Consider the following 132,939-nt stretch of genomic DNA (forward strand, 5'->3'; position numbering starts at 1 on the left):
TAGTTACTATTTTTGATTCTACTAGTTTCATTCGACTGATTTTTGACGTTCTGGCTCTGTCGTCCCAGCCGCGACCTTGACAAAAATGTACCCAATTTATACTTACATAGATTTTTGTGTAATATTTATAGTTTTATGATTTAATTTTTATATTTTAATTATTTTAATAGTAATCACTATTTTCAGTTGTTATTTTTTGACTATGGACTATTTCGACTGTTTTCAGTCTATGGTTTAAAACGCTAACTACTATAACCTTCTTCAAAACGTTTTCTCGTTCCACAACTTGTTTTATTTACAATCACTTGAAAATATACCGTGAGATTAAGTGATCCTTGTGCTGTAAAAAAGACTTGACGTTGGATTTCCACGTAATTCGATAAATAGTTAAAAAGGTGCTCGTGTTAATAAATGCTTTAAAAAATACAATCGCGATGCTTCGAAAGCTGCGCATAACATCTAAACGGGTGACAAAACTTGGATATATGCGTATGAGCTTCAAACAAAATCTCAATTCACTGTCTTCGAATTCAAAACAAACCCGACAAAAATGATTCGAGTACGAAGTTCTTCGAAGCAAATAATCGCCTGTTTTTTGGTGATATTGAATTTTGAATGGTAAAAACGCACTTGTGTTTTCACTGACTTGTGACACGGTGCATTGTCTTAGTGAAGCAGCACTTTCTTTATCTTAAAATGCGGCCGTTTTTCGGCGATTTCGTCCTTCAAACGATCCGATAACGCTATGTAATAGTCGTTGTTAATGGTCTTCCCTTTTTCAAGTCAATGAAAATTATTCCATGCGCATCCCAAAATGCAGACACCATAACCTTGCTAGCCGATTGTTGCGTTTTCCTACACTTTGGGACGGGTTCATCGTGTGCAGTTCACTCGGATGATAGTCGATTGGACTACGGAGTGAAACGATGCGGCCATGTTTCATCCATTGTCACATATCGAGGCAAAAACTCGGGTTTATTACGTTTGATTATCTTCAAACACTGCTCCGAATCATCAACTCGTCGTTGTTTTTGGTCAAACGACAGCTCGCGCGGCACATACTTTACACATTGCTTTCTCATACCCAAATATTCGTGAATGATATGATGTACACGTTCAGCTGATATCTTTAGAGTGTCTGCTATTTCATTCAATATCAATTTACGGTCATTCAAAATCATTTTGTGGATTTTTAAAATGTTTTCGTCGGTAAAAACCTGTTTTGAGCGTCCACTGCGTTCACCGTATTCGGTGCTCATTTCAACACGTCTAAACTTAGCATACCAATCCTTGATGGTTGATTTTCTTGAGGCAGTGTCCGGAAATACGGCATCTAGTCAAGTTTTTGCTTCAATTGTATTTTCCCTTCAAAAAACAATATTTCATCAACACGCGGATTTCCTTTTCATCCATTTTTTTCACAACAAAAGTTGCTTCACTCAAAGTGCTATAATTCACAAACTAATGATCCGACAGCTGTCACATTTAAACATGCATCTTTTAAGATCTAGGGCTAACTAAAAAACATATTGATTTAATTCTATAGCGCCACCTATATGTCATGCCGGGGACATTTCAATTGATTTGTTATACATAATGTCTTACTCAATTGTTAACTGCTCTCTTAGTAGTAAATATTAGGTCTATAACTTAAATTTAAAAAATGTTTATAATTTGAAACTTTATTGTTTAGAATCGGTACAATGTATTTTATTCAAAGTATTGTCCATCCATAGCCGCTAGTTCTTCCCATCTTTCGGGCAATTTATGGATTCCATCTCTATAAAACAATGTATGTTTTGGAGCTATCCACGATTTGGCCAATTTTTTAGTTTCTTGAAAGAAGTGAAGCTCTGCCCAAATAGGTCATAACTAAAATGTCGGAATTGTGCTCAATAAAAGTGAAAAATGATCTATAGAGCTCATTAACAATTTAATTGTACAATAAAAACAATTAGTCGATCAGGAAACCATATTGTTGAAAAAAGTCAGATCTTAAAATCACACTCGAAATAGTAACAACACGAATTTTACTTCACTAAAAAAACTAACTAAAGAACCATATAAATTGCTAGCAAGCGGATGTAGAGTAAACGGAAAAATAAATCTAACGAATAGAAAAAAAACGGTAACATTACGAACAAATACTAAAAGGCGAAAAGCGCCCGTACCTCCCATTAAGTACCCAAGAGGAGCTTCCGTTGCAACTTCGACTCGAAATTGCTTCCGTTAATATATTAGCTGGCATAAAAATCCTTACAATCCTATCCCGCCGCTATCGGCTCATTTGCCACAAAAACTAGAGATATAGAATGGGAAATTAAATGGGCAAACCCGTAGCCATGCTCCTAGTGTGCTTCTTAACAACTAGAAGCCACAGGTATGAAAGCAAAAACTTTTTCTTTTGATTTAAAATTTCGTAGGATATCTTAGTTTTTTTGATTTTGTGTATAATTTTAATGAAATTTGCTCTTATGACGTTATTTTTGTAGCATTCATAGTATTGTTTGTTTAAATATAAAAACATGTTAAAAATGTTGTTTTCCAAGGTTGCTAAAGGTTCACATAAAATTAATCAAAAAAACAGGGCAATTCGATAGTCACCGGTCTGACACATAGATGGCGTTACTAGAATTAAATCCATACGTTTTTTAGTTAGTCCTAACACTCAAAAGATGCGTCTGTAAATTTGACAGCTGTCGGATCATTAGTTTGTGAATTATAGCATTTTGGGTGAAGCAACTTATGTTATTGTGAAAAAAATTAATAAAAAGGAATTTCGCGTGCTGATAAAATATTGCTTTTTGAAGGGAAAAAATAGAGTTGAAGCAAAAAGCACTTAGTTTGATGCCGAGTTTCCGGACACTGCCCCAGGAAAATTAACCATCAAAGATTGGTATGCTAAGTTTTGACATGATGAAATGAGCACCGAAGACGGTGAACGCAGTGGATGCCCAAAAGAGGTTGTTACCGGCGAAAACATTTAAAAAATCCACAAAATGATTTTGACTGACCGTAAATTGAAATTGAATGAACCAGCAGACACTCTAAAGATATCAACTGAACGTGTACATAATATCATTCACGAATATTTGGGTATGAGAAAGCTCTGTGCAAAGTGGGTGCCGCGCGAACTCTGTTTTGATCAAAAACAACGACGAGTTGATTATTCACAGTGTTTGAAGATGATCAACCGTAATAAACCCGAGTTTTTGCGTCGAAATGTGACAATGAATGAAACACGGCTCCATCATTTCATACGAAGTCCAATCGAGAGTCATCCGAGTGGACTGCACACGATGAACCCGCTCCAAAATGGCTGGCAAGGATATGGCGCTGTATTTTGAGATGCGCATGGAATAATTTTTATTGACTACCTTGAAAAAGGTAGGACCATCAAGAGCGATTATTACATAGCATTGGACCGTTGAAGGTCGAAATCGCCGAAAAACGGCCGCATTTGAAGAAAAAGAAAGTGCTGCTTCACCAAGACAATGCAGCGTGTCACAAGTCAGTGAAAACAATGGCAAAAATCCATGAATTGGGCTTCGAATTGTTTCCTCATCCACCGTATTCTCCAGATCTTGCCCCCAGCGACTATTTCCTGTTCTCAGATCTTAAAAGAATGCTTGTTGGGAAGAAAGTTTCGTCGAATGCAGAGGTGATCGCCGAAACAGACCTATTTTGAAGCGAAGGACAAATCGTACTACAAAAATGGTATCGAAAAGTTGGAGGGTCACTATAATCGGTGTATCACCATTAAAGGGAATTGTGTTGAATAAAAAAATTGTTTTTGCCAAAAAAAAAGTGGTTTACTCTGGTAGGCCGGGGACTTTTCAATTTGCCTGTTACTGTTGCGATAGCCGCGGGTTGGAATCCGTTGAGGCATGGACTTATTTTTCTACGTAAAGACGCGCCACCATTGGCTACAACTTATTATACGGGAGATCGCATTCTATGTCTCTTTATTTTGATATAAGCACTAAAACGTCAATATAATAAATAAACTGGTAGAGACAACACTAAACATTAGTTGTTGGAACTGTTTTATTAACGCGAAGATATCTGCACGGAAATTATTTGTTAAATCGAATAAATCTCAATCTGGCACGTAGGAGCAAAAGGTAAAATTCTAATATCCTTTCTCATCGGGCGTTCGCTTAATAATTAACGGATCTAATTTTAAAATTTCTTTTTCTCACGATACGCCGGATAACCGACTGGCTGAATTCTTCGATGATTAGGCTCGAATCGTGATGGATAGATACATCTAATTAGATACTAATTAAAATTAGTCCGCACATCCGGCGATTTATTGAAAATAGCGCTCAAAGTGTGGATGTTAGCGTTGGGTCTTTTCGACGTTGGTTGTTTTTTTTTCAGTCTTTCGTTGTCATAGTTGATTTGAATCTTGTTTAGTGAGAAGATGCCTTGTTCTCAGGTAATATAAGCATTATATAAGCCTATATATATAAGTATACTATAAAGTAGGGGAAAAAGTAATTTCGGTTTTTTTAACAGATGGCTTTAAAGTGGCATATCTGAGGCGATTTGTATTTATTATTAACTTGTTTGTGTATAATCACTGCTCTTAGTATACAGAAATTTTTGATGATTCCACACTCTTGCGCATTCAGAAATATTTCCAAATATCCTGTAATCCTGCCTGTCATTTTAGCGTTTTAGGGCCCACGTGTTGCTAATGAGGGTAGTAGTTGGGCACTTATATTATAATTAATTTTAGCTTTATATAATTCCTGGATTAGTTTATATAAACCAGGTATACCGGAAAGTCGTTACCGTATTTCCGAAAAAAATTCTACACGATTTTAAAGATTTTTTTATTAATCTCTTAGAACGTCAACATTCTGCTGTGGGCATTAGTTATATGATTTCCTTTGTATAACTATCCTGATCACTTTAGAAAGGGATGTGCTGTACAACTTATAATCTAAACCTTATTCTAGATACTATTCTAACTTATTTTAAAGTCTATTCTGACTTATTCCAAAGACTATGTTAACTTATTCTAGAGATTATTAAATGTCATTCTGTGTGTATATTGATCAGTTCGTATGGTAGTTTGCGTTTGAGCCTCGCACATTTAACTTGGCGAGTGCATTGGGATGCACTAATAGTCTTTCAGAGTACTTCACAGTAACACTTTGAATCACACGAGCTCTAAAGACTGATGGCGCTAAATCAGTTTGTCGGACACGTAATATGGGGCATCGACGATGACTCACAACACTTTATCTCTACACATGGAGTCTACGCGTGGAAAAAATAATTCTTCAATAAGTATATTTAAACAATATAATTGTTAGAAAACCCGGTGCATGGTTCAAATTCATGATTTGTTTTCCATTTAACCAGGTTTCAACAGTTCGTAATACACCATGCCACTCTGTTCCCACCAACCATAGAGCATTGTCTTACGACCAAAAGGATTGGAGTCTATTGGTCGATATTGCTAGCTGATAACTTATGATTTTTTACGCTTAAGGTTTTCAAAGTAAATCCACTTTTCATCAGCCATCACTATTCGATGCAAAAATAACTTGCGATCGTAATTTTGAACCTGTATTTCACAGATCTATTTTTCGATTTTCGAAGGTAAATGTTTACTGCAAAGTTATTAATTATATATAGAGCTAAAACTTGTTTCCCTTTGAAAAGTTATTTGTAAAGTGCTATGAATTAAAGCTTAATTATTTTGAACATTTACAATTTTTTTGTTGGTTAACCGTAAGGCCACTTAATCGAGATTGGTGGGATTTTTTTGGATCTATACATGGATTCTACGCATGGAAAAAATTTATTCTTCAGCAAGTATGTTTAAACAAAATACATTAATACAATGCAACTGTTAGAAAGAGCGGTAATGACTTTCCGGTACACCTAGTTTTTATTCTCAACACGAATAATTAGCAGTAGACAGATCTTTAACCTTCTTTGAACAAAAATTTCCCACTGTTCTTCTTGTTCTCTTATTTTTTATTCTTCTTTACGTTTGCTATATGTATTCTCATGTCATGTCATGCTTTACTGTCTCATAGAAACATTATAGCTAGAAATGTATAGAATACCACCATGAGTATATATATGTAAGCGAAGCAAATGACTAATTATATAAAGTTGAGGAAAGTGATAGCGAAAACAACAACATACAGCAAACAAAGAATGGCGACAGGCCGGTCTTCCTGCTATAGTCGCGGTTTCGAATCCTGCAGAGGTATGGTCGTAAATTTGAGTTTGTGATTGTCCTTAGGAAAGAGTGCAAAATCCGACCTGGCAGGGTACGACCGGATGTATTCTGCGGTGTTCTTTAAGCCGAGGAGTCCACGTTAAACCTTAGGTCCACTTCAGATCAAACCTAGTTGGCAAAAAAGGGGAGAACGATAAGATCTTGATTATTGAATATTCTCAATATATAAATACTATTCAATTAGGTCAGAGAAGGTTTCGACTGTTAAAAATATTTAGGAATATATAGAAACATTGTAATAATCCATTAATTGAAATGTTATAAGGTAAGTAATAATATAAAATTAATAACATAGTTCCATCTAATCTAAAAATACCAGATAGAATGGGTTGGAACTAAATATTGCAAGTTTTTTTAACGGCCAAACCCAAAATAACCAAATAATTTATTATAGTCATATCAACACTAATTGGACCAATTGTATTACGGTCCAAAAATATAAAGGTTTCATTTTCAGGCCATTTCATAGATAAAGTGTTAATTAACAATTGCCATATCTTTGACCTTACGGATGATATCACCATTTGATTAAATTAATTTTGCATGTTATATAAAACAGTCCATATTACCTGCCAGTTAATATACTATATGTTTTTTTATTTAGATCAAACATAACCTTCAGTGTTTTTATTTTTCTTTGTATATTATGTCCGATCTGACTAGTGATTAATTTTATACAGAGATAAAATTGTTGCCTAAAAGCAAATGTAAATAAGAGTATATCAGAAATATGAAGCACCGGAAGAAATAGAGTGCAGAGTGGGATTATTGCTTAGAATCATCAGGATAATGCAGGATCCTGTTGGATTTTAAATAATAGGACTCGGGAAATTCAGTTTTTAAATATATAGAATCTGTAAATTCGAGTATAGATAACTTGCACTAATTTTCGATTATTTTTCCAGATTTGTTAGATCAATATTGCTCTAGATTATTGGATGTTGACTTTTGCAGATATACACTTGTTGCTACAAATATTAAATCAAGGAAAGTCAACAGCCATATGATATTTATTGATGGAATGGATGATGTTGGTTATTAGTTGATTTTCATAAAGGAAATTCACTAGAACTACTAGTCAAAATATACTCATGATTTGGATGTCTAAACGAATTTTTTATTTGATACCATTGTTACAAAATTCCTATTTATTAACTTGTTTGCCTTATTGTATTTCTTAATAACGTAAGTTGAGATTTCACTAACAGTAACATTTATGAGTGACTTTTTTACCTGATAATCCTTTGAAATTGGTATACGGTATGGGTATCTAAACTATGGCTACTACACTGCTACATCATCTGCTACATTTTTTAGATCTAAATGAACAGTGAATGAATCTAACCGATCGTTTCTTATTAATAAAATTATTAATATTCTCAATGATTTGTCTATTATTTTTTAATAGTAGTAATTTCGAATATGAGATTAAAGAACTGCGAAAGGTTCCAAAGCATTTTGCGGTTTTGCGGCTCCCCAACGCTTTACCATTTTTTGAAGACTATTAACTTAGACTAAGAAATAATACTGAAAACTAAGGCTGAACCCCTCCGTCAGTTGCGCGTTTCAATTAATTCCAAAACAATAAGACAGAGCTAATCAACAGTTATAAGGCATAGAATTTAAAAACTTTTAAATTAACCAAACCTATACAATAAATATAGAAACAAAATAAATATCTAGATAAACAAATAAATAATTAAATAAATGATAAAGTTATGTATGCATAAAAGTCGTGTTAAAATGAATCTATTGTACAGGATAGAATTAGATTTTAAAATAAGGAACGAGTTCCTTAAGGAAATCAATTAATTAGGGCAGATTATGAGGCAAGACCACATACCCCATATAAATCAAACAAGCGATTACTTCATTTTGACACTTAAAACATTTTTGCATTTTACCAAAAAATGGGAGACTGACGTTGGTTCCTCGCACTTGAGACACGAGGGTCTCTCAGTTCGATCCATTAGAAAGGAATGGGTAAATTGGCAATGACCAGTCAGTAGCTAGTTTAACTCTTTTTAATGCTCCAAAGCTTGTTTTTCTCCTCCAGCTGGCCTCATTCAAGTTACACTAGGTTATATATCTTACGATCTATAAATGGGGAAAGATTGATTGACCATTTGTAATAGCGTCATTGGCGAGGATATCAGCCAATTGATTCCCTTCAAGGTATGCTCTTGTGGTTGAAGATCCAGATGAATGCGATGATCCAGGACTGGACGATAAAGATATATTAATTGCTTTCGGTAGCTGTGTGATGAAATATTTTCGCCCTTTGCAGACAAGGATTATATAACAGGTCAATTGAAAAGTCCCCGGCCTACCATAGTAAAACACATTTTTTGGCAAAATTATTTTTTTTATTCAACATAATTCCCTGCAAGGATAATACACTGATTATAGCGACCCTCCAACTTTTCGATACCATGTTTGTAGTACGATTTGTCCTTTGCTTCAAAATATGCCTCAGTTTCGCCTATCACCTCTTCATTTGATGAAAATTTCTTCCCAGCGAGCATTCTCTTGAGATTTGAGAAGAGGAAATAGTCGCTGGGGGCCAGATCTGGAAAATTCGGTGAATGAGGTAGCATTTTGATTTGAATTTGAAGAATTTTGAATGGATTTTTACCACCGTTTTCATTGACTTGTGACACGGTGCATTGTCTTGGTGAAGCAGCACTATCTTTTTCTTCAAATGCGGCCGTTTTTCGGCGATTTCATCCTTACAAACGATCTAAACACGCTATATTCCAACTAAACTAAACTACTTCTAAGTGCTCAACCTGACACATAGACGGGGCTACTAGAATTAAATCCATATGTTTTTTAGTTTGCCCTAACCCTAAAAAGATGCGTGTATAAATTTGACAGCAATTTGATCACCAGTTTGTGAATGACAGCATTTTGAATGAAGCAGCATTTTGATGAACTTTTGTTATTGTAAAAAATGGATAAAAAGGAATTTCGCGTATTGATAATATATTGCTTTTTGAAGGAAAAAAAATACAGTTGAAGCAAAAACTTGGCTTGATGCCGTGTTTCCGGATACTGCCGCAGGAAAATCAACCATGAAGGATTGGTATGCCAAGTTTAGACGTAGTGAAATGAGCACCGAAGACAGTGAAAGCAGTGGACGCTCAAGAGAGGTTGTTACCGACGAAAACATTTAAAAAATCCACAAAATGAATTAGAATGACCGTAAATTAAAATTGAATGAAATAGCAGACACTCTAAAGATATTAACTGAACGTGTACGTCATATCATTCACGAATATTTGGGTAGGAGAAAGCTCTGTTCAAATTGGGTGCCGCGCGAGCTCATATTTCACCAAAAACAACGACGAGTTAATGATTGCAGACTATGAGCAGTGTTTGAAGATGATCAAGCGTAATAAACCCAAGTTTTTGCGTCGATATGTGACAATGGATGAAACATGGCTCCACCATTTCACTCCGAAGTCCAATCGACAGTCAGCCGAGTGGACTGCACACGATGACCCCGCTCCAAAGCGTGGGAAAACGCAACAAACATAGGGTTATTGGACAGTTTGAACTGGCTACGATGACATTTTTGTGATCGCCAAAACTGAGGCCGATTTTGAAGCAAAGGAAAAGTCGTACTACAAAAATGGTCCCGAAAGTTGGAGGGTCGCTAGAAGCAGAAGAATTATGAATTATTTCTTGAGGGTAATTATGTTGAATTAAAAAAAAATTTGGCAAAAAATTTGTTTTACTACGGTAGGCCGGGAACTTTTCAATTGACCTGTTACGTTTAGTGTAAACTATAGCTTAATTTATTGTAATTTTACAACTGAGGAATACATATTAATATATTTTCTCGCCATCATCTTGCTTGTGAATTAATCCAAGTACAAATGAAATGTACTAATAAATTAATATATAATTAGGATTGTACTAAGAAAATTTAATAAAGATGTTATCAAAAAAAATTAATGATTAGTTAAAAATTAATTAACGTATCGAATGAACAAATAGTTTAATTTAATAAAACAGATTAGCGCACTTAATAACAAATTCCTTTCCAACACCACCAAATAATAACCATAACATTATTTGACGTCAGTCACTCTGCAGTCGCAATTGTTTACCTTGTCTTAAACCGGAACTTTTTAACACCCAATTTTAACATCCGCTATTAATTTTAAGCATTCCTTCTTCAACAATCAACATTTCTTTAGTAATCACTTGTTCATAAAAAAATCGGTGTAGAAGGAAACAGACTCTATATTACATGCCAATTGTATTCGTTATTATTTTTTGTAATAATACATTGTTACTACTTGTTAATCGTTAAAATGTTTTACTTATAAGTTCAAAACTAGGAAGAATCATTTGGTATTTGCTTAGTCTAAAGAAATAATGCTTTGTTGCTGTATTATTTGACTTTTTGTTTTTTATAAAGTTTAAATTAAAATCTATCGGTTATAGAAAGCACAGGACAAAACATATGATTTGCTTTAATTGAAATACAAATTTAATTACAAAATATTGCCACGTATTTATTTAAAATACGAAATATAAAATAGTTTTAAGTTGTGCTATTCGAAATATAAAATACAAAATACAGTAATACTACCACTTTTATTTAAAATACAGAATACACATTACAAAATACAGTCAAGTGTTTCTTCTTTACTGATAGTTATATGCCTGTTACTCTCAGACATTATTCCATCTTTTGTAACCTTCCTCTAAGGCAAGAATTGCAAGATTTTGTATTCTTTGTCTCTCATCTGTGGTAATATTGTCTCAAAAAACTCACGCATGTAGCATGAGGGCGGTAGCATGTTCCCCATATGGCTCCATTTATTTCAGGTGACAGTTCACCAAAAGTCAGCCAGTAACAAGTCAGGTGACAAAAACCCTTTGCAAATTTTCATCCTAAGCTTTCTTTTAGTTGTGATAACAGTAACTTATTTTAATTACGAGTAACTCAAATACTACCCAACTTTGGTCATCGAGTGTTTCTTAATTTAGATTCCACATTTCCTACTATTCTCGTATCATTATTTGCTTTTTCTGTTCTTTACCTCTGTATCAATATAACCGTAAACTGAAATGTCTTAAATTTTATTTTTAAATACTAAATTCCATTTCTTGTTGGATAATTTTGCCTTAAGCTTCCAATTTGCGCCTTAGTTTACCCATTTTAAATAATTTTGCAGTTAAACCAATGAAATAGTGACTGTAAATTGCCTTCATGTTGAACCACCATCATCCAGGTAGCACATAATATATAATTCATCATCGACTATTCTTCATATGAGGGAATAACCATATATTTATTATTACCATATGAGGATTTATGTGCAGCAGAGATAAGTAGTTGGTTAGAAGATTTTCCAGTTGTAAAGAAAGTATATTTTTATAACTTTGTATATTAATGAAACATTCAAAATATCGCATATCTGGAAAGGAAATAAAAAATTGATCCATCGAAATGAAAATATCATTATCGAGGTTGAAATCAGGTTAAAGAGGTGCTTGGTCCATCATATTTGGTGTAAATTTCCTATTAGCTTGTCTATTTAACAAAGCTAAATATAATTATAATATTTTTAAACAAAATTATAAAATTTGCCTGTTTTTCAAACGTCCGCAAAATTCTTATCAGAGATCAAATATACGAAATCTATAAAAACAGTAAGTAGTTTTTTCAGTCGAAATATAATTTAATACAATTATTTCAGAGAAAATTATCGAAAATAACACCTTCGGTTTGTGTGAACTGGATCAGACACATTGAAGAAAAAATTGACAAATTGTAGAATCTTGACTGGAAATAAACAATAAACAGCTTCGTTATTAACTTGATTACTGTTTGATTGATTAGTGTAACTTTATGAATGTTGGTTTATGATTCAATGCTGACAATTACCGAGACAGGGTAATGAAAGAGGAACCAACTAAAGCTCAGTATGCAACTAATATACTTCAGAAGAATATACATGAACGTTCCGTTAAAATGTGTGAGGAGATAAGTAATATTAACTGTTTTGCAGATATGGCAGATGCATTAAGGAGAATGCAGTGACTAAATGTATTTTTATCAAGAAAGTTGTATACAGATAGTAACAGGACAAACTAAAGAGAAATATAGTAATATCAAAATGACTTTACAATGAAACATTGCATCGAAGGGAACAAGAACTAAGCGTAAAAATTAAATATGCTTTCTATTGAAAGTAAAATACATTACTCAAATATACAATTGTTAATTAGGTCGATTTTTGTCTATTGGGGGGATACCACTACATAAAAAAACGTGCCTAGAACTCTACCTATACTAGTGTAGAAAAAAGTTCAATATAATAAAACAATTCTAACCTATACATTATTGTGGCTTTATAATCAATAGTGGTTTTAAGTTCTTCGATGATATATGCATTATATGTACTATAATGTTGAAATGAATTATAATACATATCATTTTTGTATTATTGTTTTATTTAAATTAGAATTTTGTTATATGTCAGAGCCAAAATGTAACTAAACTCAGAGTTGCTGCGGCAACATTGCGATGTTTTGACAGGTCACGTGTATCACTACTGTTTTGAATAGACTATAGTATATATGTATATATGTTATATAGCGCAATTAATATGGCCCTGATTACGGACTGTATATTCCAAAGAACAAGACCATGTCTTTTATGTTAAAACCGAATGCTGTATAAGTAATATTTATTTAAATATAAGTTATTTTAACAGGCATTTACCATAATTCTTTAATAAAACTTTATTCAGGGATAAATACAGTGCTATCAAGCTATAGAAAACCTTCAGCATATTCGTTTTTCAATAAGGAAGGATTTTAATAATTTAATTTAATATCCTATTTTTGTTTTTTGGGAACGCCTTTTAACATTTATTTTTATTCTTTAGTCATGTATGCCCAAGATCTGCCTATAAAAATCTTAAATTGCCTTGTAATAAAACGTACTAATTATATTATTTGAGTGATGTTCAATTCCTGAAACAGAATCAGCAAACAATCTCGAAATTAGAAACATCACGTTCGACAGAAGCTGAACAAATCAGATTCAAAATCGAAAAACTATATCTTTAATCAGTGTAAACTTTAATCAGCCAATTTTAAAACCTATTTGGACTTGTGGGATGGAAATAAGGGGTTGCGCTAAAGCATTAAACCGATTAGTTACTGATCGCTGCCAAGATTCATCGATTGACTACCAGTGCTTACTGCTACCTAATCAACGAAGAACAGCAGAATAACCTCGAAATGAAATGAATTTATGAAATTGTTCGCGGTTGTATCTTAAACATGAAATCAGATTGTTAAATCACAGCAAAGTAGAACCAATACAGCACGCAGGAAACCAGAAGATTGAAGCGAGCCAAATCACACGAACTGATGTGTACTTAATGTATAAGTGTATTCTTTAGCTTAAGTAGTTAATTTATTAACTTTTGGTATATATAATTAATTTTATTTTAAATTGCGAAATACCTACTGATACACATACTTGCTTGTTTGTTAATGAAAGTACAGCAGGACAGTGGTAAAAAATTAATTTGTAAATTAAGATTGTACTAAGCATATCTAATGTAATCTAATGAAAACTCCAATAAAAGGAACTCTAATTTTTAAAACAAATTATATTTCGTAAAAATATAATTTTAAAAATATATAATCAAATATCTAATTATTTATTTTTTCCACTAAGCTAGATTTTATTAATTAATGATATTTTAATATAAGTTAAGTGCTTCTGTCTAATGAAGACTCTTTCGACAATGTTTAGCGATAAGTTAGCCATTCCGTGAACGCCTATGGACAATCCATTTCCGTTGGTTTTCATCGGGAATAACATCCAGGATATTGAATACCGGATGTTAAAAGATGATGCGGATAAATTAAATATACACGGTGAGCGTTCTAAAAAGCATACCATGCTATCGAAATATATTTTGTATGGTAAATGCAGGCAATATTGATACAATATTTTGTGATATTTTTAGCAGCACCAGATGCCATAGATATCACGTTTTCATAGTAGATTAATTAAATTGTTATAAATTAATCATGTATATTTAGATTGATTTTGTTGACCTTAGTAGTTTACGAGTTTACGAGTGTTTTTAATTATTGTAATTTTTTCTCCATTTTACCATCGAGGGTTTACCTAGACTGGGCCTACAGTTTAAAGTGGGCTCCGAACTACGGTCCTCGACATCAAGCCTACTGACTGGCGAGTGACCATCTTAGAAATCAACCCAGAAGACATCCGGTCTTAACCAGCCTGGTTATTGGCGTGACTGGGATCATCATCCTTGTCGGGTTTTACACTCTTACGTAAGGAGAATCACAAATGTTAGACACTCACAAACATAAATTTACGACCATGTCCCAACAGGATTCGAACCCGCGACCATCGGAACAGTAGAAATACCGACCTGTCGCCTTTACCACTGAGCCAACAAAACCGACTTATTTATTATTAAATTATTCATATAGCAATCGGCTGTAAAGCACTCTTCTAAGTAAACATCTCTTGTAAAAGTTATTAAATGTTATTTTTGACCCTATGTGTTCATTCATTCATATTCAATATTCATTCAATCATATTCTATATAGTTCATTATCATTGTGTAAATTTGGCGAATGGCTAGTGCAATAACGTGCACTAACTTCAGATTTGTTCCAGAATACTTAACGCTATACGTTGAATTACACTTACAATGGGTGGTAAGAGTGGTAATATCTCGATGAATCATATCATTAAAGGCGTCATACGGAGAATGAACAATGACTCCCATTATGTTATTTAAGATATTCTGAAGAATGATTAGAATTACTAGTAGTATTTCATAATTCTATAGGTTCAAATAGATCTGATTTATATAATAATTGACTTATTACCTAACAATAATTTTTTTAAACACATTTTTTAGATGTTATTTTTATGTTTTGTATCTATGTTCTTCTTCCAAGTTAGGTGTAACTCTAAGAAAATACGCAATGTCGTTATCATTTTCATCTTTCATTTTCACTGACGAGCATTCAATCTTAATGTGACATGGTTACAAAGTGTCCCATTGGCTTTAAAGTTTGTACCACAAACATATTTTATTTAGCTGTGTTTGGAAGTTGATAGTGTGACTTAAAAGATTTGATAATTACAATGCTATTTGTTAATACATAAGAAATGTCTTGTAATAATTGTGGAGGAAGAGTTCAGCAATGGCTGGTAGGTGGCGCTGCGATATGGTTTCAGATATCTTTATCTTTTAAACATTTTTAGATGGTAAGAAAATATAACAATAAAATTATATATTATTATGAGCACCATATTTATAGTTTTGATTTCATTATCGAAATATCGGTTGCAAGAACCTTCCAACTTCATCTAAGCAAAGCCGAATTGTGGTTTGGACTTTACTTTCGCCCAGTAGAAATGAGTAATTATGAACTCTTTCAAGCAGATAATATTAAATATCTGGGAATGCATTTTGATCGACGCTTAACATGAAAAAAACATATAGTGACAAAATGCAAGCAGCTTGGCCTTAAACTAAACCAAAAGTTTTGGCTGATAAGACGTACATCTAAATTATCCTTAGATAACAAGGTTTTGCTATATAAGTTAATACTTAGCCCATTTGGACCTATGGTAATGAACAGGAGGGTACTACTAACAAATCAAACATGGCTATAATTCAGAGGCTCCAGAATAAAGTGTTGCGAGTCATCGTCGATGCCACATATTACGTCTCCAACAAACTAATTCATCGCAATATCCACCTAGAACCAATAACTACTGTAATTCAATGTGTTAGTACAAGATGCTTTGAAATGTTGTTGGTGTATCCCAATACACTCGCCAAACAGTTGTGTATGCGTGATGACAGTGAAGTGCGTAGGCTAAAACGCATCCTACCATACGAACTGATTAATAAACACATAGAGTAAGATGTAATAATCACTGAAATAAGTTAAAATAGTCTTTAGAATGAGTTAAGGTAGACTTTAAAATAAGTTATAACAGTCTCTAGAACGACATTAAATTGGAATTTTGTATAGAAGGTCACTTACTGAAGCGAACATCTACATGTCAGTATAGTATATTGTATGACGGAAATCATAAAAAAATATTTATTATCCACGGGCAGATTTGAATTTCTAAGATATTAATAAAAAAATCGAAATAAATTATTGCATCCAAACAGAGAGCCGGTGTTCGGGCAGGACGCAGAGAACGTACACAGAGTTCTCTATTATTTTCATAACAGTTTATAATAATTTGAGTTCGCCACAGTTGAACCTCTTGCCTAAAGAGGCGCTACCGTTACTAGTTAACATAACACGCTCCAAGACACAACTTAATACACTAGGCAAGAATATTTTTCTTGCCTGGATTCTCAGCCATAAGGGAAGCGAAATAGTTAACTTCAGGGCCAAGGATGTCATTTCAAATGGCCCTCACTATCAACACATTTTACAATATAACAATATAAAAACATATTCCCTTATGTTAAATCCAAATTAAATAACATGGCTCAACTAAGCTGGGACGTAATAAAATATCAACAAATTTTGGACAATAAAACACGATTTCTCCTCTTCCAAGCCTATCCAAAAATATCTTGTCAACTTATCCTTAACCCACTTATACACCTATTCCCACCTGCTAAGGGGAGACACCTCCTCAATGTTCGCCCGGTGTTTATCTACACTCAGTATGCCATTTACTCTTAGAATTTAACTCTTTAATAATGAGAACAGAACTTCACTGTCCATCAGATTTATATACCTCAGAAAAAATCTTAAAATCCTTAGATTTCTTGATGTCCTTAATATACAATGTGAGATCTGATCACAAAGATTGACATCCAAATAACTTTATACCTTGTACAAATTTCTATACACATAAATATATATATATATATATATATATATATATATATATATATAAATATATATATATATATATATATATATATATATATATATATATATATATAATTATTCAATTATTTTGGCGAGAAAATGCTTTAAAAAAAAATCGTTAACAAAGTAGTTAAAATATAATTAGATTAAGTATCCGACATAAAACGGAAAACGTTGAAGGTTTTGTTCAGAATGGAATACATTTTCTTTAAAATTTACATCGATTTATTTCTGCAATTAACTATTGCATAACACCAAACAATACAACGGCTAATTATATGCTTGATTATCTTTCGTTAGTTGTTGAAAACGAATGGCTAATAATGGTTAATATGGCGATATAAATGAAAAAAGAAACTAATTTTCGGAAAATTGTACGGCTAATTTCAATATTAATAAAAAATTCAAGGTTTTTATTGGTTTTATTTATACAGTAGACATTTGAGATAGATCAGAATATTTTAATGATATTTTAATTTGCGCGCCACATAGTTTTTGAAATAGTTTTATCTTTTAGATTTTTTTTTGATCAGCCTTTGAATTTCAATAAGCGAATATATTTCGCTTCGGTATCGATATGGATGGTTGTTGTCGACTAACTTATAACTTGGGCTTGATATTGTCGTAGTAGATCCAGTTTTCATCGCCAGTAATGAATCCACGGTGCTGAAACGGTTCTTAATGTAATTTTAAGTAAATTCGTGTGATGCATACTTTTCCTCCTTTTAGATCTTTCCCATCGCACATAAACGTCTAGAAAATGTCAATTCATTAACTAAGTTCCTTGATAGTTTGAGTTTTGATAAGCCTGAGAATTCATTAGAACTTCGAGAAATCGAACTTTGTTAGTCTTTCAGACTTTCTTTCTCACTGATATCACAGCATTAATTATGGAATAATACGCATGGAATAATGGCATTATGGATACGCATGGAATAATTTTCATTGGTTACCTTGAAGAAGGAAGGACCATCAACAGCGACAATTACATAGCGTTATTGGACCGGTACAAGGACGAAATCCGCAAAAAACGGCGGCATTTGAAGAAATAGAAAGTGCTGCTTCACCAAGACAATGTACTATGTCACAGGTCAATGAAAACGATGACAAAAATCCATGAATTGGGCTTCGAATTGCTTCCTCATCCACCATATTCTCCAGATCTGGCCTCCCGCGACTATTTTCTACTCTCAGATCTCAAAGGTATGTTCGCTGGGAAGAAATTTTCGTCGAATGAAGAGGTGATCACCGAAACTGAGGACTATTTTGAAGCAAAGGACAAATCGCACTACAAACATGGTATCGAAAAGTTGGAGGGTCGCTATAATCAGTGTATCACCCTTGAATGGAATTATGTTGAATAAAAAAAAACTAATTTTGCCAAAAAAATGTGTTTTACTATGGTAGGTCGGGAATATTTCAAGTGACCTGTTAGCAGTTTTGGAATATCAGTTGTAATTGGTATATCACAGTCATCACCTACAGAACTGCTTCTACCGACATTTCTATTTTTTTACATTTTGATACCCCCTTTGTAGTTTGTCTGATTATATTTTAAACTAAAAACATCTATTCGATTATTAAGTGACAATAAGGTACTGCTAAAATAATGAAAAGAAAAAACAGAGCAAAATATTTGCAACTGTTTGGACTCCCAAGGTACTACCTAATAATAATACATCCAGAAAAATTTACATTTCAAGGATTTTAATTCACATTGACTTAGTTTACGTAAAATATTCTTTATTATCCTGTGCTGTAAAAATCTAAGACTTGCCAGCAAATTAGAGAAAATATTGTAATAAATTATGTTTTTTTTATTCCTATTTTACACCTCTGCAATATTAAATTTTAGTTATGCTTTTCGTTTGAGAAATAATACATTTAAATGATTTGTTAGTTAGTTTTTGTTAAAATTATTACGCTTTAGGCAAGTATGTATTATATATAGAGTGAAAATAATATGGTACAAATTGTTTATTTTGTTATTTATTAGAAATGTAGTTCTAGAGATCAAGATCTAGAAAATTAGTAATAAAATAAAAACTCTAATGTTAATAGATTAAGCTAAAAGAAGACTAAATTATGTTAATGTAATTCATCAAAAAACCCTACTCACATTCCTGGTATTCCTTCTAAAACAAATCATTTACCATAAAAAACAACAAACATAAAATTTTACTATTCTCTAGTAAATGTATAATTGTGGAACAAAATTATTCCTATCAACGGAATAATATTCTTGACGATATGGCGAAATTAATTTAATTATTTAAACATAGTTTCTACAAAGATAATAGCTATAAAATGGTGAAGGTAAGAATTATTACAATGATCTAAATTATGTATGAAATAAGCTTGTCATATGTTGTTGAAAAATGATACATCAAGAGAATTTAAATAATAAAGTAAGAGTTTTCGTAATATCAATAAAATAAATATTTATTATACACGTTAATTAATAGTCAATTTATTAGTTTAATTACTTTAATTATTAAATAATATTATTTACCGTTATATGTATATACATCTAAAGAGCATTAGCAATTGAAACGATACTTATTTTACAATATAAATCTTAAATTGCCAATCATATTGTCATATTTCATAATTCATTAAAATATATTTAATACAAATGTAAGCTACTCTATCCAAATTTCCATTCACCATTTTGTCATATATTTTTATTAAAAGTTAATTTTTATTGATATATGTAAATATCCATTATCCAGAAGAAACTGCTGTTCTTTATTCGACTTTGTAACAGTCATCATCACTTTCCGGTATAATATCTAACGTAAGCCTAACGAAATCATCAACTGGGCAGAATGCCTCGCATCCGGGTAGTGTTAGCAGTATGGGATCTTCTTCTTTAAAGTTTTGATAGTATATCTAAAAAGAAAACCAGTAAATAGTTATTTTTTACAATTTTCTGTCTCAAAAGAGTGGATTTTTCATTCCAAATTTATCTTAGTTAAATACGAATTGAATAATGTCTGATGCATCGGAACATGCTATGATATTGCATTTGGGTGGTTACTGGCTATCCATGTTGCCAAATGTCTGCAAAATTCCTAAAGAAATTAGTCATAATAATTTGAGGTTGTATACCAGCAAACGATTTGAGGCTATGCTTGTTTTGATTGTTTCTATTTGGCAATATTGCGACGTGCTGACGTCAATAATTTTGATGACGTGAGTCAGTTGTCTTATTGGTCGTGCGATATCATTATTTATATATGATGATTATGATATTTTAAAGAAAATGCAGAGTCTGAAATTAAAAAAAACATAAAAAGGTTGGTAAGTGATATTTACCATAAATCCGTAGACGTCGTCGATTTTATGAACTTCGAATAGCAAATGCGATCCATATCCAGGAACATCCTGCATATCTAGTAAATTTAGTGCGGCAATAATAGTACCCAGATTGGTTTCGTGTCCGCTATAAAGAAATATCTTTCTACCACTCGGATCTAAGGTACCATCAATTTTCCGTTGGGTGTCTTCGATAATTTTCTTCAGGAAATAGCCTTGAATATAAACGTAGGAGTTCAGATGTCTTAAAAATATATACAATATTAACCTGCGATTATTCTTCTTAGTTCCTTAGTACTTGTCTCAATATAATAAAAATCTATAATATATTTTTTGAAAGGCTCTGGAAAAACTGACTTTGTCCAATTTTCTAAAGGTAGCTCAAGTTCAGTCTGTAATAAAAGATTATATTAAGTCATATAAGCTATAGATATATAATATAAACAAACATCTAATATAGTACATCTTGTTGCATGTTGGTAACACTGCCTCCGTGTAAATAATGCGACATTTTACTCCATTCAAAGTTATTTTGTACATAGGTCATCTAAATTTATGACGCCAAAATGTCGCAGTGTTGCCACATCAACTCTCAGTTTTAGTTCAGTTTGGATTTGACATACAACAAAATTCTAATCTAAATAAAATAATTGAACAGAAATGTTATCAGATATAATTTATTTTAACATTACAGTACATCTTAAAACTACGGTTTGTTATCTGAAAATTAATCAGCATTGTGTCTCCTTTTATCTAGAATAAAATGAGAAGGAAAATATTATATGATTCTAAAACAAAATTACAAATTGTGGCGGGAAATACATTAAATATCTTGAGGACGTAGGTATAAAAAAACTTTAAAAACACTATATGTATTGCTCAATTTACATATGAAGTCTTGTCGTTTATATTTCACTTTTCACGAGCGACCGTATCAACAGTAATGATGGTATTCATAAAATATGGTAAAACATCATTGGAGAAGAGAGACAGTGGGCGAACATTAAAAATATTTCGGCCGGACGACATAAAACTATCGCAGCAGAAGTGACAGCAGAACTCACGACAGAAAACAGTATGACAGGAGCTTCGCAAAGGTACCATTCAAAAAAGAGCTATATTTGGGAAACCCTAACAACTCTAAGGGATAAAGCAACGCTAAACTGTGAAGTGGTGCAGCGATCATAAATCTTAGACTCCTGACGACTGCAGAAATGCTATGATGCGCACAACCATTGTTTACAATGTTTCCAATCAATGGTGAGTCTATGTGAAGAGAATACCAAAAGAAGCATACGATTCGGACTGTCTGTTTCTTACAGCATGGAGGAGGTTGTGTGAGGAAAAGAAGAATTTTTGTGGCGTATTGGGACTGGCAATGAAAAGTAGATATACCGAGGTAGATACAATCGAAGTGCAAAAGGTCTAGACCTTTTTTTATCCTATGATAGCAATCCAAATCGACGTCGAAGCGGAATATTCATGGCCAAGTTGTCTTTTTGTGTATATTGTGGAATGATCCAGTACAAAAATGAGACAATAATTGGATCACTGCGAAACTAATATCGTAATTTTCAACAAGGTATAGCTATGTTGTCAGAAAAATGGAGACAAGGCGTAAATAATGATATACAATATTTTCAAAACATCAATGATCTCACGTTATCACGACGTCGATGTCCTTTTTCTTAGAGTTATCATTAAATTACATTAGATATACTTAGTCCAATCTTAATTTACAAATTATTTTTTTACTATCGTTCTCTTGTATTCGCATTAATACACAAGCAAGACGAGCTCAGGATTCATAAACCAGTAATAGGTCAATTGAAGAGTTCCTGGCCTTCAATAGTAATACATATTTTTTTGGCAAAATTAGTTTTTTTATTTTAATTTATCATAATTTCCTTCAAGGGTAATACACTGATTATAGCGACCCTCCAACTTTTTGATACAATATTTGTAGTACGATTTGTCCTTTACTTCAAAATAGGGCCCAGTTTCGTCGATTACTTTTTCATTCGACGAAAATTTCTTCCCAGCGAGCATTCTTTTGAGATCTGGGAACAGAAAATAGTCGCCGGTAGCCAGATCTGGAGAATATGGTGGATGAGGAGGCAATTCGAAGCCCAATTCATGGATGTTTGCCATAGTATTCCCTGACTTGTGAGAAGGGACATTGTTTGGTGAAGCAGCACTATCTTTTTCCTCAAATGCGGCCGTTTTTTTCGGCGATTTTGTCTTTCAAGCGGTACAGTAACGCTATGTAATAGTCGCTGTTGATGGTCCTTCATTTTTCAAGGTAGTCAATAAAAATGGTTTTTATTACTCTAGATCATCTACAAACACTGCTGCACAGAGCTTTCTCATTCCCATATATTTGTGAATGATATGATGTACACATTCAGTTAATATTTTTATAGTGTCTGCTATTTCATTCAGTTTCAATTTACGGTAATTCAAAATAATTTTGTGGACTTTTTAAATGTTTTCATCTATAACAACCTCGTTTGGGCGTCCACTGCGTTCGTCTTCGGTGCTCATTTTACCACATCTAAACTTAGCATACCAATATTTGATGTTGATTTTGATGGATGATATTTAAAACCAAGTATACAAAGTAAATGCATTTTTAAAGTGAAGAAATGATCAGAATACAGGCAAGCACACAATAGTATATTCATAGATACCTATATTCAATATTTCGTTTTACATATTGTATGTATTGCTAGCGATTAGTCTTGTCAGTTTGGTCGAACTTCCTACTGTATCCACTCTGGCGTGGTTTACAAAAGGACCCTTTTGGAATGTCGAGGATATATTCCTCAGTACCAATTCCTACAGTTCGCATCTCCCTTGTATTAAACATATTTCTCTTAAAGTTAATCTTTTATTTTTAATTTATAACAATACCTTTTTTTATAAATTGATCAGTTTTGGTTAATATCAGGATATTTTTATTGCTATTATTTATTGTATTAATTTTTGATGAATTGCCTAATCTAAATTACTTTTTGAGTTTATATTAATTAACTTTAAATTCAATATAAATAACAAAGGGTTATTTTTATTTTATACGGCTACTGGGAATCTTATAGATAAAAATCATTATAATATAAACATAATAGATTTTGGGGATTAATTATCGGTAAACTGCTGTGATAAGATTAATGTTATTTTTGACCTATTTAATATAACATGATCTAAGTTATAATTCTACTGGAATGGAGGAAGAAAACATAATACAAATAAATAATAATCATAGTTTGAAATTTGAAAATATCTCGATTTATAAAATTAATTAATTACCTGTATTAACATGCCAAAATACAGATCGAGTGCTGAAATATAATCGATTGATTCTCCTGTACCTTTGGATAGATCTGAAATTAACCCATCATATGCTTTTAATCTCTCTACGGTGCTGGTGGTATTATAGATGAATTGTAAAACGGTAGGACAAGCCCATGATGAAAGTTCCTGAAAATTTAAAATATCTTTATAAAAATAGCGAATGTTAAGGTTATACGAATATAATTTTAATAAATTCATTCACACCATTTAAACTAAATGTACGTTTTTTAACAAAAACTATCTCAAAAAAAAGAGGGAATAATATTTTTAATTATTTACTATTATCATAGAGCCATTCTTTTTCCAAAATAGAGCTGATAAAGGGTCTGAATAAATCCCATCATATAAGATTAAATAGTGTCGCGAACAATCGACTGTTTCAGTCTCTATTTTTGGTTCGACTGATTTTACTACTTTTTACCAGTAACTGTTTGAGTCGACTGTTTTCAGTCGCCATTTCTGATCTGACTGGTTTTCTCACTATTTGCTATTGACTGCTTCAGTCGTGTACTTCTAGTTACTATTTTTGATTCTACTAGTTTATTGGACTGATTTTTAACATTCTGACACTGTCGTCCTAGCCACGACCTTAACAAATAAGTACCAAATTTAAGCTTGCACAGATTTATTTGTAATATATATAGTTTTATGGTTTTTTTGGTAGTTTTCTTGTAAATAACAATATATTGTATATTAATATAGCAGCATTTTCAATATTCAAGATTGGAATAGGGTAAAAAGATTAAAATTGTGAATGATAAATACTAAAACACTTTTGACTGCTTTTATGACAATGGTAGGTACTATTTCGATTACTCGCTCGATTTTTGTTAAAAAATATTTGTATTCAATAATAAATAAAGCATTTACTTTGTTTAAAAAAGGTCTAGTAGTTATTGTGGGATCATTTTTAATTATGTCATGAACTTTTTTTTCTAAGATTAGGTATATGTTTAATCTTTACATAGCATTTATGGTTATTGTCCATCTTTAGATTTTAGGTTTTGTTTAAGTTCTATTGTATTGCCTATATTTATTATAGTATATTATATGAAAATTGCTATTAATATATTAAAATTCTATAAAACATTTGTTGGATATTATTCCACTCCATGTTATCCACGGAATATTGAAATATACAAGCAAATCTACTTCGTTTAAAATGAAATTATTAATTGCATGTTAATAGTATTCAGTAATTACTTTTTTCCTTTTCTCTTTTAAAGTTAGTATGTGAAGGCATATGTACATTTCCGTCTCGCATATATTACCGCTGGAAAATATAAGCACATATAAAATTAACTACTCCAAGCAATTATCTCTATCCTTTGCTCTCTCACAATTTATACACGAAAGGTTTCGTACATCTTCGTCTGACGTCACGAATTGAAAAAGCAGTCAAACCATGCATTTGACTGTAAACAGTAATTATCTATCAAATATATAACCAGGCTGGGGTAAGACCGGATATCTTCTCGAATTATTTCTAAGTTGGTCACTCGCCAGTCGGTAGGCTTAATGCCGAGGACCAATAGAAGACATCAGGTGTTACCCACAGGTTACTGGCTTGACTGGGATCACTTTCCTTGTCGGATTTTAAACAATCACAAGCATAAATTTACGACCGTGCCCCAGCAGGATTCGAATCCGCAGCTATCGCAACAGTAGGAAGACCGTCCTATCGCCTTTATTGCGCCACCAAGCCGGCTACTTTTTAATTATTAATGAGCATCCTTATTTATTTTTCCGAAGTCGGTTCAATTTTTTTGTTAAAAATATGTTATGTCCTGATGGATTAGTATATATATATATATATATATATATATATATATATATATATATATATATAATCAATCAATTTTTATTTATTTGTTTATTTTAATATATATCGTTTATTACAACTGATGGAATTTTAAGATTATATTAATGTTTTGATAAAATTAATTTTAATATAATAATTAATTTAATTTTTAGAATTGCTCTTTTGGAACTCCTTTCACAACATTGAGATATATTATATAACATAAGAACTAGTGTAGCTCGAGTAATTAGAGAATAGAGAGATATATTTCCATGAGAAATAATAATAGTTTTCCATTACCACTATTTTTAATAAATTACCACCACATAGTCGCTAATGACAGTTGATTATATATAATTAATATGTGATAATGATAATAACCTATTTTGTTCCCTATAAATATTATATATAGATTATATATATGATGTTATGGAATTACTTCAATCGAATGGCGATATCAATAATTAAAAAAAACAGTTCTACCTTGTCCTGTGAAACCGGTAAATAATTATATGGAATGGGCTGCCAGTTAAGGTTTGTTCTCCATCTCAAACAACCACTGGGCGGATATAAGCCAGCCAACAAAAGAGATGTGGACATTTTCGTGCGGTTGTAATTGGTCGTCCAAGCATCCAACACGTTCATATTCCATGTCGTACCTAGGAAATTGTCATATCTCTTACGAAGACTTACACCAACGTTGTACATTCTTCTTTTCCCATTCTAGCATAGAAGTGATTTAAACTATATTTATTATAGCTCCAGTTTTACTTACATTTGTTAGTTGGCCATATCCATATGGTTCATAAAAACTTTCATTATAGTAGGGGTTGGTTTTCCAGAGCCCCGCTGTACTAGGTGTTCTATCACCATGTCTATATAACTGAAATATATTCAATATATTATTGACGTTTCATTAACAATACTAATATGACTTCTTTAAAATTAATTAAAATAATTGATAAATAATTTTCATATTTATTTTATAATATAAACTCTTTCATGTAAAATGTAAATTATTTTACAAATTATTGTTATAGTTGCAAAATACTTTAATAAAAGAAGTATATTTTTTAGAAACTGCTTTTATACCATATATCAATAAATTCTATACGAAGAAATTTCCCTATGACACCCGATATTTTAATTTGCCTTTAGAATTATCAATTTAATTGAAAAATAATGCCTACTTGATATTCATCTTGATGATGTACTTTTGGATAAAAACGCCGAAATGACGAAAAGGATGAAGAAAGCATAATACATATTTTTTAGAATAAGGAGCCACATCACTAAAATGCCGAAACAATAGAAAATATATAGAAAATTTAAAAAATATCCCTATATATAAATGAAACAGGTTATCACATATCCTTTGTATACAGATGGTTATATAAGCTTAAGACAGCAAGAATATTTGAAATGTAATAATTCTGATTAATTTATTTAGTATGTATGTATAAATTTTTGAGAGAGACTGTGAAGCACATAATCGTAAAACAAACTAAATCAAATCTAAATCTAACAATTAGATATATTTGAACAGATATTTTACATGAAAATATAATATTTAATATCAATTAGATCAATTAGAACTCTTCCAATTGTTGTAAGAAGCGATGGAGAAAGAATAAGTAGACAAGAATGACCCTGATATTTGAATCCAAAGTAGTCTTTGCCTACCAAAGTGAAACACATTTTTTTGGCAAAATTAGTTTTTTTTACTCAACATAATTCACTTCAAGGGTGATACACTGATTATAGCGACCCTCCAACTTTTCGATACCATTTTTATAATACGATTTGTCCTTTGCTCGGTTAATAGACTTCGGTTTCGGCGATCATCTCCTCATTCGACGAACATTTCTTCCCAACGAGCAATCTTTTGAGATCTGAGAACAGAAAATAGTCGCTGGTTGTCAGATCAGGACAATATGGTGAATGAAGAGGAAAATCGAAGCCCAATTCATGGTTTTTTGCCATCGTTTTCACAGACTTGTAACACGGTGCATTGTCTTGGTGAAGTAGCACTTTCCTTATTTTTAAATGCGGCCGGTTTTCGGCGATTACGTTTTTCAAATGGTCGAATAACATTATGTAATAGTCGCCGTTGATGGTCCTTCCTTTTCCAAGGTACTTAATGAAATTTGCTCTTTGGTGCTGGTTCATCGTGTGCAGTCCACTCGGATGACTGTCGATTGGACTTCGGAGTGAAATGATGGAGCCATGTTTCATCCATTATCACATATCGACGGAAGAACTCGGGTTTATTACGCTTGATCATTTTCAAATACTGCTCCGAATCATCAACTCGTCGTTGTTTTTGGTCAAAAGTGAGCTCGCGCGGCACCCACATTGCACAGAGCTTTCTAATATCCAAATATTCCAATGATATGATGTACATGTTTAGTTGATATCGTTAGAGTGTCTATTATTTCATTCAATTTTAATTTACGGCCTTTCAAAATCATTTTGTGCATTTTTTAAAATGATTTCGTCGGTAACAACCTCTTTTGGGCGTCCACTACATTCACCGTCTTCGGTGCTCAGTTCACCACGTCTAAACTTAATATACCAATCCTTGATGGTTAAGCTTTTGCTTCAACTGTATTTTTCCCTTCAAAAAGCAATATTATATCAACACGAAAAAATGCTATAATTCACAAACGAATGATCCGACAGCTGTCAAATGTATACACGCGTCTTTTGAGGTTTAGGGCTAACTAAAAAACATATTGATTTAATTCTAGTAGTGCCATCTATGTATCAGGCCGGCGACTTCTCAATTGACCTTTTATAATAATATAAAATAAGTTTATTTTAAGAGAATAATAGTTACTCCATAACGTAATAAAATAAAATGTAACTTACTACATGAACTAGTACCAGAGTATCGGTACTGTAATTAGATTGTCCTCTAACGTATTCACCAGAAAATAATAACAGGATGATTGTTGAAATAACACACGGTTTTAATTGCTTAATAATCCTTTCCATTTCAACCGTCTCCTTTATTTGGTTTATTGTACGTAAACAATGCTACTATTTAGCTTCGCGCACGCTAGACAGAGGCTTAATAAAGTGAACAATTGAAATGTTGAACGAGAGCGTTATCTACCCACAATTAATATAATAAAATCCGTATATAGGATGATAATATTTTAAAATACCGCAGAAACCGTAATTAAAATTAAACCTTCCAATATTAAGCAATCTCACTGTGTAAAATTATTGGAGATAAGATTAGAAAGTTCTGCTAACATTCGAAAAAAAGTCATCCATTTGAATATTATTGTGTATTATTAATATAGAGTTGAGCTACCAGTTGCTTTTAAAAGTGCTGCAATTCTTCAGGGAAGAGATTCATGGGAATGTTGTCTTATTCTTATAGTGAAGCATCCGCCAATTTCTTTAATGATGTTATGGAAGTAATATACAGCGGATAGACAAAACAATATGAGAATCGGACTTATTAATGTGGTGTTGAGCTACCAGTTGCTTTTAAAACATCTGCAATTCTTCACCGAATAGATTCGTTGGAATTTTGTATATATCGAAACATCCGCCAATTTCTTTAATGATGTTGTGGACCAAAATCTACTTCTGGATTTTTTCTCTAAAACCCAACATGGCCATTTATGTAGACATATCATCATCTTAGAATATTAAATGTCATTGTGTATTGATAATACACAATCAACATCGTACTTGCTTTTCAAATATCTGCGATTCTTCACGGAATAGATTCATAGAAATGTTGTCTTATTCTTATAGTGAAGCATCCGCCAATTTCTTTAATGATGTTATGGAAGTAATATGCAGCGGATAGACAAAACAATATGAGAATCGGACTTATTAATGTTGTGTTGAGCTACCAGTTGCTTTTAAAACATCTGCAATTCTTCACCGAATAGATTCGTTGGAATTTTGTATATATCGAAACATCCGCCAATTTCTTTAATGATGTTGTGGACCAAAATCTACTTCTGGATTTTTTCTCTAAAACCCAACATGGCCATTTATGTAGACATATCATCATCTTAGAATATTAAATGTCATTGTGTATTGATAATACACAATCAACATCGTACTTGCTTTTCAAATATCTGCGATTCTTCACGGAATAGATTCATAGAAATGTTGTCTTATTCTTATAGTGAAGCATCCGCCAATTTCTTTAATGATGTTATGGAAGTAATATACAGCGGATAGACAAAACAATATGAGAATCGGACTTATTAATGTGGTGTTGAGCTACCAGTTGCTTTTAAAACATCTGCAATTCTTCACCGAATAGATTCGTTGGAATTTTGTATATATCGAAACATCCGCCAATTTCTTTAATGATGTTGTGGACCAAAATCTACTTCTGGATTTTTTCTCTAAAACCCAACATGGCCATTTATGTAGACATATCATCATCTTAGAATATTAAATGTCATTGTGTATTGATAATACACAATCAACATCGTACTTGCTTTTCAAATATCTGCGATTCTTCACGGAATAGATTCATAGAAATGTTGTCTTATTCTTATAGTGAAGCATCCGCCAATTTCTTTAATGATGTTATGGAAGTAATATACAGCGGATAGACAAAACAATATGAGAATCGGACTTATTAATGTGGTGTTGAGCTACCAGTTGCTTTTAAAACATCTGCAATTCTTCACCGAATTTCCTTAATGATGTTTACCAAAATCTACTTCTGGATTTCTTCTCTAAAACCCCACATGGCCATTTATGTAGACATATCATCATCTTAGAATATTAAATGTCATTGTGTATTGATAATACACAATCAACATCGTACTTGCTTTTCAAATATCTGCGATTCTTCACGGAATAGATTCATAGGAATGTTGTCTTATTCTTATAGTGAAGCATCCGCCAATTTCTTTAATGATGTTATGGAAGTAATATGCAGCGGATAGACAAAACAATATGAGAATCGGACTTATTAATGTTGTGTTGAGCTACCAGTGGCTTTTAAAACATCTGCAATTCTTCACCGAATAGATTCGTTGGAATTTTGTATATATCGAGACATCCGCCAATTTCTTTAATGATGTTGTGGACCAAAATCTACTTCTGGATTTCTTCTCTAAAACCCAACATGGCCATTTATGTAGACATATCATCATCTTAAAATATTAAATGTCATTGTGTACTGATAATACACAATCAACATCGTACTTGCTTTTAAAATATCTGCGATTCTTCACGGAATAGATTCATAGAAATGTAGTCTTATTCTTATAGTGAAGCATCCGCCAATTTCTTCAATGATGTTATGGAAGTAATATACAGCGGATAGACAAAACAATATGAGAATCGGACTTATTAATGTGGTGTTGAGCTACCAGTTGCTTTTAAAGCATCTGCAATTCTTCACCGAATAGATTCGCTGGAATTTTGTATATATCGAAACATCCGCCAATTTCTTTAATGATGTTGTGGACCAAAATCTACTTCTGGATTTCTTCTCTAAAACCCAACATGGCCATTTATGTAGACATATCATCATCTTAGAATATTAAATGTCATTGTGTATTGATAATACACAATCAACATCGTACTTGCTTTTCAAATATCTGCGATTCTTCACGGAATAGATTCATAGAAATGTAGTCTTATTCTTATAGTGAAGCATCCGCCAATTTCTTCAATGATGTTATGGAAGTAATATACAGCGGATAGACAAAACAATATGAGAATCGGACTTATTAATGTGGTGTTGAGCTACCAGTTGCTTTTAAAGCATCTGAAATTCTTCACCGAATAGATTTGCTGGAATTTTGTATATATCGAAACATCCGCCAATTTCTTTAATGATGTTGTGGACCAAAATCTACTTCTGGATTTCTTCTCTAAAACCCAACATGGCCATTTATGTAGACATATCATCATCTTAAAATATTAAATGTCATTGTGTACTGATAATACACAATCAACATCGTACTTGCTTTTCAAATATCTGCGATTCTTCACGGAATAGATTCATAGGAATGTTGTCTTATTCTTATAGTGAAGCATCCGCCAATTTCTTTAATGATGTTATGTAAGTAATATACAGCGGATAGACAAAACAATATGAGAATCGGACTTATTAATGTGGTGTTGAGCTACCAGTTGCTTTTAAAGCATCTGAAATTCTTCACCGAATAGATTTGCTGGAATTTTGTATATATCGAAACATCCGCCAATTTCTTTAATGATGTTGTGGACCAAAATCTACTTCTGGATTTCTTCTCTAAAACCCAACATGGCCATTTATGTAGACATATCATCATCTTAAAATATTAAATGTCATTGTGTATTGATAATACACAATCAACATCGTACTTGCTTTTCAAATATCTGCGATTCTTCACGGAATAGATTCATAGGAATGTTGTCTTATTCTTATAGTGAAGCATCCGCCAATTTCTTTAATGATGTTATGGAAGTAATATACAGCGGATAGACAAAACAATATGAGAATCGGACTTATTAATGTGGTGTTGAGCTACCAGTTGCTTTTAAAGCATCTGAAATTCTTCACCGAATAGATTTGCTGGAATTTTGTATATATCGAAACATCCGCCAATTTCTTTAATGATGTTGTGGACCAAAATCTACTTCTGGATTTCTTCTCTAAAACCCAACATGGCCATTTATGTAGACATATCATCATCTTAGAATATTAAATGTCATTGTGTATTGATAATACACAATCAACATCGTACTTGCTTTTCAAATATCTGCGATTCTTCACGGAATAGATTCATAGAAATGTAGTCTTATTCTTATAGTGAAGCATCCGCCAATTTCTTCAATGATGTTATGGAAGTAATATACAGCGGATAGACAAAACAATATGAGAATCGGACTTATTAATGTGGTGTTGAGCTACCAGTTGCTTTTAAAGCATCTGCAATTCTTCACCGAATAGATTCGCTGGAATTTTGTATATATCGAAACATCCGCCAATTTCTTTAATGATGTTGTGGACCAAAATCTACTTCTGGATTTCTTCTCTAAAACCCAACATGGCCATTTATGTAGACATATTATCATCTTAGAATATTAAATGTCATTGTGTATTATCAATACACAATCAACATCGTAGTTGCTTTTAAAATATCTGCGATTCTTCACGGAATAGATTCATAGAAATGTAGTCTTATTCTTATAGTGAAGCATCCGCCAATTTCTTCAATGATGTTATGGAAGTAATATACAGCGGATAGACAAAACAATATGAGAATCGGACTTATTAATGTGGTGTTGAGCTACCAGTTGCTTTTAAAGCATCTGCAATTCTTCACCGAATAGATTCGCTGGAATTTTGTATATATCGAAACATCCGCCAATTTCTTTAATGATATTGTGGACCAAAATCTACTTCTGGATTTCTTCTCTAAAACCTAACATGGCGATTTATGTAGACATATTATCATCTTAGAATATTAAATGTCATTGTGTATTATCAATACACAATCAACATCGTAGTTGCTTTTAAAATGTCTGCGATTCTTCACGGAATAGATTCATAGAAATGTTGTCTTATTCTTATAGTGAAGCATCCGCCAATTTCTTTAATGATGTTATGGAAGTAATATACAGCGGATAGACAAAACAATATGAGAATCGGATTTATTAATGTGGTGTTGAGCTACCAGTTGCTTTTAAAACATCTGCAATTCTTCACCGAATAGATTCGCTGGAATTTTGTATAGATCGAAACATCCGCCAATTTCTTTAATGATGTTGTGGACCAAAATCTACTTCTGGATTTCTTCTCTAAAACCCAACATGGTCATTTATGTAGACATATTATCATCTTAGAATATTAAATGTCACTGTGTATTATCAATACACAATCAACATCGTAGTTGCTTTTAAAATATCTGCGATTCTTCACGGAATAGATTCATAGAAATGTTGTCTTATTCTTATAGTGAAGCATCCGCCAATTTCTTTAATGATGTTATGGAAGTAATATACAGCGGATAGACAAAACAATATGAGAATCGGACTTATTAATGTGGTGTTGATCTACCAGTTTCTTTTAAAACATCTGCAATTCTTCACCGAATATATTCGCTGGAATTTTGTATAGATCGAAACATCCGCCAATTTCTTTAATGATGTTGTGGACCAAAATCTACTTCTGGATTTCTTCTCTAAAACCCAACATGGTCATTTATGTAGACATATTATCATCTTAGAATATTAAATGTCACTGTGTATTATCAATACACAATCAACATCGTAGTTGCTTTTAAAATATCTGCGATTCTTCACGGAATAGATTCATAGAAATGTTGTCTTATTCTTATAGTGAAGCATCCGCCAATTTCTTCAATGATGTTATGGAAGTAATATACAGCGGATAGACAAAACAATATGAGAATCGGACTTATTAATGTGGTGTTGAGCTACCAGTTGCTTTTAAAACATCTGCAATTCTTCACCGAATAGATTCGCTGGAATTTTGTATAGATCGAAACATCCGCCAATTTCTTTAATGATGTTGTGGACCAAAATCTACTTCTGGATTTCTTCTCTAAAACCTCACATGGCCATTTATGTAGACATATTATCATCTTAGAATATTAAATGTCACTGTGTATTATCAATACACAATCAACATCGTAGTTGCTTTTAAAATATCTGCGATTCTTCACGGAATAGATTCATAGGAATGTTGTCTTATTCTTATAATGAAGCATCCGCCAATTTCTTTAATGATGTTATGGAAGTAATATACAGCGGATAGACAAAACAATATGAGAATCGGACTTATTAATGTGGTGTTGATCTACCAGTTGCATTTAAAACATCTGCAATTCTTCACCGAATTTCTTTAATGATGTTGTGTACCAAAATCTACTTCTGGATTTCTTCTCTAAAACCTCACATGGCCATTTATGTAGACATATTATCATCTTAGAATATTGAATGTCATTGTGTATTATCAATACACAATCAACATCGTAGTTGCTTTTAAAATATCTGCGATTCTTCACGGAATAGATTCATAGAAATGTTGTCTTATTCTTATAGTGAAGCATCCCCCAATTTCTTCAATGATGTTGGATACGAAGACCGACTCCTCGTTTTCTTCTCTAAAATTTCACATGGCCATTTGTATAGCCGCATTATCATCTTATAATATGGCAGTGTTTGGCAGGATTATGCTAGTCATAGTAAGAACTTCATTATTGAGGATGTCGAGATATTCATTCGCAATAATCTGGTCAGTGATATGAATGTGATGACCAGGTGAATATCGCGATATTGCCCCCAAACTACAAGAGAACTTCCCCGTGCTCGATTATAGGCACCCTTTCGGGATTCTTCACACATACACCCAGCCGTTAAAAGAAACAATGTAAAAAATTATTCATCGAATCATATCACATTCTTCCAATCATCAGGTGTCCATGTTTCCTGTAGCGCTAGTTTCCCTTATAAAGTGTTGTACAAGTGACAAACGCAGCCTTCCATATTAGCTTTATGGAGCTCCCGTTGTATTGTTGTTATTGAAATAGTATTACTCAAATGAGTATTGAATTCTGCTTTCACTTTTGTCGCGGTAATTTTGTGTCGTCTGGTCACAGTTCTTTTTAATATCTGGCGGTCTTTGTCAGTTAACTTTGGGGTGGGTTTACTACTACTGTTCGGCGACGATGTTTTCTCACGGCTTGTGTATGCTGTCATTACTGTCACTTCGTGGAACGTTAAAAAATTCAGCTGTTTTCGTCACAGATGTTCCAACCCACTGAGCACCAACGATTTCTTTCGTTCTATCTATTGTTATAACTGTAACAGAACGAAGCATATAATATTCTAAAATATAACCTACAAAATTTGTCTTGTAAACTGAGCAATACATGCTCAAAATAAACAGTTTTTCTGTTTCAAAACTACGTGAATGGTGAACGAGCGAAACGGGAGATCTGTTTTCTAATAGATAAGCAGCCCAAAATATAAGTTTGTACCGCCGTTCACTAAGTTGCTTCTTAACAGAAAAACCAAACGTTTTTAAGCAAAATAATAGTATATTTTGTTTAATACCCTTTCAGATATTATAACTCGAAGGATTTCAAATATCTGCTCAAGACAAGGAAGCTTTCCAATGGGGATTCCAGGATTCCCCGCCAGATAATCTGCTATCTCATTGTCTCCGATTTCAGTATGAGAGGGGAGCTGTTAGATTCTTCGTTAGAAGCTGAAGAAGTGCTCTCGACAACGCGCGGAACGATGGTTTGTTAATACCATAGAAAAATAGAAATTCGACTATATAGACGTCCTTGGGGAAATATTTTGCTTAGCTCAATCAAGATCGCAACATGTTATTGTCTATTTCAAATTGCTCGAATCGCCACTAAAAAGAAATGTGGTTGGCCGGTCGAATTGTGCGAAGGCATCATTTGTAAGTTTGCTGATTTAAGAAGAAGTGCTGTCGTGTTAAGGTTAAGATATTTTCGTTTGGCGTTGTGAATATTTTTTGTGATACATTAATGTTTATTAAGTGATTAATATACAAATTGATTAAAATTCATTGCTGTAGTAAAGAATTGGGTGTACCTGGGTGTAAATCTATGTTATTACTGAAATTAGACATTGTTTTCCAAATAATGATCCCGCTCTTCCGAAAATGGGTTGATCAAGTAAATAATTGTCAATTATCTCTCGGTGAGTATATTTGTCACAAGAAGCTGGGGATATTTCCAATTTGTGTCAATTGCCTAATCCCTAATGATTTTCAAGACCAAATTTTAGAAGTTATTGTCAGGTGTTCATTATATTTTTGCCTTAAATTAATGCAATATTTACAAGGAAAGATTTAAAGTTTACCTTCAGTATAGCAAAAATAGAAGATACACTTACACTTATACACTTATATTTCTTTATTTTTACCTTTTGTTTCTATATTTTATACACTTATGTGTTTTATATATTCATATTATTTACATTTATGTATATGTTCATTTATATTTGTGTTGGAATTTATTTTAACAAATGTTTTAAAAATGTCACGTTCTCAGCGCCACCAATGATTGAACTAAGCGAAACATTGGGCTATAGTTTACCATTGGGGTTACACCCCTCTGGTTAATACTCAGGTCTTTCAGATCAACGAGGCACATTTGGTTCCCTGGACTTATTGTAAATCTCCAATAACATAAACACTAATTCCGCACTAATGTGACTTTGGGTGTTTATAAACACCCTGTCACTAATATATTATAAGCGTCTTGGCGCTAAAACGGTCAGCCTGCGACGCTCTCGGCCCAGTTAGCTCGTTCTTATTCTTACTCTTGGAATCATAGGATCGTTGTCTGTAAAAGAAGGACTAAATCAAAATACAACGAAGTTGTCAAGTCTCATCATCATTCTGTCGCATTTGAATACCAAGTCAGAAAACTTTGATAAAATAAATGAGATAAAATATTGAGTCAGTCAGATAAAAATGATAACCAGCAAGCAAATATAGCCCAGGTTTTATTTAAAATAATAATAACTAGAAAGCATCTATGGCTCAGGTTTTAAAATAATAATAACCAGGCAAGAACTATGGCCCAGGCTTCATCATCTAAGATGACATAATCAATATGATTTGTTATATTATCAGGGGCTGCTTCTCAAAGTTGCAGTCGATAAGTGGTCCCAATGAGTGATGGAATTGTACCGAATTAAAGCTTTCTTTTTATAAGACTTATTTTTATATTTTGTACAAACTTTAGAGCTTATAGACGGTCAGTAGTTTGGTTGTTAATATGCGCGGTGAAAAGGGAAGCTTGAAGTACTTTTCCTATAACGCTGATGTAAAAGAAGGCCCCGCATAATCATTGCTCTTGGATAAAAAATGTTTAGGTTATTTATCAATATTAAATTGGCTAAAGAGGGAGCCAATACTGTGGGAATAATAATTTTTACAAAAACCGTTACAGGTGATAATTTCCAGGCAGGTGACCATCGCCGAGAATTTAGGCAGGTGGAAATTCCAGAGATAATCGATCACAGACTGCATGAAATTTATGATATTAACTTTTTGCGTCGGTCCCTGGTGAAGTTGGTGTTAGTACTTATCGGGAAATAAGCATGTACTGATTACTGAGATAACCCTGGCTTGAATTTCAATGAGCTGACGTATGTTATCAAAAGAATCTCACGTCTTGAAGCAACAGTGCTATGTATTCAAACATCCTTTCATTCCTTTCGATGGCTATCGTTCAAGTATTTAATATGAGAGAGGGGGCCTAAACTCGAGTCGAAATATACACCCTGGATTTTATGTGAGCTGTGCTGTCCGAAGGGGTTGATCTCTAGTGACAGTGCTTTAATTCGAGGACAGTTTATTTTCCTACTTAAGTTAACAATATTCAACGAGATGTACTTTAGGGTTAATTATATGGAGGTAAAACGAAATGAAACAGTGTTGTTTACATTATGTGACCGTTATATATTGGCTAATATAAAAAATGTAGAAAATACAAAATGGATAAAACAGATGACAGCGGTGTTACCTGATGACGAGGCTTGGGCAGTCGATGGTGGCACGTCTAAATCAAACGATGGTCGGGTACTGAATGATTGGAAATACCCTTCAATAACATCACAGATAAAGGTCGCGGGGTTCCCAGCTATTCGTTATCGGGTTCTAGTTGGCGCTGCTGGCACCTCGCCAGCGTTCAACATCTGGGATTATATTTCTGGGTATTTTGTAGACCGTTATTCCACTATGTAAAATTCGATATGCCTCAAGGTCGCTATAATATTTTCCTGCCAGAATTTTACATACAATTATTTTTAGCAAATAAAAATACAAAAATGTATGAAAAAACAAAATGTGCTGCATGAAAAGGGCTTTGAAACATATAATAAATTGGAACGGTTGTGGTTGATACGGTTGCGATCTGGTAGGGCTGTTGATATCTTCCGGTCCTACAGATACCGTTGCTTCATCGTCGCTTTGGCACTTGAATGTGGTCCATCGACGACGTTAAAAACAAGCTATTTACCGGACAGGGATCCCGTAATCGACGCTGGATCGATTGTTCGACGACGTGGTAGCTTATTTTCTTCGACGACGAGACGTTGGCAATTCTGGTACTTCGGCGAAGGCATGACGAGTCTACGGTGATTGTAATCGGTACCTAACTTCTGGAGCTGCTCTGTGACTAATCCGTAGTCACATACGTTATGGTAATTTAGAAAAAACAAATAACGATGGTATCCAACCGAAGCTGCCCAAAGCCTTTCAAACAAAATGTCCATTATGACGGAGACGGCGAGCGATGGTGAATGGAAGTAAAACTAAATGAAACAATAGTGTTTACAATATGTGAGCGTTATTTATTGGCTAATATAAAAAATATAGAAAATACAAAATAGATAAAACGGATGGCAGCGGTGTTACCTGGTGACGAGGCTTGGGCAGTCGATGGTGGCACGTCTAAATCAAACGATGGTCGGGTACTGAATGATTGGAAATGCCCTTCAATAAAATCACAGATAAAGGTCTCGGGGTTGCCAGCTATTCGTTATCGGGTTCTAGTTTACGCTGCTGGCACCCCACCCGTGTTCAACATCTGAGATTATATTTCTGGATATTGTGTAGACCGTTATTCCACTATGTAAAATTCGACATGCCTCAAAGTAGCTACGATACTTTCTTGCCAGAATTTTACATACAATTATTTTAAGCAAATAAAAATACAAAAATGTAAGAAAAAAAATCAAATACAAAGTACTGATATACCAAAGAAAATGTGCTGCATGAAAAGGGCTTCGAATCATATAATAAATCGAAACGGTTGTAGTTGATACGGTTGCGATCTGGTACGGCTGTTGATATCTTCCGGTCATACAGATACCGTTGTTCATCGTCGCTTTGGCACTTGAATGTGGTCCATCGACGAAGTTGAAAACATGCTATTTTCCGGACAGGGCTCCCGTAATCGACGCTGTGGGAGGATCGATTGTTCGATGACGTGGTAGCTTATTTTCTTCGATGACGAGACGTTGGCAATTCTGGTACCTCGGCGAAGACATGACGAGTCTACAGTGACTGCAATCGGTACCTAGCTTCTGGAGCTACTCTGTGACTAATCCGTAGTCACATACGTTACGGTAATTTAGAAAAAGCAAATAACGATGGTATCCAACCGAAGCTGCCCAAAGCCTTTCAAACAAAATGTCCATTATGACGGAGACGGCGAGCGATGGTGAATGGAAGTAAAACTAAATGAAACAATAGTGTTTACAATATGTGAGCGTTATTTATTGGCTAATATAAAAAATGTAGAAAATATAAAATAGTTAAAACGGATAGCAGCGGTGTTACCTGGTGACGGGGCTTGGGCAGTCGATGGTGGCACGTCTAAACCAAACGATGGTCGGGTACTGAATGAATGGAAATACCCTTCAATAACGTCACATATAAAGGTCTCGGGGTTGCCGGCTATTCGTTATCGAGTTCTAGTTTACGCTGCTGGCACCCCGCCCGTGTTCAACATCTGAGATTATATTTCTGGGTATTGTGTAGACCGTTATTCCATTATGTAAAATTCGACATGCCTCAAGGTCGCACAATACTTTCCTGCCAGAATTTTACATACAATTATTTTAAGCAAATAAAAATACAAAAATTTATGAAAAAAAAATCAAATACAAAATACTGATATACCAAACAAAATGTGCTGCATGAAAAGGGCTTTGAAACATATAATAAATCGAAACGGTTGTGGTTGATACGGTTCGCGATCTGGTACGGCTGTTGATATCTTCCGGTCCTACAGATACCGTTGCTTCATCGTTGCTTTGGCACTTGAATGTGGTCCATCGACGACGTTAAAAACAAGTTATTTTCCGGACAGGGATCCCGTAATCGACGCTGTGGGAGGATTGATTGTTCGACGACGTGGTAGCTTATTTTCTTCGACGACGAGACGTTGACAATTCCGGTACCTCGGTGAAGAGATGACGAGTCTACGGTGATTGCAATCGGTACCTAGCTTCTGGAGCTGCTCTGTGACTAGTCCGTAGTCACATACGTTACGGTAATTTAGAAAAAACAAATAACGATGGTATCCGACCGAAGCTGCCCAAAGCCTTTCAAACAAAATGTCCATTAAAACGGAGAGGGCGAGCGATGGTGAATGGAAGTAAAACGAAATGAAACAGTGGTGTTTACATTATGTGAGCGTTATTTATTGGGTAATATAAAAAATGTAGAAAATATAAAATAGAAAAAGGCGGATAGCACGTCCAAACCAAAGGATGGTCGGGTATTGAATGATTGGAAATACCCTTCAATAACATCCCAGATAAAAGTCTCGGGGTTGCCAGTTCATTGTTATTTTGGATGGACTATACATTACATGATATTCATATTCTTTGTCTATTTTAGGCGCATTTGTGCATTTACTGTACTAAGTGGCAATAGAGTGATAAATATTGATGGAAAGATTGGAAAGGGGAAGAATGTAGAAAATATTACGGATATAAAGGTATACATGAAAAACGGTTTACTTCGTTGAGGGTATATTAAGATTAAAAATAATATAGGTCTGATACTGAGTGGACGTATTACGTTCAGTTAATAAGTTAATAAGTTAATAAGTTAAGTTCCCTTGTTTTCAGTCAAAATTTTCAGGAATTTTGTTGACATTTTGAATTGAAACTAAATTAAATACTTGAAATATCTGTTTAATTATTTTTGATCAAGGCAGTACACAAATGTTCTACGTCTGGTTCAATTGGGTACATCTAAACAAAAATGGGATGAAACATATGCTGCTGGTATCGAGGATCACAAATTAGGCTACGAAAATTTTAGCGTTGCTTAGAGCTTTGGCTTTCTTTGAAAATTTATGCTTCCTCTGCTTCTTCTTTTTGGATTTATCTGACTGCGGAGTCTTTTCTTCATCTAAGTTCATGTCCTTCAGTTTATCCTTGATGCTGGATGATGTGTCTGGGAGACTTTTCGATTTTCGTAAGGTGAGCTTTTGGGACGGTATCCAATTGATAGTCGTCTGACGTTTTAATCTGAAAAAACCAAATGTATTAGACAGATTTATAGATGTATAAAGTGGTCTAATTGGTGATCTAGGTGGTGATGTTCAAGTTTTTTAATGACCTGATGGAAATAGAGCGTATTTCTAAAAGTAGAAAAAGATGAACAATGAATGAATGATGAATCTGGGCGGATGTTTAAAAAAAGTTATAAAAGGATGGAAATGTAAATAAAGTACCTATCTTGTTTTAAAACCAAGATGATGTTTGTAATTCTGTACCGTCAAGAATCTATATTTTAGTCAGCTTAGAGAAAATTTTTCGTTACTTTTTGAGGAAATCCGGAGCTCTAGGTAAAATTTGGCACGGTTAAAGCTTATATCAAGGAATATCACATCCTTCCAATCATCCGTTGTACTGTTTTTATCGAAATAGTATTACTCAAATAAGTGTTGAATTCTGCTGTCACTTTTGCCGCGGTAGTTTTGTGTCGTCTGGTCACAATTCTTTTTAATATCTGTCGGTCTTTGTCAGTTAACTTTGAGTTGGGTTTACTAAACCTGTTCGGCAATGGTGTTTTATCACGGAGCTCTAGGTAAAATTTGGCACGGTTAAAGCTTGTATCAAGGAATAATTCTTAGGCCTAAGATTTTTAAATAATATACCCTACAAATGAATAATCAATCATAAAATCAAGCAACCAGGAAAAGCTGTTAGATAGTTAGATAGTAACACAAAATATATAAAAAAATATTTTAGGCTCCAGCTTACGCGCTCTCAGCTCCACTTCTTATACTCTCACTATTATTTGTCATTACTTTTAAAATCAAAGTCTGGTAATTGCAAAATTGCGTTGTATTGCAAAATATCTGCTGGCAATTTGGAATCGGAAGACGAATCCTTAAATTTTACATTTAAAACGATATTGGAACAGAAAGTGAGTGTGTTAAAACATTATTAAACCAAGTTATCTAATTAAACAGTTTATTTTACATAATTACTTATATTGTTATTCTGTATAATATTTTGTGTTATTTTAGGTTCTTCCTGTATTATTGGAACTATTAGAAAGTTTAAGTCTGTTTTATCGGAAATTACTACATACAGATGTGAAAGATGGAACATATTTATAAAAAAATTAAACCGACTTCAAAAGATAAACAAGAAACTCAATAAAAAGTAAAAAATAATCAAACTTAGATTTTTAACGCAAAAAAGTTTTAAAATAAAATGTTTACATAATGATCATAGTAATAACTAAATAAAAATAAACGAAAACCTTATTTAACCTTATTAAACTATCGACCTATCTACACCTATTTTATATTCTACTATATACCCATAGTTTAGCTTAATACCTACCAAAACCTATTTATCTTTTTACAATATTATTGTAACCACTATAAACTGATGAGTTTGAAGTCGGTACGAGCACGGAATTAGATTTTTTTGTTCGTAATTTAATTTTGTGTATGTGACACATAATTGTGTGACCCCATGCCCATCTAACCTAGGTTATTTGACAAATATTCTAACTAAACTAGAAAAACAAAAATTTACAGGGCGCGTCGGAAGCCGAATCCGCGACCTCTGATTAGAAGTTAAACGTTCTTATAATTACACCATAAATGTACTTGTAAGTATTTCTACAAGATTTTATATATTATAAGTTATGCTTAAAAAGCAAACTGAATGGCAATTGCACTAATCGAGTTCCGATTTTCCATCACATCAGCTCAGCAATAACATTATACACATATCTGATTATTTTAGATAAAAAAATTTGTAAAAACATTGTACATGCCTTTGAAATTTTAGAGATTCTTATGATCCCCCCTCCCCTACCTCCCAACAGATCCAGATTTGGTTCCAATGGGACCACCTCGGAAGTGCACTCTTTCGAATAAAAAAAGAATTATAAAAATCGGCCCACAATTGACGGATAAATCGGCGAATATATAAAAAAAATATACAGCCGAACATAAAACTTCCTCCTTTCTCGAAGTCGGTTAAAAGTGATGGTCAATCTCGGAATGAGAGAAAATAAGCTTATGTCGGTAGAAACCTTTATTTTAACATTCTAAAAATCGCCTTTAAAGTCCAGTAAAATCTCGTGTTCTCCTAGTCGAATATCATACCAAATGTTACTTTATGGTTGGGATAACGTTATCATTCAATAGTATTAATAAAATAATTATCAAGCAGATCACAGTGTATAATTCAGGAACACCTGTTACTTGAGATTTGATCCATTTGAAACTTTAATTGTTGCCCTAGAGATTATTTAATCGGATAATATACATACCCATTTTGGGTTTTTCCTCCATATTTATCCATCTTATCTAAACCAGCTTTTGTATCTCTTTTCGCGCTTTTGTCTACCTTTTTGGTGTTCTTCTTTGAGGTTTTTCTAGTTGTCCTAAAATCACAATAAATCTATATTAATTTTATTTTGCTGATCGAAGGTCTTTTAAAATTACTTTTGAGTTGAAATTGATTTGGTTGCCGAAAAGTAAAAGGAACTTCTGCTGGTTGCTAATGGAGCGTCACCTTGGTCCACGCCAAACCACAATTTATTTTTGAGGGTGTAAAGTTTAGCTTGAACCTCGGCCAATTGCTTCGTGATTTCGTTCTTCTTTTCCGTTAGTGCTCTGAAAAAAAAATTGGAAAAATCGTAAGGAAAAACGTAAAAATGAATAGCAAATTTAAAATCAATATAAACTACGTGAATGCTGTCGAACTGTTCCAAGCTATGAGTTCTAGGGAAGATGATCTGAGGTAGGATATAGATACTATATAGAGAATGATGTATTTCTTAAGATTATTCAAGAGTCGACCCATATTTTGCTATCTTCACAAGAAGTGGTCTCACTTCTTCAAGAAGTGGCTGCTCAGACATTTCACGACCTATATGTGGGAACCAGTAGTAATCAGAAGGAGCAAGGTCTGGACAAGACGGCGTGTGGTATACCACCCCTACCTATTTCAATGTTTCCAAGAATGTTTTCACCGGTTTCATGCTGAAAAATAACATTCTTGTGTCCTTGCACATATTCAGACCTTTTTTTGTGCTTGACTCGACCTCATCAATTATAGCGATCTCCATTGGTGGTTTCATCGGGTAATGCCTTCAAATTGTTTTTAATTTTTTTTGCCCGTCCCAAACGCAATTTGTCTTCAGTGTCAAAATTATCAATTTTAAAATGTCGAAACCAAAATTCATTTTTCTGTTCTGATGATCATTACAGAAAACTAAAGATTCCATCAGGACATACACATTTGATAAGCTCACCAAATAACAGGAAAATTGAAAAGTCCCCTGCCTGACACATAGATAACGCTACTAGAATTAAATCCATATGTTTTTTAGTTAGCCCTAACCCTCAAAAGAGGCGTGTATAAATTTGATAGCTGTCGGATCATTAGTTTGTGAATTATAACATTTTGAGTGAAGCAACTTTTGTTATTGTGAAAAAAATGGATAAAAAGGCATTTCATGTGTTGATAAAATATTGCTTTTTGAAGAGAAGAAAATACAGTTAAAGCAAAAACTTGGCTTAATGCCGAGTTTCCGGACACTGCCCCAACAACAACCAAAATCAACTATCAAGGATTAGTATGCTAAGTTTAGATGTGGTGAAATGAGCACCGAAGACGGTGAACGCAGTGGACGCCCAAAAGAGGTTGTTTCGGACGAAAACTTAAAAAATCCACAAAATGATTTTGAATGACCGTAAATTGAAGTTTAATGAAACAGCAGACACTCTAAAGATATGAACTGAACGTGTACATCATATTATTCACGAATATTTGGGTATGAGAAAGCTCTGTGCAAAGTGGGTGTGCGCGAGCTCACTTTTGACCAAAAACAATGACGAATTGATGATTCGGAGCAGTGTTTGAAGATGATCAAGCGTAATAAACTGGAGTTTTTGCATCGATATGTGACAATGGATGAAACATGGCTCTATCACTCCGAAATCCAGTCGACCGAGTGGACCGCACCCCATGAACCCACTCCAAAGCGTGAGAAAACGCAACAGTCGGCTGGCAAGGTTATGGCGTTTATATTTTGGGATGCGCATGGAATAATTTTGATTGATTACGTTGAAAAAGGGGGGACCATCAACAGCGATTACTGGGTAGCGTTATTGGACCGTTTAAAGGACGAAATCGCCGAAAAACGGCCGCATCTGAAGGAAAAGGAAGTGCTGCTTCACCAAGACAATGCACCGTGTCACAAATCCATGAATTGGGCTTCGAATTGCTTCTTCATCTGGACCCCAGCGACTATTTCCTGTTCGCAGATCTCAAGAGAATGCTCGCTCGACAAATGAAGAAGAGATCGCCGAAACTGAGGCCTATTTTGAAGCAAAGGACAAATCTTACTACAAAATTGGTATTGATAAGTTGGAGGGTCGTTATAATCGGTGTACCACCCTTGAAGGGAATTAGGTGGAATAAAAAAAACTAATTATGCCAAGAAATATGTTTTACTATGGTAGGACGGGGATTTTTCAATTGACCTGTTAGAAGTATTTAAATAGCTCAATCGTTAAATAGTGATTACACATAACAATTTCCCAGGGTTCGAATAAAAAGCAAAAAAAGTGAATGTCATTGATGGCCATGTTAAATATTCACGGTTAAAAGCTCATGTATTTTTATCTGCTTAGTATTTGGTGAATTAAGCTTGGTGTATATATTATTGATTTATAACTAACTATTTTATGTAAGATGAATTAAATATACATAATTTCAACGATTGAAATTTATAGAGATTCAAAATTAAGTGGCTAGTATAGCATAAATCTATACAGATGGGTATAAAATGAAAAATGAGTTTACTCAAATAAAATCAAATGAAATATTATCTTAATATTACAGAATATTTTCACTTATAATTTTATAACATCCAAGCTCAAGTCGAATTAAGCCTGAACAGGGTTGCCCAATATATTTTTCAATTATACATTTAGTTAGTTATTTTTGTAGTTGTTTTGTATATTGTTGATATCTGTATATAAAGCATATTTAATTACCTGGGCTGTGGAGTTCTGGGACAAGTTAATGTAGGACTGGGAATTTTTTCATTTGCTATTAGGTCAAAAACTGACAAACTTGTGGCTGTGGACTTTTTGTAGATGAGTTCACTGTCAGAATGTTCTTGTAACTGTAATAATTAAAATAAAAATAACTGAATTAAAAGTTATTTTAATAACAGAATGCGGATAGAAAATAATATCTATATACTTTTACCCACCACAATTCGTTTCTTAGTAACTTTCTTCTTCTTTCGTTTCTTTCTGAACACTTTTGTCTTATTCTTTACCACCTTCTCCACTTCTTCTTCAGTATCCGAGCTACTTCCAATATATTCCTTATCAGATAAGGATAGTTTCAATGTGGCTTTACATACCTGGTAGGAAAAAACATTGATAAATTAGTTAATCAAATATATCTTTAGACTATGCATCAGAGTTCACATTTTCATTTTTTGTTCATAATGTTAATTATTTTTGATTATTGAATATACAGCAGTTCATAAAACAATTACCAATTACTCTACAACTACAATGCCAATATCCACTTGTAAAGCTTGTAATAATATTTATAAGTGGCCTAAAATAATAATTGACCCAATATTCCGTGCAACATTTATTATTATTCAATGTGTTGCCTTTTGGATGACCAAAAACCAATGTTTTAAGAGCTTTATTTTTTATTTATTTAAGATTTTAATATGAAAAATCACATAAAGCAACCAATAATCGAAACAATCCAATTCTGCTTAATAAGGTGATATAAAATAGGGCTTCTTTCTTAGCTGTTTCTGCATAGTTTATTCATTTGATTAGGGTTATCACCATTATCAACCATATTGAATTTTGTGCTTTTAATCATCATTTGATGTATCTGCCATTGTTTGAGAAACAAGCAAACTCAGTTAGACTCTCAAATCATTGCAACATTTTAAAGAAAATGGATTTTGGAAGAAAAAGCTAATCTCACTTATCAGAGAAGTAAATAATCAACACCATTACAAGATAATAATATTTAATGAGCTGATACATCCGTATTTGGATATATTTATTTGGTTATGCTCATAAGAATAGAACTTATGGGATATCAACATTTGAGAAATGATATAAAATATATTATTCGATAACAATATAGGATTGCATTAACTAATCCAGTATCTTTAACAATAAGAGATTGATGACAAGGGTCAGAAGTAATACTCACGGGCTCTAAATCCCATATTTTTATATAAACAATAATGGATCAAAAAAATACTCCAATATTATAATAAAGGGGACAGTACAACCTGGAGTATATTATCAAGATACTGGAGATGTCTACCAAGGTCAACGGAACAACTTAAATTACGTATTGTTCAAAAAGATCAGCAATAGCTAGTAAAGTGATTCTCTTCCAAGAAAGCGCTCTAGAACACGTTGCCAGATTTGTGAAAGTTACACTGTTGCAGCTTAAATGGAAAGCTCTGACGTAGCTAGCATATATATCGGATATAATATTTTATAATTATCACTACTTCAGAACGATATAACATGGTTTGACTAAGACATAATTTGGAAATGCTGAAGAGCTGTGAAAATAGACCGACCTTGATCGTTGTCAAAGTAACTTGGTTCATTCGACACAATATTACCATGTTGCTAGAACGCTGAGAAGAATATGAAGAAAGTAATGCCGATTATGTTGATGTATTGTACCAATTATTCTCAATAAATGCCTGTTTAGAGGTTTTTAGGCAATTAGACGATGGTAATGCAGACGAAAATATAAGTATAATATACGTAAAAAAATAAATAATAATACAATAATAATATACAATTATCGAATTAATCGTTAATGATATAAAATTCACCTGGCGATTCGGGAATTTCGGACATTTAGTGATGATTTAATTATTGCTTTGTGCGTGACAACCGTGACAAAAGTGACAATTTCTCGAAAGTAAGTTTAACAGTGATCATGTGATACTACTTATGGTAGGTCTCTCTATCTACAAACTAACGGTGACGTTACACAGGGAAAGGGGTGTTTTTCTAACGATATCTACATGGGGGGTCAAGGGGCAGAAAATAAAATCCACGGACTCTAGGATAGAATTTATTTATATGCACTCTTGTAGATTTTAGTGTTTGTTATCGACATAAGTGAAGGGCGTGGGGGGCACGTGTATTATTTAGTGTTTTATACAAGGGTTAGAACCATTCATGGCCAGGCTATTATTGAACCCGGCAATCACAACAACAACGATAACAACATCATCAGCAAGACGATAATCGAATTTATTTAGCACTAACTGTGAGCTACGTGAGGTGCGTTCGCTTTTTGTGCTAGATCGACTACAGCGACGCACTGTACTCGTTGCGGCTTGCACCATATCACCCTTTGCTCGACGATATTGTCTCTATCGAATTCGGGGTGGTCGATCTCGAACTGCGTATATTCCCTAATCTCTAGGTCATATTTTCTATTCACCGGCAGAGTTTGGCGAGGTATTCGCGGACTGCGCGAAGCCACCGCCGTCACCTTTGCCCTAGACGGCAAGGGAGACGTTTTGGAAGATCGGCCTTGACGTCGAAGGGTGGGGGCGGGAGATGGAGGCGGCGGCTGAGGCTGCGTGGCCTCATCGTCTTCCTCTTCTTCCTCTTTTTCTTCGTTTCGATCTGCTTCCTCGCCGCTACTACTAGACGTATCGCCATCGTCACTGTAAATCACAAAGTGTTGAGTATTTGTTTTTACAATTTACTTATCTAAATGTTGTAGATGTATTGTGGTGGGTGATACATTGATATCAAAAATATAATGTTATGATCAAATTGTTAGGAGTACCTGTTGATTGTTAGTTAAACCAACAGTGATAACAGGTCAAATGAAAAGTCCCCAGCCTGACACATAGATGGCGCTTCTAGAATTAAATCCATATGTATTTTAGTTACACCTAACCCTCAGAGGATGCGTGTATAAATTTGACAGGTGTCGGATCATTAGTTTGTGAATTATAGCTTTTTGAGTGAAGCAACTTTTATTATTATGAAAAAAATTGATAAAAAGGAATTTCGCGTGTTGACAAAATATTGCTTTTTTAAGAAAAAAAAATACAGTTGGAGCGAAAACTTGGCCTGATGTCGAGTTTCCGGACGCTGTCCCAGGAAAATCAACCACCAAAAACACCATTTAATCGTGTACAGTCCACACGGATGACAGTCGATTGGACTTCGGAGTGAAATTATGGAACCATATTTCATCCATTGTCAAATATCGAGGCAAAAACTCGGGTTTATTGCGCTTGATCATCTTCGAACACTGCTCCGAATCATCAACTCGTCGTTGTTTTTGGTCAAAAATGAGCTCGCGGCACCCGCTATGCACAGAGCTTTCTCATACCGAAATATTCGTGAATGATATGATGTACACGTTCAGTCGATATCTTTAGAGTGTCTGTTTTTTCATTCAGTTTCAATTTACGGTCATTTAAAATCATTTTTGGATTTTTTAAATGCTTTCGTCGGTAACAACCTCATCGGTACTCATTTCACCACGTCTAAACTTAGCATACCAATCTTGGATGGTTGATTTTCCTGGCGCGGTGTCCGCAAACTCGGTATCAAGCCAAGTTTTTGCTTCAACTGTATTTTTTCCCTTCAAAAAGCAATATTTTATCAACACGCTATATTCCTTTTTATCCATTTTTACACAATAACAAAAGAATAATGGATTTAATTCTAGTAGCGCCATCTATATGTCACACAGGGGACTTTTCATTTGACCTGTTATACTGCAATAGATAGACGTAATTAAGACATCCCAATTAAGAGACAAATAATATTATTATTTCTATTATTAACCTTTATGTTATTATAAAATTCTAGCTTTAAAGAGTAACGATATATTTTATCAATACCTTAAAATACTCTAAGGAATAAAATCTTACTAACTAGACAAAGTTAAATAAATATTTTTTTATGAGCATGATAATGCAAACATCCAGATATATAAATTGTATTGAAACATTACGAACTAATTTAAAATAAGATAACTTAGAATGCAGTATGTTATACAGCTCGGTATTATAAATAAAGCTATTAATTGTTTGTAATTTGTCTATATGGAAAAATAAAATTACAGCGACTTAAATGTGAATGTAATTAGAAAAAATCTAGATAATATAAAAATAGATATCCATATACTCCTTTTATTTTTATTGTAATATTTCAACTAATTATTGAATTTGTTGATCCTTAAAATATTTTAAAATAATTTGAGGGAATCAATGATAAATTCTATCGGATTTAGCAGTTATGTAAAACTGAGGACCGATGTATTATACCAGCTCTTTTCTTCAGATCCAGCGTCAGAGTAGTATTAGGATTTTACGATATATTTTATTCTATTTTCCCTCTCTACATTTTTTTACCTTCCAAATGTATTATAATTATATATTATAAGAAAAATGATGGTGCAATTATTGATTAAATATATTTTATTAATATTAAATCTTGTAATAAATAATAAATAGAATGCAGTATTTTATACAGCTCGGTATTACAAATAAAGCTATTAATTTTTTCTCTATATGGAAAATCAAAATTATAGCGACTTAAATGTGAATGTAATTAGAAAAAATCTAGATAATATAAAAATAGATATCCATATACTCCTTTTAATTTTATTGTAATATTTCAACTAATTATTGAATTTGTTGATCCTTAAAATATTTTAAAATAATTTGAGGGAATCAATGATAAATTCTATCAGATTTAGCAGTTATGTAAAACTGAGGACCGATGTATTATACCAGCTCTTTTCTTCAGATCCAGCGTCAGAGTAGTATTAGGACTTTACGATATATTTTATTCTATTTTTCCTCTCTACATTTTTTTACCTTCCAAATGTATTATAATTATATATTATAAGAAAAATGATGGTGCAATTATTGATTAAATATATTTTATTAATATTAAATCTTGTAATAAATAATAAATAGAATGCAGTATTTTATACAGCTCGGTATTACAAATAAAGCTATTAATTTTTTCTCTATATGGAAAATCAAAATTATAGCGACTTAAATGTGAATGTAATTAGAAAAAATCTAGATAATATAAAAATAGATATCCATATACTCCTTTTAATTTTATTGTAATATTTCAACTAATTATTGAATTTGTTGATCCTTAAAATATTTTAAAATAATTTGAGGGAATCAATGATAAATTCTATCAGATTTAGCAGTTATGTAAAACTGAGGACCGATGTATTATACCAGCTCTTTTCTTCAGATCCAGCGTCAGAGTAGTATTAGGACTTTACGATATATTTTATTCTATTTTTCCTCTCTACATTTTTTTACCTTCCAAATGTATTATAATTATATATTATAAGAAAAATGATGGTGCAATTATTGATTAAATATATTTTATTAATATTAAATCTTGTAATAAATAATAAATAGAATGCAGTATTTTATACAGCTCGGTATTACAAATAAAGCTATTAATTTTTTCTCTATATGGAAAATCAAAATTATAGCGACTAAAATGTGAATGTAATTAGAAAGAATATAGATGATATAAAAATAGATATCGATATACTACTTTTAATTTTATTGTAATATTTCAACTAATTATTGAATTTGTTGATCCTTAAAATATTTTAAACTAATTTGAGGGAATCAGTGATAAATTCTATCGGATTTAGCATTTGTGTAAAACTGAGGACCGATGTATTATACCAGCTGTTTTCTTCAGATCCAGCGTCAGAGTAGTACTAGGACTTCACGATATATTTTATTCTATTTTTCCTTTCTACATTTTTTACCTTCCAAATGTATTATAATTATATATTATAAGAAAAATGATGGTGCAATTATTGATTAAATATATTTAATTAATAATAAATATTGTAATAAATAATAAATAGAATGGAGTATTTTATACAGCTCGGTATTACAAATAAAGCTATTAATTTTGTTCTATATGGAAAAGTAAAATTATAGCGACTTAAATGTGAATGTAATTAGAAAGGATCTAGATAATATAAAAATAGATATCGATATACTACTTTTAATTTTATTGTAATATTTCAACTAATTATTGAATTTGTTGATCCTTAAAATATTTTAAAATAATTTGAGGGAGTCAATGATAAATTCTATCGGATTTAGCATTTATGTAAAACTGAGGACCGATGTATTATACCAGCTGTTCTCTTCAGATCCAGCGTCAGAGTAGTACAAGGATTTTACGATATATTTTATTTTATTTTTCCTCTCTATATTTTTTTACCTTCCAAATGTATTATAATTATATATTATAAGAAAAATGATGGTGCAATTATTGATTAAATATATTAAATTAATAATAAATCTTCAAAAATATATTGATAAAATATAAAATACTATTGCTGGTGGCAATATATTTTTCAGCTTGAATTATACCTATATAATTCAATATTTTATAGTTAACTGCAATATATATATATATATATATATATATATATATATATATATATATATATATATATATATATTGGGTGTGCTAAAATTTCCTTGCAAAATTTAACTTCACTACCAAATAATGATATCCCAATACACTTTAACAACGTCGCGACAACTGTACTGTTATGTTAATATTATAACTATCTTATGAAATGTCCTAACATTAGGTTTATAAGATTTACCAATGAAAATATTATTAAGAAAATTTAAAATAAACTTGATATTGAAAGAGCAATATGTTTCTCCAACAATGACGGTCCAGTTATTTCAAGAACATTACGTTAATGTTATTAATTTGTTGGAAATGTTAAAATTGATGCTGAAGACAAAATGAAAATTGGTGTTTAATATCGTTATAAATACTTTCCAAAGCAAATCAAATCAAATATAGGAATATTAATTTAATATTAATTCTAATTACTAAAAATCTATTAATCTATATATTAGGAATAATATTGGAGTAAACCCATGCATAAAGAGTGCACTATAAATGAGGTGAACTACTAGGTGTGTCAAAATACAGTGGACGTCACAATAAGCAAAACTACTTTTGAGCGTTTATTGAGTAATTATTATTTATTATTTATTTTTAGTGTCAATAAGTAGCAATAAAGTTTCGAATTGATTCTGATATATGTTATCATACTATGAAAGGTATAGGATAAAATTATAAATAATATATTACGTAAAATAAAATATTCTTAAACTCTAGAAATCGCTCTACATTTTGTTCGCTTCTATTTTAAAATAACTAATCAATTTTTATGAGAATAAAAATTAAATTAATTTAAAAAATGCATAAATAATACTTATACCTACTTATTGTTCTCTGGACATTGAAAGTTCTTGTTAAACACATAAGTTAACGTAAAAAATTAATAAAAATTCTATGTGTTATAGCATTGTATATATATAAAAGAAATATTCTAAAAAAATAATTGTACATTTATGTACATATTTTAATAAGAAAGCTGAAGAGGTGTAGTACTTTTATAGGTGTATATTCGTTCCAACTTGATATTACAGGGATGGGAAGGGTATTTACGATAAAAATCAAGTTTAAATTGAAAGGATCCTTATAAAAAGAAGAATATAAACGGTGGGGAAAATGGGACTATATCTCTACAAAATTATCAACTTGATTTATGAAATTAGGTTGACCAATTTAAGATTGCTATTAGACTGTCGATTTAACATACTCAGTTCTCCTAGTCCATCTGATGGAGGTGCATTTTCTACGCAATTTTCTAAAATATTATGATCAATGTTCCATATTGGACATATTGGAGTTTTCAGAAATGGTATCAATTGAGTAAGTACCTTAATTCATTATGGATTTCACAATAATTATGCTGTATTTGCTGAAATGTTCGCAATAAATCGATGCTTAAAACGTAATTTTATTCTTATAGTAGTAACCTTATATCTTGTCTTCATATATTTGCATTTTTTGTCAATTACTCATTTCTTTCTCGTAAATCAAATTAAGGAAGTTCTATATTCTCACTGGGAGGAAGTTATGTCCGTCTTCAGAAAGTTTTTAGCTGTTAGAAAAATATATTATGATTTTATCTTTTTGCAACATACATGCGAATGCTTTAGGGAGTCTTTAGTCTTTAAACTAAAATATTAATGAATTAATTTCGTTCCATCAATATGTCCATTTTATATTTATTTATTTTTACATCTTCTCTACAGATCGTTTTATGTGTCAATTTAAAGATTTACTAAAGAGGTTAGATTTTATTAAAAAAAGTGGTTTATAATAATTTTTAATCACAACTGTATAACATTACCTTTGTGATGAGTCGTGAGTTTTATTTTATGACTTATATTAGGTAATTGCTATTATTCCGTTATTTTATGTTATAATTGAGAAGTTTATCTCGAGTATTGCTACTTATTAATTCATACTTATATCGAAATGAAATAATCATGCATTCTGATACTTCGTGAATGACCATTTGGCGGTTTAGTTCAGCCCTAGCTGGACACATAGACAACGATGAATTGAAGAGATGGATGGTAGTGATAAACAACAGAAAACACAATCCTCCAAACGTGGAACAACGGTTTACCGTATCTCTGCCAGAGCAAAAGTCGTTTTACTCGATTGATCGGTGGAGAGGGGAGAGGTGGTATTTTGTGTCAGATGTGCGGTGGGGGGAGTGGTGGTGGTTGGGCAACTTTTTTGCCTTTTTTTTTCTTTTTCCTATACCTCGAGTAATCGCTCAGGGGGATGTTGGTGGGTTCGTCGGCGTTGGAGCCCTCTTTTGTCAGACGCTCGATTATTTTTGTTCGTAGTTTCTCCTAGAACATTCAAAAATAAAGCAATTAGTAGTGTGAATCAATTAGGGAATAGTTCAAGCTGTATAAGTTTCAGTAATACATATAAAATTCAATATTTTATAATTAACTACTATATATCTTATATATAAAATTCTCATGCCACAATGTTCGTTTCCATACTCCTCCAAAACGGCTTGGCCGATTCTTATGAAATTTTTATGCATATTCAGTAGGTTTGAGAATCAGCTACTATCTATTTTTCAGACCTGTAAGTGAAGAGGGGTGTCCACCCAAAATTTTAAATTTTTTTTATTATGTGGCATTAAAAATACATACAACTCTAAATTTTCACTTTTCTCACCAACCTCTGCTTTTTAATAGTCATTTGAATAATTGTATCACTTTTTATCCTGCTCTATAACATCAATTATTATCTCTTGGTAAGTTGGTAGGAAACTGGATGCGTAAAATTACCGACTGATTTCATTGATCATTGAATCGCAAGATGCTCTCATTGAACAAATATTTTCCGATGTACACACGAATTACATAAATCTCGAGTGGCTTGCGGAAAAAGCAATTTTAGCAGCAAAAAATGTGGATGTTGACATTTTAAATCTGAAGATACAACAGTTATTGACAGAGCATCATATAAATCTATTGATACAGTTTGCGATGCCACTGAAGCTGTACATTTTCCAACATAGTTTTTGAACTCACTGGATCTGCCAGGCGTGCCACCGCATAACTTGCAATTGAAGGTTGGATCTCCAATTATTTTGCTTCGTAATTTGAACCCGCCACCGCTGTGCAACGGTACGCGATTAGTCATTAAAAATTAATGAAAAACGTTATCGAAGCCACCATTTTAAATGGCCAGTTTCGAAGTGAAAATATATTAATACCACGAATACCTATTATACCCACAGATGTGCCAATTCAATTTAAGCGTATTATATTTCCGATTAGATTGGCATTTGCAATGACTGTTAATAAATCCCAAGGCCAAACAATGTCTGTTTATGGCTTAGATTTGAGCATGTTTTTCACAAGGACAATTATACGTTGCATGCTCTCGAGTGGGTAAACTAATCAAGTTTGTTTGTATAGCTAAAGATGGGCTAACAAAAAATATTAAGTGATTAATATTATGTAATGAATTAATGATATAAATTATTATTACTTCAAATAAATAATAATAAATTAATAAAAATAATGTTTGGGGTTTTGTTATTTTCACTTTTCTCTATCATTTTCACACACTGCACGCTCATTTCACTCATATACCACATCCTTACACACTTCCAAGAGACATACTTCTTCTAATAAAATAAATTAAATTTTAATAGTGGTAGTTTAATAGCAACATTTCCCTCCAGCTGTAAAAATTTGATTTAAAATTAATGAAATACAATATTATTATTTCTTTATTATGTAACATTTTTATAATAAATCTATTTTAATACGTTTAGGATTGAATGTACTAAATTAACTAATTAACGATATTAAAAAAAATATTAATTACCTTTCGAGGATCTTCATCGTAAAAGTCCAATAGCGTCTGACAAAATGACTTTCCCATCTGCTCGTAGTCTTGCGTGGAGAAATGGCTGTCAGTTCTGGCACCTAAAATCGATCCAGCAAATGACGTTTCCATGGTGTAGCTATTCGCAATGCCCATCATCCACATTACTACGCGACCTGTCCCTTCTTTCGCTTTTTGGATTCGGAATTTACAGCTTTCAAAGGAAAACTATAAAGAATGTAATTTTTTTATTTCAGTATAAAGACTTGCTTGATTGGAATCAAATTTCAGTGATATTTTCTAAATATAATTATAAAACTGTGAAATGTTTGGGAGTGTGGTAGGCTAGGTAATAATACGTTTCTTGATGACATCTATGAGTTGAGCTCATGTTGGCATCATTCATATAAAAAATCATTCCATATAGCAACTAAATATCTCGGAATGAATCTCGATACAAAACTTCGCTGGAAGGGATGTCCCTTAAGACAATGGATAAATAAGAAAAGAAAAGAACTGGAATTGAAATATAGGAACATGTACTGACTAATTGGAGGAAAATCAAAATTATCAGTACATATTAAATTGCTATTATATAAGCAAATATTGAAACCTATGTGGACATACGGAGTTCAATTATGGGGATGTTCTGCAAAGAGTAACATAATTAATAAAAAAATTTTCGGAACAAAGTCCTGAGAGGTATTGTCGTGCAGCCAAATACTAAAGGACTGACTATCTACATCGAGACCTTCAGATACCCACAGTCAGTCAAGAAATCAAGAGAATTGCAAGGGGGCATGAGGAAAGAATCTTGAAATGTTACAACTATTGGATACCACCAGAAGAGGACACAGACTCAAAAGAATCAAACCATCTGATCTTTTGTAGTGTTGTGTAGTGAGGTGCGCATATTAAAAAAATCAGCAGTGACATGTATAAACATTATTTCACCAGAGACTGAGATACGGCCGATGGGTCCTCCTAGTTATATACCTAGATTTAAGTTATCACAAAGACAAATTGTAGGTTAGACGGAAACGACTAGTAAATATATTAATTAAATAATAAAAAAATTTAAAAAATCATGTAAAAATGTTTCTCAGCCAGATTATGTGTATCAAAGTGTAACAACGCAGGGAATGATATTGTCCAGTGAACACTATAGGTGAGTGAATATTATAATTAATTAGTCGATTCAAAGTTAGGTATTTAGGTATTTTGCTAGTTATATATAAGTTTTAACTTAACAGTAAAATACAATTCATATTATCTCTATTCAATATATTACCTTATCGGCAGTGTTTTTATGTAGCATTAACGGGAATACTTGTTCTTGCAATCTTCGATCACCTCCTCTTCTATTCTCACAGCCATAAATAAAGATGTTGTGCTTCCTGGAATGAGCATGAAGATCGCAATACAAAGCTACCCCACATTCTTCCAACAACCTGTAATATTTGTATATTAAGTAACCATTAAAATTATGAACCATACGTAACATTTATATTAGTTGTTTCTACTTAATTATCAGCTTTCACGCTATGTAAAAATATGTAATGCAAGCAATTGCTAAATAGATAACCATTTAGCAAATCTTATTAAAATGTATTACAATCCAAGTTAATAGGCGTTAAATTGTGATAGTTTTTTACTATGTAACATACTGAGGTCTCAAAGAGATACATGGAATCATGGATTTATAAATTATATTTTATGTGCCTGTTAATTTTTTGTTAGTTTTTTATTAGATATGTTACAATGAAAACTAATTTGTCCAATTAACTGGAAGCTATAAGTGTACTTACTTCTTCAGCATAGTTAATTTGAGAAAAATTGTAAAATCAAGTATTTTAATTGCTTATTTTTCAGACCTATATACTAGGAAAATTTGGTGTTAGTAAACTAGAGGTATTACAGATAAAAAGTTAAGGCAAGTTCCTTTTGTTACTTTCCAAGACCAACTTACAACAAAGATAGTTCATCGAAATGTGTTAACAAATACACACTCAAACAAAGATCCGCTAAGGTTGTAGCGAAATGAATATTTGTTCAATGAATCTACGATTTCATCGGGAACTTCCAATATATTCCATTATATAGTTAATATATTGGAAGGAAAGCATAATTATCAATAGAATCTAAAAATATATTAATTTGAATAACAGAGTGGTCTACATAATCTGCCATTTTTTGAAATTTAAATGGCTAAAACATTGAATTTAGGATTACAATCGCGTACCCAGAAATATTTATTGTTCTATGATTTTATTTGATGATTATTTCGATAACGAGTAACAATTTCTTAACTCTTTATATTTAGTGATGAATAAAATGCCCCTGGCAATTTCGTATTAGAAATAATTAGAAACATAGCATTAGTTTTTCAGCATTAAATATTAAACTATATTTGCATTAAAATAATAACAAACATATGAAACATAAAACCCCCAGAGTATAGCTAGCTGAAAACATTATTATAAGAACATTTATTTTTGTAAACTCAAACGCCAGTATGATAGGTATCTGTTTACTAGGGGAATAAAAACAATATGAAGTGTAAATTAAGATAAAAATATATATGACTGTCAGCTTACCTTCTTACCATTAATTTCGTGTACCAAATAGAAGGATAAGCGTCCCTCATCACCGTTCGATATTGCCGGTTCAAATCCCTGGCTGAGAGAGAACACCGATTATTTCCAACAATGACGCCATCCGGATTCAGCATTGGGACTATTTTAAAAATGAACTTATCCCTGAGGTCCTTTGCCGCCGCCGAGTCCCCTGTCAAGAAATCGAGGATGCCCTTCATGATCCAAGACGATGGTGTCTCCCCGGGATGAACACGGGCTGTGATCACAACAGCCCTTTTCTTCTAAGACAAAAGCAAAATGGTGTAAGGTCTATCGTTATTCTGGTAAAATTTATCGATTATTAGATTTAGTATATTAAGTTTAATTATTTATTCTGTAGTCCTATATACTACCCAAATATTACTCTAGTAGACTAGAAATATTACAGTTGTGAACTTTTTCAGGTATTTTATGATAGTTCCATTAGTTTGTTCGGAATGCGAAATGATTTGCTGAATTCATTTGAGGCCCTGGTCAGTATTCGCCGAAGAGTGCTCTTTATGTGTGATATATGTACAAACTCTTTGACCTATATGATGTTCGCTGATGATAACAGGTGGGTCAAAAGTCCCGCTACGATTTTGATTGCGCGCCATCTTGAACGTATGTGACGTTTAGCTCAGTTTCGCTTTAACCATTGTTTTGTGTAGACATCCTAATTTTATTATAAATAAATATACGCCACAAGAACGAGCAGAAATAGTGACAATATTTATTGCAAATAATCGTTCGATTATTGCCACTCAATTTGCGCAAGAATTTGCGTCAAAAATATCCTAATCGTCCAGTGCCCCACAAAACCACAATTTATCGTTTACATGCGAATTTTCGACAGTACGGTATGAGAGCAGACAGGCCTCGTTCTGGAAGACAACGGACGGCTTATAACGCTGAAAATCTGGCTTTAGTGAGTCATAGTGTTAAAGAGTTTCCAGAAATATTTATTCGGAGACGTGGTTTCCAATTACACATTTCTTCGTGCACTTTAAGGCGAATTTTGAAATCGGTTTTAAACATGTTCCCGTACAAAATTCAGTTATTTCAAAAATTTCTACCGAGGGATCCTGATAAACGAATTAAGTACAGTAAGGTAATCTTAAGGCTGTCTGTTTAAATTGATAATAAGCGATGAATCCCATTTTCTTCTCAGTGGCCACGTCAATAAACAGAGCAATCGGTTTTGGGGAACACAGAATCCTCAATTAATTCATGAAACATTATTGCATCCACTAAAAACAACTGTATGATATGGTATTCATGCTGGAAAAATCATTGGTCCCTATTTTTAAAAATGACGAAGGTGTTGCAGTTAATGTTACTGCTGAACGGTAGCAAGACATGATTAGAAAATAACTTATCAAATCTTATTTCTAAATTGTCTTAATTGCAATCTTTCAACCGATCTTACAGGTTAATTGCCATAGTAACAAATTCCCTAAGTATACTAGTTGTATGCCGAGAAAGTGCAGATGCAGTGTGGCCGCCATTTTGCTTACCAAAGCTATAGAGTATTATTTTCGGCAGAACACACCCATTAAGAATATCGTTAAACAGGCCTAGAATTGGCTTATTGCATCCCCTCCTTGTCCACTACTCGAATTGAATGAAACTCGAATTTCCCCATTGGACCTCCACTACCCCGTTCATAAACATATCATAATGTCAATTTAATAAAAGAGAACATTGTCCGTACATTATTGGGTCCAAGTTCTGTGAACCTCTCCACTCTTACCCTGGTTGCAAGCACATATATACCTCCCCTGGTCACCGACTCACTGTCAATTATCCGTACCCTCTGTCTGATTGGGATCAGGACAAGTTTACTGAGAATCCCTTCTCACGTAGGTATACCGGGAAATGGGCGTGTGGATAGTGCGGCTAAATCGACATTGAACTACCGCTCATCCAAAATAGAACTAAGTATGGGCTGCAAAATTTTAAAAATGCCTTAACAGGAGATGATTCCGACAAACTCCTCGGATTTCTACGAGAAAATGATTTTCTCCATAGAATCCAGCCTATGCAAAGGTTACTGATCAAATAACTAGTACCACTTCGGTATAGGTGCTGATGTGTGCTGTCTGGATAGAACCCCTACTTTGTTATGATTGTGTTTGTAGTCCTGCGTTTGTGTTTACGTTAATATTGTATATACACTAGTTATTATTTTAACCCCCCTGTTTGTATTATTAATTTTATTTATTTGTTAACATATTATTCTATATATAAAATTTATGTCTGTCCCTGTCCCCTTTGGATCACAACCGTACTATTGTATAGTCGCGAAAAGACGAAACCCGTCAAAGCGAAAAAAAAATATCGGTAAAGGTTAAAGGTATTTATATAGTAGATATATTGAAGCAATACGTATTTCAAATAATAATTACAAAATATCTCAGTGTCAGGTGTTTGAAATATGAATTACAAATTACATTTTTAAGAAGCAATTGAATTGCAAATACCAAATATGTATTTGTATTTTAATTATGTGTAATATATTTTAGCCCCTCAATTCTGAGTACACTTATATATTTAACATAAAATAAAATAAACATTAGACATAATTTCGCTCAGTTACTGCAACTAAAATACGATAAAAATATTTCTTCACGAAGCTAACTCGTAAAAATAGACTTGCTATGACGGATACTTCATCATTAACCTAATATCCTAATTCTTTCCTGAGGTAATTATAGAATAAAACCCATATAACTTATATTAGAGATTAGTTCAATATAATAAAAATGTCACCTTTGCGTCCCCTGCCACTTGTGGTGATGTAATAGTAACGAAATATACATCGTTTCCTGCTAATGTTCGGCATAACAGTCTCACAGTACTGTATACTTGCTTAACAGGATGAGCTCGAATTTCTGCCAAATGTTCCTGCAATAAACACAACAGACATAACAGATGCTATTTAAAAAAATGTACATTACGCCATAACACAATTTTTTTTTATAATTTTAGTGCAAAAGTGTAATATGTTAGTAATTATAAATTATACGTTAATTTATTAGGTAAAATATAATTAATCAAGATCATTTTCGAGAATCCGTTAATTTTCGCACTTCTGCATTTTGAAATGCTGCCAAGTCATGTTGTAATGTTATGCAGTGTCGTTCACTCGCTACTGCTGGTCTTTTTTGCAACGATGCGCGGTTCAGTTTGTTCAATAGTTTCATTCAGCTATATTAGTTCGTGATACACCTTATTGATCCAAATGCACATCAGTGCTTGATGGTCACAAATAATCCGCTTCGGTGTAGATGTGGTTAGCTCCCTTGAACCTTCGACGCTTGGTATTGATGCAGAACATCCAATTTTATCGCCAATCATAATATGCCAACGAAAACTTGTTTTTGTTAGACAAGCTATAAATGGTTCAATAATTTAGTGCAATATTTTAGTTTGATCCTTCCATAGAGAATATACAGAGGTTTTACTTAAACAGGCGACACCGAGGAAATGTTTTGCGTAATCCAACTAATGCTGGCCCTGAGATCACTTTTTTGACATTGCTGCATTTGAATTTCTCCACAAAAGCATTTGATTGGTTCATTTCTATGACGTGTGTGTGACTTAGCATAGCCTTTACCTGGTACGTATACAATTATATATAGAGCATTTATATTCATATATATTGTTATTTACACGAATACAACAGAAGAAATCATGAAAAACTTAACATAATTAATATTTTGGTTTAAGCTTACTCGAGATAACTTTTTTAACAAGGATGTTAAAAAATATATATAAAATAATAAAAATTGTAGATCAACAAGATCTCTCTGCTTTCAATATGAGGGAACAAAAAGATGATAAAATATTAATAACACTTTAATAATAATCTTATTTAAATTGATAGCACGCAAGAAACATGAAAAAGGAAAAAAGCACTATAGACAATTTTGATTATATTTGCCAGGAGATATGTTGTGTTTTCAGTTAAATTGCAGTCTATTTTATATTCACATTTAATTATTATATATATATATATATATATATATATATATATATATACATTCATTATATACTTATATTTTGGCTTTTTAATATTTTTTAATATCTCTATTTTAATCTCTATTAATAACTCTATTTAATAAATTGTTTTGAAAAATTACATATGGGTTTAATTTCAAATGTAATTGGTCAGTCGAATGTGACATCAAAGGTTGGTCATGTAGTGCGTATGAAATCCTCAACCAATCAAATGCTCTCGTAATAAAATATTTTCAATACAGGTGCCTGTAATGGTAATTTGAACTAACCAGTTAAATGCAGCAAAAGGATGTTCTCAACGCCTTCCTGCTGATACCAGGTAAAACAATTCTGAATTTAAATGTAATAAGTAAACACTCTATATATTACTCTATGGCTGCTTTATCATTGACATCAATTTTGACAATTGCTTCTTTTTAACCATCGAAATTAAAACCCACAATTGGCATATTTTTTTATTAGTTAATTAATATATTGTTACTAGTCGTTTCCATCTAACCTACAATTTGTCTTTATGATAACTTAAATCTAGGTATATAACTAGGAGGACCCATCGGCCCTATCTCAGTCTCTGGTCAAATTATGTTTATACACTGTTATGTCACTGCTGAATTTTTTAATATATGCACCTCACTACACAACACTACACAAGATCAGATGGTTTGATACTTTTTAGTCTGTGTCCTGTTCTGGTGGTATCCAATAGTTGCAATATTTCAATATTCGTATGAGAATGGAGCCTTTCCTCATGTCACCTTGCAATTCTCTTGATTTCTTGACTGACTGTAGGTATCTGAAGGTCTCGATGTAGGTGATCAGTCCTATAGTATTTGGGTGCACCCACAATACCTCTCAGGACTTTGTTCTGAAAAATTTTGCATTTTATTTATGTTACCCTTTGCAGAACATCCCCATAATTGAACTGCGTATGTCCATATAGGTTTCAGTATTTGCTTATATAATAACAATTTATTAGGTACTGATAATTGTGATTTTCTTCCAATTAGCCAGTACATTTTCCTATATTCCAATTCCAGTTATTTTTTCTTCTTCTTTATATATTCCTTCCAGCGATTCATTCCGAGATATTTAGCGTTGTTGCTATATGGAATGATAGTATTATTTAATGTTATTGATGCTTGTACGGTCTGTTTATAGGTGAAGTGCACATGTACAGATTTACTTTCATTAATTTTTATTTTCCAAGCTTGTGTCCAATTATTTATATTGTCACTGGCCTGTTGTAATTTCCGTGAGGCTTCTTTACTATTGTCTCTGACGGCTATAATCGCAGTATCATCAGCAAATGTAGCCATCGTAATATTCTCCATTTGTGGTATATCACAAGTGTAGAGTAGATAAGGCATTGGCCCCAGTACGCTTCCTTGTGGTACACCTGCTGTAGCTTCCTTTATTGTAGAGTAAGTTTTTTCTTGTTTGACATTCTGGTTGTAATGTATGATTTTAATAGTTAGGTGTATTGCTTTGGTAGCATTTTCTGTAGTTTAAGAACAAGCCCTTCATGCCAAACCTTATCGAAGGCTTGTGCTTCATCTGACTATATAGCTGAGCATACTTTTTTACTTTCGTAGACTTTTTCAGTAATATCTGTTATTCTGCGGACCTGGTCAATTGTTGAGTGTTTGTTAATAAAACCAAACTGGTGTGTTGGTATTAGGTATTTAGTTTATGATAAGTTTTATTCTTTTCAACAGGATTTTTTCAAAAACCTTAGATATTACTGGCAGCAGTGATATAGGTCTATAGGCTTTTATTTCGTTTGGTGACTTCCTAGGTTTTGGGATGATTATAACTTCCGCCATCTTCGAAATGTCTGGGACATGTTTTAATCTAAATGCTGTATTGATCAAGTTGGTGAGTTTTATAGTTCCACGCAGTTTCATGCCGACTTTTCGTTCATCCGCGCATTGTGCCTGTTCGTTCTGGGTTCTAGTTGTGTTCTCTAGATTCAAAACTGGAATATGTGATACGCCTTATGTCGATATTTCCTTTTTATCTATTTTTTGTGCAGTGTCCTTCTCCATATTTTTTTACGTATTGTTGAAATAATACCGTTATTTTTATGTTTCAAATTATCCTACGCTGCATTTGTGGTTCAGATGTTGAGTTTTCGACCCTTAACGTTTTATGGCATTTTGCATTTATTCTCTGCGGTACTGACCTTTTCTTCGATCGCAATTTCACTTTTTCAGCAGTCTTTAAAATGTTATTTTATTAAGGCCGCATTTGTGACACAGATGTTGCATTTTTGTTTCGTTTGGCTGACCGTCTCTCCGAACACGTCTTTACTCTGTAATTGGGATATGATGGAACATCATGGTATAAGTTTCCAAAAGTGGTGGGCTTAGGCAACAGATTCCATCAAATCAACCAACAAAGTACTGTAATCTTATGCAGAGAAATGAGAAGATCGTCGCATTTAATTCATTCAATAGTTTGGTTTTATATCGGCTATAATTAAAATTAAACAATAACTTCTTACCTGAAGATCGGTGTATGTATAGGGATAGCAATGGGCTAAGTAGACTTCATCATCATCATGTGGAAATGTAACCGTAAATGTTAAAGTATATGTTTGAGGCTGATCAGGATCATCAGAGTTACTAGAACAAAAATTACCAAAATAGTATTGGTTTGCTTCGGTTTGGTGTGACGGCCAAGGCTTAGAACACTGAATGCTAGTATATTATTTTATAATTATTCTCTAATTATATGTTGCCCCCTATGTATTAGTGCTCTAAGGAAATACTTCAATAATTCTTTCTTATTAGTATTGTTAAAATTGGCATTAAAACATCGATTATCTGTCTATATAGGCATGGCAGCAGGTACCTAATGTCGCCCGTCACCTGGCTTTGCCATTCGTCAAAATTCCCGTGTCATTAAACCATCTCATCAATAAACACACATACAAGTCCGATAAGTCCCTATTTCAATGAGCTCATCCAAATCCAACACGGATAGTTACGGTACAGATATCAAGCCGGTCTCTTTGGTTACGTCCGTGGAAAAGTCAAAGACCTACCCGGAGATCCAGAGCCACGGCATCGGTTATTATTCCACCAGCAACGATTATGGAGAAGATAAAACCGAGAGCGTGAGCGAAGCGCCTCGCATACCATCCGAAGTACGAATTATATACCTTTACAAAGAGAAAGGAATAGGAACAGAGTCGGAAGAACTGATGGAGACTGGAACAATCGCCTTGCAGACCCGATATTTGAGATCGTCAAGTATTAATAGCTTAATCAAAACGCTGTTCTGTTGTTTCAAGAGAAACAACGACTAAAGAGAATAACAATGAGAAGTATTAACAGATTTTTCTTCCACTGTAACTATAAGCAGTAACATTTCTATAAATATATGTGATTTTTTATTTAATCTGTCTAGTATTGTAAGAATATTTATTTCTAATTTATCATTTTATTAAACAAAATACTGGCACAACCAAACGGTATAGAAGCTCCATTATATATTCAATAATTCATTCAAAACACTGCTCAAGCTTATAAAATAGTGTAATTAGTCTTAGGTTCGATATATAACATATGGATGGTACTTCTCGATGTCCTGAAAATCGTTTTCTTCATATTAAGAAATCTAATTTGAATTTTAAGAAATTTGACGAATTTGAGGTGCAGGGCGCAGGAGAGCAAAGAAAAATATTCTTACTTAAGAAATTAGAGTTTGTTCAAAACCGTAGTGACGCACATCATCAATATGTGCCTGCCGAAAGTTGTAAATTCGATTTAAAGTCAGGCAATATTCTCCTGCCATTTTATTCTACTTAGAAAGGGATGCTTCAATGCTGTTTGAGAAGTTCGAACATGTAACCGTAAGAGCCTGCAAAAGTTGTCCGTTTGTCAAGCGCCTACAAAATTCTTCTATATATTATAATTACGGGTTATAAACCGGCAAACCTTGTTCTTAACGCCTTCTTTTAATAAATTTCAAATCGCCACGGTTTTTATTGGAAATATTGTTTGCGCGTCGCAGCTGCTCTGAATATTAAGTACGGGTACGGTCAGTATAACCTTAAATTCACCAAAAAGAAACAGTCTTTATGCGAAACAGGTGACCAATCAAGATCAGCTTGATGTTAGCTGTATCAAAGATCAAATATAGGAAATGAATAAAGAGAGTAAGTAGTTTTTTCAATCGAAACATAATTTAATACAATTATTTCATAAAAATGGTTTGTGTGGAAAATATCCATAAGAAGACAAAATATATACAGCTATTTGAGGGATGTAGAATATCATCTCATACACTGTTGGGTAATATAGTATTTAAGTGGTGTAAAGATAACCTCAGAAGGGGTCTAATAGGACTTCCAGACATTGCTTCTAAAAGAATACAATTTTTAAAAACATAGAACAAAATCAAGGAAGAATTATTATATCAATTTGTATATTTAGATGAGATATGAATATTTCAGAATGATTCAATAGCAATGGTCATGGCAAGATGCTAATAAATATAGTGTAAAGACAAGACAAGAAAAGTTGATGGAGGAAGGTAAACGTTGGAATAACTATCGATTAGGTTTTGTTAGTCATAATGTTTTTTAATAATTCAATACAGGCATATAATTCTTCATGCTGGACTACTATGAAGAAATGAACCATAACATATTTTGCTGTGGTTAAGGCTACAATTAAGGAATCGCTTAAGTTTTGCGACTTTTTGACAGGTCACGTGGGTTCACTTCTTCATTCATTCATTAAGTGATATCAGATCAGTCCACTGATCAGATCGGACGGTGTTAGATATTTTAGTCCACGCACTTCACTGTTACTTCGCACATTTAGCTGATTAGTGAGTATATTGGGATGCATTGACACTATTTCGAAGTACTTCACACAAACACGTCTTTATTGGTTCTAGAGGAATTTCACGTTGTAACACTTCATTTGAAACATGGCACGCAGCATTTTATTTTGGAACCATTGTATGATGGATATATTAAACTTGCTGGTGCTACCCCGTAGTTGGATTCCATATGACCAAATAGGCTTGAGTATAGATGTACACAATAATATCTTGTTATAATAATAACTTGGATTTGTGCCCAATAAGCAAATACATTTCGTAGAGAAGTTAATATATGCAATATATATTGATTAAATAATAATGCTAAAAAAAGATTATGTCAAAAAAAAAACAGCAAGTAAGATTAATTCAGTGTTTTCAACTGTTCTCTTACATTTTTAATTTGATAGGTAATACAGGAATTTTTACATGCTAGTAGCCAACGACGCTAATGTATATGGTATATAATATGTTTATATTCGCAGCTAAAGCAATAGATCTAATACCAGAAAAATATATATATGCAATGACCTTTTACAGAATCTACTCTTTTACAGAATTAAATTTAATGGATTAACATAGAATATCGACCACTACACGATCAAGAGTTCTATATCTAAACAAAATGATATAGAAATATAAAGATAAATACCTACATGATATCATTTGAAAAATATGATATATTCTGTCCACATCTTCTCCATCCGATGGAATGCAGTTGAGAATCTTTGGTCGAATACATCAGCGGTTTCATACCTTCGTTATACAAACTCCCTTCCTTTGAGCAATTGGTAATTGAAAATCTAAAAGAAAATAATTTTAGAATCAACGCACTAGTTAGATAAATATAAAGAGGTATAGTAGTGAAAATTAATTTAATGGTATTATATCAGTTGCTTGCATGTATTTTGATCAGTGGTAATTATTTGCGAAATGTGAAGTGCCAATGTAAAAAAATGTTAAACAGACTAAAAAAACTGTTAAATACGATAGTTTTGACAACATAAACCGAGAATTTCCCTGTATTATTGAGTTATTCAGTCTATACAGATGCTCTTTTAAACTTTCTCTTAAAATCTTTTTAACTTTCAATATTTTTGTTTTTTTATTCGAATAAATCTGTTGCCAAAGCCCAATCAAAAACTTGTTGATGGTGCTTCATTATATTCCAGTTATTGTTTGTTATTCAACAATCTAAAAGTTGTGATTTTTTTCTCAATAACCAAGAACGGACTGGAGAACTACAAAATTTGAAGATAATAAATGCAAGACTTATTGGACGAAAAGCCAGCTCAAATTTTTAACAACTAAAACATAATAGTAGTAGATGAATAATAGAATCATAGATGAATCAATAGTTTTAAGTCGTTTAGTTGCGATAGGAAATATTCAATAAGAAGGAAAAAAAAGGTTACCACGAATTAACTGAAAATTCCATTTCGAACTCTTTCAATGTCATCTGCCACACTCAGCGTTCTCATCAGGCATAGCGCCTTCTGATGACCGCTCATTCAGATCAGTACTGCATGGTATATGGCCTTGAAATGCGGAAGAAAAAAGGAAATGGAACGCAAATTAACATAGTTCTTTCAACGGTGGAATCACAACGTTGTCAGAAAAATACGAAAATGTTGTATAAAATGATGGAAAGTATTTTGATTAATATATTGTAGTAAATTTCCTCAATACCTTGTATATTGAAAAAATTGTCAGAATTTACGCTTGTACTTAATATAATATAACAAAACACAATACAAACTAATTATACAATGTAATATGGCCAAATATGATTTCGCTTTTTATAATAGGTGTCTCTTATATTTCTGACTTTATTTGTAATCGTTATAGCGATATACTTGACAGGCGTGACAATAATTAACTAGTTTTACGTGGCGATGTTCAATAAAGTAAAATTAAACTTATGAAGAATATTCTCGTCAATAATTGTATTAAGAAATATCATTTTGCAACCACTTCACATACATATACAATGAATTTAATTTCGTCTAATTATTTTGGTTATTCCCTAAACCCAAAAAAAAATTCAAGGACAATGTTTTAAGTTGATTTCGAAACCATTTTGAAATAAAAAGGTTTGAAGGTTGAATGTTGGTCACAATTTGAATTGAAAATCTATTTACAATATTAAAAGAACATTGGCATAAGATATATCAATTCGTAGTCATCGAAAACTATGATTAATATACATTATTGATGATAATATTACTTGAATGTACGGGTGATAATTGGGATGTTTAAAAAAAGTAAAAAGTTATTTTAAAAGTATAGAAAATTTGATAAATAATAGTACCTCATTGATAAAAACAAAATTAAATTTTACTTGAAATATAGAAGAAGGTCTTTACTTTATATGGTCAAAAAGAACATAAAAGGGCGGAATTATCTTTGTATATGTTCTATTATTTATTCTACACTTTGAAAAAACATGTTGGTTTTTCTACTGTAAACTTTCCGTGAATTGATTTAATATCTCTAGAATCTGTTTTTATCCATACCTATACAAAAAGTTTTTCTTCATGTTGGTTACTCGAAAATAAAACCACTGCATGTGCCTATTGGTGTACAGATCGGCACGGAGGTGTAGCTCGTAATAGCTGGGAGTGATCTTGATAGCCCGAGCCAGGTTACCCGACTCGAATCGAGACTCGAACCTCAGACTATCCTCGTCGGGGTATAGGTTCGATGATAGGATGTATCGGCTACCTCCTACGCTTGATCTACTAAACTAAACGAAATATTAATTTAAAAACTGTAATTTTTGACAGTGTTTAAAAACAGTAAACAGTAATTTAAAAATGTAAATTTTCTAACTCTAACTTAATATTATGCTTAGGAGGAGGTTCTACGTTCGGCTGTATATATTTTATTTTAATGCATGTTCGCCGATTTCTCCGTCAATTAAGGATCGATTTTCAAAACTCTTTTTTTTTCTCGAAGGAACGCACTTCTGAGGTGGTCCCATTGGAACCAAGTCAGAATCTGATGGAGGGAAAAGGGGGGGGGGGTTATCGAGGGAAAACCAAACAAATTTCAAAGGAACGTACAATGTTTCTACATATTTTTTTATCCAAAATAATCAGATGTTATTGCTAAACAGATGTTCACAGACAGAACATTTTTTTGTTTGCTTTTTAAGCACTAACAATATCATATGAGAAGTCATAGAAACATTACAGGCAACTGTTTTTATGGTGTAATAGTTAGAACGTTAAGCTCACTCGATGTGGTTGTAATTTTACTTGGGCTATCCATTGTATTACTTATGAACTATCTATTAAATACTTAACTTATCTACTACACGTATTATTATATCAATAAACAAATGGTTCTGAAGACTGTTTAAAAAGAATCAAAGGGTTTAAAAGAATACAAGGACCCAATTTTTGATATATACACAGCAGATTGCATATATCATTTTGTACGAAGAATTAACTGATCAGATAGGCATTAGCATAAAGCCTAGGAAGTCAGTTTAGATCAATTACTAAAATAAAATATATTACCAATTGCATCAAATGTTGTGATCGGTTAATACAACTTAGTATATGCCAGTTGACTTATATTATGAATTAGTATAATATAATCTTACATAATTCACAGCACTAATTGGAGCGTACTGGTATACGATGATGCCGCATTCTTCTCCCGATGGTTTTGGCTGACATTCGTTGCCAGTTACCATATAATAAGGCTCAGGTGATGGAGGAACATAACTAATGTGTTTTATTCTTTCTTCCAATACCTGAAAAAGAAATGAAAAGCGTGTAAAACGAAAACCGAATTATGATTATACTGTTTTAGCAGTCAACTTGTTTCTAACACTGATGATTACGGGAAATAGACAAAATATTATGAACACCATGCGATACAATTCATCTTGTTGCATATTTACAACACTAGTTCTTGTATATAATATGACGTATACATATTGCCGAGTTTACATTCCAAGTCTTTTTATATTTCGATGTACAGTGGGTTCATGGATGGTAAAAACAACCGAACAAAATCAAAGCGGAAACTCCACAAAATTAGCATTTAATGAAGAGCTGTGATTGAGAAACTCTTTTTAAAGTTAACCAACGCTAAGTGCGAATGAAGTGGTGTAGCGATCATACCCGGATGATTGAGGACACTAGTGATGATCGGAAGAATGTGGTATGGTCCGATGAGTCATCATTTACACTGTTTTCTACAAATGGCCGCTCTTATAAATGGAAAGTCTTAAAAAATCCCTACGATCTGGACCGCCCGTTTCCTACACTCAAGCATGAGGGAAGTTTCGTTATGATTTGGGCGACAATATTGTAGTTTTGAACTGGAATTTCCTCCCATTAACATCACTGGCCAGATTACTGCGAATGAACATCTCGAGATTCTCAATGACGAAGTTATTACTATGACTAGTATATTGATTGATGGCAAACTGGCATGTTACATGATGATGATTTTGCGCGTATGCACTTAGCCAAAGCGATTCACTCTCGGCTTGGGGAGCATCAGAATAATTATAGTATAATAATTGCAGCTGTTAGTAAATTCAGGTGTTCATATTATTTTGTCCATCCCCTGTGCCTATGAAGCAAATATACCAAATCTCCTAAATATACCAAACTCAGGTATAACAAAATCAAATGTCATTGTGGTTGAAATATACAAGAATTACATAAAGAAAGTAGTCATAAAAACTTCAAAAATATATCAATTATTATCATCAATCCATAGCCAGATACCGAGAAGAGTGTCTTCTTCTCAACCAATAAGGTGCTGTTGATACCGCATGGCTTCGAACATTTATCATTAAATCTCGTTATTGTTCTGGTTTTCGGAAATGTTACTATCCAATTTTTCAAATCGCTTTACCCTGATCTATGTCTTTTCGAAGCTGTTTTTCCACATACGTTTGTGAGGAATTCTTTCACGAATTAATCTTGCAAATCGAGCAGGTACATTTTACGACACTCTTTATGACGAAAATTAACTTAACTTATAAATCAATGCAATGTGTAAAATGGTAGGAGAAGTTGATGGAACGATATATATGTACCATGGATTAAATATGACGAATAACATTTAGTTGGCAATTAATACAACAGATTCACGCTGATATCGCAGAAGGGAAATCCTATAGAAGTAACCTATCTCGTTTAATAACCCAGTTAGCCTATCACTATTAGTGTCTGCGAGGATGTTCGAAAATTATTTAATCTGGAATCTAAGGGAAACAAAGCGGGGACGGTTACCCAGTAGGTGATTAACCACCATGGGAGTTTTGATGAAGGGCTGGCAGTTTGGTGGTGAATCAGATGGCAGTGGCCCTAGTCTCATTCAAATCAATATCAACGAGTGGACGCGGATAGGGGAAATATATTCTTAATCTTGTTGACTTTATTAGCTGTAGTTTCGAGGCCCGAAAGGTGCTGTAGGGAACTCCTAAGGAAGGCCTTCAGACGGGAAGATTTTAATGGATCCACACATAAATGTATGAGGAAACAGTCCAATTTGCTGCAGCAGCATCAGCCAAATGAATATGACTAGCACGCTCATTGGCAGGAATACTTATATGCGCGGTAATACACACAATCATTAAACAATCACTATCCAATAATATGGAACGCTAAACGGTCAGGGATGCAGTATCCAGAGGATGATAATATTTTGTTCCAAAAAACATTTGAACGAGTTATATGAGTCAGTTTTTATGTTTAAAATATAGGCAAATGTAATGGTTAATTGGAAGAAAATCACAATTATCAATACATAATAAATTGTTATTAGATATAAGCAAGTATTGAAACCTATATGGACACACGGAATTTAGTTGTGGACATATTCCACGAAAATTGATATAAATACAAGTCTTCAAGAACAAAGTCCTGAAAAGTATTGTAGGTGCACCGAGATACTACAGCATTGATTACTTACATCGAGACCTTCAGATACCGACTGTCACCCTGAAATAACACAACTCTTGGATAACACCAGAACAGTACACTGACACAAAAGAATTAAACTATTTGATCTTGTCTGCTCTATAATAGTGAGTTGCATTTAATAGAAAAACAGCAGTGTTAATACATAAATATTATTACACCAGAGGTTAAGATAGAGTCGATGGGTCCTCCTAGATATATACCTAGATTTAAGTTATTGTAAAGAAAAATTGTAGGTTAGTCGGTAATGATTAGCAATAATATGATAAATAAATTAACAAATATTTTTATATGATTGTGCAGAAACATAGACACTATGATGTATAGCAAAGAGTTCTGCAGTAAGTTAAACCTTGATTGGAAGCTTGAAATTAAAGAACTCCTTTATCAACAGGACACGTAACTATAAGTAACTCTACATTCGAGTATAAATTCTATAAGTTCGAGACTCCATTAGAAAATCTTTTATGTGACAAGCAGATTGTAGTTAGGTGCCACTAGAGCAAGGTTAATTAATACTGAGAAGGAACTACATAATTTGAATATTATTTCAACTTTTAAACGTAATGAGTGTTAGAGTAAAATCGAAAAAAGGACTTTGAGAGGATGATGTAGAGTATATAGAAACAACCTTTGTGAATGGATACTTTAATACTTTAGCTATTAATATATTGTATACTAGAACTTGAAAAATAACTTGAATAGCTTGAATAAATATCATACCTGACATTCCGTGGGCCATCTTGGCGGCTGCAAAATAAAAGCGGTATCGCGAGCAGCAGGAAATATCTCCCTGGTAGCCGCAAACGATTCTTTGATTTTAATCCGCAACTCTTCATCGTCCTCGTTATACTGGGCGCTAGATTTAATAAAAAAGTTCGAAAAATAACTATCTGGTGCTGTCGATTGTGGTGGGAAAAGGCAGTTTTGTAGTGTTTTGACGTCAGCTTGAATATCTGAAAAAATATAAAAAATAGCTATAAGTTGAATATAAACAGACCTAAACACTGTTTACAGCATAATACCACAATAACCACGTCTAAAAGATTATTAATTCTGATTATTACTCAAAGTACTATTCTATGTTTTTGCTCAAATCACATACATTTTCCTTCTTCTTTTAGAATGAGTTACAGGAATATCAATGGAAGAATAATAGCATACTTATGACCATATACTAGAAGTAAGAATTTCTTGTTTATTTATTTTTATTTCTCTTTACTCAATAGTTCGCAATTAATTTTGACATAAGAGATAACAGGATATTATCGTCAAAAATTTAATGATAAGGTTTTTTAAATTTCCCACCATTTATCTATTGTATTCTATAATACATCGGTCTATATTATCAAAGTCCATAATTTCATTATTATTTTGGATAAAAATTGAAACACTTTTAATTGCAGAAAAAATAGATGAAGAATAAAATTATAATAGGAACACATGGTGATGGATTTATTAGTGAAATAATGTGCCAGAATTCCAAAGGTTCAAGTTAAGGGATTTCCGTGGTTATTAATCCAGATTTAAGTGTAAGATGAAGAGCTCCTCGGGGGTATAAAAAGGCTGAAGTCGTTGTTAGACAAAGATTATTGCCTTGACAAGAACTTGTTTATCCTGAAGTTATTCAGCAAATTGACATTGATTAAAAGTAGCGTTAGGAACTAACGACTGAAAACGACTATCGATTGTTCAGTAATTGACTAGTTTTTGCAATCGACTGTTTCAGTCGCTATTTTTGGTCCGAATGATTTTGTTACTATTTACTATCGACTGTTTCAGTTGTGTACTTTTAGTTACTACCTTTGGTTTTACTAGTTTCATTCAACTGATTTTTAACGTTCTAGCTCTGTCGTGCTAGCCGCGACCTTGACAAAAATGTACCCAATTTATGCATAGATTTATATGTAATATATATATATAGTTTTATGGTTTATTTGGTAGTTTGCTTATAAATGACAATATATTGTATATTTATATAGCAGCATTTTGTAAGGATATTTTTCAAGATTGATAATGTAATAGGGTAAAAAATTAAAAGTGTGAATGATAAATAGTACAATGCTTTTAACTATTTTTATGGCAATAATAGGCAATAATCGAAATATTGATTAGTCTCTCGATTTTTGTAAAAAATATTTCCGTTCAATAATAAATAAAGCATTTACTTTATTTAAAAAATATCTAGCAGTTATTGTGCGATCATTTTTAATTATGTCATGGATTTTTTTTCTATGGTTAGGTATATGTATATGTTTTCCTTTTCTTTTTTAAAGTTAGTACGTGAAAGAATATGTACATTTCCGTCTCGTTTATACTACCGTTGGAAAATATAAGCACATATAAAATTAACAGGTCCAAGCAACTATCTCCGTCCTTTACTCTCTCACAATTTATACTGAAAAGGGTTCGTACATATTCGTCTAACATCACGAATTAACAATTGAACCGTGCATTTGACTGAAAATATTAATCACTATTTTTTTGCTAGTTTTTTTTCTAATGACTGTTTTGACTGTTTTTCGATTATCGGCTGTTACGACTGTTTTCAGTCGATAGTTCCCAATGCTAATTAACAGCCTCGAGAGTAGTTTAAATAAAAATATATTTTATACCATAGCAATTAATTACTGACATATCATCATCATAATTACATATCTACTGGAGGCCAAAACTGGATTTAGTATGACAACACCAAGAAAAAAAAATCGGGGCATCACGGTGAATGAGGCAGAATTCATAAGTCAAGTACTCATGGTACGACAGCCTTTTAACTATAAGGTGAGATCAACTTAGCGTAGTGCTACGATAACGGGAACATACCATCGAACCATATCAATTTATGTGTTTGTGCCGGATATTAAAAGAAAAACTGCTGCTATATCAAAAAATGCAAAACATATCTTTTATTATTAATCGAATTTTTTTATTATTTAATTAATATATTGTTACTAGTCGTTTCTGTCTAACCGACAATTTGTCTTTATGATAACTTAAAACTAGATTTATAACTAGGAAGACCCATCGGCGCTATCTCAATCTCTGGTGAAATAATGTTTATACATGTCACTGTTTACATGTTACTCTTTGCAGAACATCCCTATAATTGAACTCCGTATGTCCATATAAGTTTCAATATTTGCTTATATAATAACAATTTATTATGTACTGATAATTGTGATTTTCTTCCAATTAGCCAGTATATTTTCCTATATTAAATACTGAAATGAGTGGAATAAAGTCCGCCATATTATCCAGATATTGCTGCTTCGAATTATCAGCTATTCTTTGTCTCGTTTCATCTCATTCTTTTGAAAATATCTGAAATTGGGTCGATTTTGTATATCTCCGAATATATATGTAATAGTTCTTGATTAGTAAAGCATTAAAACTTAAAAAATTATTTCTTCTTTTGGATTGATAGCTCGCTGCAGATGCTCATCAAGCACTTATGGTAATTAATATGGGTTCATCATACCTTAGTAGTGGAGCTTGATTTCAACCTGTCAAAAGTGATAATTTTGATGTTAAGTAAAGGTAGGCTATCATTTTGATGTTTACTGCATAGGATAGAGACCAAAGAGAGAAAAAAGCTCGAGGATAACGAATTGTAAATATTATTAAATGTATAAATAAAATTTAAACACGTAAAGAACTTGCAGATTATTCAGAAGCAGCTGTTGAACACGTTTCAAAAAATCACTAGCATATGAAAATGATGAAAAATATTTTAATTATATTTAATTTGTATTAATCTTGCATATGCTATAGTTTAAAAATTCTACTGCCCACCATTTGTAAAGTTTATATTATTTAAATTATTTAATTACATTTTTATTTAAAGCTACTTGCTTGTTATAGTGTCTAAAAGATAATTTGTTTTTCACGACTCTGAACCAAAACGAGAAGAGAAATGAAGATAGGTATTAGACGAGAACAAGTGGAAGTCAGAAAGAGACATATTTTATGAATTCCGTATGTTGACCTTTCATTTAAACAATTTCATACAGATTTTCACCAGAAGTGCGTAAAATGTCGACAATGCTTCACTCAAACATATCAAGCTTAATCTAAAGCAAGAAAGTCCCATGGTGATTTTGATCTGCTAAACTATTCTATGGTTCTAAAAACAACCTATGTGTTGTGAGTTCTAGATTTGAATTAAAGAAGCAACATAAAAGTTCTCCGCAAGTAACAATCCTTCAGTAGTAATAGTTAAAACTCGAATAGAATAATAGAAAACAAATCGAATAGAAAATTGGATATACTCGGCTTGTTTGGCGCAGTGGTCAATGCGACTGAACGGTAGTCACGGGTTCGAATCCTATTGGGGCATAGATGTAATTTATGTTTACGATTATAATTGTAAATGTCTGCATAGACAACAATGGAAAACCTGACACGAAATAGCCATCCTAGTCACGCTAGTAACCAGGCTGTGTAAGACCGGATGCCGATAAACGTAGGAGACATCTAATCAAATGTTTACTTTCCTTTTTTCATTTCCTTCAGTCTTTTCGTTAAGGATATGTATTTATATTAATTAATTCTCCTAATCACTGAACAGTTAGCGTGCTATTTATAATAAATACATTAAAATAAACATTCTGTGTTCCTCAAAATAATCTAGCCCAGGAGGTAAACAATACCAGTGACCTCTGAAATATTTTATGTAAATGTTTCCTGTACTTTCGAACGTTTAATGCGATATAATTTGATTTAAACTAAACTTATGTTGTCTTTTGTCATTTCTAATAAATATTAAGAGTCTAATTTCTGCATAACAACGATTCCGTTGACCTAATTTAAGTTTACTCATTATTTCTACCTTTAGTCATTAGTGTTCTATAAATAATATTTTCCGGATGTCAAAAATATTCTTAGTTATTAAAATATATCCAAATATAAATAACTAAATAATCATCCAATATTTCTGGTATTATTTAATACTAATTATAAATAATTAGGAATTTATGATTAAATATAGAATATTATTAAGATTATTACATCATAATTGTTTCCTTGTTAACAATGCCCTAAGGAAAATAGAAGAAATTAAAAATAAAATAATAATAATATAGAGCAGGTTAAGGCGTTTTCTTGTAAGAAATATGAGAGCTCAAGAGGAGTCTACACTTTGATATTGACATATTGACAGGTTTTTATTTGAAATACCCGATGGCTAAAGATTCAGAAGAAGGATTTCTTGTTCTGTTGAAAGATCTAGGATTCACGTCACTAATGGATGGGAAAAATGGAATTTTTGATTGTTTGTAATGAAACTGTTTGAGCTTATATTTTAGGGATATATAAAATTTTTTTATAGGTAGCCAATTAGGATTTCACAAAAATATAGAAGTATATAAAGATTATATCTTTAGACACTTATCTAGAGACACGAAATAATTATCCTAGTAACGCGAGTAACTAGAATGGATAAGATTACCTTTCAGAATAGTAGCTAAGTTAATTACTCACTTTGTGTAAAAACAATAATATTTAAAGAATTTTAAGTATTCATTCAGTGATTCAGATAATTTTAGCCCTCTAAATATTTTAGTCGCAAAAAGAATTATGACAATCATTATTCTTTAAGCTTTAGTTCTAAATGCCAGCTTGGTTCGCGTCGTTGTCAAGGTGACAGGACGAACCATGCTGGGGCAACGTAGTAAATTTATGTTAGTGATTGTTTATAGATGTAATTTGTCAATAAGGCAAAAACCTAATATCCTACAAGGATAATCATCCCAGCTACGTCGGTAACCAGAGTGGATAAGGCCGGATGTCTTCTAGGATGATCTTTAAATTGATCACTGGCCAGTGGGTAGGCTTAATGCCGAGGACCGAACCCACGTTTAACAGCAGGTCCAGTCCATTTAAACCCTAGGTAGTAAAAATAAGATGCTAAAATATCAATAAAAAATATTTTATTTTAATGTTTAATCAGTTTTTTGAAAAATAAAATATACTGCATCAAGTATTTTTATTTTTAATCATGTGATTATCTAGAATAACCTAATAAAAATAAATATAGATAATATAATAAGAATATATAAATTATATAATTAACCTTCATAAATAAATAAAAATTTTATAGCAAATTTTAAAAGGCAGATTTGCATATTTGTTCGAAATACTGCATCGAAACTACATCGAATGATCAACAAAAAAACGTGTTTATCAGCTACTGTTTTTTTTTGTTGTTTTTCCTGGACCTAACGCATAGGGCATGGCGTTGCCGCTTAATATTTAATTTCCAACATTTCACATATTTAATTTAATTAACCCAAATGAAAAATAGATTTATTTTAAATAGGTTTTAATTTATTAGTACCAATAGTGATTCTATTTGGTATTAAGATCATAAGATATACCACAAGAATAACCACAAGATTAAATCTGGATGGAATACATTTTCAGGTATAATTGACAACGCTCTATTCAAATTCACAGATTTGGACAGTACCTTTCTTTTACTCACTAGATAGTAACATGAGTGGTGTCGGTATTTCACTTATTGTTTTGTGAAAAATATACGCGTAATTTGTGTTTGTGTAATAGTGTTCTCAAAGTGGTGAGCAGAATTTTATAGAGTTATTTAATAGATATTTTATAAATGGCTTTTGCGGGTAGCCCACGAATTTCACTCGTTAAAAATGTTCATTCACAAATAATTGGTTCATCCAGTTTTTATAGTAGAAAAAAATTTCTTCAACTAAATACTAATTATAATAACAAGCCAACTTGGCTGACGCAGACGCCCGCGACCGGATGGTCCACCTACTTTTGCGAGAGTCGCGAGTTTGAATCCTGCCGGGATATGGTCCTAAATTTATGTTTCTGATTATTTAGTATTTGTGTAAAATCTGACAAGGAAAATTATTCAAGTTACGCCAGTAAAAAGGCTGTGTAAGTCTGGTCACTGGATGGCTGGATATCTTCTGGGATGATTTCTAAAGTTGGTCACTTGCCAGTCGGTAGGCTTAATGATGAGGACCGTGGTTCGGAGCGTACATTAAACTGTAGGTTCAGTCGAGATAACTCCCCATAATTGGTAAAAGGAGACTTTAAATATATTTTAAAAAATGTTACATCCCCTTCACAACCCAGTTGCTAATCGTATTTCGTATCAAGAACATATAACAAACATAATGTCATCTTTTTGGTCCTGTAAAATAAAAATGAAGAAATATTATTATTTAATTTTTAATTTCTTCTATTTTCTTTAGGACATTGTATCAGTTATGATGAAGTAATTTTAATAATATTAAATATTTAATCATAATCTCCTAATTATTAATAATTACTATTAAATAATACCATAAAAATTGGATGATTATTCAGTTATTTATATTTGGATATATATTAAAAACTAATAATATTTTTGACATCCGGAAAATATTATTTATAGATCACTAATGACTAAAGGTAGAAACAATTAGTTAACTTAATAATAATTAGTAATTTGTTTGTGTAATAGTGTTTTCAAAGTGGTGGGCAGAATTTTATAGTTATTTAATAGTGTCTATATTACTAATGTTGTTACTTAATCCATTTTATAAATTGAATTTCACTCGTTAAAAATGTTCATTTCCACTTATTCGTTCATCCAGTTTTCATAGTAGAAAAAAATTTCTTCAACTAACTATTAAAATAACAAGCCAACTTGGCTGACGCAGACGCCCGCGACCGGATGGTCCACCTACTTTTGCGAGAGTCGCGAGTTTGAATCCTGCCGGGATATGGTCCTAAATTTATGTTTGTGATTGTTTAGTATTTGTGATTATCCTAGGCAAGGATGTAAAATCCGACAAGGAAAATTATTCAAGTCATGCCAGTAAAAAGGCAGGGTAAGACCGGACATCTTCTGGGATGATTTCTAAGTTGAGTTGGTCAGTCGCATATATATATATATATATATATATATATATATATATATATATATATATATATATATATATATATATATATATATATATATATATATATGTATATATATATATATATATATATATATATATATATATATATATATATATATATATATGTATATCTGGACTGGATCTACTATTTGTTTTATTGTTAAAAAATATTAGTGACCATATTATATAATTTTTGAATTTGACCTATTGCTTTAGCTGCCACCTTAGGTATATTACATATTACATAAAATGAAGGCCTTAATATTTCTTCAGCAAGTATGCTCTTTTCTAAGCTGTCGTATAATTTGTCAGCAAATTTCTTACAATTAAAATTAGGTTCCCTAATATTTACGTTTTGAATCTGAAAAAGATGCTGTGCGGAAATTAAATAACTGAAAAATTTATTTTGTTTTCGAATTATGTTAATTCTATAAAGAAATTTTCGCAATAAAATTTAATAACCAGATACATTAATTCTTTTTCACCATTACCACAAATTATCATCATTTTTTTATTGGTTACAGACAATGCATGTGTAACTATAAAAGCAGTCGAGCTCAACAAGGAGCTAAAACTAACTAGGAAAACTTCAGGTACAATATATTCATTCAACTTTGTAATTTGAATAATGATATTATTATTATTGAACTCCACAAAATTGTAATTATATATAAATATCAATTTCATTTAATTGACAATATTTTAAACATAGTTATTTGTTTAGTAGTTTTTAGTATTTATAGGAGTGTTAATGGGATATGAAAGCAATATCTTTCTAAAAACTCTTTGATGATCTATTTTTCAGGTATATTATTTTTATGTATTTTATTGAAATGCATTCCATATGATATGTTTTACTTTTTAACATTATTTAGACCATGGCAGTAATAATTTATTTTCTAAAGGTATTTACTTTATTAAAATATATTCGTAAATGGGTTAGTACTAGAAGTTTGATAAAGTTTTACAAATATTTATTACTTTTAAATAACAATATTTTTAGGTATAATTGTTTGCTTAATTAATTCTTATATTTATTTCTTATTCCTCTAAAATATCATAGTAGATTAATATGGATTGTGTCTTGCTGTTTTATAACAATGTTTAATAATTCTTTTAAAAATTTTTTTTACATTTAATTAACAATGTTTTTAGACATGGCAGACTAATGTACTGTGTTGTTTTTGTGGAAATGTTTGATATTTAATTATTTATTTAATTAATGTTTATATTTATTTATCTTTTCTATAAAATAGCTGACAAATTCAGGTAGATATTGGCATTGTTTTTTAAGTATATTGAAAAACTTCATCAAAAATGTAAAAATATTGTTAAATAAATATTTTACTGTAATATTTGATATTGATGATCAGCATACATGCCTTTAAAAACCTATATTTCTCACATCATAGCAATATAATTTTTAATTTCTTCGAAATTTGAATTGACGAAATTTTACATACCGGCAATGTCATAGTGCTGTATAATATTAGCAAATGAAAGTTAATCACTTTTTGACGTAATCTACAACCCAAAATAGGAAAATAATGGTCTAATAATCTAATAATCTGTTTTTGGTAGCTTTGAAGAATTATTATTATTATTATTAAATATACTTTGCCAAAAATAGTTTTTAATAAACTTAAACAAAAGCTAAATAACATTCTGAATTACTAATAATATTTTTTTTACGTGTCGGAAATAAAACAGAGCATAATAAATTAGCTGCTTGCATATACTTTGATTATTTCTTCATCTTAAAATATTATTGATAGCCAAGCGTTATTATACAACAGGATGATTTTGGCTTTGTTATTAGCTATTACTGGTCTTTTTACAACAACCATTTGTTTAAATGAAGCTGGCAGACATCTCCAGTATTTCTCGTGATTTTCGTAGCTCGTAATACACTATACCTTGCTGATATTACCATATCTACAGCAATATTTTATACTCATAAATCTGGACTAGCCTATGACTTTTTACATTTGGGATTGTCGTAATAGATTATCCTTTCATCGCCAATTACAATACACTACAGTGTAATCTCTTTTTTATTGACGTGATATTCAAACGTTCGAAATGACGAAATGTTGAAATGTAGAAACGACATTTTCAATCACTTTATGTAGCAGCGTTCCATAATTAGTAGTTGTATGCAGTGAATGACTCAGAAGTACTAAATTGACAGTAATTTTTTGTAGACAAACATCAAAACCATTGAATTTAACAGTTAGGTTTGGTTTGCTTGTTTCCATTTAAATTTCGCTTTGTCATCTACAGATATCGCTGATCAAAATACATGCAAGAGCCTGATATGTGAATAATAATATTAAACTAAACAATATAAAGAAAACTTTTAAAAGTTTCGGTATTAAAGTCAGACTATGTAAAGCAGAAATTAGTTCCAAGAAGTGATTTATATTTAAGTTTTGTTGAAAAATAAAAATATACACGATATAATACTTTTTATATACTATATAAAAGATATAATGTTATTATCGTTATTATTATATACGATCATTATGTTTCCTACACAAAAGGAAATAATATAACATAATGTTTTAAACTTTAAGGTATAGTATAGTTCAAACTATTATATGTAAACCTTTCTCATGTTATTTTATTGAAGAAATTTAACAGAGCCATGTCTATTAAATACTAGGGATGATTAAAATGCAAAAAAATGAATTAGTGCCTTTATGTTCAAGATAATGTTGGCTCAGAGCTTGCTCGTTTTTTGTGTTGCTTAGGTTTTAAAAGGCCATGGAACATATATTAAAAAATTGTTGATTTCACTTCTGTTACTATAAAAGATTTCAGTTACGATATATATATATATATATATATATATATATATATATATATATATATATATATATATATATATATACACTGTGTTACTCTAGTATTCATGACTATTCGAATTTAATAAAAGCATGCTTTTTTCCTCGCAATTAATATCAATTTTCCATATAGATCACCATGTTTAAATATCTTATACTTTATTAACATTCCTAACATAATAAAAGATGCCTGTTTAAAAATGATTTTTATTTATTTATGATTAGATAATACAATTTCAGTCAAAGTTATCGCTACCTTTCTTAATAACTTTAAGTGAAAAAAATTTAATTGGTATTTTTCTTACACCATTTGAAATATATTGAAATATTATATCTACTGAATAACGATGTGCCTGGAAACGTTTCAATGAGATGCCTCACACTATACACTGTATTCATCTATCATTTTCCTTATAATTTTCCTACATAATTACATATATTCAGTGAAAGCACATGACAAGCCTCATCATTATATTATATGAAAATACTACGAGTAGGTTCGATTCGTGTATAGCCTCAAAAGATACCTCATTTCATAAACTTTCTTCTGGCATGATCAAGTCTTGATTAAATAAAACCAAACCTAAAGTTTTTGATCGAATTTTTAGCCCTGATAAATATATATTTTTTAATAGGTACAGTTTAATACCCACACCAACTGCTTAATTCTAATCACCTGATGTTTATATTTTACAACTTTATCTTTTAATCTTATTATCCATTTAAAAATTCTATTTAGATTCTTAATTCCATTTAATTACAGCGAGTTAAAAATTCATTTATTATTAAGTTATTATTTATAAATTCGAGGTTTTGTTGTGAAATATTGGGTACATTATTATTTCTCGACATTACATATATTTTGAACATACTTGGGTAAATGTGTTAAAGTTCATCTCCATTATATTATATAATATTTAACAAATAACGTTAACGAACTAAAAATTAACATTGTTCCTAGGTAAAAGTTTCCATTGTTTTTTTATTTTGCATCAAATGCAATCGATAGCAATTTTCTATGACGGCTTCATCTATTCTGAGTTTCCAACCAACTTTCGACATTATTCATCTGTAACTTCAAAATCAGTATTGATAAAATCACATCTTTTTTCCGTCAACTGTCCAGGAGAAGTAACACTGAAAATATGTTTTGTTGATTCGTTATTCAATATTTTTGGAGCTAGGAAAAAAACTTAATTTTTAACCGACTTTAAAAAAGTAGGAGTCGGTTGTCCGGCTGTATTCTCCATCAATTTTGGACCGATTTTAAAAATTATTTTTGTATTTGTAAGAGCACTTCCGAAATGGTCCTATCGGAAACAAGTCAGGATCTGATGGGGAAATGAGGAAATCGTGGGAAAACCTTAAATTTCAAAGGCACGTACAATGTTTTCACATATTTCTTAGTTAAAATAATCAGATATTTGGGTATAAAGTTATTGCTGAACTGTTGTTGAAAACTTCTAGCCAACTTCTTCTACGGTGCAATGGTTAGAAGGTTAAGCTTACACGCGAGGGTCGCAGGTTCGATTCCCAACAGGGCAGCAGCTTTTTTGTTTTTTATTTTTGAAGTCGGTGTAGTTGGAAGCAGTTGGTAGTAGTTAAAATAATGTTGCAAATAGATAAATAGGTAAGCATTAAGATAAATAATGTGTATATAGTAGAATATAAAATACGTGTAGTAGATAGGTTAATTTAAGGATTTTGTTTATTTTATTTTGTTATTACAACGACTATTATGTACATATTTCATTTTAAAACGTTTTTTTTTGTGTTAAAAATCTAAATTTGATTATATTTTACTTTTTGGTGAGTTACTTATTTATTTTTTGAAGTCGGTGTAGTTGGAAGCAGTCGGTAATATTTAAAATAATATTGTAAATAAATAAATAGTTTCAGATATGCATTAAGATAAATAATGTGTATATAGTATATACTAAATTTGATCATATTTTACTTTTTAGTGAGTTGCTTATTTATTTTCGGTCGGCTCATTTTCTTGTTAAAAATATTTTATAACGAAATTAATTCAAACGAGAATCTGATAATACAACCTGACATAAATATATAATTACATAAGTACCTGCAATTACTTTGCAATCTACTATCAATTATTAAAAATTAATTCAATTTTAATTATACATATGCATACTATATAAAATTTCCACAAATTAAACAGAAATTGACAGTTATGGTTAATTGAAATTCTAGTTTCTGTTAATAAATAAATCATTTCAAGTGTAATCGTAATAATTGATTGAGTTATTCCATTTAATACTCGAAAGCCAGACATTTACGAAGCTACAAAATCTGTTTTTTCTCCAATAAGATGGCCGCTACGATCGCAAACACCTAAGCTATAATAAATCCTCTTTGTTCTCAACGAGGTGTGCTTACTCATCATTCTGAAAATAGGTCTAAAAATGTATATTAACCACTGTAGTCGTTCTGACAATCATAACAGCCAAAAACTGTTATTTAATGTGTAGCTCGTGCTCTAGAATTCGCTAATTGATGTAAAAGTCAGGTTCCACTTGTGAAGGAAATGCAATGAGTCAAATATAAACTTGGCGACGAAACAAGGAACTGAACTGGTTAGAATTATTGTGAAAATAAAAAAAACATTCAATTTTGCTTTAATGATTCTATAAAGATAATAAATTTTAGCTAAAAATATTGTTACTTGTAATTAAAAATATATTCCAAAATTCCTTTTAAAATTCTCCTTTTTATCAACTAGGGTTTATCTGCACTGGATCTACTGTTTAACATGGACGCCAAACCATGGTCCTCGGTATTAGACCTACGGACCGGCAGTTGACTAGCTCGATATGATAATACCTATAAATGTTAAATTATAAAAAAGCTGCTTATATTTTTTTAGCTCAGAAACAATACTTTATTTAATATATCATTTAAATATGTTTAGCAGATAATTCAGGACAATTTTGTTAATACTAGAAAATAAAATACTTAAAGAATATACAATTACTAACCCTTCTAATCTTTTAAGGAAATATAAAGTGAACGTCTAAAGCCTTTAAAGTATAAAAGTACATAAAAGTAGTAATTAAGAATGCACAATATTTTAGAAAATAATAATGTACATTTATTAAAAATTTAGTATATTTGAAACTTATACTTAATAGATGAGTGATCATTTTGAATATTTGTATAAGAATAATTGTACATATTATCTTTTAAATACTTTGTCTTGTCTTTAGAAAAGACACCAGTTCAAAAATATTGTTTATATGAAATTTTCGTAGAATGGAGTTGGAATATATCTTAATTTTGGGACTATCAGTAAATACTAACTATGATATGATATTATGAGTGGTAAAAAGAAACACTTTTTTCAGGCCATGAGTTATTTACAGTTTTCTAAATTACTTATATTTTATTTAATAAATAAACTGAATTTATTAAATATAATTTAATGTATGTTTCTTTCTTGTTCTATTATTTAACAGTTTTTGCAAACATTCTTGTATACGTAATTCGAAATTGCCAACATTACTTGGCGACTAATATGACCATTATGTAATACATACTAGTGACGTTATTGAAAAGAATTCAGTTGTTGGCAATGTAACAATATTACTATTGATATAAAACATTACTTACCATTTTAATAAACAAGAGCCAAGTCTCAATCAACCTTGGAAAAGTATAAACTTTTAAAATAACATTATATTTTTAAATAATGAGTTGTGGGCTAAGCAATGTCCCGATTTTATTGATAATTTTGCTATTTTAAGATAAAACCGTAATTCCGTCACTGTAGAATTTTCATAAGACAATTCTGAGATTTATTATCTTTACATCAATAAAAGAGAGTTCCTGAGGCTGAAACAGATATTAGTCTGTGGTCTTCTGGAGTGATTTCTAAGTTGGTCACTTGTCAGTTGGTAGGCTTAATACCGAAGACCGCGGTTCGAAGTCCACGTTAAATACTAGGTTCCGTCGGGATAAACCTTCGTTTGTAAAAAGAAGCTTTAAAATACATTTAAAAAAAATTTACCAAATATAGCCCCATTCGATCCCTTAAGAAATTGGAACAATGTTTTATATTTAAACATCATCAGTTAGTGCGATAGTCATTTTCAGCTTCTTTTGGATCTTTCCCATCAAATATAAACTGATCTGAAAATTCGTTGAGAATATGACCATGGTTTTTATTTAAAAAAAATTGCAATTCATTGTCTTCCAACTTTTTTAGTTCTCTTATATTGATATGAAAGTCATCATCTTTCGATCGTTGAAACTGAAGTTTATAATTAGTATATGACTGAGTAGCATCACATAAGCTCCTAAAAGTGTTTGGTGGGATTACATTGGGAAACAACAAAAGTAATTAGTAATTTGTGAAGTTTCTTGACTAGCGTCTGTGTACAGCGTTTAATTTAATAATACTAAATGAAAAACTGTTATTTTATACATCGAAATGTCAAAATCATCAAATAGTTAGGTTAGGTTATTTAACAATAGTTTACAATTATAATTTGCAAGTTGGCCAATAGGTATATTAAAATACACATAAGTATCTAATACAAAAAATAATTAGTCATGGCATCATATAGTCTGTTCAAAGTAGTTTTGTACATACGTCATCAAGATGTTTAATGTATTACCTGCCGCAATTTGTAAATTCGTGTTAGAACCAGAAAATATTTTCGTTCTCATTTTATTCTAGTTAAAAAGAGACACAATGCTGTCCGATAAGTTCGAACGTGTAACCGAAATAGCCTGCGAATATCGTCCGGTTGTCAAACGTATGCAAAATACTTCCAAACAATAGTTATAAACCGACAAATGTTATCTTAACGCTTTGCTTGTTTTGATAAATTTCAAGTGGCTATTTATTATTACTTTGATTGAAAAGTCTATAACCAGACAAAACAGATTGCGTCTCTAATTAGTTACTTTGAACAGAAACCGTATAATGGAGGCCTTGTCTTGCCAGAAAATTTCCTTAGAGAGGTAAGCATTTTCACTGTTTGCTGCGATTTTTATTGAACATATTTTTCGGCGTGTAGTAGCTGCACTGAATATTAGTATGAACACGGTCACTGAAATATCTCAAAAAATGAAATATATAATCTTAAATTCACCGAAAAAAAAACATTCTCATACGAACCGGATGACGAATCAAGATCAGCTTGATGTTGCTCTGTCAGGGATTAAATATATAAAATATATAAAAACAGTGAGTAGCTTTTCAATATAAACACATTTTAATGGAATTATTTCAAAGGAAACTGTTAATTTGAAAAGAATCGTTAATAAATATTAGAAAAAGATTGGAAATTAACAGCTTAGTTATTCACTTGAATAAAACTTTCTAAATATAATATAATTTAATGCTGCCAATTTCTGAGACAGGGTGATGAAAGTGTTCTTTCCACCATAAAAGTGAGTATATAATTGATATATGATAACTGTAGGAAATGTTATTGCAGAGTGTAAAAGATTTATGCGCACAAATATATGCGGAATTATCCGGAATATACATGAGAATTTGGTCAAAATGTGTCAGGAGAGAAAGAATAGTAACTATTTTGCAGATATGGCGTGATTAAATCTAGCTTTATTAAGAACTAGCGACCCGCCCCGGCTTCGCACGGGTGCAATGCTGATACTAAATTAAATACACTACAGAAAAAATATGAACGTTGTATATAAAAACATAGCGGCCCGCTCCGACTTTGCACGGGCATAAAATATATATGCCTATGTCACTCAATGAAAACATGATTAAAATCGATCCAGTATTTTTGGTTCATTCATTACTGCCCTTGGCCTGCACGCATTAAATTTGGAGTAAAACAATTCCTTTTCCCCTATACTTACTATGAAGATTTCCTGCTATCTTTGGAATATCTAAATTCATACAATTTTTATTACATTACACATTTTTAAACGCAAATTTTAAATTTGTAATATCTCCGAAAATATTTGTTTAATTTACATGCTGTAAGGAACCATATTGATCTATATTAATTGCACACTGTATTTAAGGTACTTAATTCGATAAGGATTAATGCCGTATTGCTTAAAATAGCTTCGTAAATAAGCCATTTTCTCACGTAAAAAGTAAACAATAAAAATGGTTAATGTGGGTTATCCCTAAAAGATAAACATATACCATCGCGGACTTTTTTGTAGACCTTTTTATGGTGTACAATACTGTAGTACATTAATTTGATCTAACTCGTAGGGTTAGGCAGCGTTTTTGCTAATTGCTAAATAAGCCTAAAAAAATAGGTTAATTTACGACATCACGTTAGAAACCTCTAAAATTAGCAATGTTGCCTTAGTATATTATGCATGTACTATACATATAAACCTTCCTCTTGAATCACTCTATCTATTGAAAAAAACCGCATCAAAATCCGTTGCGTAGTTTTAAAGATTTAAGCGCACATAGGGATATAGGGACAGAAAAGGCGACTTTGTTTTATACTATGTAGTGAAGATGTATATAGATATTAGCGAAGGAGAGATACAGGAAAAAGATATTACAAGGAAACACGGTACAGAAGAACACAAGAACTAAGCGTAAAAGGTAAACATGCTCTCTAATGAAAGTAAAATATATTACTTGGATATACAATTGTAAAGTAGGTGGATTAGGTCACCAGCGGATACAACTATAAACGCACCTATAACTCTAACTCATACGTGGTAAGGAAAAATGTTCAATATAAATATAATCAAACACAACTCTAACCTACAAGCTATAAATGCGTACTTAATTATAGTTTTAAGTCCTTCGATAATATATCCATTAGATTTACTACAATGTTAAAATAAATTATATCTGATAACCGTATTTTTGTTTAATTACATTTTTTATATTCGAATTTTGTTGAATGTCAAAGACAAACTGAACTACAATTCAGATTTGATAGGGCAACTTTGCGACCTCTTGACATCACAAAATTAGATGACGTATGTATAAACTTCTATGGATAGGCCATAGTATAGTTATAACCTATAAAAAACTTATAACGTAAATATTTTTTTCCTTTCCAAACAATCGAAGTTATTTTTATCGCTGAACTATTTTCCACGACGACGTTAAACAGTTGGTCTTGAGGCCATTGTGTCGTCTAATGAAGTTGCATGGCCATTTTTGTCGTCGATAGAGCGAGTGAAGTTGGAAAATTTTATCGAATTTTCAGGTAGTCGACGGCGTGTAAAATTAGACCAAGAATAAAAACAGAGACAGGCTGTGCTAGCACATACGAAAAAATAAGATTGCTTGTTGTTGCTGGTCGTAAATCAGACGGTTTTGTTTTAGTTGGATTCCTTTACACGGGATGGTTTATAGTTGAGGATTTATCAGCTATGCGAAGGTTCACAATGGCCCGCTTAAAAAGGAATATTTTATGCAAAATATTAAACAATATAAAAATAGGTTTGGTTTGAATGAATAATAATTAAAAATTGATTTTAATTTTTGTTTTATTTTCTCTCTAATAATCTAATCTATATAAATATATTTTATTCAAAATACCATCAACAGTTGCTATTTTTTCTCAATTCACTCATTTTTGAAAAATATTTTAAAGTCTTTTTATCAAGGAAGGTGTGTCTGGATTGGACTTAATTTAACGTGGGCTCCGAACCACGGTCCTCGGCATTAAGCCTAACGACTGGCGAGGGACAGACATCCGGTCTTACCCACCCCGGTTACAGGTGTGACTGGAATCATTTTCCTTATTTGATTTTACACTCTTGCCTAGGACAGTTACAAATATTAAACAATTACAGACCACTTGCCGTTACCACTGCGCCAACTAAGTCGCCAATTTACGCTTTTCTATTTTAAGGCTATTTAAGAAGTGAAGCGCTGGTCGAAAAGGTCATGACTCATATGTCGGAACAAATAATAATTAGAAAAAACATGGCTGAAAAATGTGGAGGGCGGAGTAGCACTTTTCATTTTAGTATTTTCAAGTATGTTTTCACCAGTTTTGCAACATGTTGTCGAACGTTTTCATCTTGAAGAACAATATTGTGTCGTTGTTTGTATTCCAACCCTGTTTCGTTCAATACTCAGTTCAAATACACTATTTTAGTAGTTCTTGGTATACTTTGAACACCAAACATGAAACTAATCCCACCAAATTCAAAGCATTAACTCGGAGCTATGGATATTCGGCTTTGCCTTTGATGATGCATGACAAAGTGGTTCCCATTTTTTCGCTTTGGATTATCGTAATAGACCCACTTTTCATCACCAGTAACAATACGATGCAAAAGAACCTTTCCAATATTGCCGTTGAAGCAGAACTTCACACATAGAGGAACACCTTTTAATATTTGTTGATTTCATATGGCACAAAATATCCAGGCTTTTGGATTATTCATGATTTTCAAGCGATCATAGATGGCAAATAAATAAATCTATATATTCTCCTTGCGTTTTGCACGGGTCATCATCGACTAATCTCTTTTTGACGGTCAAAAACGCTCTTTGTCTTCAGTGTCAAAATTGTCACTTTTAAAATTTCGAAACCATTTTTCATATCTTGAAGTCGATGGAGTACGGTTGCCATAAGGTACACACAGTATTCGATGACCTTCAGCCGCCTTTTTGATCAACTTGAAGTAAAAATGTGAAACATTCCTCAAAAACGGTTTGTTGCGTACAAATTCAGACATTTTCAATGCATTGAAAAATGTTTTATTCACATTTCGACGAAATGCTGAAAACTGAAAAGTGAAGCCACAGTAACACCATTTGTTGCAAATTCGTTCTATATCAAGCTTCAAAAATAGAAGTGCGCTGCAGAATTTAAACGTGGTGGTGAAAGGTGATCAAAAATCTCAGCTATACCGGATACCATTGAAAAAATGCATCATATCATGCTGAACAATAGGCAAGTAAAGGCGAGTGAAACCATGAAAATATCTTGTATGTATAGTTAAAGATACAAGAGCCCTACGCAAAATGAGTAGCACATTTACTGGTGACACATGGGTCCACCACTAAGCACCACAAACATAACACTGGTCGAAGCAGTGGATGGTAGCTGGAAACATCGTGACCAATTTGTCGTGACTTGATAAAGAAAAACCGATCTTCAATCAAGCCATTTCGATGGTAAAACTGTAAGATTTTCGATATAATTTACTACGGTCTCCCCTGATTTGTCTCCCTCAAACTTTATCCTTGAAAATGAAAAAATATAATAAACAAAAATTTAATAAAAATCGCAGTCCTTAATTATCAGGCCAAAAACGTTTCAGTTTCTTCGTTAACAATCGATATCAACCGGGTTTAGTTTAACTAAATATTTTAGTAATACATTCGAAAAATATATTTTTATTAATTAATATTAATAATTAAACTGCTATTATTATTTTATTTACTTCAGTGAAGGTGAAATATTAGATGCATTATTGTTTTATTATAAGGCTTTTGGTTAATAAAATGTTGATAATTATTGAGAATTACCAGAATAAAATGAGGAGGTAAATGAGAATTATCTGCGTTAAATTCGACATAATCTGATAGTGAATCTAGACAGAAAAATGTCATCACAGCCAATTACAATGTCTTAGATATTTTAACAGTATAAACCCACTTGCTCTTTTAGTCACAACCAAAAGACCAACGTCTCGTGTATCATAGTTATTTTTGTTTTATTATCGTTTTTGAAGCAAAAGTTTAACCATTTTTGCATGTCTATTTCTCTTTCATCTTTAAGCTTGATTGGCATTCTACGACATCCTTTGTCAACTATATGTAAATAATATTTCAAATGCGTCGAAAGTACAATTCACCAGCTTTTATCGAGGGAATATTTACATAATAACTTCTCAAGAGCGTTCAATGACTTTCGAAAGAACTAGAACTCGAAACTCTATAAACTCGAAATTATTAAAGAGAAATGATAAATAAAAATGTTCGATGCACATTATATATTGAATCGCATATATGGAATTGAATTTAGTGCACTGGTATCCCAAAATAATTTGTTATCCAGATATTTTGACTATATTAACGAACAATTTTCTGTAAATCTGTATATCCTTTATCTCATATGTCTTTCAGTTTATTATTAATTCGCTTAAAAGGTATTTTGATTCTGTTGCATTACTGCATTATTAGAATTTTATAATTAATTATCTAATTTTAATTAATCCTAAATTATTTTTCAAAACCATCTTTTTATAAACGTTTATTTTTGTTAATGTTTTGCACAACTTGCGCGCAACATTGCTATTCTCTAAATATTGTTCTGTATATTCTCATAATTCATCTCCATAGATCAAAGTACATCCTCAAAGTGAACTATTTTGGGACTGTTAATTTCCAAAGAACCATGGTAGATCAGAAAGTAAACGACATGAAACTTGATCAAAGTAAGAATGTAGTATTTATAGGTGCGGAGTTTTTAATATGTTCTATGTACTATATATATCATAGTTAATAAAGTTTAGCACAAAACCCTTAGAACACAATATTTATATCAACAGAATTATGAACAATATTTATGAATTAACTAACGAAAATTCAAAGCAATATAACCTTTCTTCAACCGCCAGTTTATTATTTGAAATCAAGGGTTATTTTAAACTAAAGTAGTAATGTATTTTTAATTCATCTAATCCACTTCATTTATAAATATTTTTGTTATGTCCGCTATTGCGAAGACAAGATTTTAAGAAATGATTGAGTAAAAATTATTTATATTTTAATTGTATAATATACATAGAATAAAGAAATTTAGAAGTAAAAGTTATTTGGAAAATCCCACGTTTAAGCTTTTTGGAATCACCGTTACGTGGCCAAATGTAAATGAAAAATGCAACAGCTATATGTATGTTTCTCTCTCGTTCGGCCTCGGTATTAATAATTCTAACCTAAACAGTTAACGGCCATTTTTAGGTGATATAATATGTATTATTTATTTAGGTCAAGTATTTCGGTATGTGTACTTATATTTGACAATTACTTTAGATTATTCTGTGTATTTTAATTTATTAGTGTAATAATAAGAAAACTTTAAGGAGATCTCTTATGATCTCCTATGTAGGTCCAGGAAAGTTTGTAATCATTTTAAAGATGAAGACTATAGACTAAAATGTGGAAAGCCATGGTTGAAACAAGATGTAATTCCTACTAGTAATTTAAATAGTAAGTATTTTGTTAAATAATAATGATTTATTGTAAAAACAAATTGTGTATGATTTATTATTAAAATGATTAAGCAATATTTATTGAGATTCTTTACCTTTACTACAAGACAAGGAACATATGCCCCCAATGGCAATATTAAATCACATAAGTTTTTTGAGGCTGATAGATATATAGTAGAAACTTCTACCCCAACAAGACCCAGAAGTAAGTATATAATAAGAAACTTATGTTTATTATTAGAGAATGCAGGTTCTAACTTGAAATTTTTCAGGTTTCAGGTTGGATGAAAAACTAATGGATTTATCCTTATTGAAATGCAGTGGCAGAGGATATAATCTGTTATCGAAGATATTCTGCTTGCCTTCTAGGAGAAGATTAATGCAGATACTGAATAAGGTTCCTTTTTGCTGCTAGAGTAGTAACATCTAATTTTGGTCGTTAGATCAGAAACTTCACTTTATAAATCGAAATGCCGTTGTCATATTTGATAAAATGGATCTCAATTTAGGTAGGTTGTTAATTTAGTTGATTCTAAAAAATAATACAACAGAACCATTAATAGTTATATTATCTTATTTGAATGTTTATTTTAGGTTTGTTTTAAATATTAGAGAGAAGATAATATCAGATTACCTGTTTTGGGTAGTGGATTATATCAATGTCTTTATGGTCAAGGAAGATTGTCATTGTAATATATCAATAAAATATATTTAAATATATTTATTTTTTTTCAGTAAAATTAAAAGAATTTTTAAATTTTCCGCTAAAATTTTTACCATAAATTTTTAAATTTCCCGCTCAAATTTTTAAAATTCCCGCTGAACATTTTTAAATTTCCCACCGTAACTGTTATACGGCTCATTCGTAAGCGCCCTCACACGGGGATTCCGAGCGTAACTTAGAACCAATTTTAACATAAGAGATGCGCTTCTAAGTTCCTTTATTCTATGATAATATAAAAGCGAGTGACACAGACGACAGTTGACATTGGCAGAATGACGCTTTTCTTAAATTGATTTATATTAAAATAGTCAGGAATATGTACAACTAAATGAATTCATTCAGTCAAGATGAAAAAATAAGGAAGATATTTACAGTTAGGAAAGAATAATTAATACAAGTTAAGTCAAAATATTGTCAAAGTCACGCTGATGAACCTAGAGAAGGGGGTCATCATGAAGTAAATAAAAAAGCTCTTAAAAATATAGTCAAAGTCATCTTGAACTACATAGAAAAATTATTAATTATTGAAATGACAAAATTGTAAGTATAGAAATTCGGTTTCCATATATAAGTGGTGGCATGATTTAAAATGAAAAGACCAACATTTAGAAATGTGCAGTGGCGGCAGTCAAGCTCCTATTATTGAGCCGTACGCTGAAACTTTCAATTATCTTCTTATCTATCAGGATTTGCTCTGAGAAAATTTTCTTGCCACAAAAATGAATTCTACTTTAAATTGCAAGATTCGAATGCAGAAGTAATGTGCATAAAGTATGTTTCTCTTATTTTATTGCTTTAAAATTAAGGATCTTGTTCATATTTTAATATATTTACCACAATCAACTTTTATTCTCTTCTGCAGGTATCAGTTAATTTATAATAATGATGTGTTTCTTGATTATTAGATTGTTTATAGTAAAATTTATTTTCGAAATATATTTATTTTACATCTAATAATATAATATTTAAATCAACATATATAAATAAAATACTTTAAGGCATTTGAACCAGTTATTTCATATTACCATGTAAAATTAATAATCATAATATTTATTTAATTAATTATTTCACACGTAGATGATTCTTTATCAATTAAATTAGGGTTAATTATCGATTAAAATTTTTGAGGAATAATCAAGTTCAAAAAATTATTTGAATTGATATATTTGAAAAACTTTCTTCACTTAATTGTCCCTAGTTACTTAAAGAAACGCATTCATTTAAAGCTTATTAAAAAAGAAATTGCTCTGACCTGTATCGCCATTAAATCCTGGATCCATACTCATCTTCATCCGTGTTGTGGCTCGAATTTGGAACACACTATCATCTCATCATTGTCGTTGCCTGAACCAAGCGGACGTCAACAGTATCTCCGGCACACCTGTATTTCGAACGTGGCAGGTCAGACACTTACTGTCCGACTGACAGCTGGTTTGAAACCTCCAAAGTAACGGACGTAAATCGTTCCATTTCCATGGTAATTGATGATGGATCAATAAGGGGAGGATGGGTGGTATTGTCAAAAGAAAATATCCCTTTTTGTCGTCAGCTAGGCAAATCGATGCACCAGTACGAATGCGAGTGCCAACTGAAAACGAAATAACGACAGAAAATCAGTTATCAATAAACAACAGAGTGATATATATATTTACGTCGAATAACCACAATGCGAAACCAAAGCCAGTGCTAACCAAAAATATCCAGTGATCTTTTCACGCGACCCATAATCTCATAACATACATTATATTATTTAGTTATTTATTTTTAAAAATTCTTCAAATTATTTTCTGGTTCATTCATCAATTGAATGTTGTGTAATTTATAATACCAGACACGTGTCAAATATTTTTATTTAAAGTAGGTTAGACAATTAACACTGTCAATTGTAATAAAATATGAAGCAACGACAAGCTCATAATGTTCACAATCGACTGAATGATGTTACTTATGAGTAATGAACTTAAAAAAATAGAAATCATCAGCAGGAAGTTTAGTTTAACTACACCCTAACAATTTTACGCATTTACTTGACATAAATATTTTGATAGTACTCAATGGTTTGTAAGTCTTATTAATAAATTTGATATATTCTGTTAAATCTTGCAAGACGAGAACCAAGTCATAGATTCTATCTATATTGGTAACTATATTGTGTATTTAGGTATTATTTTTAAGTATTTATTATTTTTACCTCATTTGATGTCTAACATGTGTTATAAACTTAATATCAAGGTAAATAACACTGTCGATAAAACTTGAGGTAAGATCTTATATCATCGTATAGTTTATTGTGTATATCAGTCCAGAATAATTTTATTTTTGTATTCATATTTATATCATGTAAAGTGTTTAGTTTTACAACTTTTTATGAACTCATACATTCCTACAAGCTTTGAATGTTAACCAGATAGAAGAAAATGATCTTCTAATACTGACGGGGGATTATATGTAAAATATTAATTAACTATAAGATTTTAGGAAATGCGAATCAGATGTCATTACAGGTAGATCACAAAAAGCTAATATAACGAAATATATTTATAGAATTTATCATGAAATATTTGCATTGAAACTAAACAACATTACGAATTAGTGTTAAGAATATAAATAGACTCCTAAGACTAATATGATAAATCATATCTAAATACAGAATGTGTAAATATACTTAAGGTAATGTTGTAAAGCAAGGCTGTTAGGATAAGCTTGAAAATCATGATTTATACATTTTTAATTCAAATATTACGAAGTATTTTAGTACAATACTGTATATATTTTTTCTTTTTACAGATCTGCTAATTGTTTAAGAATATCAACTTTTTGGTATTGTATTTGCTATTAACTATCTAAAATTATATGCCTTTTGGTAGCCCTATCAAATATATTTCCATCTACAACTTAATCATAATATATCAAGATATAAGGAATACAAAAAAGAAGTGACGTCAATGTTCTGTAATGATTCTTATTAGTGTGTGATTTACATGACAAACTTTTAAATTTTGTGTTTTTATTTCTACCACAGTCACAATAATATCTCTTATAATGTAAAAATTAATATTTTTTTAGAATCTATTCTATATTATTAGTATTTGTTTATTCTTTAATATTATTATCATGCATATTTTATAGAACTTCAGGTATTGTTTAAAATATATATTCCTCGAAGAATACTACGAATCGAATTTGGATCATATTTATCATTATCATATTAACTATAATATTAACGTCTGATTAAAAAGTATTTTGGTTATCATTTCACATAATTTCTTCAACACTAAGTATAGATCCTTCTACAGACCTTATCTACCATTAATACAACAATATGTTTGTTGTTAATGGTAATACCATGTTTACAGAAATGGCACTTCTTGAGTCAATTTATACCAATGCTGCTATATGAGACCATGTAACAAAACCATGATTATGAGCACTATTTTCTTTTTTAGAATAATCCTCCGATGCGATCTGACTTGATTTACACAGTCTATTGTAAATCTTTGAAAGGTAATTTAAAATTCCCGTAAAATAAATTTACACGCAACAAAACTTTAATAGTATTTGTAATTAATAGTAATATTAAAACAAGTCAAGAATATGTAGGGGGGTATTTGAATTGGACAGTATCTTCAAAGATTAAAAGGCACAAACGTCTATTGAAGCGATATGTATCGATTAGATTGTATTCTTTATATACACTTTTGTAAGCTGTCCTCATTAAAGGCTATAGTAGGAAATATATTGAATTAATATTTCGCACTTAAACCTTTAAAAAAGAAGCGTTTTCATGATATACAGTGTGAAATTTCAATAGCGTTACCATTTTATTTTCAAATTAGTGTAATATTTAGTTTTCTTACAACTACGTTGTTGCGTTGTGTTAATATATTTCCTTTAACTAGAACAAAATAATCAAAAACATTATTCTATTATATATAGTAATTTTGTGAATAACACCATTTCGCATTAGCAATATTCTTTTAATCCTGATAAAAAAAATATAATAATTATGATCAACTTCATTATCATAAATTATTAATTTTTTTTAACAACTCTTTTCGGAATACAAGTTAGACCCAAATTAAAATGTATTTTTAAAAATGCCTATCACCAAGATCTGGTCTAATTATTTAATAGATAGGTAGATTTATTTAATATCTAATGTTATTTTTTTCTCACAGTTAGTAGTAAAATTAGTTTAAACATCTTACTTATTATTTAGACTTTCGTAAACTGTAGACAGATTTTTTGGGCGTAACACATAATTAAATGAAATAGTTTCTTACGTTTAACTAAATATCAATACTATATATACAATTATTTTAAGAAACCAAGTGGTTTTATACTCTTCAGAAGGTTTACTTAATTAAACACAAACATAAAATAAAGCAAGTTTAGCAGTTATATCAATATCTACAACCGATCAATTGAAAAGTCCCCGGTCTACCAGATAACAATCAAGATAATACATAATTCCCTTCAAGGGTGATACACTGATTTCAGCGATCCTCCAACCTTTCGATACCATTTTTGTAGTACGATTTTTTCCTTTGCTTCAAAATTGGCCTCAGATTCGGCGATCACCTCTTCATTTGACCAAAATTTCTTTCTAGCGAGCATTCTTTTGAGATTTGAGAATAAGAAATAATCGCTGGGGGCCAGATCTGGAGAATACGGTGGATGAGGAAGCAATTTGAAGCCCAGTTCATGGATTTTTGCCATCGTTTTCACTGACTTGTGACACGGTGCATTGTCTTGGTGAAGCAGCACTTTTTGTTCTTCAAATGTGGCCGTTTTTCGGCGATTTCGTCTTTCAAACGGTCTAATAACGCTATGTAATAGTCGCTGTTGATGGTGCTTCTGTTTTCAAAATTATTCCATGCGCATCCCAAAATACAGACGCCATAAACTTGCCAACCGACTCTTGCGTTTGATTCTATAATCAAGTCTTTAAAAATATGTTTTAATTTTTATCAACGTTATTGTTTACTGTTAAGTTCATAGTCTTATTCTCTGGTTCTATGGTTCTCTACAAAATTATCAAAATTTTATAAAGCAGAATTCGAATTTTTGTAGTAGTTGAATTTTATTACTATTCTAATCAAAGCAAGTTAGACGTCTTTGTTATAAAAAAGGTCTATTTTAATTTGTATTCATCTTTTGTATAACTATGATCTAACCTTGATGTTAAGCGTAAGATTGACATTCAATAATACTACAATATTCAATAATTACTCATATTATTAAATTTTTATATATTATCTTCTATTCTTCTTGAACTATTTTTAATTCTCTATATTTTCCTTTTCAATTATGGCAGCATTGTTTCATATGCTAGACACAATGTCACAATAAACGAGTCAAAATATCTTTATAATCATTAACTATTTAAATTAATACATTCTTATTTTCTACTATTATTTGCCGATTTAATATAAATATTATACGATAATTTATATTATAGGTAATTGATTGGAAAAACATTTCTTAGAATTTTGTGATTTTGTTATATGTCAGAGCTGTTAGAATGTGGAAAAACCCAATCCATAAAAAGTACGTCATTCGTTGTAATATTTTTATAAATCTAAAGTTTAAAATTTTAAAACTCAAATTATGATCTAAAAAAATCTATATTGCAAAATTAGATGCCTTGTTTATAGTTCGATCTGTATATTTTTAAAGTAAAGTAATAACTATTTATTATGTTCTTAATGTCCATTTTCTATGTTATTTTTGTTCCCAGCACACACAAAAAATCATTATTTATCCAGGCCAAATTTTAAAATTAATTATTATTGAACTTTGCAAATTTATTTTTACTTAGTTCTGCAAAATTTATGTTTTAGCTGCGTTAAAAATATCCCACTGTTCAGAAACACAGTAAATTCGGTAGCATTTGTTTCCTCGTTGTTATTTTACAGGAAAATCTGGGCTAGAGTTAAATTAGTTTCGTTTGCCAACATTTGCTACATTTCGGTGCATAACATTTATTTTTCGAGCGATAAAATACAATTCCTAAAATTGTCGTAAACTGTAGTTTATGGGATGTTCGAACCGGTAAATTTCGGTAACTTTCTGCCACAAAATTGCAATATCTCGTGCGCTCGACGAATTCGTCTTTAGCATCTTTAATTGCTAAGGAGAAATGGTCGGAATAACTACTGTGATCAGATGATTTAATGCCGTCTTAAAATAGCCTGACAATTACAAGAGTTCCTGGTTTCGGATGACGTCATATTTACTCGCAGTTATTGGATATGGGGTTGAAAATTGACGAGGCTCTACAGTAAAACATACAGATTAAACATCAGACTATATCACATCTGATATTTTCAATAAGTATAAAGAGTATTTAATTTCGTTACTTTTTAGCAATCAAATTTTCTAAGGCCTATAAATTAGCTTTAAAGGATTTGTTTCATTTGAAGGTTTATTGTGAACAATCGGTGCAATCTATTTAATTCATAATATTGTTCATCGATAGCCACTGCTTTTTGCCATCTATCAGGCAATTTAAGAATTCCAGCTTGAAACAACGATGCATCTTTTGATAAAAGCGCTGCTAATACAGGTCACAACCCATATGTTGGAATAAGTAGTATTCAGAAAGAGCAAGTTCTGGAAATTTGGGAGGGTAGGGTAACACTTCTCATTTCAATGTTTCCAAGAATGTTTACATAGATTTTGTAACATGTGATCGAGCGTTGTCATGCTGAGCGAGCGTCTGTTGTTTTGGCTGTCCAGAACGCCTTTTGTCTTCAATGTCAATATCACCACTTCTAAAAAGTCGAAACCAGTATTCACATGTTGAAATCGATAGAGCATTATTGCCATCAGCTTCACATAAGATTTTTTTGTTTATATTTCGATGAAATGACAAATATTGAAAAGTGAATCGTATCGATGAGGCTTTATGAAGAAAACAATGAAACTGGAAGACATGAAAACATGAAGTTGATTACAAATATATACGGTGCAATTTAATGCACAGTAACACCATCTGTTGTAAATTCTTTGAAATTATTTTATAGGCCTGTTGTCGCATAACATGTTTGAAGTTTCAACGGATCTCTAATGCATACATGAATCAATCAAAGTATTGGGAAAATGAACTACTTATTAAATTTCATTAACTAGATTCTTAAACTATTGTGATTACATATAATGGTGTTGATGAAATCGAGTTGAAGGAGGCCTTAATTTGGTCTTATATAGCAGATTATTGGAAACATTGAATTCAGCAACTGTTTCAAAGACTATATAAAATATTTGACATAAATCAATATATGTATACGATATAACAACTTGTTTTTTTTTTAATATATTTATATTTTTGAGAAATAATTCCTATCAGAACCGATAATATATGATACTGCAGTAAAACACTTAGAATGCTCATGCAAAATAGAGGACCTAAAGAGGATAAAATTTAGAAGAATATATTGGATACTTGAAAGAAATTAGGCGTTCAACATATACTGATATATACTGATACATAAAGAAATTCTTAAACGCATATATGAATATATGATATTGAGATATGGGGTTATACGAAAAAAAATTTTTAGACATCTTTCAGTGGTTTCAGAGAAATATATTGCATGGTATTGTTAATGGTGTTAAAATATTTGATTTCTTAATTTTAGTAACTTAGAACTGCATAATATTACTTATTGAACAAGAAATTATTATAAAATTATAACGATATAATTATAATGCAACATATTTAGACGTAAGTAAAAATTATAAAATATTAGGATATTGCAAAATCTTCTCTATATTATTGTGAAAATGATGTATTTTAAATATAACCTCTCATTTGGTTTGACCAGTTCAAGTTCTCGATTAATAATAGTTTTTTCAACAATCCATCTGTTGCTTTCTGCACTTTTCTTGTAAAAGTATATATGGGTTTTCTTTAAATGACATTTCAAGAGTATCATCTTTTGGATTGTTTCTTATCTTGATGTTGTCTCTTTGAAAACTTCTCATTTCATACTTTCATACATTCAACTCCACATTTTTTATACAAACTGTTATAACAGGAGTAAAATAATATGAGATTTAATATATGAATACGCATTGTTACTTTAGAATATAATTGTTATGTTAATTGTTCCGGATAATTCTTAGACATCTTAAGCTTTAGTTTTACAAAAATATAAGGAACGAACAACATTTTCTTTAAATCATGTTTCAAGAGTACTATCTTTAGATTTTCTTTTATTCGGCGTCATCTTCATGACAACCTCTCACTGCATTCCATTTTTAATGTAATAGCATGTTCCTCACCTGTACTGTAATAATATTGCAGTGCTGTGTTAGAGAAGGACTACTATGTATGTTCTCGATATTTCTTCGTTTAATTCCTTCACTGATAGTGATAGACCTCAACAGAGAAGTTATAGTTCCATTTTACCAGCTCTTACACATTATTATTCATGCTCATGCATACTATCCTTCATAGAAAACTATATTGTGTTCTTTCTCTAATCTAATTCCATTTTATAGCAAATCATTTTCAACAATATCGAATAGGTATCAACATATGCCAAAATTTAATGATAACAAGTACAGAGAAGAAAATGATTGTTGTTGTGTTGGAAGTAGTCAATTAATGAGGTTTGTCCATCAAGAAGAGTAGCAAAAAATTGTAGTAACTGGTAATAACTAGACATTTATTTTAAAGACAATGTATTTTAGTAACTTTTATTTTATAGGTGAGTTGCACCTAGAATTTGTTGAGAGTAGAAGTCGAAGAATGTGAGATTCAGAGAATCAGAGAAGAAGAAATTAGATAAAATTTTGCTAGGTTACAAGAACAGTGGAGAGTGATGCTATGAAATAATTAAATTTGCTAATAAAAGTAGACCTGGATCAAATAAACAAAATATAGAAATATCGACGACACGCATGATCTAATGACAAACAAGGAAAGAGAAGGCATTTTTATATAAGGGTATAGGTAAAGCAATTATTGTTTTGTAAAAATAATGATGTATTTATTGAAGATTTCTTTGAATTTAAAAGTACAATCATCCATCGTTTTATGCTAGAAAATGTACAATACATCAATTGAAAGCTCGATGTAGTAAATTCATTAATAGTGTTTGTGGATCAAGAATAGTAGCAAAAATTGTAGTAGGGATCATATTTGATCATATTTGGAGATTTTTAGGACGATTTCACTGCTTTCATATATAGTGGTGGTTTTTACATTTGTTTTAAACTATAGTAGCTATATTTGATCTAAGTGTTTCTAGTCATGTTTATGGTAATGTTTATTTATATGGATCTTGGAGTTCATGTTAATTGTTCAAAATATGTAAACTAATGTTGTATGTTCTCTGTTTCAAAAATAAATTAAGTCCAATAAGATCATGCGCAATCCGGAGATATTTGTTAAGTAATATATCCTGTATTGCCGATTCCGTAGTTTACTAACATTCGTGAACAAGGGAACAAGAGTTTTTGGGTATTTAAAAATGAACTAATACATTCTGTTTATTTGTTCTTGTAGGATTTTTGTTTAAACTTTTTAGAGACATTTATTTAATTATGTTATATGACTCACATTCTAGAAACTGTGACTCATAGATAAAGGTACGTTTTCTGCAGCTAGAATCAATGTACTCCATCCCTAAAAATAGATGTGAGTAGGTGTTGAGATATTTCAGTTGAAAATCAATTATCCGCGGACATAAGTCACACGAAACAACAATGTTAAGATGGCAGATATTATTTTAATATATTGCCATGTACCGGACATTTTGAAATAAGCTTTCTCACAAAAAAAAACATTCAAAATAATACGTTCGTAAATAAGATTTGGAACAACGCTCGGTAGATTATTTAGACGGGGAAATTTTGCAACTTGGCACATTATTTCAAATTTATTATTCATTGGAAACAGATTTAACAATAACAAAATCCAAGAAAAATATCTAGGTCTGTAGCAGTGATCTTCACGTGGTCCCATGGAATTCTTATTCTACACATGTGTCTCCCATTTATCATTATGGAAAATTGATTTATTTTTCATATAATATTCGTCATATATTTACCAAATACTTTTCAAAATTTGTATTTTAGTTTGATTTTTTGCCCTTGTTTTGATTAATTATTTATTGAAATTTCGTGATAATGCCTTTTTAATGATTGTCTTTAATAATCAATTTAATAAATTAGAAAACACAAGATTAACATTAATATACAAATAAATATTTAATTAAATGAACATTAATATTTTTCAAAATATATTTTAAAGTCTCGTTTTTACCAACGAGGGTTTATCTGGGCTGGATCCAAGGTCCTCGGCATTAAGTCTACCGATTGGCGAGTGATCAACTTAGAGAATCATCCCAGAATACATCCGTTCATACTCAGCCTGATTACTGGCGTGACCGTGATCATTTTCCTTGTCGGATTTTGCACTCTTACCTAAGACAATCACAAATATTAAACAATTACAAACATAAATTTACGACTATGCCCCAGCAGGATTCAGACCAGCGACTATTGCCACATGAGGTGAACTATCCCCAATGTCGCCTTTTCCATATATAATTTTAAATATATATATATAAATATATATATATATATATATATATATATATATATATATATATATATATATATATTTATGTATATATATATATATATATATATATATATATATTTATGTATCTATATATATATATATATATATATATATATATATATATATATATATACCTTATCTAATTAGATATATGCATATTTTTTTGGCTCGTTAATTTTATACAAATAATAAATGCAATAATAAAGCTACAAATAAGAGAACAGCAGAAGAAACCTGGCAGATTAAAGTGCAAGCTTATTGATGGTAATATTCGTAAAAGGCTATATTCATGCATGGAATATTCAATTTAAAGGGTAGAGAAAAAAGGTGGCTTTACAAGTAATAATTTATGAGGTAGTGTTACTAAGAGTGAATGGGGTAATAAGCAATCATTGAGCAGAACTAAAAGAGCCTTTCAAACTTAATCAGTTCTTATTGTCGGACGATAATATATACTACAGTGTCCATAAAGACAAAATAAAGATATAGAGAGATATGCCATGAAGATTGAATAGTGGAATCATTTCCAATAATAATAAAATATTAGGATTTTAAATACATGACGGTTTAGTCCGTTTTGATGGATATTTTAAGACATAAGAACGCAAAGAAGGCGAAGGATGCTAAATCCGCCTATCTCTATAAGCTTATAATAATAATTTCAGTTTATTTATTTGTCAGATTAAAGATAATTTATGAAAAAAGTGTTCTTGAACTCTAGCCCACCTCGAAATTTAAGTAGACATCATTCAGCGCTTAATGTAGATTTTAAATTTTCTCTCATTTGGGTTTTTGATTCGTTGTTTGTGAGTTATATGCAAAACTTTTCGAATCCCAAAAACTTATCCAGTTTACAAGAGCATTTTATGATCTTTAGCATATGTCTTCAAAATCAATAGATTAACTTAGTTTTTTCAATTTTGAATCAGATTTATTCTTAGTAAATTAAATTATATATATTTCTAAAAAATGCATCCTCACTTGTAACTTCTTATTATTTCAACTTAGCTTATGTTATTCTAAATTAAAGATTTTATAAAAAATAAAGTTGTGCAAATTCACTTATATTGCCAGATTATAACTTATCATTACCAGTTCATTCGTTCCAATTAAGGTGTTCAAAACGCCATTTTAGATATATGTATTGGATATTCTTACGACGTTCAAGGATGTCCTAGGTCAGTTAAGCAACTGACGAACTAGACAAGAAGCTTAGTATGCGACAGTCTGAGAAGCGTTTTTATTTCTAGCACTTTTAATTTGTTATTAGAAGTCTCACTGCATAGCTAATCAAATCAACCATTACTAGTACCTTACATTTTAGTTTTGCGTCATTTTCAGCATATTGTCGCAGAACACTTTAACGCAATTTGATTACCTAGATAGCTATGTAATTCGAGAAAAAATGCATATCTATATATTTTCAGGTATAGAGTAACGTAGAAAAATATAAACATATTTGTTTTTACAGCGAAGTTGTTATTAAGAAATGAGCCAATTTAATTTTCTTACGAAATATAATTTCTGGCTATTTTAATTTATTTTTATTTTAGTATTCCAGCTTCTTAGTCATCAATGTCAATTTTAACACCATGACACTTCATACATATGGATAGAAAATATTTTTGAATGCTTCATTTGATTGCCAGCTACCAGATAATTTAATATGACATAATATATGTTATAAATTAAATATTTGTAAAATATTCAAGTCATCACAATTTAATGAATCAGTAACTTAAATATAATGAATGATGCTCTAGATTCAATGCAGAAAAATAAAAATAAAGCAGGCAATTCCATGCAGGCAAATACAATAAAGCTAACAAGTACCCAATCAGAAATACAATTTACTGAATAACCTATTGGGTGTGGATATCTTTAAGCACATATCTTCAAAATTAACATATTAATTTATTTTTTTATGCATTTTAAATCAGATTAACTCTGGGAATTTAAATTATTTATAACAGTTAGGGTAAAAGTCCCGCTACCATTTTGATTGCTCTCTATCTTGGTTATGTGACGTTTTGTCCAATTTTGCTTTAACCAATGTGTTGTGTGGAAGTCCAAATTTTATTATGGATACAAGAGCTAGCAGAAATAGTGGCAATATCTTTTGAAAATAATCGTTTCATTATTGCCACTCAGCGTCAAAAATATCCTAATCGTCCAGTGCCCCACAAAACAAGACAAGCCTCGTTCTGGAAGACAACGGACGTCTCGTTACGCTGAAAATGTGGCTCTGGTACGCGACAGTGTTGCAGAGTCTCCAGAAATATCAATTTGGAGACGTGGTATCCAGTTACACATTTCTGCACGCAGTTTAAGGCGAATTTTGAAAATTCAATTAGTCCAAAAATTGCTACCGAGAGATCCTAAGACATGATTCGAAACTTTCTTGTGCCTGAAATGGAAGAGCAAGGACTAGAGGACATAATAAGCTTTTCATAAAAACCAAACTTACATCTTTTCTTTGAGCAAAGTTATGGGTAATCAAAATGGTAGCTGGCCTTTTGGCCCACGTTGTATTTCAAAAAAACTTAACTTGCATATAAAGTAGTTTTACTTATTTATTCAGCTGTTAAGCCTTAGTTTTTAAATTTAGCCTTCATTATTTTACACTACATGTTTTATAAAAAAAAACAACTAAATATATCCTAATAATTCACCTAATTATATTGTCAGATTACACAATTGATCACGAAGTGGTTTTATCCCTAATGCATGAACATCGTAATATATGTAAATATAGACTGTTTTTATGTATATCCGGTGTAGAGGTTACAACGAAAGTAGTAAAATTGTTTTAAATGGAGAGGTACTTAACTTTCTAATGCTCCCAAAGTTCCTAGCAGTAAATAATGACGATGTTTTGTCTTAATGCGAAAGCTGTTGTCATAAATTTTACCATAATGGTTATTTCTTTTAAGTTTTAACATAATTTAGTTAAATATTTCAGGAGCAGGAAACTTATTACGATTACAAAATATCCATATGGCTCCAACAATGTAATAAATGACTTAATTTAAATAAATAGACGAACGTTCTTATAAATAACTACTTTTAATAATACTCATAAGTCAAATGCTTTTACTTTAATGCCTACCGTTTAGCAGGTCATAATATTTATTTTTTAAAGTACATCTGTAGGATTTCGAACATGAAACGATTGGAATTTTAATAAACGATTATTTTAACTGTTTACTCTATCTGAAATTGGTTTACAAAAATGTTACTCTACATTTTTAACAGCAGGATAAACATCAGTGTAAAAAATAACTTAACTGACACAAATTAAATCGTTTAATTATTTATAAAATTTATCGATGTTATCAGTCATAGTAAAATCATCATATAAAATATGACAAGAAAATTTATATATTATTTTTATATCTTTTAAACATTTAAGATGATAGCTTTATGATTTATGGGATGTTGGTTTTGACGTGGGTAAAAGATTTGTTGAAATATTTAATATAAGTTCCTATTCAGATTAATAACAAAATTGTATTACAATTTTCAATCCGTCATCTCAATACTTTCAATTATTTACCCTATCGAAATGTCTTATAATATCCACTCTAACCGGAAATAAAGTAACTTTGGCATTAAAATGTTCCTTGGCTACTGAATATTTTACTGATATGTTGTTTAATATAGACAAAAACTTACCCATTCCAAAAATTCTAATTAATTCTAGACATCCAAATCTTCATTCACTCAACTCATTCACAACTTCGTTCTTCACTTTTCTAACTATAGGTTTCGAATTCATGGTTTTTATCCATTAAGAGCTTCATTTTCTTGATAATTCTATTTCTTTTAAATTATTTTCAACCAATAATTTATTTACGGCCTACAGGGAAAGAGAATATATATTTTAGTGTTTACTGGATTATAATTTGTAACGTAAATGTGCAGATAATCATGATATTCTTATTATTTTATAACATGAAAATGACATTGTCATATTATAAAATATTTGTTCTATTATTGTAATTATTAGTATGTATCCATAATTATTTATTATTATCAATTATTACTTATTAAAATTATAATTAATAAATAATAAGTTTATCTGGACTAGAATCGATTAAAGGTTTTTGAGTATCTGTGTAAATATTTCATCAATGTGTAATCAAATTCATAGGAAAACTGACACTCCAGAAATCAAGCACTTCATATCTCAATCATTCTACAAACAACAACTCAGCTCAAGTTCTTCTGAAAATGCGCTTGTTCGCGAGCTGGTCGGCATGCTGGGAGCTTAGCACCGCGTCACCGCTAAGCTCCCCCACCTTTTCCAAGCTGAAACGGCCTTATCCGTAGCTACAGTCATAACTTTTGCCTCCATACAACAGTATCCAGTTGTGTGTTAACTCAGGTTCGCGAATCAATGGAAACGCCGGGCCCTCGTGCCCAATAATGGCTGCCCGATCAGCAGGTGCCATATCCCCATTTAGGAATTAATAAAGCAATTTGTTAAAATTTCCTTAAATACCACAACATATATATAAAATAGTCTCTCAGTAATACTGAAATAGTCATAATCTTTTTGTATAAAGTCATTTGGAGGGAGGGTAAATAATTTGACAAATTGAATTTATATTTTCTGCAAATAATATCACAAACTATTGCAGAAATGTTAGATAAATATATCCTATCGAAGTTTAACTTATATATTGGTCTATACATTAATTTTAAAGGGTTTCGGGCATCGGGGATATTTGTAATCAACTTCACGTTGATGCTTAATGACAAGCTTCACTTTTCAGTGTGTGTTATTTGGTCGAAGTGCGAACAAAAAAAAATACTTTGAAAGTGTCTCAATTTGTACCGAGTAAATTGCATCTGCTAAAAATTTATTTTTTGATTTCAATTTGAAGAGAAAGCAATCATGCTTGGTGGTAATTTTGGCTTCGAAGACAAAGAGCGTTCTGGGCTTCCAAAAAATTTTAAGACAAGGATTTGAAGACTTTCTTCGATAAAATCATCAATGTGTATTGCAATTGTTGTATTTAAGTCAAGAAAAACTATCGGAGCAAAGACACAACAATGTTAATCTTCATTTGACAGCGCTCCACCACATGTTGCAAAACCAGCGAAAACATACTTCGAAATATTATTAAATTATTAAATTAATTAATTAATTCAGGTAAAATTTAAATTGCCACGCACCCACCATATTTTCCAGATTTTGCTCATGCTGATTATTACTTGTTCCGACAAATGAGTCGTAACCTGCTTGATTATTGCTTTATTTCTTATGAAGACACTAAAAAATCGGTGGTTAGCATCAAAATGTACTTCGTTCTTTGGAGATTGAATCCGTAAATTCCCTGAACGATGGTACAGTATAGCGGTTACGATAGGCAATACTTTGTATAATGTAGAAAATGCATTGTACCAATTTTTCACAATAAAGTTTTAAATTCAAAAAAATCTTTAAAACTAATATATAATCCTAACGATTTAAAAAAAATTAAAATAATAATAATTAATTTTAATAACTTATTATAAGCAGTTCATTCGCTTCAGTCAAGGTGATCAGAAAACCATATTTCAGATATATTTATTGGATATTTTTAGGATGACCACGACGTTCAAGGATGTCCCAGGTCAGTTACGCAACTGACGGAATAAACAAGAAGCTGAGCATGTGACAGTGTGAGAAGCGTTTTTAAATTTGGCGCTTTTAATTTGTTGTTAGAAATTGACGATATATATATTTAATTTTCTCAAAGCTTAGCTAACCAAATTAACCATTAGATTTGTTAGCACCTTATATTTTAGTTTTAAATAAATTAGAGTGTATTGTGACAAAGCACTTTAATACTATTTGATAGCCAAATATGTAATTCGTGAAATGTGAATATATAAACATATTTAGGTATATAGTAATGTAGAAAAATATAACCATATTTTTTTTACTACTAAGTTGTTATTAAGAAATGCTCCAACTAAATTTTCTTGTGAAATGCAATTTCTGGTTATTTTGATTTATTTTTATTTTATTATTCCCGATTCTTAGTCAACAATATCAATTTAGTCCCATTAGACTTCATACATATAGACATAATATATTTTTAAACTCTTTAAAATTTGATTGCGAATTGCCAGATCTTGTTATATAGCATAATATATAAATTCAATATTTGTAAAATATTCAGATCATTAAGAATTTAGTGAGTCACTTGCTTAAATATAATAAATTATCCTGCTGATTCGATTAAGGAAAATAAAAATAAGGCAAATATCAAGTCAACAATAAGTCATTGTAATTTTCACCAGTAGATCTAGTTGTAAAATTTTGCGTCTGGTAATCTGAGGAACTGATTAAGCCAGATCATAATCTTAGGTGATCCTAAAAGAAACGACTTTGTACTTAGGTATATATGTAACTTTAATAATCATCCTTTTTAGTCTTATACTGTATCACATAAATTAACAATACTCAGAAGTATCGAAAGTCTGGTCTAATACTATCTATTTCGCATTTACAAACTTTTACAATTTTGTTTAGGTTATATGCATAACTTATTTGTGACATCCTATAAGTACGCATATAATATTTTATCTCACCAGTCTCCTGTAGACGTCACCATCAATCAATCAATCTTCTAAATATAATCAAGTTTGAAACATCTTTAATAAAGAGTAATGAAATAATATATAAAGGCTCAAAAGCTACCAATTCAAATATAACTAAAGAGTTTCTTACGAGGATCAAGTATCTTATCTATAGATACGTATCACTCATTGATGAATGTGATAGATAGATGATAGATTGACAAATTCGAGCATACGAAATATGTTTTTCAACGTAAAAATATATTATGCCTTTTATGATATAATGTTGCATGAGATAGATGAGCAAATTTTATATTTAAATAAGGAGTAAAAAACTAGTAAATACAAAATTAGTAATGAATGTAAATATTAGAATATATTTGCTTAATAGTTTCCCAACATTAGTACTGACTTATTACCAACCTACCGAAGACTATCTTAGAGACGAAATTAATTGATCAAAATTAGAATTAATCAGTATTAGGTGTTTGCATTTACTATGATCTCTTGATTTGAAAAAAAAAATGGTATAATATAAATTTTTCGAAAGATTTTCCAATTTTCTGACAACTTGGTGATTCAGTGCCGAAAGAACGATGTTGGCTTGGAACGGTTCTACATTATTTGAAAACTTCTTTAGCATACCAGTCAAGCTACGATGCATCGACCTGAATAATACGTGTTCAGTTTATTCAACTACCGATGGTAGACATTTACAGAAACAGTTCATTCAGTTTTAGCAACTAATACTATATTAAACCTTGCTGATACAACCATTAGAAGAGCAAGACTTTATGGCTATGAATTTTACTTGGGATTTTTGTGATTGATCAACCCTTTATCACCACTCTCAATACACTAACGAAAACTCTTCATCTTTACCTGGAAACCAATGAAACTGTAATATCTAAACTGTTCGAAATTTAACTTATTTTGATCTTTCCATTTGCAATTAAATGCCCAGGGATTCTTGATTCGTCAACTGTTGAATTGCTTGAATGTTTTTTGAGATTTTAATATTTGGGCATTGTGTCTTGCAATTCATTCTCGGAAAACATTTTCCGTCCATTTCCAGTACATTCTTCATCATTGTCATCAAAATCGCCAAATACAAATCGCTGAAACCAAAACCGGCTATTTGGATGTGTCTAAGCTGCCTTACTATACGTTTCTAAAAATATTTGATAAATTTCGGCAGCAGATTTTTTCAAGTGAAGCTATAAAAGTAATGAATATTGATAATGCAACTTGTGAGTATTATATACAACTCTATAATTAGCATACTATTAGCATACATTGATAAAATATGTTTAACTAAAGAAATTGAAGCGACTTACTAAAAAGTAAAAAAAATTAAACTTAGATATTTACCCAAAAATTTTATTAAATAAAATATGTACATAATATCGTTATTATAACTAAATAAAAGTAAACAAGAAACTTATTTAACCTATCTACTACATGCATTTTAATACATACACACAATTTAGCTTAATACCTATTTATCTCTTTACAATATTATCTTAACTACTACCAACTGATCACTTTGAACTCAGTGCCAAGCAACAAATTAGATTTGTTCTGTTTCGTATCTTAACTTTGTGTATATTTCAATAGTATAATGGGTAGGCCAAGTAAAAGTGCAAGCCCCTATGAGGAAAATTAGGAATAAAGAATTGTTACTTGAAATGTTGTTGATTGTAAAGAAGGAACGTTTCAGGCCCTGGGGCCGCTAGGTGATTTAACAAAGGTTCTAATCAAACTAGAACAAAAAATCTACTGCCTTGCTGGGAATCGAGCGATCCACTACCTCCTCGTTTGAGTTTAATATTCTATATATTACACCATAGAAGCAGCAGCCTACGACGTTTCAGCGACTTGTCATATGATATGAATAGTGCTTATAAACAAACTGAATGGCTTTTATACAGAACTACTTCCGATTTTTCCCCATATCAGTTCAGTAATAATATTATACCCAAATATTTGATTATTTTAGATAAAAAAATATTCGAAAATGCTGTACGTCCCTTTGAAATTTGAGGTTTTCCCCGCGATTTCCCCCCTTCTCCTCAATAAGATCCTAGCTTGGTTCCAATGGCACCACCTCGGAAGTGTATTCTTTCAAATAAGGAAATAATTTTGAAAATCGGTACAAAATTGACGGAGAAATCGACAAATACATTGTTTACATCGGTACCTCCTAATTTGACCGATATATATCGCTGATCAAGAGTATATATATATATATATATATATATATATATATATATATATATATATATATATATATATATATTTATATATATATATATATATATATATATATATATTTATATATATATATATATATATATATATATATATATAAATATATATATATATATATATATATATATATATATATATATATATATATACTCTTGATCAGCGATATATATCGGTCAATATATATATATATATATATATAAATATATATATATATATATATATATATATATATATATTTATATATATATATATATATATATATATATATATTATATATATATATTATATATTATAATTTTGAGCTATTTGTTAATAAAATATTGTATCAGCAGCTAATTAGTAACTGCTACGCTAATTTACTGCTGCTACAGTAACTTTACACAAACCGTTGACATACGAAAAAACAGCAGAAAAGAAAGGATGAGAACATTTCAAAATACAATAACAACGTCGAGTATTCACCGAATCTAATCCCGGCTGATCCGTTTTGTAAAGTCACAATCGCGTTTAATAACTGTCCCAGCTCGTTACCTTCAAGCGTCATCTTTCGCTTGACATATCTGATGACGATGCCAAAAAAAAATTGTTCCACGATCCGAAAACAAAGCGCTATAATAAATTATTTGAATTGGACGATGCCTGTTGATATCACGGTCCTAATATTTGGCTCCTCTTGATATTTACGATTTCCATGGCGAATTAGTAATAGCGCTCGCACATAATCTGGATCCGAACTAAATCGAAACGTTTATTGATAAGTTACGAGAGCGATAAATTAGTAAAAGATGTCCGCTCGCTAAATTATGGACCATCTGCAACGTCAGTTTATTTGAGTTCTGATCATAAATTATTTTATTTCAGACGGAACTATTGCAGCTGTTTTAAGAAATGCATTTTAAATAATTACTTTCAATCTGTTAATAGCAATGGCTCCTTAAAAATAACGGATTCACTTAATAAATCTACTAGTACTGTGCATTGATTTTGATGGCTTGAAGCTAAACTATACACACCACAAATGGATACATATGTCCACAAATGGTCTAAAGGCTAGCAAATACAGCTCACTAGCTCGAAACCTGTCCATATCAATTGTGCGTTGAGGAAAAAAACAAAAGCCTAATATCACATGAGAGGTTTCTAATTCCTAAATCATAATCAGTGAAATACCTCGTCATGTATTTCGATTCTAAGTTAAATAAAAAAAATCTAAATAGTAAAAAGCTCGTAAAATACTTCCAACTCTAGGATTCTATGCTGAAATACTTGTATTATGTTGATGTTGCTTTTCGCATAGTTAAATTCCACAGTTCCATATAGGTTTTAGTATAGGATGGGGCAAAAGTCCCGCTACCACTGATCAGTTGATTGCGCGCCATCTTATTATGTGACCTTCAGCTCAGTTTCACTTTAACCATTATGTTGTGGAGAAAAATGAAGACGAGTTGAGTACAGTAATTCATTCCTAAGGTGTTTCCTTTCACCTGTCTGACGAAATTGAAGATTTCTCGTCTAAATTGATATTGAGTGATGAAGCCTATTTTCTTCTCAGTGGCCACGTCAATAAATAGAACAGTCGATTTTAGGGAACACATAATCTTCAATTAATTCATAAAACATTACTGCATCCACTAAAAACAACTGTATGGTATTGTATTCATGCTGGAAACATCATTGCTCCCTATTTTTTTGATAATGACCAAGGTGTTACAAGCAGCAACAAGACAGTTCCACAGCACACACAGCAGTCGTTCAACAATTCAATTATTGAATGACGTTTTTCCGCGAAAACTAATTGCACGTTAAGTGGCTATTTAGCATGCCCAGCCAGATATCCGGATTTAACTGCACCAGACTTTCTCTTATGAGGTTTTTTAAAATCAAAAGTTTATGTGAATAAGCTCCAGAGGATTCAATATCTTAAATACAATATTCGTCACGAAATTGAAGAAATTCAGCCGTAGATGTTGCAGGATGTCATGAAAAATGCCTTAAAATGAGCCGAAAGTTACATAGCGAATCGCAGTCATCATTTAGCCGATATAATTTTTCAATTATATTAAAAAGAAATGTAAAGACCAAATAAACTCAACAAAAATTCAACAATTCATTATCTACCATAACTTCTATATACTCCATCATCATTAACATTTGAAATATGAGTCATGATTCTATATGTTTATATTAAGATACAACCAATCTTATGATATTTATATTTGTATCAGTATACGTTACAATTGAACATTTTTATCAACGTCATGTACATCAATCATGTACGTCAATTTTATTAAAAATTGCATTATTTTGAATTTCACTATTAGCATGAGACTAAAATTGTAGTCATGTTTATTTTAAAACTCAAAGTTTAATAAACAAAAAACGGTGTTAATAAATTTTAAAAGAGTGTACCAGAAATGCTTATATAAATATATATATATATATATATATATATATATATATATATATATATATATATATATATATATATATATATATATATTATACAGATTTAAAATCTAATATATGACCTTTGTAAAAGTTACAAAATAAAAACGTGTATTGCTTAATTTTTGATATGAGATATGGAATATACATTATATTTACTAAACTCAGCAAACAATAATTAGATAACATAAGTAACACCAATAAAAGAAGCAACTCAAAACTTAGACAGATATTGTAAAGATGTAAATTCTAATATAATATATTTGTAATACTTACAAAATAAAAAACGCGTGTTGCTTAATTTTGTATTAATTATTTAATATAAATGATCAAAATTTTATTACATATATCACAAAAATCGAAAATCCGATTCATTTAATGTTTATAATAAAATGTTTTTAAAAATTTGATGATGAAAAAGTTAAATGAAATATTATTTTAAAGATTATATAGGAAAAGCGCTGTGCAAAAACATACCCTTCAACACCGCAATAGTTTTAAATTCAAAACAATCTCAAAAACAACAATTACTGAGCGTAAAACTCACCGAGTCTCTAATTAGAATTCGGCGTATGCCTAACACTCACTAGAGAAACACAGGAGAGACACTGTCGGTTCCTTCTCAGACTTGGACTGTCTTCACGCGATGTAAACAATTTTTGTGTGTACGATCACAAAACATAATGAAAAGAAAGCAAAGGAAAATCATAAATTTAAGGAGCTGGCAAACATAGCCGAACTCATTTTTGGCAACTGACCAGCTATCCACGAACGTACAGTCAGTTGGTGGAAGCGACGGATTTAGTCCAGTCGAATTGGCTCAGGATTTATTAATTTATTTTCGTCAGATTAGTTTTCTGAAAAAAATTACTCCCATTAAATAGTTTATTGTTGATATAATAACTAAATAAGCTTATCGTGATTTAGTATAATATCGTTAAAATATATCACACATGGGCTGAATATTCCCGGGCCTAACAAAGAAAACGTGTTTTTTTGTTCAAAATTGGCTTTATTCATCAATTCATTCATCGCAATCTCAAGAACCACATAATCATTCTAGTGCCGCTCTAACATTTCAATACCACTTTTGTAAAACCATTTATCTTTTGCATCAAAATAGGCCTGTCACCAGTTGCTGTCCATTCAGAAGATGATCGTTTTGATTCCGGAGTGAAGTGATGTATGTTTCATCCATTGTCACATATCGATGCAAAACTCAGGTTTGTTAAGTTTGAACATGGCGAAACATTGGTCAGAATCATCAACACATTCTTGTTTTTGAGCTGCAGTGAGCAAACGCGGCATCCACTGTGAACAGAGCTTTCTCACAGCAATATAAAACCAGCACGTCCTTTTAATATCTTTACGATGTTAGCAAAGTCACGCAATTTCACTTTTCGATCATTCAAAACAATTTTTTTGGTATTTTCTGGTGTTAACACCACATCTGGATATTTACTGATCTTCTGCATCATCGGTGTCTCTACGACCACATTTGAAATCAGAAAACCAACGTTTAATTTTTATTTTTGAAGGAGCGTAGTGTTTATAGCACTTTTCAAGCCATTACTTCACTTGAACAATATTTTTTACCATCAAGAAGCAGTGTAAAATTAAAACATGAAATTGTTTTTGATACATTGTTTGAAAATAACAAAAGTAGTGTCACTCTAGGATAATGACTCACACTGAAGGTTATTACTAATTAAAATAAAAGTAAGCAATTAAGCAGCGCAATAAAAAAAGCAATAAACCTAGCGCCATCGGTGTGTTAGGTCCAGGATTTTTCAGCCCATGTATTATATCTGTAATGTGCAGTGTTTTGAATTGTTATTTCTACAGCAACTCACAAAATTTTCTCACGATAATAAACCCAATTATTATTGAGTTAAACTTCTAATATTCATCATTTATTAATGTAAATAGAAGTCGAGCTATATAACACGGAAACCACATTGTATTCTTTAATTTACATAAACGCTATTTACAAAAATTGAAGTTTTTTTTGAAAAGCCTAATTTATAATGTCGCATCCGTTTTTATTTCTTTTCGTATTGCTCCTAGACCCTTTTTAACTTCAACTTCTCGAAAAATACAATACTTCGTTAAAATTATTCGTATGCTGATCTTAGATCTTGATCTCGTCATTGCTAATTATATAATTTATTTTTACAATGACTTAAACACTAGTTATATATCTAAGATAACCCAGCGGCTTTTAATTATTCTCTATAGTAATAGTGTTGATATCAAGATCAAGTGGTTTTATTTTTTTGGGTATGTCTCCTGCTTGAGTTTTATCCAAGAGTTAAATACCACGGTGTTATATTAACATATATATTCCACACTCATATGAGTGTGGAATCTCTAGTCGTGTCTCTTTGGGACTCTCTTGACTTCTTGAGTAACAGTCAGTATCTGTAGATTTCGATATCAGTAAGCAATCGTATAATATCCGATCCAATTCTTTTTAGGACTTCTAGTTCTTTCTTCTTCTTCTTTTTCTGATAAAAATATTTTATATGTATTACTTTTCGCGAAACATCCGCTTAACTTTTCCATATGTGTATTGGTTTTATATTTTATTATTATGTACGAATAATTGGAATTTTCTTTCAATTAACCAATACATTTCTCATGTTTCAAATCTAGCTTTTTTCTTTTTAATGTACTCCTTCCAACGGAGTTTTGCATCGAGATTCATCCCAAAACATCAGATATATTATATTTAATTTTAATATGCCCCGATGTGCTTTTGTTAGCTTTGATTTTTCATGTCTGAGTCCAGTTATTTATACTATTACTCGCACTTATGTTATATCACACCAGATATAGTTTGACCCATTACACTTCTCTGTGGCACACCTCCTTTGGCTTCTTTTATTGTAACATATGCTTCCTTTTGTTTGACTCTAAATATTCTGACTGGGACGTAAAAACTTAAGGGTTCAGAGCATAAATTTGCCTTGAAACCTTGTGGTGGGTTTGGCCTACATCTAAAAATACAGCTGAGTAGACTTTTTATTTTTGTAGGCTTTTTCACTGACGTCTGTGATTCTGTGTATTCAGTTAACTATTGATTTATTTTTAAAAAGATATTGATACACAAGTATTATGCCTTTTCTTTCTATAATTGATTAAAATCCTTTCAATATGGTTTTCAGATATTTTAGCGTATTTTAAGATTTTGAAGATTTTAAATGACTAGCTAATTTGAATATATTTTCTTTCGAAAACAATTGGGTATATGCTGTAGCCAATTCTGTTCACCAGAAGGATAATAAATAATAAAAATAAATAAGATATAAAAATGTTAATATTAATCTTAGCTTAATTTGTATTGTAAAAATATCTAGAGTTTTAAACAATTTTATTGCAATATTGATTATTTATTGGTCTTAAAAATCCTAGGTTCGTCCGTAGGGAACTTGCTTGACAGGCTACCCTGGATCATTTTTCAGTGGGATTATTCCGAGTAGATCATAACGTTGTTCTCCTTGGAATCCATTCAGGTAACTGAAATCAAACAATCAATAAAAGAAAAAGAATACAACTTGATGTTGCATCGCCAATCGTTCCGAAGTTACCCAAAGCTCTCCGTAACTTGAATAGATTTTTGGTTACAAAGGCGAATTAACGGAAGAAGCTATTGTCGTCCAATACCATCGAGGTTGCTAAAATTAACCCTAACTCAATCGGTGAATTAAAATATTTTGAATATTCTTAAGTTGAAGAAACATTCTCTAAGTTTCATTTACTATAATCTGGATGATATCATCATATTCAGGGTGTACACTCACCAAAGGCGGACTGAAAGCATCTCTTAGCTCAGTATACTGGAGTTTAAGCAGAAGCTTGCATTTCAGGGTGTACGGTTACCAAAAGCGAACTGAAATAGCTCTTTTTCTCAGCCGCTAATTATTGAAATCTGAGAATACTCAAGCTTACAAAACCACATCATAACCTGAATACCATCAAAGGCGAACTAGAGGACAAATAACGAGCTACGAAAAACAAGACCTGCCCTTGATTATTTTCTTCAGGATACGTATGCCTAATTTTTCGGTATAGTTACGAAATGTACCGCAAAGTGCGAAATAAATCAGATTTGATGAAAGCCACATTGATCCGTGTGCAAAATTGATCTATCTCTCTATCTACCGCTTGGAAAAATACCGAATTGAAAGTGACCGCTACTTACTCTAGTTGTCTAACTTCTCTCATATCTCATGCCAATCCATCAGAGACAAGAAAAGTATTTCAAGTATTTATCTTCAAGCAATGGTAAGTATTTATAATTTAAGTTCGATCTCCAAAAACTTATATTTTTAAAGCAATATTATTTTAATAAAATAAAGGTATGTTTTCACACCTACACAAATCAAAGCTAATTTGTTTATATAGACAAACTTATAACAAAGATGATACTATGAATCAATTAATATCTCTGAATGAGATCTCCGAATTGTAGTGGATGCTTGGATGATATTTCGGATTATCACTCTACAATAAATTGTTATTATATAAATCAATTTTGAAGTCCCTATGGACCTACAGTGTGCAACTGTGGGGTTGCACAAAGAAATCCGACATTAATTTGATCCAAACTTATCAATACAGACTTCCTGGCAGCATTGTTACGAACCGTGGTATATCAAAATGAGGATATATATAATAAACTAAGGATACTAAGAGTGAGCGAAGAAATTAAATAGTTTGCGAAGAAAAACAAGTGAGTTAACATCAATATAAAAATGTCCCAGTAACTGCTCGGCCTTACCTGGAGCTTAAAGAAACAAAAACCCTTTGAACCTTCGCCAGTAGGAGTGTACATCCATCAAAAGCTAATTAAGTTTTTGTCTGAAATCTTAAAGTTTGACTTTAAGAACAATATGAAGGCATAATTGTTAAATAGTTGATAATAACTGGTGGTAATTTGTGAGCCATGTGAATTTTGAATGAAAAATATAATATCAAATAACTTAAACCAAAGAGAAAAATACCCAAACTATTGTAAGACTTTTAAGACCTTCTCAAAAAAAGTAAAATTCCAATTTTTTATATATTTGATAGCAGAAAGTAAAGTAAAAAGCCAAGCTGACCGTATTATCACGAGTAATAGCTTTAAAACCGAAATCGTTAGAGATTTTCCTCGCTCTGCCATTATTTTCGGTGATTAAGACAGATAAATGTAGACACAAGGAAGTTGTTGGACGGTACATTCAACCGGCAATTAAACCGATTCTATAAACAATTTTTCTTGTCTCTGATCGATTGGCATGAGATATGAGAGAAATTAGGCATCTAGAGTAAGTAGCGGTCACTTTCAATTCGGTATTTTTCCAAGCGGTAGATAGAAAGATAGATCAATTTTGCACACGGATCAATGTGGCTTTCATCAAATCTGATTTATTTCGGACTTTGCGGTACATTTCGTAATTATACCAAAAAATTAGGCACATTTGTCAGCACGCCTTGCCAAGTGTTGCCAACGAATGTTGAAATTTTGTCGACTTTCGGGAAAATATCTATTAAATGAATAAGACATTCCTCTAAATTCTTTATTTATTATTTTCATAAGATTTTCATATATATATATATATATATATATATATATATATATATATATATATATATATATATATATATATACCAATACAGCCTATCCAAGGTTATTTTGTACATACGTCAACAAAATATTTAATATATTGCCTACCACACTTTGTATATTTGTTTTAGAATCAGACAATTACAGAATATTTTCCTTTTCATTTTATATTAATTAAAAAGAAACACACTATATCTGATAAGTTCGAACATGTAACCGAACTAGCCTGCTAAAGTCGTCCGGCTTTCAAATGTATGCAAAATTCTTCAAAATAACAATGATAAGAGGTTGTAAACTGGCAAACGTTATTTTGATGCTTTGGTTGCTTTGATAAATTTAAAACTGCTGGGTATTATTACTCTGATTGAGAATCCGAAGCCAGACAGATCAGTTCCTTTGAACAGGAATAAGATGATCCCTCTTACCTCTCCCCCTCTTCCCAGTAAGATTCGTTAAGAAGAAGAAGTAAGCATTCTTACCGACTGGCGAGTGACCAACTTTAGAAACCATCTTAGAGGACATCCGGTCTTACCCAGCCTGGTTCCTGGCGTGACTGGGATCATTTTCCTTGTCGGATTTTACACTCTTGCCTAGAATATTCACAAATATTAAACAATTACAAACATAAATGTACGATTTTTCCTGTTAATTATTAATTTGCTTCGATTTTTGTTAAAAATATTTTAGCATTGTAGCTGAGTACTAGTATGGATACGGTCACTGAAATATCTCAAAAAATTAAAAATGTTAGGTTGAGTTCACTGAATAAAAAACCGTACTCATACGAAACGGGTGACGAATCAAGATCAGCTTGTTGTTAGTTCCATCCGAGATTAAATATATGAAATGTATAAAAACAGTTTTTCAATACAAACATAATTTAATACAATTATTCCAGTTTGAAAAGTATCGAAGACCTCTAATGGTACTTCTGGGTATTGTTTTTAAAAGAATACAATTTTTAAAAGCATATAATAAAATAAAGATAGACTTATTATTTCAATTTATGTATTTAGATGAGACAAGGATATCTCAGAATGGGTCCTATATTCCATATATATAATATATTTGGTCACACATGGGAAGATGAAAATAAAAATAGCGCTATGACAACAAAAGTTGATGGAATAAGGTATAAAATAAGAAACATTGGGAAACAATTGATTAGGTTTTATTAGTCATAACATTTATTAATAATTCATTGCGGATATATTTTATTTCATGCTGGAAACAGGAATGGTTAATGGGAACAAGGAATGGCTTCGGTTTGGATGAAGTCGATCAGACAAATTGGAGAATAAATTGATAAATGACTGAATTCTGAACAAATGTTAGAGAGATCGGAAATTAACAGCTTAGTTAATCATTTGTGTGAAACTTTCTGAACGTGAATCAGGAGAGAATTATTGCAGATATAGCAAATGCATTAAGGAGAATGCAATAATTAAATCAAGAATTATGTATAAAGGTATTAACCGAACAAAAGAAGGAGAAATACAGCGATACCAAAATGTCTCTAGAAGGTAATACTGTACCGGAGGACACAAGAACTAAGCGTAAAAGGTAAATACACTCTCTTATGAAAGTAAAATATTTACTTGGATAATTAGGTGGATTAGGCATCCAGGGAATACAACTACATTAGAACACTCACCTAGAACTCTAATATATAGGTGATATGGAAAAGAGTTCAATGTAAATATAATCAAACACAGCCCTAACCTACAAGCTGTTATAACTATATACTTAATTGTACTTTTAAGTCTTCGGATAATATATGTATTAGATATATTATAATAGTAAAGTAAATTATATTTGATAATAGTATATTTGTTTCATTATTTTATTTAGATTAGAATATTGATTGTTGTACGTCAAAGCCAAACTGAACTAAAACTCAGAGTTGATGGGGCAACATGCAACGTTTTGACGTCACAAATTTAGATGACGTATCTACAAAAAAGGTTGTAATTTTTTTAAGTATTTATTTATTTTTATAAAAAGTGCTGAATAACTGGATTTTATATATCCTATCGTATTCTTGATTACTCAATTTTTGTGTTTCTGTTTGCTCGTTTTTTCTTCTTCACGGTAAGTTCATTCTGTTAAAGGTTAGAATTTTAATCTTCTTTAACATTTTTGTATAACGAATGAACATGTTTCGCAAAGAATATTCCACAAATAGTATTTACATTACTATTACAATGTTGAATATTAATTATGCGAATGATTATACAGCAATTTACAGCTCAGTATTCACTGAAATTGTAAGTTACATTTAATGGAATCTTAAAATATTAGGGCCTCTAAAAATTCGAAAAATCCAAAAGGACCAAAAATATTTAAATACGAATTAGCTGAAAATTTTCAATCCAATTATTGCAAAATAGTGGTTTAATTGTTTGCCATCCATAAAGAAAGTAATAGTGGCAATGGCTTATAAAAACATTGATCTAAATAGTTTATTTTCTCATGGTGCTTAGAACCTAAGTGAGTGTAACTCTATTTTGTATCAGAGGTTCGTAATGAAGATAATTCTATTATGTCTACAGAGTGTTATCCGCTATCAACCAACTTCTTTTCAATGAAAATAATTGATCAATTACTATATAAAATTAATTTCTTTTTTATTATTTATTTATTACATTATTACTAGTCGTTTCCGATGAACCTACAATTTGTCTTTATAATAACTTAAATCTAGGTATATAACTATAAGGACTCATCGCCCCTATCTCAGTCTCTAGTGAAATAATGCTTATAAGATCAGATGGTTTGATTCTTTTGAACATTTTACACATCTGGGTTCTCTTCTACATAATTTCTGTGTATGTCCATGCAATTGGCATCTTTTGCATTGCGGTATTATGTTAAGATCGATTTTTTAAGATGTTCGGATTTTATTTCAACCCCTAAAATCCTTTTAATACAAAAAATGGTTTTTGCGTCCATATCATGTTCAAACGCTAACATACATGGGGGTAATGGCTTTTTGTGGACTAAAATTTCTCCTTTATTATTTTTGGTCCTATCTTTTTTAAAAATATTTGTCGCATTTAAGCCCATTTTGGTTTAGTTTTGCGATAATTTTTTCAGTTTTAGCTGTTGATGGAAGCCTTCTTACCATAACTTTGATGTCTCTGCTTTGTTTGTCTTCATAAGAGAGCCATTGCAGTTTCAAGAGCTCTAAGCAATCTTTTATTTTCGTGAATGTTTTACGACATAAGAGTATTTACCCATTGTTTAACACCGTTACTTTGAATACTATTGGTAGTAGGCCGATAATGACATAATAGTTGGCCCTCAGTGTTTCGTAAAGTAAGTCAAAGTCGGTAACATTACTTATGATAATTGGAAGTGTCCTGGGCATTATAATTTCTTTATTTTGTTCGTTGTTTTGGTTTATTTTTAGTTGCTGCGGTGAAGATCCTGGGGAATAATTTGCTTTCTTTTTTTATTTTTAACCATTATCCAGCCTACTTGTTCCTGCAATTCTTCTTCATCTGTTTCATAAGTTAGATTTGGACTGCTTTTGTTGGCTTGGTGGTTTATCGTTATTTTTTCCTTGCTCTCAGAGCTTTGTTTATTTTGTTGTAGCTGAAGGGAGTTTATTTGTTTTAGGATATTGGTTAATGCAATTTCAAGGCTCTCCCGCGCCGACTTTTTGTTCATCCACGCATTGTAGAGTGCCTGTTCGTTATTCTGTTCTGGGTTCTAGTTGTGTTGTGTATATCTATTTTATCTCTTGTTTGTGCAGTGTTCTCCATATTTTGTTTATATATTGTTGAAATAATACTGTTATTTTTATTTCTATGTTATTACAAACTACTAATTATCCTACGCTGCATTTGTGGTCCAGATGTTGAGTTTTCGACCCCTAAACTTTTTATAGCCTTTTGTATTTATTTGCTACTCAAGTGACCTTTTTTTCGATCGCACTTTCACTTTTTATTTTAAACCCAGTCTTTATATTGTTATTGTTAGAGTCTTTTTTAACGCCGCATTTGTTACGCAGATCTTGCATTTTTGTCCCCGTCTCTCCGGACACGTCTTTACTCTGTGAAAGTCAAACGTCGACTATATACAATTAAATGAAATGTAGAGTAGTCCAAAATATTTGATATTTTTGGAATATATGTGTATACAATTTGACCTGTAGAGAAACTGGAGTGATTATTTAATTAATTTACTCATCAGTTAAAAAATATGTATTATAATAATTACAAATACAAATTCGGAAATGTTTATAAAAACTGGAATTGTTTTTTAGTCGGACCGTGCGTTGTCAATCAGAAAACAATATTTGGTTTGTTTTAGTTGACGGTTATCATGATTTCTAAAACTTAGTTCCTAATTCGGAAGATATTTTGGCTGAGATTCGATTTTTATCAAGGTTAGCCTTAAAAAAACGTTGTCACGGGAGGACTCCAATGCTTTTGAAAGACGTTTAAGATTTGTGCTCCATTGAATAGCCCCTGCGTCGCGTGATTTATTTTCAACGTCATGTGTTGAGCAATTAAAAGACAATTTGTGAAAAAATCATATTCCTTATTAAAAATTACTGATTACTGTCAGTCATAAAAATTAAATAATTTGTTATCTGATCAAAAACATTATTTTTTATTATATTTCAAAGCCTCCTTTTTACTAACTAAGGTTTTATTTGTATTAGACCTGACTGGTATTTGGTCATACCTTGTCTAGCTATATAGAAGTATATAGCAGTAGTAGGATTGTACTGTCGCGTTAACCGCTGCAGCTATCAAGCATAGGAAATCATATTATTTAATAAATTATTTCGTATGTTAAACAAACTTATAGATTTACTATCGGAGTAAAATAGATTATCACTATTTTGTCTGAAATATTCATGAGAAGAAGTGTAAAAGAAGTTTAAAAACAAAAACAAGTTTGTAAACGTAGAATCGTTTATTTATTAATATTAGCTAAAAGAACAATAAAAATAAACTGTAAGCTATTTACTAAGTATATTTTGCATCTCTACAAATTAATTATTTCATAGCAAAAGTATTAAATGTACTGATTACGCTTATAAATCTACTTTCAAAGTAAAACTATTTAAATGGGACTAATTAATATTGATTGCAAAAGAAATTTATGTATATAAATTTGAAGTTCCAACTAATAATATATTTACCTTTTCCATCGATGGACTTTTACTAATTTTCCTATACAACCATAATTTTGTCATTACAGAAACTAAAGCAAATGCTACCAACTCAAAGATATCTGGTTTAACATTATAGTTATTGCAGACATCGCTTTACCTATTCATTAATTCTTGCCGTTTTTTTTTTCGTTTTGATAATATTTTCGACACATTAAAATATATGCAAACTATATCAAGAACTAACATTATCTAACCTTTCTTAAATGGCATTTAATTAAACCTAATTTCTGTTAAGTTTCAATAATCAACAAAGTATTGACAAGTTTAAATTATTATGCCACTGAACATTATAACAAAAGTATAATAAGTAAGATTATTTAAATTAAAAACTCTTCATAAAGTCTTCCTTTACTTTTATGTTATAAACATAGATATAGAATAATAAATGAAGTAATACGTGTATGTATATTAAAACAAGGAATATATGAATAAAACAATTTTGAAATTAGTAACGAATACTTACGAATTAGGTAATTTATTATTTTACAATTTAAAGATGTATATTAAAAGAACGTATCTACAATTTGTAAATAAACTATTAACTTTTCAAAACGTATGCCTGTAAAGGAAATAATCAAAATAATTGATACAAAGTTCAAAAAATAAAATGTCATATAGTTACAAATCTTGTTGCTGCAATAGTTATAATTAATTCTATTATATATATTTAAATTTATCCGTATTTTCACTTAAAATCAAATTAAATCAAAAGCTTCTTGCGAAAACCTAAATACCCTGTAAACAAAGAGATTCCTCACATGATTTTTATTACTCTCGAATTTTGTTAATCTATGTTGGGATGAAATTTTCACATATGTCGGCATTTTCTTTCAGAGCTGTTTCTATAAAGCAAATATATTAACTTGACCTCTCTAAAAATAAGAAAATGTAAAACTACATATGAGAATTGAGGAGGTAAAGTTGATAAAACTAATGATTTATTCGAGAGATTGACAATTTAAAGTTGACACAACTACTCGTGGGAGCCTGGAGAAAGAAAGAGACCGTCGAGTTTTTTTTCCAAGATGGCTAGCTAGAACCAAATGGCCTTTTGCTGATTGATGTCTTTGCGTATGTATCAAGTATATTTTTCTTTTCGATAATTGTGTAATAATTTCAATAATAAGGCAGATTCCTGTTTATCAATTACTAAATAGATATAGCCACAAAATGTATTGTACTGTACAGAAAACAGAAATAACAGTAAACATGCCGAATAAGAAAAAAGCAAGCATTTTTCCATTTTGCAAATTTTCTAGTTAATTCGATTGGGCATTCCTACTGCATCCTCATGTTAGATGGCACCTCTATCGAAAACTAACCTTTTCTAGTCAATACACCCTTGACAACAACCCTATCGTGTGGCCAAACAGCATACTTACCTGGCGTAGAGATTACCGTGATCAACAAGGCGGTTTCTCCGAAGCGAGGCCTTACCATTGCACCACGGCTGGGCTGACCTTTGCGATTATCCCTAATGTGGATAACTGCGTACGCGCTGTCCTGACATTAGATAATACAATGCAGTTTTTATTACAGTAACGGAACCCCGCTACAGAGAAGCTATTTTGTCGTGTTAGGATTAAACAATATATTTCGATAATTAAAATAATTAAAAAAAAACGTGTTCAATGTTTTATATAAATTACTATTCAAATATTTTAGGTATATGCCACCCGCAATGCAAAATACATATATTCTATAATATTATTAAAGCTTTTGCATTAACATAGTATTTTTATTTAATATATTAAGAATTAATTAACTAAATATTCTTATCAAATATTAAATAATTAGATGTTATAATTAATGTACGTGATCTAATATACCTGATCTAAGTAATTTTGGGTACGTGGTGAATTCATATAAACTAATGTGATTATTTATGAATTAATCGGGTGATTGACAATTTACAGTTGACGACCCAGCTACTCGAGGGAGACCGGAGAAAGAGACCGTCGAGTTTTTTTTTGGTGATTAGCTAGAACCAAATGGTCTTTTACTGATGTCGTTTAGGGTTCACGATAGAAATGTTTGGTTTGTATCAAGTATAATTTTGTTTTCGATAATTGTGTAATAATTTTAATAATAAGCGTACGTGCCATCAAATATTAAATAATACAATACAGTTTTTATTACAGTAACAGAACCCCGCTACAGAGAAGCTATTTTGTCTTGTTAGGATTAAACAATATATTTTGCTAATTAAAATAATTAAAAAAACGTGTTCAATGTATGATATAAATTACTATATATTATATTACTATATATTCTACAATATTTAATATATTAAGAATTATTTAATTAAACATTCTTATCAAATATGAAATAATGAGATGTTTTATAATTAATGTGCCTTATCTAATATAAATGTACTTTTTGTTTATTTAAGTTTATACATTGGGTTTTAATAATACATCTAAAGTAATTTTGGGTACGTGGTGGAATCATAGAAACTAATGTGATTATTTGTGATTTATTCGAGTTTTTTTTAATTTAATTAATATATTGTTACTAGTCGTTTCCGTCTAACCTACAATTTGTCTTTATAATAAATGTAGTTATATATCTAGGAGGAACCATCGGCCCTATCTCAGTCTCTGGTGAAATAATGTTTATACATGTCACTGCTGAATTATTTAATATATGCACCTCACCACACAACACTACACAAGATCAGATGGTCTGATTCTTTTGAGTCTGTGTCCTGTTCTGGTGGTATCCAAAAGTTGTAATATTTCAATATTGGTGTGAGAATGGAGTCTTTTGAATTCTCTTGATTTCTTGACTGACTGTGGGTATCTGGAGGTCTCGATGTAGGTCAGTAATCAGTCCTATAGTATTTGGGTGCACCCACAATACCTCTCAGAACTTTGTTATGAAAAACTGTTATTTTATTAATGTTACTCTTTACAGAACATCCCCATAAATGAACTCCGTATGTCCATATAGGTTTCAATATTTGCTTATATAATAGCAATTTATTATGTACTGATAATTGTGATTTTCTTCTAATTTGCCAGTACATTTTCATATATTTCAATTCCAGTTCTTTTCTTTTCTTCTTTATATGTTCCTTCCAGCGAAGTTTTGCATCGAGATTCATTCCGAGATATTTAGCGTTGTTGCTATATGGAATGATA

General features: G+C 31.3%; 2 protein-coding genes, 1 long non-coding RNA gene and 1 pseudogene across 6 annotated transcripts; 2 read left to right on the top strand and 2 right to left on the bottom strand.

The window, feature by feature from the left end:
- Window positions 1-19,179: 19,179 nt before the first annotated feature.
- LOC143190581 (venom acid phosphatase Acph-1) lies at window positions 19,180-28,776 on the bottom strand. The gene is made up of 7 exons (XM_076394971.1): window positions 28,551-28,776; window positions 26,455-26,562; window positions 26,163-26,402; window positions 23,834-24,004; window positions 20,793-20,916; window positions 20,525-20,739; window positions 19,180-20,098 (listed from the first exon to the last, which is right to left on the bottom strand). Exons 1-7 carry the CDS (start codon window positions 28,674-28,676, stop codon window positions 19,955-19,957), a joined length of 1,128 nt encoding a protein of 375 aa, XP_076251086.1. The 5' UTR covers window positions 28,677-28,776; the 3' UTR covers window positions 19,180-19,954.
- Window positions 28,777-41,368: 12,592 nt separating this feature from the next.
- On the bottom strand, window positions 41,369-119,747 carry Nna1 (Nna1 carboxypeptidase). 4 transcript variants are annotated; one of them, XM_076396304.1, is made up of 18 exons: window positions 119,542-119,747; window positions 98,361-98,696; window positions 75,183-75,415; window positions 72,119-72,271; window positions 71,025-71,254; window positions 69,165-69,311; window positions 66,179-66,299; window positions 62,425-62,559; window positions 59,635-59,912; window positions 58,329-58,488; window positions 57,038-57,265; window positions 55,442-55,533; window positions 49,203-49,431; window positions 46,954-47,109; window positions 46,733-46,863; window positions 44,171-44,341; window positions 43,996-44,109; window positions 41,369-41,723 (listed from the first exon to the last, which is right to left on the bottom strand). In XM_076396304.1, exons 2-18 carry the CDS (start codon window positions 98,398-98,400, stop codon window positions 41,495-41,497), a joined length of 2,847 nt encoding a protein of 948 aa, XP_076252419.1. In that variant the 5' UTR covers window positions 98,401-98,696; window positions 119,542-119,747; the 3' UTR covers window positions 41,369-41,494. The 4 variants fall into 4 exon arrangements, 3 of the variants coding, with proteins under 3 accessions (XP_076252419.1, XP_076252418.1, XP_076252420.1); XM_076396303.1 differs by having other exon boundaries at window positions 59,635-59,915; XR_013004478.1 differs by having other exon boundaries at window positions 41,583-41,723; window positions 43,996-44,126; window positions 59,635-59,915.
- Window positions 96,448-97,114, top strand: LOC143192016 (uncharacterized). Its single transcript, XR_013004689.1, has 3 exons — window positions 96,448-96,589; window positions 96,657-96,893; window positions 96,979-97,114. It is a non-coding gene; the product is annotated as an uncharacterized LOC143192016 (long non-coding RNA).
- Window positions 119,748-131,170: 11,423 nt separating the features above from the next.
- LOC143192130 (uncharacterized) lies at window positions 131,171-131,299 on the top strand (annotated as a pseudogene).
- Window positions 131,300-132,939: the final 1,640 nt, after the last annotated feature.

This window comes from Rhynchophorus ferrugineus, unplaced genomic scaffold (genome assembly GCF_030347505.1).
Source record: "Rhynchophorus ferrugineus isolate W39M unplaced genomic scaffold, kcgeb_rfMv2 rfM2, whole genome shotgun sequence".
Classification (NCBI taxonomy): Eukaryota; Metazoa; Arthropoda; class Insecta; order Coleoptera; family Curculionidae; genus Rhynchophorus; species Rhynchophorus ferrugineus.

Bases quoted from the DNA above. Each gene is read 5' to 3' on its own strand.
- Nna1 (XM_076396303.1), bottom strand. From the start codon at position 98,400: ATGAAGATGAGTATGGATCCAGGATTTAATGGCGATACAG. The intron at 71,255-72,118 runs GTAAGATTATAT...TATTTCGTTTAG, and splicing joins CAATTAGTGCTGTGAATTAT to TTTAGTAGATCAAGCGTAGG. The intron at 44,110-44,170 runs GTAATTTTAAAA...TTGTGATTTTAG, and splicing joins AAATCAATTTCAACTCAAAA to GACAACTAGAAAAACCTCAA.
- LOC143190581 (XM_076394971.1), bottom strand. From the start codon at position 28,676: ATGGAAAGGATTATTAAGCAATTAAAACCGTGTGTTATTTCAACAATC. The intron at 26,403-26,454 runs GTAAGTAAAACT...CTTCTATGCTAG, and splicing joins GATATGGCCAACTAACAAAT to AATGGGAAAAGAAGAATGTA. The intron at 20,740-20,792 runs GTTAATATTGTA...TTTATATTCAAG, and splicing joins ACTAAGAAGAATAATCGCAG to GCTATTTCCTGAAGAAAATT.